Consider the following 144,179-nt stretch of genomic DNA (forward strand, 5'->3'; position numbering starts at 1 on the left):
ATTCAGAGATTCAAAAGTTAAGATTCTTCCTCTGGCAAAATTACCCTGACCACATTAACAGAGTATATACAGCATTAAAGTGTTTTTTGTTCCTGTTTTCCTTTCAAATAAACTCGCTGAAAACATTACTGTTTGTGGTGTTAAATGGATTTCATAACTAATATAGGATGTGGCTAAATCCCTATTACTGTGATGATTTTAATTGAATTTCCTGACTCTTACATGCTTAATTGTCAACTTTGAACACTGCATTAAACATGAGGTTCCAATGTTATTACTATGAAATGCTCACATTCCCCACGACTGTGATTATATTTTGCTTATCATTCCTGAATGTTGTATTAAGTCTATTTAAAAGATACGTTTACTGCATTAGAAGAAAAACAGATGTTCTCACATATCCTGAGAGATATTATAATTTACACCGTATACGAAGGGTGTTGAGAACCACTTAGAGATCTTCTTGGGTGGCTAAGTTTTCAGTAATCCACAGCATCTGATTTTCTCTGTCATATTATAAAGTTAGAAAAAAAGTCTGTGATATTATAAAGTTAGAAAAAAATGCCAATCACATTTTCCAAATGCAAACATATTTTTAAAGCAACTATGGGACTTCCCTGGTGGCGCAATGGTTAAGAATCCGCCTGCCGATGCAGGGGACATGGGTTCGATCCCTGGTCCGGGAAGATCCCACATGACACAGAGCAACTAAGCCATGCAACGCAACTACTGAGCCCACGCGCTGCAACTACTGAAGTCCACATGACTAGAGCTCGTGCTCCACAACAAGAGAAGCCACCGCAATGAGAAGCCCGCGCACCACAATGAAGAGCAGCCCCCGCTCGCCGCAACTAGAGAAAGTCTATGCGCAGCAACGAAGACCCAACACAGCCATAAATAAATAAATATACTTTTTAAAATCCCTTTTAAAAAAAAGTATCTTTAAAAAGAAGAAAAACAAAGCATTTGAACCACAGCCCTATTGTTCTCTGTGTTTGAATCACATTCACCAGTTAGAACTGACACAGTTTTATCAACAAAACATCCCAAACAGTCACTCCTCACTCGACCTGGAGCTTGTCCGTTAACGGCACCATGAACTATGACACGGCAAAGACAACCCTAAGCAATTCAAGCAAGTTTAACAGAGAATATTCACTAAACACCATCTGATTCTTTGAACTGCCCTAAAAGGCCTGGTCATTGTATGCAGGATTGTAACAAGACTTGTTCTCTGAAGTGTACACACACAGGAAGAGATAAGGAGGAATGAGGGTGAGGCTTGAGGAACCTTTGTTGAATGCAACTAAGTGCAAGCAACCGCAGCACATTATTTAATCTTGATAACAACCCTCTGAAGAGGCATTGTTGTCCCATTTTACAGCTGTTCCTGTTTTCCTTTCAAATAAACTCGCTGAAAACATTACTGTTTGTGGTGTTAAATGGATTTCATAACTAATATAGGATGTGGCTAAATCCTTATTACTGTGAAGCTGATGCACAATTAACTGAAGACATGAAACACAATAAAATATATATTCTGGAAGTTTCTCTTTGTCCTCACTCAGTTTTATCCCCAGAATACATGTGGGAACAGGAAGGGTGATGGAGGCTGTCTAACTCTTCCCCACCCTGTAGCAGCCTCACTGTGTACGGGAGATCGACCCACCTCCAGCTCCAAGGTGGGCTCTGATTTGCCCAAACTAGTAGGTATAATCCCTCCCCCTTTGCTGCGGTCCCTGGTTCACAAATGCAACCAGTGCAGAGCGTGAAAGCATTCATCTTCCCAGTCTCCACTGCCACTAGGAGGTGGCCATGTGGTCAGTTCTGACCAATGAGATGTAAACAGAATTATAGATGGGACCTCAAGAAGGTCTTTATGATGGTTTGGATTTTTTGTCTTCTTCTTCTGATAAAAAAAGGACAAACTCAGCTGGTCTTTAGCCTGTCTGTCCCCTTCTTCCCACTAGGAGCTAGAATGTGATGCCAAAGAAGTAGCCATCTTGCTACTGGAAAACAAAAATCCACTTGCTGAAGATGATGGAGCAGGAAGCTGGAGAGAGGCTGCTCTGAACACACAACTCCCTGGTCCAGCTTCACCCTGGTCCATCTATCTCTGGGAACAAGATAATGATCTTATCTGAATCAAGAAAGTGGAAACTGGCTTAAGAGTAGACAAATAGATCAACAGAACAAAATAAAGAGCCCAGAAATAGATCCACACTGACCGTAAAATTAAAACCTGATTTACTGAACTTCATCAAAATTTCACGTTTCCACTCAGCAAAAGACATGAAGAATATGAAAAGGCAAACCACAAACTGGGAGAAAATATTCACAATACATTTATCTGACAAAGGGCTTGTATCCAGAGTGTATACACTGCTGTAAATTTTAAAAATTAAAAAAAATAAAGAAAATGATAACTCAATATTTTTAAAGACTGAGCAAACAACTTTAATGAACATGTCATGGAAGAAGCTAGAAATGGCCGATAAGCACTTGAAAAGATGCTCAACGTCATTAGTCATCAGAGAAATGTAATTACAACCCCAGTGAAATTTCACATCCACTAGAAGGGTTAAAATGTTTTTAACTGGCAACACTGAATGTCAGGGCGTACATGGAGCAACTGGAATTCTTGAACATTGTTATTGGGAGTGTAAATTAGTGTAAATTAGTGCGGCCACTTTGAAAAACTGCTGGACAGTTTCTGATAACTTAAATACGCATGCCTTTATTACCCAACAACTTTACCTCTGGTTATTCACCCCAGAAAAATAAAAAGATATAAATAAAAGACTTGTACAAGAATATTTTTAACCACCTTATTTGTAATAAGCAAAAATTAAAAAAAAAAAGTCCAAATATTTACCAAGTGAATGGATAAACAAATAGTAGTGTATTTATTCAACAGAATACTACTTGGCAATAAAAAGGAAAAACGGATACATTCAACAACAGGGATGAATCTCACGAATGTTACTTTGAACAAATGAAGCCAGCACAGAAGAATGCATTCGGTATTACTCTATTCATATGAGGTGCTAGAAACAGGCAAAACTTAGCTATGGTGACAAAAATCCAAACACTTTTTGCCTGGGGACAGGGGACCCAGATTGAAGGAAGGGACATGAGGTCATTTTCTAGGGTGATACAAATGTTTTCTATTCTGAGGAGGTGGTTTTAGATAGCTACCTTACACTTGTGAAAACTCATTGAACTGTGCACTTAAAATGTGTGGAATTTACATCATGCAAACACCACCTCCAAAAAACAAATTACCCTGTTTGGTTAAGCGCTGTGGTCAGGTTTTTATTAATGCTACCAAATGTCATCCGTCATTGATTCAGGAAGGAAGAACCAGAGCAAAAATAAAGATAATAAAGGTGAAATGAAGAGAGGACAGAGGCAGTGTGGTATACAGTGTGACCTCCTTTCATGAGTCCTTAAACCTTCACAAGCACAGTCAAATTAACTGCATTGATCCCACAGTTTAATTGGATTTTCTTGTGCCGGTGGGTGGCAAGACTACTGAAAAGACGGAGCTTTGGGTACAGGGTGGAAATAGATCACATGTGCCTCGTCCTGAGGGGACACTCAAGGGACAAGGGGAGGTAGGCTTTCCGGTATTCCAGGCATCATGGGACGAGCTTTGGAAACTCACAGCCAGGAAACTGGGTGTGTGAAAAAACGTACCTAAATCTTTGAAGTTCTAAGAGGCCCAAATTAATGTATGAGTTGGGTCTGCTAAGGGGAGAGGAGGGGTTATACCTGGTGCCTTGACTCCATTTGAGGTCTCGTTGTGTTTGTGTCCCCATCCTAGTTTCCAGCCGCTACATACTGCAGGGGTATGGTTTCACCTCGAAGCAGTTTTCACAGCAGTATAGGACCTTCTTATGGAAAGCCACTGCCTTGCCCATTTATTACCACCCAACACATATAGTCTTGTCCTCTGGCCCCTTTACCCCAAGCCCGGCCCAGCTGGGGCTCCAGGAACAAAATTCCACAGCTGTGCATCTGCCCCTCACCATCTGGGGTAGACAAATGGGGCTTTCACAGCATTAGCAATAAGACCTTGTGTTCTGATCCCAAAGCATCCATGTAGTTCCCACTGAAAAACAACACCACCACGTGCTATCACTAATACCTACTGCAGTTCTGAGGGCAGATGCCAAGCATTGATAAATGCTTTGACGATGATGACGGTGCTGGTGGTGATTTTGTTGATTATATTCCCCACAATAGTGGCTCTTTCTTCTTTGGGTGGAGCCACACATCTCCTAGAAAAACTTTGCTTTAGAAAGTAAAAGAAACTGTGCTCATCAGACTGCAGCTCAGCAGGAACAGTGATTGCGGTATTTCTCGGGGATTCTCCCAGAAAGCCAGGGAGAACTGGGCACGTGGAGCTCAGGGCCCTGAGGGGACTGTCCTCCGAGCACATTTCACCTGCATTTTCTGCCACCTGACCAGCTGCAAATTAAATGCAAAAAGCTTCCAAACCCTAAAATTCCAGGGAACCACGTCAGTTCAGAGCGACAGATGTTATTGTTTTGCTGAACCCTAATTCCGCCAAACCACAGAGGTGGCCCTGCCTGTCAGGCAACTTCCTTGGCTTCTTGGTGTGACCTGCTGCTATGTCTTCACTCATGCCAGGCACTGAGATGTCTCTTGTCCTTCACTTGACGCAAATACTTTGTTTCGTATGAAATCCATCTCTTGTCTTTTCCATTAATCTGCAACTACTTTTAAAAATGCCACTTGGCATCAAAATGATTATAAACCCATTTATGGATACGGGTCCTGAGGTGGCAAAGCAGTACTCCTAACTGAGGGAGTCATTGGAGAGCACAGAATAGGCTTATCTCCATCTGTTTAGATGACCATAAACATGAAAACACACGGTTTTAACACACGATCCCTTGCAGAGGACTCTCACAACTCCGGGACTACAGCCAGGTGTATCCTCCCACCCCCCGCTGTGGCCGGGGACTGCAGACCCCGTCTGAGACACTCTTCACTGTTTCTCAAGTTTCCCTCGGTGCTTTCTTGCTTCGCTCCAAATCAGACTCTATTTGTTGCAAGAAAGCATGTTACGAATCCCACAGTGCTTTGGTTCAGGCCTGTTCTAGAATCTTTAAAAGCAATGTTTATGTCCTGGTGGTTTCCTAACCTTATCTTGCCAAGTATTACCTCCAGGCTTGATGTCACTGTCATATAAGGCAATTCCATGAGAAGCTCCCTTCCATTTGGGATTTACGGACAGGACTTTTTATTTTTCAGCCTCTGATTTGCATTGAACTTGGTACCCTACAAGGGAGGGAGACGGAGGCTTTCTGTAAAACTCGGGGTCTGGCCTCCTCTTTCCCACACACACTGGCGCTGCCACAGACTCTGGCCGGTCAAGCCCCGGCAGCTCCCTCCTCTGAGGGTCACTGACTGTCTGCTGGAGAACAAGTTCCAGGAAGGCGATGCTGCTCTTCAGGCTGGGAAAGGTCACACGCTAAAAATCTCCACGGCACTGTCACCGGGGAACACTTGGCCTCGAGGAAGAGATGTTCTGATGTGGAAAGCCCCATCCTTCCGGGAGAAGTTTCTCAACCAGTCTGGTCTGTGAACGAGCCTGGTAGCCAGTCCCCGCTGCTGGATGTCTACACTGCTTCTCTCCTACCCGCCAGGCCTCCACACAGGTGCTCACTCCTGTTTCCTCTTGGGGTAAATGAGATCCTGGCCCTCCCGCGTCCCCAGGCTCCCAACCAAGGAGTCACCCTCCTCTGCTCCTTCACACGCCTCCCCATGTCGAGGGTCTCGTGGACCTGCCCCTGAGGTGTCTCTTTCCATCCCCCTAAGAGTGTCTGCGTTCAGACTGTCATCACGACTTGTCTGGACTACAGCAGTGGCCTCTGAAATTACCTTCCCACCTCCGGTCACTCCTTTTGACAACTGACACTGTGCACATCATCAGAATCATCATTCTCTGTGTTTGTTTTCTTTTCATTATTTTTTAATTTTTTTTTGATTTATTATTTTGGCCGTGCTGGGTCTTCGTTGTGGCACGCAAGCTTTGGAGTCCGTGGGCCCAGTAGTTGCAGCGCATGGGCTTAGTTGCGGTATGTGGGATCTCAGCTCCCCAACCAGGGATCAAACCTGGGCCCCCTGCGTGAGAAGCGCGGAGTCTTAACCACCGGACCACCAGGGAAGTCCCCTTTGTGTGTTTTTTTAAAAAACAAAGCAAACCAACCAACCAAACAAAAAACATTGCTCCCATTGCACACAACACCATGGCAAAGCCTTGAAACTCAAGGCTTTTCCCGAACGATTCCCCTAGCCTTCATTGCTGTATCTTTTGCTGCATAAAAAGTTACCCCCCAAATGAGTGGCTTAAAGCAACAAGGAAAACATTTACTATCTCTCCCTCTCTGTGAGTCAGAAATCCAGGCATGTCCTAGCTGGGCAGCACTGGCTTGGGTCTCTCAGGAGGTTTCAGCCAAGCTGTCAGCAGGGGCTGAAGTCGTCTGAAAGCTGGGTCTCGGGCTGCCAGATCCACTTCCAAGGGAGCTCGCTCATGGGGACAGGAAGTGGGCGCTGGCTGTTGGCAGGAGACCTGAGTTCCTCCCCGACGTGGGTCTCTCCCTACGCTGCGTGAGTGTCCCATGACAGGATGGCTGGCTTCCCCAGAGCAGGCGATCCAAAATCCAGTAAGGGAAGTGGAAACATTTTCTATGACCTAGTCTTAGAAGCCACAAACCATCACTTCCACTATATTCAGTTGGTCGCACAGAGCGACCTTCTTACAGTGTTGGAAGGACTGTGAAAGAGCATGAATGCCCCAAGGCAAGGATCTCTGGGCACCAGCTTGGAGGCTGGCTACCGTGATTTTCCATCGTGACCCTCACCCTCCCATCTTGTGCACCCTGCGTGGTAGCCACTCAAAATGACCCTCCGCCCACCCCTAGCTGCCCAAATCTTCCCATTTCTGCCAGAGCTCACCCTTCCATGAAGGCATCTCAGATCCCATAAGCTTTCATAAACTCCTGGTTCACTTAGCACTTTTACTTCCGTTGCAGTACTTATCACTCTCTGCCTTGTATTATAGTTGGGTGCAAATGTATCTACCTCCAAAAGACTGAAAACTCCTAAGGAGAAAATCCCTGACATTCACATTTTCACCCAGTCCTTGGCAAAATACTTGAAGAAGATGCTCTATAAAAAAATTGATTAAATTGAGGACTTCCCTGGTGGAGCAGTGGTTAAGAATCTGCCTGCCAGTGCAGGGGACATGGGTTCGAGCCCTGGTCCGGGAAGATCCCACATGCTGCAGAGCAACTAAGCCCGAGCGCCACAACTACTGAGCACGCGTGCCACAACTACTGAAGCCTGCATGCCTAGAGCCCGTGCTCTGCAACAAGAGAAGCCACCGCAATGAGAAGCCCGCGCACCGCAACGAAGAGTAGCCCCCGCTCGCCGCAACTAGAGAAAGCCCGTGCGCAGCAACGAAGACCCAACGCAGCCAAAAATAAAAAGTAAGTAAATACATTTATAAAAAAATAAATTGAACTGAATGTGTCTTTCTCCCTGCCAGACTGGGAAGAGACTATTTCATTTAATATCATACTATGGGTCTACTACATGCTAGCTGCTGGGGACAGACATGGTTCTTGCTTCCACGGAGTTTCCAGCCCAGCAAAACATTGACAACTTCTCACAAATGACTGGACAAAATGCCGCCACATTTAAAAATCTCTATTCTGTCAACTCAGTGCATTAGAATATTACTGAAAGTATTTTAAAATAAGATTTTATAAAGATTTTATGGCCCAATCCTTCCACTTTCTTCTCAGCTTTCATGTGATGGTTCCTATTCATGCATTCATTCATTCACTCGTTCACGCACCTACCGTGGGGATTCAAAGATGAACAAGAGAGTTTCTCCTTTTAAGACCTTTGTAATCCAGTGGAGGAGACAAATGAGCACACAGATGACTACAACACAGCTGGTAGCCCGGCAGCAGCAGCAAATTCTGAGTGATTCAGGAGATGGTCCTCTGCAAGCGTGTGAGGGGCAGGACCCTCGCTTCTGCTACAGGAGCTGCTGAGAGCGCAGGAACCACCACAAACTACACCAGAGATTAAAAAGCTGTGTCTTTTTTGTCCAGCAAGATCTGGACACCATCCCCTGATCCCCAGAACAAAACATCCTCGCCAATGTCTCCCTCTTTCTATGCAGGGAATTGAGAGCCAAGAAAGGAAATAGGAACAAGGATGCATTGAAATTCTCTAGGTAAAAAGTCTCGGCAGTGTGCTTCCCTCAGAAAGGATATGGGCCAGTCCTCACCTCGGACTGCCCAGTGCTGGCTGTCCCCTCTCTGGACCACGGTGGCCGGCCTGGAGGGGACAGGTACACCAGTGATTCAACAGTAGGGACTCCAAGGAATCCAGCACCTGCCAGTCTTCCAAAAAGAAGGGAAAAAATGAAGACAGGCTCAGCTATTAATTCCCAGGAATCAGGACTATTCTTATCATTACCGTAGTTTTTGATCCATGAATGAGAACACCTGGCTAGTCCCATTGTTTGGCACATGGGTCTAGTAATAAGGTGGAATATTTTCCTTCACTGCTGTCCTGGGACCCTGGGACCTACGACTGCTAAAGCAAACTTCATGAATGCTCATTTTTTAAAATAGATCTTTATTGGAGTATAATTGCTTCACAGTACTGTATTTGTTAGTTCCCGTTGTACAACAAAGTGAATCAACCACGTGCATACATATGTCCCCATATCTCCTCCCTCTTGCGTCTCCCTCCCTCCCACCCTCCCTATCCCACCCCTCTAGGTGGTCACAAAGCACCGAGCTGATCTCCCTGTGCTATCCAGCTGCTTCCCACTAGCTATCTATTTTACATTCGGTAGTGTATATATGTCCATGCTATTCTAACTTCGCCCCAGCTTCCCCCTCCCACCCCATGTCCTCAAGTCCATTCTCTATGTCTGCATCTTTATTCCTGCCCTGCAACTAGGTTCATCAGTACCAATTTCTTTTTTTAGATTCCATATATATGTGTTAGCATACGGTATTTCTTTTTCTTTCTGACTTACTTCACTCTGTATGACAGGCTCTAGGTCCATCAACCTCACTACAAATAACTCAGTTTCGTTTCTTTTTATGGCTGAGTAATATTCTACTGTATATATGTGCCACATCTTCTTTATCCATTCATCTGTCAATGGGCATTTAGGTTGGTTCCATGTCCTGGCTATGGTAAATAATGCTGCAATGAACATTGTGGTACATGTCTCTTTTTGAATTATGGTTTTCTCAGGGTATATGCCCAGTAGTGGGATTGCTGGATCATATGGTGGTTCTATTTTTAGTTTTTTAAGGAACCTCCATACTGTTCTCCATAGTGGTTGCATCAATTTACATTCCCACCAATAGTGCAGGTGGGTTCCCTTTTCACCACACCCTTTCCAGCGCTTAGTGTTTCTAGATTTTTTGATAATGGCCATTCTGACCAGCGTGAGGTGATACCTCACTGTAGTTTTGATTTGTATTTCTCTGATAATTAGTGACGTTGAGCATCTTTTCATGTGCCTCTTGGCCATCTGTATGTCTTCCTTGGTGAAATGTCTGTTTAGGTCATCTGCCCATTTTTTAACTGGTTTGTTTGTTTTTTTGATATTGAGCTGCCTGAGCTGTATGTATATTTTGGAGATTAATCCTTTGTCTGTTGCTTCATTTGCAAATATTTTCTCCCATTCTGAGGGTTGTCTTTTGGTCTTGTTTATGGTTTCCTTTGCTGTGCAAAAGCTTTGAAGTTTAATTAAGACCCATTTGTTTATTTTTGGTTTTATTTCTGTTACTCTAGGAGGTGGGTCAAAAAAGATCTTGCAGTGGTTTATGTCAAAGAGTGTTTTTCCTGTGTTTTCCTCTAAGAGTTTTATAGTGCTTGGTCTTACATTTAAGTCTTTAATCCATTTGGAGTTTATTTTTGTGTATGGTGTTAGGGAGTGTTCTAATTTCATTCTTTATGTGTAGCTGTCCAGTTTTCCCAGCGCCACTCATTGAAGAGGCTGTTTTTTCTCCATTGTATGTTCTTGCCTCCTTTGTCATAAATTAGGTGCCCATATGTGCACGGGTTTATCACTGGGCATTCTATGCGGTGCCATTGATCAATATTTGTTTTTGTGCCAGTACCATACTGTCTTGATTACTGTAGCTTTGTAGTATAGTTTGAAGTTGAGGAGCCTGATTCCTCCAACTCCATTTTCCTTTCTCAAAATTGCTTTGGCTATTCGGGGTCTTTTGTGTTTCCATACAAATTGTAAAATTTTTTGTTCTAATTCTGTGAAGAATGCCACTGGTAGTTTGATAGGGATTGCATTGAATCTGTAGATTGCTTTGGGTAGTACAGTCATTTTCACAATATTGATTCTTCCAATCCAAGAACACGGTATATTTCTCCATCTGTTTATGTCATCTTTGATTTCTTTCATCAGTGTTTTATAGTTTTCTGCATACAGGTCTTTTGTCTCCTTAGATAGGCTTATTCCTAGGTATTTTATTCTTTTTGTTGTAATGGTAAATGGGAGTGTTTCCTTAATTTCTCTTTCTGATTTTTCAGTGTTGGTTATAGGAATGCAAGAGATTTCTGTGCATTAATTTTGTATCCTGAAACCTTACCAAATTAATTGATTAGTTCTAGCAGTTTTCTGGTGGCATCTTTAGGACATTCTATGTATAGTACCATGTCATCGGCAAATAGTGACAGTTTTACTTCTTCTTTTCCAATTTGTATTCCTTTTACTTCTTTTTCTTCTCTGACTGCCATGGCTAGGACTTCCAAAACTATATAGAATAAGAGTGGTGAGTGTGAACATCCCTGTCTCGTTCCTGATCTTAGTGGAAATGCTTTCAGTTTTTCACCATTGAGTATGATGCTAGCTGTGGGTTTGTCATATATGGCCTTTATTATGTTGAGGTAGGTTCCCTCTATGCCCATTTTCTGGAGAGTTTTTATCATAAATGGGTGTTGAATTTTGCCAAAAGCTTTTTCTGCATCTATTGAGATGATCATATGGTTTTTATTCTTTAATTTGTTAATATGGTGTATCACACTGATTGATTTGCATATATTGAAGAATCCTTGCATCCCTGGGATAAATCCTACTTGATCATGGTGTATGATCCTTTTAATGTGTTGTTGGATTCTGCTTGCTAGTATTCTGTTGAGGATTTTTGCGTCAATGTTCGTCAGTGATACTGGTCTATAATTTTCTTTTTTTGTGATATCTTCTTCTGGTTTTGGTATCAGGCTGATGGTGGCTTTGTAGAATGAATTTCGGAGTGTTTCTCCCTCTGCAATTTTTTGGAAGAGTTTGAGAAGGATCGGTGTTAGCTCTTCTCTAAATGTTTGATAGAATTTGCCTGTGAAGCCATCTGGTCCTGGACTTTTGTTTCTTGGAAGATTTTTAATTATGGTTTCAATTTCATTACTTGTGATAGGTCTGTTTATATTTTCTAATTCTTCCTGGTTCAGTCCTGGAAAATTGTACCTTTCTGAGAATTTGTCCATTTCTTGATGGTTGTCCATTTTATTGGCATATAGTTGTTTGTAGTAGTCTTATAATCCTTTGTATTTCTGCAGTTTCAGTTGTGAGTTCTCCTTTTTCATTTCTAATTTTATTGATTTGCATCCTCTCCCTTGTTTTCTTGATGAGTCTGGCTAAAGGTTTATCAATTTTGTTTATCTTTTCAAAGAACCAACTTTTAGTTTTATTGATTTTTGCTATTGTTTTCTTCATTTCTATTTCATTTATTTCTGCTCTGATCTTTATTTCTTTCCTTCTACTGACTTTGGGTTTTCTTTGTTCTTCTTTCTCTAGTTGTTTTAAGTGTAGGGTTAGATTGTTTGAGATGTTTCTTGTTTCTTGAGGTGACACTGAATTTCTATAAACTTCTCTCTTAGAAAGGCTTTTGCTGCGTCCCATAGGTGTTGGGTCATCATGTTTTCATTGTCATTTGTTTCCATGTATTTTTTTATTTCTTCTTTGATTTCTTCAGTGATCTCTTTGTTATTTAGTAGCACACTGTTTAGCCTCCATGTATTTGTGTTTTTTACAGTTTTTTTCCTGTAAGCAATTTCCAATCTCATAGCGTTGTGGTCAGAAAAGATGCTTGATACGATTTCAATTTTCTTAAAGTTTCCGAGGCTTGATTTGTGACCCAAGATGTGATCTATCCTGGAGAATGTTCCGTGTGCACTTGAGAAGAAAGTGTATTCTGCCACTTTTGGGTGGAATGTTCTATAAATATCAATTAGATCTATTTGGTCTATTGTGTCATTTAAAGCTTGTGTTTCCTTCTTTATTTTCTGTTTGGATGATCTGTCCATTGGTGAAAGTGGGGTGTTAAAGTTCCCTATTACTATTATGTTACTGTCAATTTCTCCTTTATGGTTGTTAGCATTTGCCTTATGCATTGAGGTGCTCCTATGTTGGGTGCATAAACATTTATAATTGTTATACCTTCCTCTTGGATTAATCCTTTGATCATTATGTAGTATCCCTCCTTATCCCTTGTAACAGTCTTTATTTTAAAATCTCTTTTACATGAGTATTGCTACTCCAGCTTTCTTATGATTTCCATTTGCATGGAATATCTTTTTCCATCCCTTCACTTTCAGTCTGTGTGTCCCTAGGTCTGAAGTGGGTCTCTTGTAGACAGCATATATATGGGTCTTGTTTTTGCATCCATTCAGCCAGTCTGTGTCTTTTGGTTGGGGCATTTAATCCATTTACATTCAATGTTATTATTGATATGTATGTTCCTATTACCATTTTCTTAATTGTTTTGGATGTTTTTGTGGGCCTTTTTCTTCTCATGTGTTTCCCTCCTGGAGAAGTTTCTTTAGCATTTGTTGTAAAGCTGGTTTGGTGGTGCTGAATTCTCTTAACTTTTGCTTGTCTGAAAAGCTTTTGACTTCTCCTTCGAATCTGAATGAGATCCTTACTGGGTAGAGTAATCTTGGTTGTAGGTTTTTCTCTTTCATCACTTTAAGTATAGCCTGCCACTCCCTTCTGGCCTGCAGAATTTCTGCTGAATAATCAGCTGATAACCTTAAGGGGATTCCTTTGCATGTTATTTTTTGTTTTTCCCTTGCTGCTTTTAATATTTTTTCTTAGGAGTTAATTTTTGTTAGTTTGATTAATATGTGTCTTGGTGTGATTTTGCTAGGGTTTATCCTGTATGGGACTCTCTGTGCTTCCTGGACTTGGATGACTATTTCCTTTCCCATGTTAGGGAAGTTTTCGACTATAACCTCTTCAAATATTTTCTCAGACCCTTTCTTTTTCTCTTCTTCTGGGAAGAGCTGGGTCTTGGTGCTGAGATGAGGACCTCCATGAGGCCTCACTCCGATGAATATTCCCTGGGATCTGAGGTTTTCTGCTAGTCCAGTGGTTTGGACTCAGAGCTCCACTGCAGGAGCTTCACCCCCATCCCTGACTCGGGAACCAAGATCCCGCAAGCCGCATGGGGTGGCAGAAGAAAAAAGAGAACAATAATAAAGTAAAAAATAAAACCAGACTAGGAAACTTAACAGATATGTTAGAAAGAATATAAAAATAAAAATATAGATGAATCAACAACTGGAAGGTACATCAGTACTACAACAGTAAAACAGAGGAGGGAAAAGAAAGAAAACAAAGGGGGAAAGGCCTTGGCTGTGGAGGGCGGGGACTAAGCAGCGTGAGGTTTGGGCGGTGGGCAGGGCCAATGCTCAGGACCCACAGGGCTGGAAAAGGCCCTGGGGGCCATGGGGGGTGGGGTTTAGGCTCAAGGAACAGAAGGGGCCCAGGCGTGCCCCCCACCCCTGGTCTCAGAGGGCGGGGGACCTCACCTGGGAGCCCAGCAGGCTTCCTGGGCTCAAGTGGGCGGGGCTAACCCATGCGCTCCTCTCCCTCTCCTCCAGGAGCGCCCCTCCCTCCTGCCTCTTCTGATCTCCCTGGCCTCCCTCCTGTGCCCCCAGGACCCACACGGCCGGCCTGGAGGGGGCTTTGGAGGGGGGGATACTGGCCTGGGAGCTCAGTAGACTCCCCGGCCCGAGTGGGCTAGGCAATCGCCCTCCGCTCCTCCCGGAGGGTCCCTCCCACCTGCCTTTCCTGATCTCCCCGTCCTCAGGGGCCCCGATCCTGTATGGCCTCCACTTCTCCTCCCCCCTCAGCCCCCCACGTCCTACCAGTTCATTTGAGGGTTCCTCCCGTCTCCTTGGGCGTCAGGGTCCCCCATCTTCATTTATTTTTAAGGCGTGTATTTTAATGCATGTGAAGTATATGATACACATAAGAAGGATTTATAAGATATATGCACAGTGTAAAGCTTAACAAAACGAACAACATGGACCCACTACCCCGCTCAAGAAATATATGTCAGATTATTAGTAATAAGAAGAGTTAACATTTTCTGAGCACTTACACGTGCCAGGCACTGTTCTAAGCACCTCACATATTATGGGATGGATCCTCACAACAGCCTTATCAGTCAGGTGGAGGGAGCAAGAGGGAGGATGGGCAGGAGGCTGTGTACAGAGGAAACGCTCGTTTCAGACTCTGCAGCCGACAGACAGAGGGATTTGGAGAAGAGTGGACACTTTGGTGACTCTTTCTCCCTTTCCTTTCATTGTCCCTCTATTGACGTCCCAGTTGTTTAGTGACTATGTCCTGTTTCCCATAAAAAGATAAGACCAACGTTTACTAGTTTGAAAAGCCTATGAAAATTATCCCCGGAACTTTCTGACTACTTCACCCTTCTGCCCACAGAAATGCTCCACAACACCCTCCTCTTTGCAAACGATGAGAATATCGTGCTCTCCTTCCAGCAGACATAAGAACAAGGGGATTTCCATAGCCACAAGGTGAATGGAAGGGAAACGAACTTTTGGCAACGTGGCCCATTCACCTCCGTATACTGCCTCACATATTGCAGCACACAACAATTCAATAAAACCTCCATGCCCACATTTCTTCTTTAACGTGTTCCCTTCCAATAATTGAGCACAAAGATTTATTTCAGGGAACTTGGTCCTCTCCGTTCCCCTCCTTGCAGAAATTACCTTCATGGAAAAAGTCAACTTCAGTTCCTGGAAGAGTCAACAGCACCCTCAGAATTAATGTCCAGGCCACACTGCAGCATGGCAATGGGTTGTGAGAGAAGAGACTCCCCCCCAGGGTCACTGGAGCAGCCCGAGGCAGGGGACTGGGGAGAGAGCTTGCCACTGAGCCCCCGTCCACTCTTCACGACAATGATTGGGAGGGAGAGTTGCAACATCTTGAGAACTCAGGGTCCAGCGGGAAGCCTTTGCCCAGGAAAGTGATGTCCTCCCTGTTACCAGGAGGTGGGACCCAGACTGGGTCTCGGTCACGAGCTGCACCCTTCTGGACATGCAGAAGCCACCGACTGTCCCCAGGGAGGAGGAGCCCAGCACAAGAGGGAAGCTCTCCTCTGAAACAGGGTGCTGGAGAACAGGAATGGCCGGCCAGACAACTGGGGGGGGCGGGGGGTGCTGGGGGGCCTGGAAAAGGGGGTGGCATGGCCCTGAGACTTCCCGCCAGCATCCAGGGGGTCGCGGAGAACTGTGTGTCTAGGCAGCTGGGTCATCTTTAGGAGAACTCAACTCACCTGCACATCCGATGGGGAAGGAGAGAGCAGCTACCTGGGCCACTGAGGGTGGCCACACACTTTCTGTGGGTTCCTGAGAAGATGACCTTATGGACTGGTTTCACTTTCAAGGAAACTTCCTTGGGACACATTTTGACAAATGAGGATCAGTGAGTTTATAAAACGTCAAAGGAAATCTTTAGGTTTCTTGATGGCACTCAAGCCGAGGGAAGAGCAAGTGGTGGCAGTTCACACCCCAGGCACCTCTGGCCCAGAGGTTACAGCAATGGTCTCCCAGTAAGCCAGCCCAGGGCCCTATCACAGAGCCAAGAGCAGTTCATTCCTACCAAAAACTGGGAAACCACAGCCAGGCTGTGGTTGTCAAACAGCAGCAAATTTAAAGGATGTGAAGCAGAAACACAGGGCAGGAGAAGATGTAATGATGAAAAAACAAAAAAGAAAACTCATCACCCACACGCCTGGCTAGGCAACGAGACACGTACAGACATACGCATCGTGGTTATTTTGCATCAAATTACAAACCTTACCCCTAAGAGGCAAGAACGACGTTAGAGCCAGAACGATCATGGGAGTTTGTAATACTACAAAAAACTTTCAAGAAATAAAAATTGTTTATATTGAGGTATTTATTTTCCTCTTAGTAGGATGGCATGGTGTGCCATGGCCATGACCTCTTATTGCCAAATGTCCAAAATCAGAGTATTGGTGGAAATTAAGCCAAAGATCTTTTTCAATGACCCAGCATTAGAATGATAGACAAAGAAAGGGCAGGAAGGTCTGAGGCTGAGGTTTTGGGCGTCTACAGCAAGCAAGCTCTGGCGGGCAGGGCTGAGCCTGGAGCCTGCACTGCCCTGTGGGCTGTGTCTCCGCTTCCTTCCTACTTCTCTGCTCACTCACTCTCCGCCCCTTCTCTTCCACTTCCACTTTCTTTCCTCCCACTCACTCTCCATTCCACCAGCTATATTTGTCTTTCCTGCCACACCCGTTCTTAGAATAACCTTCCATTTCCGGCACCCAAATCCCTCTTCTTTCTACCCTTCAGAACTCTTGGAGAGCTCATGGCAAATGTTCCAGCTTGGACAGCTGGTTTCAAACTCCAAAGCATCCCATATTTGTGCACTGACAGAGGTGGGCGATGCACAGGTATGAACGAGACAGGGACCTCCTGGCCTTGGAGAATGTCCAATCCAGAGAAGGAAGCAGACAGAGGTCCACATAACTGAGATCCAGGCTGAGCCGGCTCAGGTACTGGAAAGGTACTATAAAAATACTAGAAAGGTAGAGTTAAAAATACCAGTGAGCAGGCACAATGGGAAGCCAAGATGAACTCCGCAGACAGGAAGAGTGTCCCCGGAGGAGGTGGAAGCAGAGCAGAAGGCAGGGGCCTGCATCTCTTATCTCCGAGGTCTCTCTGTGAGGATGCTAAATATTAGATTGGTCAAACGTTTTGTACGGGTTTTTCCATAAGATCTTACTGAAATAGAAAAGATGTGCGTATCTTCAAAGAGTGCTGACGGAGACTTTCAGCACCTGCGTGCACAGCTGCGGGGGTCCCCAGCTCTGCACACAACCCCAGCTCACAGCCAGCTTTACATCCTCCAGGACCCCAGCTACAGTTCTGAGGGGTGTTGCCAGCAGGGGGGCAGAGATCTCAAAGATCTCCCTTTCCTGACCTGGAATCAAGACTCAAACCTCACCCAGGAGCCTCCTGTGCTTTACGGCTGCCCCACGCCTGTCCGTGTAGGGCTTCCAAGCAGCCTGTCTGCCAGTACTGCCTCACCACAGAAGAGGAGGTGAGCAAGGGAAGAGAGAGCGAGAGAGCAGATGATTCCTTCCAGGCCCTGCCCTTGTGCAAACCACTTCCCCTCTCCGGGCCTCAGTTTCCTCGTCTGTAGAATGAGAAAGGTGGTCCTTGCCAGTGCCCACCCGACAGGCTGATTTCTGCTTCCTGCTCGCTCTCCTTCAGTACATCCTTCTCTTCCAGTAAGACGGGCTCTTTCCCAGTTTCTGGAGCCACTTCTCCCCCCCTGCTTGTCCCCCCCCTTCCCTCCCCGGGGGCCCTGCTCATGCACTTTTCAATGTTTCCCCTCCTTTGCTCATTCCGTCTCAAAACGCTGGCTTTTCTCCCCCTGCCTGGGTTTTACTGGGGAAGCAGCCAGACAGGACGGTCCACGCGGCTGCTACTTTGGGGCTGACTCTTCTGAGGTTTCCCTCCTCCCGCCCGTGGCCTCCAGTGGCCACTCACACACGCAGGAGACAGGAAGTGAGCCTTTCAAAGTGTCTGCTCAGCACTGGCAGGAGAGCCCTCGGATTTCTCAGTGGCGGCAAGAGCCGTTAACCCCGGCCTGACGTGCAAAAGGGAATTTAGAATCTCTGAAAGGCCAGCGGACCCAGGTTGAGGCAATTGCCTCCTTTTTTAAAATAAAATCATGGTTGAGACTTCAGGGAAGAGTTAGGCACGCTTGTTGAGAGACAGAAGCCAGGTGGCACCTAGAACAGGGTCTGACACTCAGTGGATGAGGAATGAGAGATGCATGCGTCTGTTGCGAAGGACGGTTCCTCCTTTTAGAGCCGTTGTCAGAGAAATGGGCTTTTTTAGGAGACACTCCATCTGGAAAGACAGCAAAACAATGCTCTGCATATAAAGCACATTTCCCTTTGGATTTTTGCTGGAAGCTTCCTTCCTGCCTTCTTTCTCCTGGAGTGGCTCCTAAAAGGACGCTGACTGAACAGACCCGTCGTAAGGGCTTGTAAAGGAGAGGAAGCAGCCTAAGGTGGCCAGTTCCCCCCTTCACTGCCCACGACCTCATGTTCCTCCGCCTCCCTGGGAACCAGCCTGAGAAGCCGCTGCCAGTACCCCACCCCCAAAGTCATACCCCACCACACAAGGGTGGATTCTAAATGCATGCCATAGATTTATCTATTCTTATCACCTGTGTTAGTCGCGCTCTCTCCCTGCATGCAACTCTTTCGGCATTTGTGTCCTGTGGCCCTCACCCAGCACTTAATAAACACTTTTATTACTTTAATCCTTTTAACGTGCATGCCCAGTCTCCCAACCAAACTGCAAGTTGCTCAAGTACAGGGACCGCATCTCATTCACCTGTCATCCTGGTACCTATCAGTAAGTCTAATTCATAGTGCATTCTTTATTTTCTATTTTGGTTTATTACACAAATAAAACATGCTCACGGTAGGACTACATGTTTACTGGCAGAGGAAATCACCACACAACATGATGCACAGCCTCCGAAGCAATGAAAGAAACGCAAATATTTCAAAAGGGAAGATATTCTCATACGTGTATTATATTAAGACTAATCAAGAAAGGTGACAAAATGCTATGTGGGAATGATTACAGGAAAAGAGTGTGCTTAGACAGCACTGGAGGGGTGCTGTCATCCAGTTCGGGACTTTGGGTCACCACCCGGTGACATCTAACAGGAAGTATAAAGATCCTCGTGGCCTTTAATCTGGGGTGTGAAAGTTGAACCTGGCATGGGGGCGTCCTGACGCGGCTCCTCTGTTCTATATTCTGGAATGACTGTCATTCCAGCCCTTCTCCTGCTGCCCTCTCTGTAACCTCCCTCTCTCCTGCCACCTCCCTGTGCCGTGTGTTTCCTTCTGCTCCTGTGTCTGGCCTCAACTGCATTGCCAAGAGCCAGTCCTCATTCTGCTCCAAAGGAGACTCTTCCCTGAGCTAGACTTTGATCGTCTGTCCTCTCAGCATCCTCTCCAATGTCAGATAAGTCCTGATCTCATTTACATTCCTCCTACCAGGGTCTTTTTTTTTTTTTTTTTAATTTCTGGCTGCGAGGCATGCAGGATCTTAGTTCCCTGACCAGGGATCGAACCCGCACCCACTGCAGTGGAAGCGCAGAGTCTTAACCACTGGACCACCAGGGAAGTCCCGTACCAGGTTTTTCATCGAGCCCTCCAGGGTGAAAGCAGCCACGCTCTGTGAGTCATCACCCATGCCCAAGGCAAGGCGGCCGTCCTTTCCTCCTGGAAGTGACGTTTGCCCCAAAACCCAAGAGCAGAGAGTCAGGGGCTGCCCAGGGAGGCCCCACAGGCCAAGGTCAGCATCCGGGCTGTGGACTACACCCCCTGCACAGTGGGATGGTTCCAGGGAAAGCAGCCAGGGACAGCCCGAAGGGTGTGGCTTTGGGAAGTAAGACTTGGGCTCAGTTTTTTCAATCAAAACTAATGTTTGGGGCTTCCCTGGTGGCGCAGTGGTTGGGAGTCTGCCTGCCGATGCAGGGGACGCGGGTTCATGCCCCGGTCCGGGAAGATCCCCTATGCCGTGGAGCGGCTGGGCCTGTGAGCCATGGCCGCTGAGCCTGTGTGCCCGGAGCCTGTGCTCTGCGACGGGAGAGGCCACAGCAGTGAGAGGCCCGCGTACCGCAAAAAAAAAAAAACTAATGTTTGCAGTTTATCTTTCTGGTAATGAAATTGTACATGTTTATTATAGTAAAATTGGAAAGTAGATGTAATCAATAAATAAACAAACGGACAAACACCTATCATCACCCCTTGATTACCTCTATTATCACCTCAGCATGGAGCCTTCCAGGATTTCTTCTATGTATATACATGTCGGGCGTGCGTGTCATACAATTCTACTAATCTGTACGTTTAAAAATGGTTAAGGGCTTCCCTGGTGGAAGAGTGGTTAAGAATCTGCCCACCAGTGCAGGGGACCTGGGATGGAGCCCTGGGCTGGGAAGGTCCCACATGCCGTGGAGCAACTAAGCCCGTGCACCACAACTACTGATCCTGTACTCTAGAGCCCGCGAGCCACAACTACTGAGCCTGCGAGCCACAACTACTGAAGCCCGTGCACCTAGAGCCTGTGCTCCACAACAAGAGAAGCCACCGCAATGAGAAGCCCACGCACCACAACGAAGAGTAGCCCCCGCTCACCGCAACTAGAGAAAGCCCACACACAGCCACAAAGACCCAATGCAGCCAAAAATAAATAAATTTATGTTGTTTTTTTTTTAAAAAAAGGTTAAGATGGTGAAGTTTATGGTATGTGGGTTTTGGGGGTTCTTTTTGGTTTGTGTGTGTGTGTGTGTGTGTGTGTGTGTGTGTTTTAACCACAATTTAACAAATAAGAAAGAGATGCACAGCGTTTTCCCAAATAGGCGCAGTGGAAGGCAGCTGCTGTGAGCCTGAAAGGGTCCCTGCCCGGAGGACTGCCTGAAGTCGAGAAACCCAAGCAGACAGAGGCAGGAGCTGTCCTGCTGCCAGAAACAGGACAGACTGGAGTTGCAGGAGGTCATCTGGAAAGGGACCACCCACTCAAAGGTACAGACACACAAACTCCCCAGCAGAGGGGTCACTTGCGAGCCGTATCAGGGGACAGGGCCTGGCCATTTCTGCCCCATGTGCTGCTCCTCTAATGCGCCATCTTTGGTCCAGGGCTCCCCACTGGGCTGGCCAGTGCTCTGTCAGATCTCCATCACAGTCTGAGGTTCCCCGTCCACTCCTGCAACCTCCATCATCTTTTATAGCCATCACCCCACGATAAACCTCTTGTACTCATAACTCAATGTCTGTTCCCCAGAGGATCCAAACTGTAGCGGTAATGGAGAATTTCAGAACTAGTTTCCCTAAATCAAGTAAATGCGGCAGGTTGAGCCAGCATCTCTCTTTAGAATGTGTGAGCACATTTGACCCTTTTCCCTCAGCTTTGAAACACCAACACTTAACATCCTGTTCCACATATTTATTTATCCTATTACATATTGTATAAGTCAACTTTCACTAGACAATACTGTGGTAACCTAAAATCTCTGTAGCTTACAGCAACAAAGGTTTATTTCTAACTCACTTTGTATGTTACTGGTCTCCTCTAGATGTCTTCTCATCACAGAATCCAGGCTGAAATAACAGCCTCTATCCTGGACATGCCTTCCTAATAGCAAAGGGAAGAGAACAAAAACGCTGGTAGAAACATGCTGGTAGAAACATTCAAGTTTCTCCCACTCACATTTTATAGGCCAAAGCAAGTCACGTGGCCAAACCTGACAATGAGGCAGGGAAGCATACTCCTCCTACAGTCCCAAAGCAACAGGCAAAAATATCTAACACTCCTATAGGGGAGCAAATATTTGGAAATATACAGAAATGCCAGGGCTAAGGTTTCTGAGAGTTTCTTGTCCTTTCCCACATTGTGCCAAGATGACTGCTGTAGCTCCAGGCATCACAGCCCTATTCCACACAGGAAGGAGAAGGAAGGGGCAAAGATAAACAGAAAGAACAGCTAGCCGAGTCTGTCTCTTCTAAGAATTTTCTTGGCAGTCTCTCCCATGACTTCCATTGACATGGGATGTATTATTAAGCTGTCACTCTCAACAATACAGGGGTTCTGTTAGCAAGGAAGCACAACAATATGAATATTAGGTGGTCAACTAGTAGTTTCTGCCACTCCCACATAAGAGAGATTATCTATACATTTTTGGAAGATGCAAGACCAATATAGCAAGTTGACCGACAAAGCCTGAAGAGAAAACACAGTCTAGAATTTTCTGTAGTTGTTGCAGAGATGCTGGCAGCTGATCTATCTAACAGAACCCTGGCATGTTTCTGGGCTTGGAGTCAGCAGCTGGGTTAGAGGGCAGAAGCAGGACGTGGGCTGGAAGAGAGAGATTATGTGAATGCCTCATATGGACAACTAGCTTTTAGACACTGTCTTCCCCACCGCTGCCCAGAGAGCCAGCATTTACTGGCAGACAGAACAGAACAAAACCCAAAGATACTGAACAAAATATTCAAGGAGAGCTCACCCCAAAATTCAGCCTCTTTGGGCCCTTATTTGGAGGCCCCTGCAGCCCGACATCCCTCTTTTTGCCCACCTTACCCAGAGCTCTGAGTCTGAAATCCTAATTGGTGGAGACACTTTGCCTGAAAATAGACAACGGCCCATCAGGCACTCACTCTTCCTTTCATATGCAGGCAGACCACTGGGGCTCTCCAGGCAAATGCGGGGCTCCACTTCAGGGCCAGGCACAGCTGCAGCTGGTGATACCATACTGAGAGCCAGGCATTAAGTGAAAAGTCCTGCAGGCTGACCCATGAGACCTCCCAGCCTGCCTGTACCCATGCAACAATAACAGGTTGCTATAAAAATGGAACATTCAGAGAACCACAAAAGAGTGCTTATAAATTTTAAAAGTCTGCCTACCACAAATATGAATATTAATACTGGGAAGGGGATGGTGGACTGGGACATTGCAAAGTAAATCTTCATATTGAAATGCTAAAAGTTAATGTCAAAGCCTTCTAACTAGGTCAGTACAGGTGATAACACATATATTGTCTTGAGTTATCAGCGTAATCAGAAGCAGAGGTGAATAAAGAAACGTTTTTTTAAAAAAAAAAGAAAGAAAGGGAGGGAGGGAGAAAGGGAGAAAGAACCTTGTCTCTGAGTTGTGAATCCATGGCGGGGAAGGAAAGGTGGGAGACCATGACTTTCCACTATAACCTGCCCTGTATTATTTGCTCTGTCGTCACGCACATGCACTACTGTAACAAAAATAAATGGATGTGACCACCAAGAGGGGTGGGATAGGGAGGGTGGGAGGGAGACGCAAGAGAGAGGGGATATGGGGATATATGTATATGTATAGCTGATTCACTTTGTTATACAGCAGAAACCAACACGACATTGCAAAGCAATTATATTCCAATAAAGATGTTAAAAAAATAAATGGAAAAAATCAAATAGGAGAATTGTGTCTCGAGGAGTGAGGTTTGGAAATTCAGTCACAACGTAGGCATCAAACACCTGCTTATTAAGACTCAGCAGTGTTTGTCAGTTACTAGGAGACAGGAGCTACCTGGTCAGAAAGTGTCCAGAAGATGCTATAAGATGGGACCACTTCAAGTAATTGTAACAATAAGAGCAAACACTTATTGATGCTTACTGGATGCCAGGACTCTGTTGAGAGTTTTACTTGCCTATTTCTTTTAATTCTCATAACAATTCTAAGGTCTAGGTGTTTTTTTAATCATCATCCCCATTTTACAGATGAGAAAACTAAGGCAGAGAAGTAAAGAAACATGCCCTGGTGCCTAGGGTAGTAAGTGGTGATAGAATTTGAATAGCCTGCTAGCAAGGGTACAACCTTAACCACTGCTCTGTTGCCTGTAAGCTAGTGCCCCAAATACTGTCTGAAAAAATACTGGGCCATTACAATACTGGCAGACGAGCCCTACATTCTATCGTTACAGTTAAATTCACACAATGGGCACTGACTTTTTTTTTGCCTCATTGCTTTCGCATGGCTGTTATAAGAAATGTATGTTAAAAGGCCTTGGAGACTGTAAACCATTCATTGCAAAATGAAAGATGTTAAAATGCTCTTTTCTTTAGCTCACTGTCCGGGTTGGGACTCTTCGTTGGATCCCTTGTAAGTCCCACATAAAGCCCCAGCCCCCCGAGCACACAGGTCCTCCCCACTCACGCTGTTGTATCTCCCACTCAGTCTCCTTCTCGTCCCCAGAACTCCTCTTCATTCCTCCCTCCTCCCCACCCAACGTAAGCTCTCAACCCTCAGCATTTTCTGCCATGTTCCTCGTATGTATCACTTAAACCATCACCTCAATTTTATCATTTAACTCGAGAGGCCCCAACCAAGAGAGGCAAATGTCGGGGAACTTGCGCTTCCCCCAAATGGGAGAGACTTGTAGCCGATTATGTTTCCCAAAGAATGCAAACCCGGGCTAGAGCAACAGGCCCCAGTGAGACCATCCAGCATCAGGCCAGTTTCACCCACTCACCTGAGGAACTCTCTTCCATTACCAGAGAGCAATGCTCAGCACAAGCCATGGCCGTTCCTGGACTCTTGGCAACGGTCGAAACCCTGACGCATCCCCACTCCCCAAAGGTAGCTATTAAGTGGTTTAGTGTGTCTCTTTCAAGATCTTCTTGTACAAATACACGTATATGTACGTGTATATATATTATACTACACATAGAGATTTCCCCTAATAGCACTGAATGTATGGATTAATTTTAAGAAAATTTACATCTCGTAGTATTTTAAATCTTCCCATTTACATACAAACTCATACAAACTCTCAACTTGTACGATCAAGTCAAACATGAAACTCCCAAGAAAGAAAGACAGAATTAGAATAAGGCATTATATCTGCAACAACCGTGTCTTCGATGGTTTTGATAAGGAATTCTCGCCTGCCGTTTAAAATATTGTTATGAAATATTTCAAACACAAAAATCAGTTACGATAATAACAAGCTACAGAACGGGAGAAAATATTTGCAAATCATATATCTGATAAAGGGTTAACGTCCAGAATTTATAAGGAACTCGTACAACTCAACCACAACAACAACAAAAGTAACACATTTAAAAAGGGGGCAAAGGACTTGAAGAGACAGTTCTCCCAAGAAGATATACACATGGCCAAAATGCATCTGAAAAGATGCTCAACATCATTAATTATCAGAGAAATGCAAATAAAAATCACAGTGAGGTATCACCTCACACTCATTAGGATGGTCACTATCAAAAGAACAAAAGCTAACAAGCGTTTGCCGAGACGTAAAGAAATTGGAACCCCTGCGCATTGTTGGTGGGAATGTAAAACGGCCATTATGGAAAGCAGTAAGGAGCTTCCACAGAAAATTAAAAATAAAATTACTGTACACCCAGCAATCCCACTCCTGGGTATATATCCAAAAGAATTCAAAGCAGGATCTCAAAGAGATATTTACACACGCATTGCAAATTATTCATTGCAGCGTTATTCACAACGACCAAGAGGTGGAAGTAACCCAAATACCCACTGACAGATGAATGGATGGAGAAAATGTGGTCTAGACAGATATATAGTCACATGTACATACATATATACATATTATATACATATAATGCAGCCTTAAAAAAAAAGGAAGTTCTGACATATGCTACAACATGGATGAATCTTGAGGACATTATGCTAAGTGAAAGAAGGCAGTCACAGAAGGACAAATACTGTTATGATTCCACTCATATGAAGAGTCGGAAGCAAATTCATATAAACAGAAAGCAGAGTGGTGGTTGCCAGGGGCTGGGAGGACGGGGAATAAAGAGTTGTTGTTTGATGTCTATAGAGTTTCTGTTTTGCAAGATGAAAAAGTTCTGGAGCTCTTCACACAACAATGAGAATATACTTAACACTACTGAACTGTATACTTAGAAATGGTTCAGATGGTAAATTTTTTATGTGGTTTTTTCCCACAGTAAAAAAAATAACAAAAATCTGTGTACCCACCCTGGAACACCATCAAATCCTAAGATTTCACTATACCTCCTTCAGTTTTTTTCCAGGAACAAAAGGTGGCAGACAATGGGAGAGCCTTCTGTCTCCATGACCCTACTCTCCTGTTTCCCTCTTCAGAGGTATCTGCCTCCCTGAATTTGGTTTTTATCATTCCTATGCATGTTTCACATTGTGACCGCATGTACATGTATCCATAAATAATACATAGCATTGCTTTGTCTATTGACTACTTTTATAGAAATGGTAACGTACTGTACCTATCCTTTGTGCAACATCACATTAGAAAATTTATACACACTGGTAAGTAAAGACCCAATTCATTATTAGAACCGCTATATAGTATTGCAATGTTTAAATATACCATGTTTATTTATCCACCATCCTTTTGATGAAGTTGAGTCATTTCAAATGCTTCACTATTATGACAACTCAACAACAACAAAAAACAAACAACCCAATTGAAAAATGGACACAGGGTCTTCTGAATAGACATTTTTCCAAAGCAGGCATATAGATGGCCAACAGGCACATGAAAAGATGTCCAACAACGCTAATTATCAGGGAAATGTAAATCAAAACCACAGTGAGATATCACCTCACACCTGTCAGAATGACTGTTATCAAAAAGACAAGGAATAACAAATGCTGGAGAGGGTGTGGAGAAAAGGGAATCCTCGTGCACTGTTGGTGGGAGTGTAAATTGGTGCAGCCACTGTGGAAAACACTATGGAGATTTCTCAAAAAATTAAAAACAGAACTACCATGTGATCCAGATATTCCACTTCTGAGTATTTATTCAAAGAACACGAAAACACTGATTTGAAAAGATACATGCACCCCTATGTTCATTACTGCATTATTCACAATAGCCAAGTTATAGAAACAACCTAAGTGTCCACTGATGGACGAATGGCTAAAGACGATTTGAGATATATATATATATATATATATATACGTGTGTACACACACACACATACACACACATATACAATACAGTGGAATACTACTCGGCCAAAAAAAAGAAATACTGCCATTTGTGATAATACAGATGGACCTTGACGGCACAATACTAAGTGAAATAAGTCAGATGGAGAAGATAAATACCTTATAAACCCTCATATGTGGATTCCACTCATATGTAGAATCTAAAAGAAAATGAGCAAATGAAATAAAATAAAAATAAACCCCATAGATTTGGGGTTACCGGGGGGAAAGGAGTTATGGGGTGGGAAAATGGTTGAAGGGGACCGAGTGCATGGTGGTGGATGGTAACTAGACTTGTCTTGTTATCACTCTGAAGTGTATATAGATGTTGAACTGTAATGCTGTACACCTAGGACTTATAAAAATATTTAAAGAAAAAATAAAGAAAATATTTCACTACTGTGAACAATACTGGATCGAACCATCTCGTACATATCCTTGTCTATGTATATCTCAAGGCGAAACCCGTGCATTGGAGGGAATGAGTCTCTCCAATGTCACCAGGATACTGACAAATCGTTCTCCAGGGCATGTGTCCTGATTTCCATCCACAGCAGATGAAAGTGAGGGCCAAATGCTCCGAACAGCACCAACTGAGTTTGTCAGGCTTCCTCAATTCTGCCAATCTGCTGGGTGTGAAATAACATCTCATTATGATTCTATGTTTCCCAGATTATTAGACGAGTGTAGTGTCTTCTCATGAGTGTGTTGACAATATGGATTTCCTCTCCATTAATGTTTTGCCTGTTTTTCTGTTTTGTTGTTTGTCTTCCGCTAATTGGTAGGCATTCTTTATAAATTCTGCATGCTAAGGCTTTGCTGGTTACGTGCATTACAAATTCCTCACTCAGTCTATGGTTTTGTCTTTTAAATTTATTTTTTGCTTATTCGTTTAACAAAAGTTTTACCACATTTTAAATATAATCAAATACATCAACCCTTTATTTCACGTTTACACTTATTATGGTGTGTTTATGAAATCATTTCTTACCCCGAGGACATTGTTCTGTCTTCTTTGGGGAACAGAGTAATGATTCAGGAAATATGTGCTGAATAAATGAATTATTTCTAGTTTGTTGGTCTCCAGAAAATTGCACAAATCCAATTTTTATTTTGTATAAGCCCCATGCTCATATAAGCAATTTTTTATTGCAAAATTGGACTTAAATATAAAAGGGGGTGCTATCATTTATCCTAATTAGGCCAAGGTGAAGCATGCCTTTGGTAACACACCAGCGAGAATAACTATTATTCTTCACAAAAGATTCAGTTGAGAAACAAGATTTTTAAATATAGCAATATTTAGATTAGAAAGCAGAAAGTAAGCCTTGTTAGTGAGGGCTACAGCAGTAGAACAGAGCACCTAGAACAGCCTACAGCATCAAAAATTTTATTGAGCATCTGTTATGTAAGGAGAGTTGTAGAACTTCTTTCTTCAAAAACTCAATCATGGGGCTTCCCTGGTGGCACAGTGGTTAAGAATCCGCCTGCCAATGCAGGGGACACGGGTTCAAGCCCTGGCCCAGGAAGATCCCACGTGCCGCGGAGCAACTAAGCCTGTGCACCACAACTACTGAGCCTGTGCTCTAGAGCCCGCGAGCCACAGCTACTGAGCCCGCATGCTGCAACTCCTGAAGCCCGTGCGCCTAGAGCCCTTGCTCCGCAACGAGAAAAGCCACCGCAATGAGAAGCCCGCGCATCGCAACGAAGAGTAGCCCCCGCTCGCCGCAACTAGAGAGAGCCCGCGCGCAGCAACGAAGACCCAACGCAGCCAAAAATAAAAAATATAAATAAATAAATTTAAAAAAAAATTTAAAAAGTCACCTAAAATCTCAGATACCAGTTCTTTTTTTAAAAAAATTATTTATTTAATTAATTTATTTTTGGCTGTGTTGGGTCCCCGCTGCTGTGCGCGGGCTCTCTCAAGTTGAGGTGAGTGGGGGCTACTCTTCATTGTGGCGTGCGGGCCTCTCATTGCAGTGGCCTCTTGTTGCGGAGCACAGGATCCAGGCACGTGGGCTTCAGCAGTTGTGGCTCATGGGCCCAGCAGCTGTGGCTCGCGGACTCTAGAGCGCAGGCTCAGTAGTTGTGGCACATGGGCTTAGTTTCTCAGCAGCATATGGGATCTTCTCGGACCAGGGCTTGAACCCGTGTCCCCTGCACTGGCAGGCGGACTCTTAACCACTGTGCCACCAGGGAAGCCCAGATACCAGTTCTTAAATGAAAGCACATTTATTACTGAAGAGTAGCACATCATAAAATTCCCCTTAGGAGTGGTCTCCATGTCCCTCAGACACCTTTTCTCAGGCGGGTAAAAGAGTTGGAGAAGGGAAAGCAGCGTGACGGGTACACCATGCTTGACAGGGACCCACGTGTGCAGGCATGGGACTGCCCTGAGTTACCACCTCACAAACTGGCACTCCTCTGCCCCCAGACAGAGAAGATCGGCAGAGCCTAACCACCTACCACCCTCTACCTGCAATTTAGGGAAACTGCTTCTGCTGCCTTTCATTGCTGGCCCCTTACAAGGACAGCATGCTGCAGATGCTTGAGAAACTAGTGGAAAGGGGGAAGGAAGAAAATTATAATCACCACTCAGAGGTAACCATACGCATTACTCATGTGTAGACACACACACAATTTGTGCTCATATGCAATGTGAGAGGCTGTGTGGGTCAAGGTTACAAGCGTAGCTGCTGGAGCCTGACTCTAGGTGTGGAGCCCGGCCGCACACTCACAGGCTCTGCAACCTGAACAGATGCTCCGTCTCTGCTCCCATTCCCCCACCCGCCAAATTAGAATAAGAGTAATATGGATGGTATCTGCCCCACAGGCTTGTTATGGGCTTAAATGAGACGTTATGTATAAAGTGTGTAATAACATGGGATACACGGAAAGAAGATGCAGCTATGAGCTATCATGATGGCACAGTTCTCCATCTGACCTTTTAACTTAACATTTCATCATAACCCTGTTGTCAAATATTCTTTGAAAATACTATTTTTAGAATTATAGTGTTCTGCAGCCTACCTTTTTTTACTTAACACTTTATCCTGACTATATGTTTTAAACTATTATTCTTGATGTCTATATTTTAATACTCTATTTTCTAAATATACCACAATTTATCATTTTCCCCTGTTGCTGGATATTTAAGTTGTTTCCTATTTATCACTATTATAAATAATACTGTGATGATATACTTAAAACTTGGGCCACATCCCTGGTCCCTCTCTTAGGAGAGATTTCTAACATCGAATTTCTAGAATGAACATCATTTAATGTTCGTGTTACCAAACTGCTATCCAGAAATAATAGGCCAGGTTTACCCTCATCAGTCCTGTGTGACAATGACCTGTAACTATGCCACTGATAGAATTTTAGTAGTATCTCTTTTTCTTCTTTGCTATTTGAGAAGAGGAAGCTTTTTACTTCATTTCATTTTGATTTCGATAACTCGTGAGGTTAAACTTTTATGATTATATTGGTCGTGGGTATTTCTTCTTTTGGGAATCTTCTGTTCATGTCCCCATTTTTGTTTGTCTGATTTTTTTTAGTTGAGTTGTAAAGAGGTACTTTTCCATATTAATTGATAGATCCACTTTATATATTAGGAATTTAATTTTTCCACCACACTTTATTTTTTCCCAGTTTCCTTTACGGTTTATGTTTTACTCTACTCAACTATTCAGCATGGAGTTACTGAGTGCCTTCTATGTGCTGAGCACTGTGGTAGGTGCTGGGGATTCAGCAGGGAACAAAGCTGACTAAAATCTCTGTCCCTGGAGGGCCTACATTTTAGCGGGAGCTTCTAGTTGAGGGTGTCATTTCAGTGGACACAATCATCTGGTTCCTGGAATGACCTATAATTGAGAAGGACCTACAATTACTTAAACATAATTGGTCCATTAATGCCATGTTCCTTTCAGAAAAGCACTGTACCCACATGAATACGGAGCAAGAGAGACCCCAGAGCTCAGCCTAACAGAGAAAATTTGATAATATTTTCAAACAAGTATGACTAAAAAGACACCCTTAGACTTTCAGCTGGGACTCAAGCACACTCAGTGTTTATTTCTTTTTCTCCCTTCCACAGAGGTGCCTCTTAAAATTTTACAGCCTGACTTTCCCAGTGGCGCAGTGATTAAGAATCTGCCTGCCAATGCAGGGGACAGAGGTTCAAGCCCTGGTCCGGGAAGATCCCACATGCCACGGAGCAACTGAGCCCGCATGCCACAACTACTGAAGCCCGCCTGCTTAGAGCCCGTGCTCCGCAACCAGAGAAACCACCACAATGAGAAGCCCACGCACTGCAAAGAAGAGTAGCCCCCACTCGCTGTAACTAGAGAAAGCCCGTGAGCAGTAACGAAGACCCAATGCAGCCAAAAATAAATAAATAAGTTTATAAAAAAAATTTGTTTTTGCAACCACTTGTATACCTCACCATCAGGGGCTCGAGAAATGGGGGTGTCCAGGTGGGGTTGATGAGAAGAGGAAAGTTTGGGGTCTTAGCTCAGGCTACTATACCAAAGTACCATAAACTGGGTGACTCATAGATAACAGAAATTTATTTCTCACAGTTCTGGAGGCTGGAAGTCCTACATCAGGGTGCCAGCAGGGTCAGGCTTCGGCGAGAGCCTCTTCCGTGTTGCAGACTGCTGACCTCGTGTTCTGTCCTAATGTGGAGGAAAAAGATGGAGCTAGCTCTCCAGCCTCTTCTTAAAAGGGCACTAATCCCATGCCCAAATACCTCCCAAAGGCCCCACCTCCAAACACCATCACATTGGCGAACAGATTTCAACATGTGAATTTTGAGGGGATACGAACATTCAGTCCATAACAGGTCCCATAAGTAGAGAAGACTGCGCCAGGAATGACTTTATGGAATGACGGATGCAACAGCCAATTTCACAAGAGATTCCTTTCCCTCAGTGGGGAAAGGAATGGGACCTGCAATAGGAGCAAAACTACCTCTTCAGCAAACTGTGTGCACATGTGACTCAAGGACCAGATGAGTGGCCACCCTCCAAAGCTTCAGCACTTGGAAACAACTCCAGGGAAGGGGACAGAGGGAATCCTGAATTGACAGAGATTGCGTTTGGGGCAGCAGCAGAACAGGAAATCAAAACAGAAGTTGAATGGAGTGATAGAAAGATAAGGTTCTATTTCTTATACATCTGAAAGATATCACTGTGTTTTTAAGAGGAATCACAAGAAGAAAGAGAAAGAGGGAGAGAGAGAGGTCATCATTTAAACACTTAAATTAGAATTTCCCACAATCCTGGGAATTCCCTGGCAGTCTAGCGGTTAGGACTCTGCCCTTCCACTGCAGGGGGGATGGGTTCAATCCCTGATGGGGGAACTAAGATCCTGCAGTCCACATGGCCAAAAAAAAAAAAAAGAATTTCCCACAGTCCTTAAGAAGAAACTGAAAATGCAATTGAAAAATTCCATTAAATTAGTATAAATTTAAGCTAACTTTTTTTTTTTTTTTTTTTTTTTTTGCGGTACGCCGGCGTCTCACTGCTGTGGCCTCTCCCGTTGCGGAGCACAGGCTCCGGACGCGCAGGCTCAGTGGCCATGGCTCATGGGCCCAGCCGCTCCGCGGCATGTGGGATCTTCCCGCACCGGGGGGGACACCCTTGCCTCGGCAGGCGGACTCTCAACCACTGCGCCACCAGGGAAGCCCTAAGCTAACTTTTAAAGGTGCAGTTTGGAAAACCTTATCTGTTCCAGGAATTCCAAGGTGGAATTCCTCCAAGGAATTCCAAGGAGGTCATCAATTCCTTCTTCACCTGTTCGCCACTCATAAGCACCACGTGCATAAATAACTCCACAAAACCAGATTAAACATAACTGACTCCAAAAGTTGCCCAGCACAGACGGGCAAGACCCTCCTGACACCAGGATCTCTAGATAGTCCTACTCAGAAGATTCCTCCTTCATCCCCTCTCCTTGAACGGCACAGGCTCAACTCTGCAGCTCCACTTAGCTCTTTCCCTTCCCCCCTTTATCAGAAGCTGGCCTCCATCACTCAGCTTTCTCCTCAGTGAAGCAGAGCTGGCTCTTGCTAGGAGGAAGCAAGTAGAAGGGTCGGAGAACCCAGATCCAAAAGAAATTTAAAAAAATATGTTCAACAGCAGTAATCACTAGGGAAATGCAAACCATAGGGAAATGTTAACCATAATGAGGTTAACACTTCACACGCATCAGGATGGCTATTACAGACAAGAAGGAAGGAAGGAAGGAAGGAAGGAAGGAAGGAAGGAAGGAAGGAAGGGAGGGAGGGAGGGAGGGAGGGAGGGGGAGGGAGGGAGGGAGGGAGGGGGAGGGAGGGAGGGAGGGGGAGGGAGGGAGGGAGGGGGAAGGAAGGAAAGAAGAGAGAAAGAGAAGGGAGGGAGGGAGGGCAGAAGTAAAGAAGGAAGAAGGGAAGAGGGAAAGAAAATAGCAAGTGTTGGCAGGATGTGGAGAAATAGAAACCTTTGCGCACTGTTGGTGGGAATGTGAAACGGTGCAGCTGCTGTGGAAAGTGGTATGAAAAATTAAAAACAGAATTACCATATGATTCATCAGTTGTATTTATGGAAATGTACCCAAAAGAACCGAGAGTAAGGTCTCAAAGAGATATTTACACATCCATATTCACTGCAGCATTATTCACAATAACCAAAATGTGGAAGCCACCCAAGTGTCCATCAACTGATAAAGGGGTAAAGAAAATGTGGTGCATACACACAATGGAATATGATTCAGCCTTAAAAAGGGATGCAATTCTGACACATGCAACAATGTGGACGAACTTTGAAGACATGCTAAGTAAAACAAGATAGGACAACTACTGTACAATTTCACTACATGAGGTCCCGAGAGTCATCAAGCTCATAGAGAAAGAAAGTAGAACGGTGGTTGCCAGGTCGGGGGGATGGGGTGGATGTGGAAAGGAGGAAGTAATGTTTAACGGACGCAGAGTTTCAGGTTGGGATGATGAAAACGTTTTGGAGATGGATGGTGGCGATGGCTGCAAAGCAGTGTGAATGTACTTAATGCCACTGAACTGTGCGCTTAAAAAAAAAAAAAAAAGGTTAAAATGATGAGAAAAGAACCAGGAGGAAGGGGACAGGAAGGGGTGTGGGAAGGAGAAGAAGGTGGAGGAGGGTCCCTCACAGGTAAATTGAACGGAAACAGGGAACACACAGGACTGGATTTAGCACGTGGAGAGCTGGGGTGAATTTCCTATTCTGTGGGCGGAGAAGACAAGGGGAGCGATCCCAAAGGAGCTCAAGAGATCTGGCTTCGCAAAAGTAAACTGAAAGCCAGGAAGTTCTAAGGGTGTGGCACTAATGCTAAGGCCCCCACTCCCCACCTTTGGGGAGACGGGTCATTCCAGATCTCAAAGGCCTCAGTGCAGAAGTCAGGGAACGCGGAGGGGGGGACCCTGCAGAGGCCATTTCAAACTTAAAGGCATATCTTAACTGCCATAGGGCTCTTCTGATGTCCCAAACCAGGCATTCTCAACGCTGGCCCTATCCTCGCCAAGGGGGCAAAAATTGTCTCTCTGAGGTGAAAAAATCTTATTCTTTCTATGCACCTAGCACAGAAGTGCACAGGGCAAATTCACACATACGCGGTGTATCTATGGTACCAAAATGTTATGGGGGTTGGTGATTAGGGGGGGAAATATCGAAAGGAGCGGGAGAGGGGCAATAACACAACCACGCAAAGGCTGAGACCACTGCCCTAAAGCTGGGGGGGCTCCGGGATGTGGCTCCATCCTCCAGGCCCGCGCAGCCCTCTGGGCTTCTCGCACAGCTCGAGCGCGTGTGGTCCGGCAGGAGAGCACGCGCGACCTCACCCCTTCCAGCCTCCGCGGCCGGGCACCCAGTCGGCCGGGTCGTCGTCACGCTCACTGTCACTGCGCGCGGCCGCCCGGGACAACCATTCCAGCGCGCACAAGGAAGGGGAGGGTCCCCTACGGGCCCCCGGAGCCGGGGGCGGGGCCGGCTCTCACGTCGGGGGCGGGGCCCGCGCGACGCGCGCCGGCCCCTAGGAGCCCCGCGGCTCCGCCCGAGCTTCCGCCCGCAGCCCGGCTCCTCCCGCCGCCTCCTCGGCGCGCTTCTCCGAGGTGCCAGCGCGGCTACGCCCAGGGCGGCGAGAGAGCCGCCGCGGCCGCGGAAATCTGTACACACCGCAGCGCGGTCCCAGCAGCCGCGTCTCTGTGGCGCAATCGGTTAGCGCGTTCGGCTGTTAACCGAAAGGTTGGTGGTTCGAGCCCACCCAGGGACGAAGAAGCTTGTTTTCCTGTACGGGGATTCATTTTAAAACTACAACTCCGAGATTTTTAATCAAATAGGAGTACGACACTGATACGTTTCTAGGATAAAGGAAGACAACGTCCTCCTAATAGTATTCGGTGCCCAACGCAGTGAATCCAGGAGCGACACTGCTGCAGAACTGGGAGCCGGTGGATTGCTAATTCTAGTCCTACCGCATATACGGGGGAAGTGTGCATATATGCTTCAGGAGACCTGCCCAACATTGTTCATCAACAGCAGACATTGTAATGGCAAAAACAAACAAACAAAAAACACTGAATTGCGCATTGACAGGTGAATGAATAAATACCATTGGTTTCTCTCAGAAAATCTGATACCACCAAAAAGCAAATGTAGTTATTCAATTTTGCCATATCTGCGGCCAAAAGCATTTGAGAAGCAAATGCAGATGCAAACATGCAAGAGGAGACATCTCAGAGTCAAAAGTATGTGGAGGCACCGTTATACCAAGAAACTATTTGCTGAAATAAGCTGTGTTACAGCTTTGGGATCAAGGACTTGAATCTACACAAAGCCTTAATGTTGTCTTTAGATTGCTGGCAGATTTTTTTCTGAAATTAAACTCAAGCAGAAATTGTTTGTATGGGTTCCTGTTAAAACGTCTCAAATGACGTATTTTCAACTCGTCTCACGGAAGACACAAATATTTTTCAAGCAGATGATTTGCATATGACTTTCTTTTTTTCTGATTTTATTGAGAAATAATTGACATGTATATCACTGTATACATACGAGTTTCTATAAAGATAGAGAACCACATGATAATATGATAGCATGAAGATGTAATTCATTTCTGCCAAGATTGAGGTCATGTGGTAGGTGCTTTTTCTCTGGGTTGGTCTTATCAGGGATAGAATTTTGAGACCTAGAAGAAGGAATAGTTGACTGTCTCACTAGGGTGTCTCCTAGGGAATGCCTTGGCAAATGCTGGCTGACAATTATTTATCAAATTATGGTTGATAATAAAATATCCTCTACTGTCTCGTTAGGACCCCTCAGGAAGGAGACACAATATTGCACTTATGGTGGAATTCCAGGCAGAATGACAGGTAGCCACCCCCCAAAAATGTTCTTAGGTAGGGGCCTTTCTGATGCTTCTCAAAATTCCAAACTTGCCACCTACACTTAAGGGTAGCTTACAGTGACACGGAGAACTATATTCAATATCCTATGATAAACCATGATGGAAAAGAATATTTTAAAAAAGTATAAAAAGAAGAATGTATATATGCATAACGGAATCACTTTGCTGTACAGCAGTAATTAAGACAACATTGTAAATCAACTATACTTCAATTTAAAAAAAGGATAGCTTACAGTGGAAGTAAGAAACGGGGAGGGGGTGGCAGTGGAATTATGTCATAAGATCATTTATACACTGTTGAAATTGAGTCTCACATTTCAAGATGAAGAAGGCGTAATATTTGCTATTACTGAAGTGATGGGGACTTAGCATGTCCTTCCACCTTGAAGCTGAGTATATTTATACTAGGTTATAAGCTCCTTGAGGGAAGAGACCATTTTCTGTTATTAATGATCAATTTAGGGTCCAAAGGATTTCCTTCAGGACACAGTTCAAATTCTTGAACTTAGCGCACAAGGGCTTTCATGATCCGCAGCTGTGTCTCCTGCCGTTTCCGCATGAGACCTTTTAGAGGTTATAAGCACTTACCAGGAGTTCCTTGAATGGCCCAGGCTGACTTACACCCCCTTCCCGGCCAGACACCTGTCCCTACACCCCGATGTGCCCCTCCCCCCCATTCTGCTTACCTGGGTAACATCTGCTGAGGAGTTACCCCCTCAGGAAGCCTCCCCTGACACTGCCTCCATCTGATTTAGAGGTCCATCCTCCACGCATGCATCACAGTACCCTGAAACCAGGGAGTTACTTGTCTCCTGCACAGGAATATGACCTCTTCAGAGTAGAAACCATGTCTCCGTTCATCTAGCACAGGCCTGTCCCATGGCACACGCTCAGGACCAGAGCAATCCCTGCCTTCTCGGGGTATGTGGTTAACAGAGACCGACAGTCAGATAAAAATGCATATGATGAAGGGTCAGCATGAGAAACACAGAAAAATGTTCCCAGGGCTTGAAAGAGGAAGTCAACTTAGATGGGCTGGATGGTGTCTTCATGAGGATCTGAAATGACCCTGAAAGATCTGGACAGGCCAGAGGCAGAGGAGGGGTATCTAAGGCTGGGGAAATTTCAGGACAAGATGAGGGCATGATGGGGGTGATGGACAAAGTGTACTTAAATAGGGAGCAGTGAAAACGAACTTAGCTTGTGGAAGGGCCCTGAAGACCAAGAGAAGAGGCTGTCTGAGAACAGTATGGAGGTTCCTTAGAAAACTAAACACAGGGCTTCCCCGGTGGTGCAGTGGTTGAGAATCTGCCTGCCAATGCTAGGGGACATGGGTTCGAGCCCTGGCCTGGGAGGATCCCACATACCGCGTAGCAGCTGGGGCCGTGAGCCACAACTACTGAGCCTGCACGTCTGGAACCTGTGCTCTGCAACGAGAGGCCGCAATAGTGAGAGGCCCGCGCACCGCGCTGAAGAGTGGCCCCCGTTTGCCGCAACTAGAGAAAGCCCTCACACAGAAACAAAGACCCAACACAGCCATAAATAAATTAATTAGTTAATTTAAAAAAAAAAGAGTTATTGTTTCAAAAAAAACTAAAAACAGAACTACCATATGACCCTGCAATCCCACTCCTGGGTGTGTACCCAGAAAAAAACATAGTCCAAAAGGATACATGCACCCCAATGTTCATTGCAGCATGGTTTGCAATAGCCAAGACATGGAAGCAACCTAAGTGTCCATCGACAGAGGAATGAGTAAAGAAGATGTGGCCCATATATACAGTGGAATATTAGTCATAAAGAAGAATGAAATAATGCCATTTGCAGTAACATGGATGGACCTAGAGATTGTCATACTGAGTGAAGTAAGAGGAAGAGAAATATCGTATAATATAGCTTATTTGCAGAATCTAAAAGAAATGATACAAATGAATGTATTTACAAAACAGAAATGAACTCACAGACTTCGAGAATGAACTTATGGTTACCGGGGGGGAAGGTGGAGGGAAGGGATAGTTACGGAGTTTGGGATTGACATGTACACACTGTTGTATTTAAAAAGGATAACCAACAAGGACCTACGGTATAGCACAGGGAGCTCTGCTCAATGTTATGTGGCAGTCTGGATGGGAGGGGAGTCTGGGGGAGAATGGATACATGTATGTGTATAGCTGAGTCGCTTTGCTGTGCACCTGAAACTATCACAACATTGTTAATCGGCTATACTCCAATATAAAATAAAAAGTTTAAAAAAAAGAGAGAGAGAGAGAAGAGGCTGCACTTTACCCTGTAGAGTAAAAGAGTCACTATTAAAAGTTTCTGTTTCAGGACAGAATGAAATCTATTTTAGGTGGTTGGGTTGGCAACAACGTCAATAAGAAATAAGAGATCAGAGGACAGTTTAGACGCAATTATATTTCAAAGGAGAGGCAGTGACACTCTGGGCTAAGGTAGGTAAAGGAAAGAAGGCATGGATTGATTCAAGGGAAGCCTGGTCAAGATTTAGGGACTGAAACAGGAGGGAAGTTTGAGGGTGAAGTCCACATTTAGAGCCTGGGAGACCCAGAAAATGGTGATACCATTGCTTGATGTGAGACTTTGGAGGGGTCTTAAAGAAACCTTGAAATTAGAAAACTTATACATTGTCCATACTCTTAGCTTTCCTAACTTGTGGCCTGTTCTCCACCGTGGAGTTTATCTAGAACCTAGTCTCAGAAACAATCTTCCTTTTAAGTTAAACTTCATTTATTTAAGATAAACTTCCCAAGAGACTACTTAGGGGTCCACAGAGCCCTATGAAAATCTGAATGGGAAGCTAAGGACCCTCTCCCCAGAATGTACACATTCACAGAGAAAATCTTATTGACAATGTCCAAGAGTCACAGAGGCTCTGGAGCAGAGTTCTTGGCCCCCAGATTTTGAAGGCCCGGCTTTGTATTTTATTTATTGGATTTGTATTCTAATTACTGATCATAAAGCATGTCAAATCCAAAGTGTTTAGGTATGGAAAAATTACTAAACTGAAGATTTTAAGGTAACACAAAGAACTAGAAGAGTCTAATAGTATTGACAAGTCACAAAGAGAAGCCAGTAGCCAGTTTCTTTTCTTTCTTTTTTTTTTCTGATCAATTAATTACATATGTAAAATTAGTAATAAAGGACTTGAGACAAAAAAAAACTGCCTTGAGGTTTTAACATTTAATGCTTTATTGTTACAGTCTGGCCGACTGGAGGTACTGGCTGTGAAGGGCTTTAATATAGTGATCCTTCCAGGGTCCCTTCTATAGGGATTTACACCATCACCAGATACCAATTTGTATTTCTTTCCTTGGGAGTTACTTTAATGACATCCAGCAAACTATCATATTTTAGTCACCCCCTCATAGGAATTGAGCCTTTTTTTTTTTTTTAGTAAAAACAAACCAAAAATTATTGTCTGTCAAAGATGACTCAAACTAGTTATTCCTAAACAAGTAAATCAAATACACACTTTAAAATAAGGAGATCTTCAACCACCTTAGTAATAAACTGCAAAGTTGATCATAGATTATTATATGCATGTGTGGGCATAATGATAGTTTATTTATACGTAATTATCCAATCTATTCACTGGTACAAGAACATAGGCTGTCTTGATAATTGGAATTCTAGTGAGGTGGATGGACCTAGAGTCTGTCATACAGAGTGAAGTAAGTCAGAAAGAGAAAAACAAATACCATATGCTAACACATATATATGGAATCTAAGAAAACAAAAAAAAGGTCATGAAGAACCTAGGGGTAAGACGGGAATAAAAACACAGACCTACTAGAGAATGGACTTGAGGATATGGGGAGGGGGAAGGGTAAGCTGGGATGAAGTGAGAGAGTGGCATGGACATATATACACTACCAAGCGTAAGATAGATAGCTAGGGGGAAGCAGCCGCATAGCACAGGGAGATCAGCTTGGTGCTCTGTGACCACCTAGAGGGGTGGGATAGGGAGGGTGGGTGGGAGGGAGACGCAAGAGGGAAGAGATATGGGAACATATGTATATGTATAACTGATTCACTTTGTTATAAAGCAGAAACTAACACACCATTTGTAAAGCAATTATACTCCAATAAAGATGTTAAAAAAAAAAAGGAATTCACTATAATACTACTACAGAGGTGAAAATCTGCAATGGATAAGAACTAAATATAGAACTGAAGTTTTAAATATAGAATTTCCCTATTAGTTATCAAGCACAGGGATGCTTTACAGTAACCACAAGGTCCATATCACTGGGACTCCAGTTTACAACTCAAACATCTCGACATCCTGCTGAACAGGCCCCGTTTACGTTGCCTTGGGGCTGGGGGAGTTTTAAGTATCAGGTGAGTTGTAGACACACTTGAACTTCTCAGCATATTTAGATCATCTCTGCCTCCAAAGGCGGTGGGAAGGTTATAATAACGAGAAAGCTGGCAAGAAGGGTGCTTGATCAAGCTATTAAGTGCCCGCAATAACTAAACAGAAAATGCATTTTCATTTTGAGATTTGAAGTATTTCATAGGAGCTCCTTTTCTCCTGATGACCTCTCGCTTCTGTGGTTACATTTAATCTCCGGATTAAACTTCTCCGGTACCAGATTTATTGTCGCTTTGGCACTTTGCTGTCTTGCAGATGTTAATAAGCGCCTTTTGTGGGTCTGCTTTACTCAGAAGCATCCTGCAGTGCCTGTCAGCCGCCTTTGCCTCTTCTGTGGCTTCCTGAAGGAGCACGGGTGGGGAGAAAGGGGTGAGGATCTCCTGGAGGTGAAAAGCAAAGGAGGGCCAGAAAGACAGTCACAGATAAGCTCACTGAACAGGCCTGTTTCAGAGCCACCAACCGTATGGGGCTCTTTACCTGCGGCAGGAGCGCCCACAGGAGGAGATGCCTCTGGAAACGGCTCAGAAGAAGTCATTAGTTTAAGGTCACTCCTTTGGGATGCTCCCTCTAACCTGCCAGCTCGATTCCACCCTTCCTCCCCTGCCATAACACATATGGACACGGATCACCGCCTTTGGCCCCAGATTCTGAGTTTGGAAAAACTAGTCCATTTTGTGTTGTTTGTGGTACCCAGGAAAACACTAAGATAACTAAACTTACTGCAGTAATCATTTCACAATATATGTAACTCAAACCATTATGCTGTACACCTTAAATTTCTACAGTGCTGTATGTCAATTATATCTCAGTAAAACTGGAAGAAACAAAACTCTAATAAACTGTATCTTCTGCTTTTCATATACTTTTTCTGACTTGCAGAGTGGATTACTGCAATAATGTTAACTGGAAGAAAAATTGGCTAAAATTTGATAGACTTTCCTCCTAGCCTTTTTTTCCCCCCTAGGAAATTGATATTTACACTGTTTAATTGCCTTCTATAATTGATCACTAAGTTTCTTCCCACATAACTTCAATACACTATAGGAACTCAATATCTGTTAACATAATATGAAAGATATAATATGAATGGTGTATTTTGAATGGTTAAAGAACAGTGAGGTGATTCAATAAATGGTATTCGAACAAATATACTGTTGGGGGAAAAGAAACCTCATGGTACCACATCAAGATACACTGCAAAAGAATTAAAGATTCATGGAAGGAAGGAAGGGAGGGAGGGAGGAAGGAAAGGAAGGAAGGAAGGAAGAAAGGAAGGAAGGGAGGGAGGAAAGAAAAGGGGGAGAGAGAGAGGGGGATGGAGGGAGGGAGGAAAGAAAAGGAAAGGAAAGAAAAGAAAGAAAAAGGAAGGAAGGAAGGGAGGGAGGAAAGAAAAGAAAGGGGGAGAGAGAGAGAGGGATGGAGGGAGGGAGGAAAGAAAAGAAGGAAAGGAAAGAAAAGAAAGAAAAAGGAAGGAAGGAAGGAAGGAAGAAAGAAAGAAAGAAAGGAGACAGAGAGAGAGAGGGAGTGAGGGAGGGAAAGGAAGGAAGGAAGAAAAGGAAGAAAAGAAACCTAGTTCCATTAGGAGAAATATGTCAATATTTATATATTTGGGGGGTAGAAGTAATCTTGACAAAACTTAATACCAAAGGGAAAAGACTATAAAATAATGTAAAACTTTTGTCAAACCATTAAAAATGATAATCAACTAGAAATCAAAACTGCCACGTGCCGGGGAAAAGTTTAATACCTTAAACGTAAAGCGCAGGTATAAAGCATTAGGACCCCAATTCAGTCACCGCAGGACCGAAGCTCCCACAGAGCTCCTTGTTCAGGCACCTTGCTCCCTGTGGCCCCCTTCAAAAAACTCCCATCTTTCCTTACCTTTCAAACTGCCCAAGAGGCCAATCCCAAGAGAAAGGCTGTAATTGGAACTCAGGATCCTCCCAAACTCCTCTCCCCAAGAGATCCCATCACAACCTGCACTCTTGTTTAGCTCTGTCAGCCTATGAACTCCGATCCTCCCAGGACTTTAAATTCTAGACCTAATCTCTCCCAATCTCTCACTCCATCCAACACCTTAGCCACCCCCCCTAGCGCCTTCTGGAGTGCATCGTCTGTCACTGACAGGACTCTCCTGTCCCCAACTTCTGTAAACAGTCTCTCCCTTCCTTTGTGCTGGGTGAAACCTGAATAGCCCTGTCAAGTGGTGGCTGTTTTATCTTCCTGGTTCCCTGCTGTTATTTCAGCCACGGTTCCCCCATCTTCCTTATAACCCTCCAGTGCCTTTAAAGCACAAACGATTAGACTGAACCCCCTGTGTTGTTCCTTTTGCTGTCATCCGCCCTTTTCATGGTCTCCTGCCTTTCCCTGAGGGTTTTAGCTCCTGGCTTACTGTATATTTCTTTCCGCCAGGACTCCTGCTGCCACTTAGATGTCTTTGCCGCCCACAGAGACTATCCACACACCGTCCTGGCTTCTTGGCTCCTGTATCTCCTCACTTTTCATGGACTTCTCACCCAACCTTGGCCTTGCACTTCCCTTGTCATTCTTCAGACCCTGTCATCACCAACAACTGTACTGTGTCTGAAAGCTCAGTTTCAAGCACACCACTGTCTAGCCAGCTTACTTCCTCCATGAGTTCCATTCTGGCATTCTTTGAACCCACCTCCAATCCACTGAGATCTGCTACTACTTTTTAGTTTTTATTTTTAAAATTTAATTTTGATTTTATATTGCAGTATAGTTGATTTACAATGTTGTGTTTCAGGTATAGAGCAAAGTGGTTCAGTTATACGTATACATATATCCATTCTTTTCCAGATTCTTTTCCCATACAGTGCCACCACTTTTTTTGTTTTTGTTTTTGTTTTGCGGTACGCGGGCCTCTCACTGTTGTGGTCTCTCCCGTTGCGGAGCACAAGCTCCGGACGCGCAGGCTCAGTGGCCATGGCTCACGGGCCCAGCCGCTCCACGGCATGTGGGATCTTCCCAGACCGGGGCACGAACCCGTGTCCCCTGCATCGGCCGGCGGACTCCCAACCACTGCCACCAGGGAAGCCCGAGTGCCACCACTTTTTAAATGACCATCACCTGTCCCATGTCCCTACCTCCCTCCTTATCCACCACTATCATCATGTTCCTTTCCTAAAACCTGAACTTTTCTCTTCTCTGTCCACTTTGTCTGACAATACCTCCAACTTTAGCTGACTCCAACTGCCCACCTACTCTCTGTCCTGCACCTGAGCAGCACACGTGATTGCGGACAAATAAACAACCATCTTAGCTGGTCTCAGTAGAGTTCATGACCATAAACCTCTGGAGGGCTCTCAGCACTGCCTAGCGAGCCCACCGCATGTCCCTATTCAATTAGCTCTGGAGACTCAAGCCTCTCTTCCTTGATCTTCAACCCCTCCTCCCCTCACGCCCTCAGCTGACTTTACTATATCCCCTGAGAAAAGAATCACAGGACCTTTCTTATCCTCTAATCATCAAATCTCCTAACGACTGTACCTATATACTTTGTTTTTCCTAGTATTAAAATGGATAAACTCTTGGCTCTTAAGGTCACACCCTCCTCCTATTTTGGATCTCATCCCAGAGAAATGTGCTCCTGCAACTGTCCCTTTTCTCATGTACAACAACTGTTGTCTCTCTCCCTGGAACACTCAGCCTCATATAGAAACATATTATGACATCTCCCATCTTAAAAACATTAACAAAAACCTTGACCTCACATTCCGCCACCAGGTGTCAAGTGAATGTTTCAAAAGAATGTAGACACACTTGAACCTCTCAGCATAGTTTAGATCATCTCAAAAGAATGTACCTGTATCTGCCCTTTCTCACCATCCCTTTTCGCTTGAACCCATTCACACTTATTCTCACAGCTCCACTGAACTGTCCTGGCTAAGTTACCAAGGATGTACGTCCCTGTTACCAAAGCCAATGTCAAGTCTCAGTCCTATTTCTCTACTTCCCAGCAGCACCTGACAAACCAGCAGCAGATCTGATAGATCTTCCCCTGATTTTCAGGACACCACTCATCTGGTTTTCCTCCTAACTGCCCCTTTTGTTCCCCGGAGCTGTTTTAACTCCTTAAATGGCCCCATCCTGTATCATGGCATTAAACAGGATCCACGCATTTATAATTCTTAGAAGAGTGTCTCCAGCGGCGCCCTCTCCTGAGGCCCTGCAGATGCACTTTCCTATTAAATTATCTCTACTTGGAAGTCTAATAGAGATCTTATGCCTAACGCATCCAAAACTGAGTAAGTTCTTTCCTTTAAATGTTCTCCCTCCCAAGTCTGTCCCATCTCAGTAAATAGCGCAACCCATTTGTTCAGGCAACAAACTCTGAGGTTTATCTTTGCCTCCTCTTTCTAGCCCACCTTCAACCATCAACACGACCTGTTGGCTCTGCCTTGGAAAGGCAAGTGACCCAGCTGTTTACCACCTCCACAGCGGGTCACCCTGTCTTAACTGAGACTGTTATAGACTAGCACTTCTATTTCTGACCAACTGCATTCTCCACACTTCAGTGATCCTTTAAAAACTAGACCGTGGGCTTCCCTGATGGTGCAGTGGTTGAGAGTCCGCCTGCCGATGCAGGGGACACGGGTTCGTGCCCCGGTCCGGGAAGATCCCACATGCCGCGGAGCGGCTGGGCCCGTGAGCCGTGGCCGCTGGGCCTGCGCGACCGGAACCTGTGCTCCGCAACGGGAGAGGCCACGACGGTGAGAGGCCCGCGTACTGCAAAAAACAAAATAAAAACTAGACCGTGTTATTCCCTTGCCTGAAACCTTCCAGTGGCTTCCCGTTTTTCTCAAGCACAGACAAGGTCTTTACTGTGCTCCACAAAGCCATACGTGATCTGGCTTCTGCCAGCCTCTCTGATCTCGTTATAATTCTCCTTCCCTTGCCTCACTCTACTCAAGCGCACTGGCCTCTTCCCTGTTCTCGATCCTGCCAAGCACCCTCGCTCCTCAGGACTTCTGCTCTTCCTGGAATGCACTTCGTCCAGTCACGTGGCTAAGTCCCTAACTTCACTGAAGTACCTGCTCAAATGTCATGTCACTCCAAGCAACCTTCCAAGTCCACTCAGTCTAAATTAGTCCTCCCATCACTCACCCACTTTTCTCCATAGCATTTAGTGCCACCTGACATTAGTCAATTGTCATTATTTGAAGAGTCTATATTTGTGAATTTGCCTACTTGCCAAAATTGATTTGTAACCCTAAAAATCAATACTTGCAGTGCTCTTGTGGTCATTTATGGACATGTACACAGCAATGACAAATCTGAAGCCCTTGCAGTACATTTGGTCCACGCCAAATGTCAAGGCTCTTGACACTGGTACAGATCAGTTGGCGTGGACCAAATATGCTCGTGGACATTTTGGATTGGACCAAATTTCAAGGACCACTGGCGTGGACCAAATGTCTTATGGACGTTTTTTGTCCTTTTCGTTGGTTACTTCACTTGTTTAAAATGGCCCCCAAGTGCTGTCTAGTATTCCAAAGTGCAAGGAAGGTGTGACATGCCTCATGGAAAAAAACATGTGTGGGATGAGCTCCATTCAGGCAGGAGTTACAGCGCTGGTGACCTTGTGTTCAATATTAATAAATCAACAATATATACTACATAAGGTATCTTTAAACAGAAACACACAAAAAACATTTGTTGATCAGGTGACAAAAATATTGTGACCAGAGGCTCACAGGAACCTAACTGTATTCCCGCAGGAGCAGTGGCCCAGTATTTGCTAATTCAGTGTTTGTGGTGACTTGATACAACAGAAGTACCGCAAATAACAGGAGTCAACCGTATGTATCCCCTATTACCACCCAACATTATATATTTACCTCCTTGTTTAGAAGGCAAATTACTAAAAGGCAAGAATTTCCTTTTATTTATTTATTTATTTGTATTGCCTTATATCTGAGGTTTACAACAGTGCTTGGCACTTAGCAGAAATCTAGAAATGGTTGAATGAATAATAACAAGTAAAGGATGGATAAGCAATTCCTCAAAGAAACTCAACTGGCCAATAAAGTTACAGAAAATATTCAACCTCACTAATAATCATGGAAATGTAACCAAAACCAGTCAAGGTTTTTTCCCCCTTCAACGCTACTACCTGGTGTTGGTGAGGGTTCGGCAAAGCCATGCAAACAAAAAAGTGCATATTCTTTGACCCAGAAATTCCACTCCCAGAAAATAAAACTTGGATCTGTGAAAATTTTTATCAATAAGGATAATTAACAATAACAAAACAATACAAATCACCTCAAAATATAAATTGGTGAAACAATGGTAATACACACAATGTAACATTATATAGCTATCCAAAAGTTGTCAAAAACTAAGATGGAAAGATGCTCATTAAACATTAACACACATCATTAACAAACAGGTACAACAGAATCTCATATTTATTTCTTAAAGTCTAAATGCATAAAAATATGAAAATGTTTGCAGTAGTTATTACCACTAAGTGTTAAGATGAATGCTCTGAAATTTTCTTGGTGTTTTCCTGTATTTTCCCAGTTTTTCCTTACAATAAACATGACTTTTTACTTCTGCAATCAGAAAAAAGGGAGGGGGAGGTTTGGGAGTAATTTTGACAAATCATTTCTGCAGTACTGAGTCCCTAACAAAGTATTCTCCCCCAAGACTGCCACCTTCAAACCTTAGTTAACTCTGCTACTAACTCAAATCACTACAGCAGTGGTACTGTTTGGGCACCCAAACTTTAAATGAAGCTAGAGGTAAAACATATATTAAGTTCAAGCACTGTAGTAACCACTCTATACTCAATCCCAGCTCTACAACTTACTAGTTCTGTGCTGTTTCCTTATCTGTTAAAAGTGATAAGAGTACCTTGCTCACAGGAATGTTGAGGTTTAAATGAATTAATGTTTCATTTATAGTAGAATCCAACATAGGCAAGCCTTACATGCACTGGCTATTTCTCCCAAAATATAACTGCTAGATGGTGTCCCACTTTGGTTACAGAAATAAATGTCTTGGGGGAGAAAGATGATACTTATAATGTAAACTCTTAGCACATCAACACAAAAATAGGTTACTTTTTCCTGTTACAGATCAGTTTTTTGATCACCTAACATTATATGAAGTTCTAGTAACAAGTTTCCTGCCATCTTTTGTAAAGAGAGAAAGAGGAAACAAGTTGTATGAGGGGAGCTTACATTCTACACCACTCTACTGGTAGAAGAGACAGGCTGAGACTCTTACGTAAGACCACAAAACCACTAGCAAAACAGTCATGTGTTCATGTACCATATACAATGACTTAAGTTTGTATCAACTGGTGTTTTGCCTGAACCAACATAACTAAAATTTAAAATGTAGAAATTTAATGTACCCAACTGTACAGACTGCCAGAAACTACAAACTACTTTTCATTTTTAACATTTTGAAATCCTCACTCTCCTACAAACACAAAATGAAGCCAACAAGGAGAACAAATTCTTCATCATTTAAACTTGTGAAACAGATCGTATGCTTTGTGGGCATAACCAAAGGTAAAACCTTCAGTAGCTTACGTTTTGTTCATGACAAGGCCAGTGTGTAAACACTATCTAAAAACATAGTAAATTTTCCCAAGAGTAATAATAAATATTAAACTAAAAACAGTTACCAAGCATTCAACAATTCTCAAACAGATAGTCATCAAAATGAGGGAAGTCTAACGTGTCACTTGCTAAAGAATTTAACGCTGAAGTAGAAAAAAATTCATCAAAAATATCAGTCTTCATGGAATTTTCCGAGTTCAATGTTGTAACATAGGCATTATTTGTGAGTGAGTCTGGCTGAACTTTGCATTGATTTTTCTTAGTGGGGCTGCAGTAATTATGGTCCTGTCTCAGATGAATGTTTTGGGGAATACTGTTTAATTCATTAGGTACTGGTGCTGGGATATGATTATCTCCCATTTCTAAGTACCTAAAGTCAGCCTCCTCATTTTCTGAGAGCTCTGTTGAAACAACCGTTGTAGGGGACAGTAATTCTGCTAAAATTTCTTCATGAGTTTGACTACTGTATGAGGAAACGCCAGGAACTGCAGGGCATCCAGATTTACCATCGGCAATATCAATTTGATGTTGTAGTTCTTTTAGCAAGTCTTCAATTGATTCACAGTCATTTGGAGATCCACAATGGGACATAGGTTCTAAATTTTCACTTGGAAGTGTTCCATTTTGGGGGGAAGACATAAGAGCAGCTAATTTCTTCTTTTTTGCCTTAAGTTTTTTAAGAAGTTTTAGACGAAGTTTATGAATCTGACCCTCAACTGAGTCTCCACGGTTTGCTGAAGAAACACCATTTTCATTTCCATGAGAATTGTGGTTGAGGTGAGCTCCACATGAGGCATTTTCACATTTCTTCAAAACTTCCAAATCACCATTACCATCAGCAGGGAGAGTAGAAGCTGTGCTAACTGGTGATGGATGGCTTGGTGCAGGGTTGCTAACTGGAGGAGGCTTACCTGCACAGCTGTGAGCTTCCCTGGATGCCCAGTTACCCTTTTGTTTTGTACCTTTAGTTTTAAAGCCACCAAAATTACTTGCCCCCTTAACTGAAGGCTGCAAATCAGTCACAGTGTTTCTACTATGAGCTGAAACATAAAACGGCATAAAAGAAACACCCTTGCTTAATAAGCCTTTAACCCAACTTCCCACAAATGGTTTTTTCTGATTTTCCTTCAGAAATGGATTCTGTGACAGCTTAGCTGTTACGGTTTGAGAAGACGCTGCAGTTTCTTTTTCCTTCAAATCAGACACCTGAGATGTAACATGTTGTTCTGGTTGTAATTTCTCAGGTTTTGGTAAAAGAGATTGTTTCGATGGAGCATCCTTCTCTAGGGCAACTGGACCCTCAGTTTCTACTGAGTTTACTCTCTGTGTAAGGTCAGTAGCACGAATATCATTCACAGGCTGAGTAACGACAGTATCTTCTGTATTCAGCTGTACTGATGGCACATTTGTATTTACAAGCTGAGATGGAAAGCTTAAATCCACAAACTGGTCTTGGGTAAGCTTGTCCTTGCATGGAGCCGATACTAAAGAAGCCATTAGTGACGCCTGCGATTGCAAAGTATGTGTTTTGACAACCCCTGCGTTCTCTGCCACAGGTTTATTTTCTAATAAAAAACCTTCAGAGTTAACCTGTATTTCTTCACATGTCAAAGGTGAAATATTCTTGTCGACCAAACCTTTCAGACCTGAAAATAAATGATGTTCAAAAGTTACGGCTTCATCCTGTGAAAGAGTATTAGGAGCAACTGACACTTTTGTGGGGTGAGTTCCTGAGGACATTTCAGCCGAGGCAGCATCACCTACAGAACACAGTGCTGGCGAGACTTGATTCTCATCTCCGAAAGCGTGCTGATCATAAGTCTTTTTAAGTGGGCAGCAGGCAGGTGCTTTATCTGTCATTTGGGATGTTTTTCTTTCCCAGATAACAATATGTACCTCTGAAGCAGGAACTTGAAATTTCTCATGCCTTTCAGAACATGGGCCTTTTAAGTCATCACATTCCAGCCAACTTCCTGGGGGATGGGGAAGGAAAGTGAAAGATGTTAGGCATTCAAAAAAACCACCATCCTGGGTTAACTCTCTTCCGGCCTTTTTAACCACTGTATCACTGGATATCCACCAAAGGAGAATGCTTGAAAACATGGCCTTATCCTTATGTCACCATTTTTCTCTGCCATGTTAAAAGTCCTTACTCGGATAACAAAAGTTATACACTAACATCCAGAAATGTGAAAAACTCAGGTAGTGTTTACTCTTTTCTAAAATGCCCACAAAAATCACGACAGAAGTATCTTTAACTTCTGGAACTTAGAATACAGTACAGTATCACCTAATATATCTAACAATATTAGAAAATAGATTAAGTTTTTCATAATATAATGAATTTTCAAGATAAATGAAGCTTGTTAACTCAAATGCCAACACTTAATTCAATTCTTATTTCATTTCTTTTTGGGGTTAGAAAAAGAAGCTTTAGGTCTTTAGGTGTCTGCTCTTATTTTATTTCTGAGCTCCTGTTTTCTCATTTGTCAAGTAGGAATGAGATGATGGTGAAGGGAAAGAGGTTAATGTCCCTCTACACACCAAAAAAACCCCAAACAAAGCCATCTGTTAAGTTTATGTGCATACACCCTTATAAACTATCTGAACCCACCACTTTTTATCCTATACCCATTAAACTTTGAGAATATTTTCTTTGCCTAGGTCAGTGGTTCTCCACCACACATACACATTAGAATCATCTGACTAATATTTGGGCTGAATTCTCAGAGACTGATTCACTGGTCTAAGAGAGAGCCAGGATGTTTTTTATAAGCTAACCATACAATTTTTATATGCTGTCAAAGTTGGAAACCATCTAACCTCTTCTACCTGAAGCAGACTTTTCATTCTCTAGAATGCAATAAAAAAGTAAAATAAATTTTTTCTAAGTTTTTTTATGTTATTGAGAACCACTTCCCCCTGCCAATTCTGAAGAAGGGTAAAACTTTAAGGTAGTAACTATATTTCTAACATGAGTTTCAATTTGCAAAGTGCAAATTGATGACACGTTATTGTGTCATCTAACCAAACCATCCCCAGGAAGAATATATCAAATATGAAAAATTTCCTAACAATTGTAAATGGAAAAATAGAACAAAATCAAAGTGACCCCTTCTCAATGAACTGATATAACACTTTAAGGAGACTGAGTTATCTTGTCTAAGACAAAGTGAACATCGTGAGGGGAAACAAACTCAATAATAAACCACATTAAATATACAGAAGGGAAAAAGCAAAATTCATGAGCTGTACTAGTTAACCTTGTACTGAAAAGTTTAATTATTTAAATAAAGGTTTTACCTTGACTGTAGCTGTTAGCAAACTATGGATTTCAGATATTCTATTTCACAGTGAGAGAAGGTTACATAGTCTGCAATGTCTAATAGTCTTAGAAATAGATGTTTACTTTTATTTATATTACTAACAATTGCAAACTCAGCAAAACTTATTTTATTTTTGTTCTCAACTAAAAAACCTCCAGAACAACGTACTTTCTTTTTAAAAGAAATACAAGGTTATAGATCTAAAAACTCAAAATTGCCACCATTTTTTATACTGAACATATATTCCTCATGTAATAAAAAATGAAAGCAAAGGCATTAAGTGAAAAATAGCAAACTGTAAACCAACAGTAGTATATCACCTCAATCTCTGTCTAAAAAAAAAATATGCATATGCATGTGTATACCCATAAATATGCTAATATAAACAAGCAAAGTTAAAAGTTAGGAGTGATTCTAAAGCAGAGTGACAGAATAGAGGAGGGGGCAGAACTGTAACAGGCAAGGACAGGAAGAGAGAAAAAAGAACCAAGGCAAAGCCTGTCTTAAAAGAACAAACTACAGTTTAGTGTCCATGCCTATTATCATGAAAGGAAAACGTTTAAACACTTACCATCAGCATCTAAAATCCATGTTATAAAATGATTATTTGCTTGGTACTGAATTACAGAAGTTATTTGATAAAGACAGCCTTCAGAATGAAATGAATAGTGCTGCAAGTCATTATGCGGTAAGCCTTCCACAAAGTGCAACATGAATATGAGAGATACTCTGTGGGAGAGAAAGGTAAGAGAAGTCAAACAAATGTAATACCACGTGTCTGGTTATACAAAAGATGGTCTAAAGCGAGTAAGTCACACATAACATTTTCAAGGCCAACTGCACTGATTTTTCTTGAGAACCTCCAGATGTGTGCCTTAATTAGAAATGGAGAACTCACTCTAAGAAGAATGTAACAGTAAACCCTTCTCAGAATGGTATCACTGACAGTTGGAAGCCATCATGCAATAAGGCTCTAACACAGACCATTAAACAAAAATTGCTCTGTGAGCCAGGATGCTGCTTTGGCTTAAAGAAGATCTCTCGGAAACTACTTCACAGAATCAAAAGAAAAAAATCCAGACCTTTGAGAATTCTCTTCGGCATCAAGTGCCCAAATTAATTGCCTTTGTTAGATGGGACAGGTGATATGTGAAACAAAATAACAAACGTAAGATATTCAAACAAACATTTTAAAAACCGCAACATGCTAATACTTTGGCCTATTTCTCTCAGTTTTCTCAGGAAGTAGAGAGACCCATCAAACTAAAATTTCTACTTAAAAAAGTTTATTTGTGAGGAAGTAGAGAAGAAAATACAACATGATGGTTGATTTACTATAAACTTCAAGACATCCATAATTTCAAAGATACATTTTATTATTACAGTAGCATAACAAACCAGAAAATAGAACCCAAAATAGGCCTCAAATAATTAAATTTAACAAAGCTCTCAGGATTTGCAAAAAATGTTGAATACCTCTTCCCAATATTTAAACAGCTGTCAAAACTTACTTAGCTTACCAAAATTTATTCAGCTGAAATAAACTTGAATCAATGTCCAAAATGCAGATTATTCAAACTGATGAGAGATAATTTGTAAATTATCCCTTGTCAATCTTTCTGTTAGAGAATAATCAAATCTTTAAAACTTAAGTACCGATAAATAAAAAGTCCTGCAAAACCGTCCATAACACTAAACTCTCATTGTTTTTTGCCACACATTGATCTGAGATGCCACTGATTATATAAAATGTACCATTATGAAAGAAGACTGCCAATTAAACTATACCATGCCATCGACTTTTAGATGTATTCCCATTTCAAACATGTTAAGAGGTGAAACTGTGTCTGTGAATCAGTGATCCACAGAAAAACCAGAGATTTACTCTCACAGCTGGATACGCAGGCTTTGGGTCTCTTCAAGTACTAATATTTAGTTCTTTTGGCCTCAAATGTTACCTTTTCAATATATTTGCTGAGGCTAGTTACTAAAACATTCTCTTGTTGATCCCTAGACTACCCAATCTTACTAGTTTCTATGTGAGTTTACACGTGGAAAATGTTAAATAAGCAGCATTTATTTCTTAATGGCATAATTTTAAAACAGTACAACTTAGAAACGTTGGCTTCTTGGAGTCAACAAAATAAAGCAGATGCCTCCTCCTTTTCTAGTTTATTCTCCTTTCTACGTCTCCTAAACCCTAGAAGTCACGGTATTTTCCTACCCATAATTCCAGCTTGTCTCATTTCCAGCCTCTCAGGTGAGGGTTGAAGTTTACCTCTAGCTTGGCAATAACAGATTTTGTTCTCACACTTCTTCCTACCCATAGTACCTTGAGTGTCAAAGACAGTGCTCAGAGCTGAAGAGAGCAAGTCAGGTTCTGACTCAACCATAAGAAACTGGATGGGACAGGTTAACAGAACTGGAACCAAGAGTCACAAGAGATTTCAAGCTACGATCCATTTGTACTCACCTCCCTAACATGAGATTCAACTCCTCCTGTTATAAGGATCTACCCTCAGGAAGAGAAGAAAAAATAGGAAAGAGAGAAAGCAAGCACAAGAGAACTGTGCTAACTGCCCTGCTATACAAGTCAGCAGGGCACACTGAGTCAGCTCCACAAAAAGTAGCCAGTCTTGTGCTAACGGTCTGGAGTACAAGTTTTTGATTTTCAGCCCAACTAATGTAATATAATCATTCATATTTTAGAAAAAGCATATTTAACAATGTGCACATATGTACTTCTGAACTGTAATAATGTAGGCTTTAGGCAGAAAAAAATCTGCAAATGTAATTTTTAAACCTCATTACATTTTAGCTCTATTATACCACTGTTTGAATTTGCAATATGACAAAAAATGAAAAATATGAGTAAAATTAGGTGTAATTCAAAGAATTAGAATTCGTTCATGTTAATTGTAAAAAAGAAAATACATCTTTAGAAAAAATTCAACTGTTCGGGAATTCCCTGGCTGTCCACTGGTTAAGACTCCATGCTTCCACTGCAGGGGGTGTGGGTTCAATCCCTAGTTGGGGAACAAGGATCTCACATGCTGCGTGGCCAAAAAAAAAAACCTCAACTGTTCAACAAAGGTTTACAAACTGTGTTTTCTGAAGGTGGTTCAAGGATCTCACAAATAATGAAACATTTCCTGCCAAACAATGAAGACTTAAATTAAGAAACATAATTTTAACTATTTTTTATATTAGTATTCCATCCAAAATTTGTAGGGGAGAGTGTACTTTATCTGTTTTAAAAAAGTCTGAAAATCATTGTATTAGACAGTTTAACAAAGCTCTCTCTATAAGCACAGAGCAGAAATGTCTTATTTCAGTTCTCCCTAGTCCCCTATCCTTTAGAAATAGTTATTTAAAAAACTGATCATTGTTAAAACTTTAAGTAAGCTTTTCAAATGACAATCCAGGATAGTGTATGACCAGATTCCTAAAGGAGATCGTGGCAGTAATGAGAGGTTCATTTCAAGAGTCTGTGAAGTAAAATTAAATCACATTCTAAGTCTATGTCACCATGCTCTGGATATAATTCCTAAATAATTTACTCAAATTTACTTAAAGAAAAGTAGCAGATTTGGACCCACCAGATTTATCAATGGACTCTTTTTCCAATGGGAACATATAGAGATGGGGATTACCTGAGACAAGGTGCTCAGGGAACACTATTAATTTTTAGAATGCTATAAGATTGAGTTATGCACGATATCATGATGGACCTAATTACTTTTAAGTTATCCCTAAAAGCTATATTAAATTTGCTTCTAAATTCCATTAGATACCAACAACCAAGTTACACAAATTTCAAAGTAAAAAAATTACCAGGGACTTTATAAAGACATTGTCATTTAAAATTTAAGTGAAATTTTACATACTAGTTCAATTTACTTTTGAATACAGTAAATGTCCAAATTATAAATTCTGCTTACAAATTGGCCCATTCACTAGAACTCTAAACACATTTCCCATTGAAACACTGGCTGGATACATTTCCACATCAGAGTATGAATCTTTAATGTAAGTAAAGCAACATATTTGTATAATTAAAAATTATATGTTGCAATACAACAAATTAATAGATCAAACAAAATAGTAGTGAGTTTATCTTCAATGTTAGGGCTTGAGAAAAAGCACTATAAACTGTTATAATTATATATACCAAGAAGCCTCAAGTGATCCAGGGCAGGATGACAGACTTCCAATCCGGCTGCCCTTCTACCTCATCACTAAGGAAAGCACTTCAAAAAAAAAGGATTCCCTGGCGGTCCAGTGGTTAGGACTCTGTGCTTTCACTGCCGAGGGTGCGGATTCAATCCCTAGCTGGGGAACTAAGATCTCACAAGCCATGCAGCACAGTCAAAAAAATAAAAGGGTGGGGGGGGATTCCCTCAAGACTTAAATCTCAAAGCTTGGACCCCAGACAGCCTATGGACTTTTGGTTAAAGATATCTCCACTGTCTCCCCAATCAAATGCTATCAAATGATAGTCAAGGACAAAAAAAGGTAATAAACCAAAAGGACAAAAAAAGGGAAAGGAGACATGAGCAAACGAGAAGACAATAAATACTTAGAAGACAAAAAGCAAACAGAAAAATGGTAACTTAGCAGAATGAATGATGAATGTAGTGACTGCTACAGAGTGGGGATAGTGATGAGAAGAGCTTATATGCCCCAAAGAACCCCTAAAGACTCAATATTGATAGGCAACAGATGTTGAAGAAGGTATGGGTAAGGCCCTGGGCTGAATACTGAGATAGTGACCACAAGTGTGTATAAAGAAGGCTCCGGGGACTTCCCTGGTGGCATAGTGGTTAAGAATACGCCTGCCAATGCAGGGGAACCGGGTTCGAGCCCTCGTCCGGGAAGATCCCACATGCCGCGGAGCAACTAAGCCCGTGCGCCACAACTACTGAGCCTGCACTCTAAAGCCCAAGAGCCACAACTACTGAAGCCCGCCCGCCTAGAGCCCGTGCTCCGCAACAAGAGAAGCCACGGCAACGAGAAGCCCATGCACCGCAAAGAAGAGTAGCCCCCGCTTGCCGCAACTAGAGAAAGCCCACGCACAGCAACAAAGACCCAACGTAGCCAAATATAAATAAATAAAATAAATAAATTTATTTAAAAAAAAAAAGAAGACTCCCATGCAGCAGACCCAGGGAGGAACCAGTATAGATTAGAACCCTGGAGCAGAAGGATAAAAGGTAGCCAGAAGAGAGGTTTCCAGAAAAAAAGGGGGAGGAGAACTCAAAAAACTGTGAAGCATTTGAGTGTTTAGAAAATTTATTAATGGGCATTTAAAGAATCTGGAAAAAAAATCACAATGTATATATAACAAAGCAAGTGAAAACACAGGCAATTAATAATTCCAGGAAAACTAAAGAGTTATAAAAGAAATGAAACATAACCACGTATCCTGCTTGGCTGGAGAGGGAGTATATGTATATTCATAATAAACGATAAGTACTGAAGCACTGATTTAACCAAAAATGTAATCATATTGGAAGGACAGGGAGAGGTTAAATAGAGACGGGGCCCAGGTGTTGGTGTAAGAGCCCTTAGTCCTCAACTACTATAAAAGAAGACTATATAAAGGTGGAATAAGTACACTGTTTTGAAATCTCAAAGTAAATACTACCTTAAAGGTTTAAAAAGCAGATGCCTGGGGCTTCCCTGTGGCGCAGTGGTTAAGAATCCGCCTGCCAATGCAGGGGACATGGGTTCGAGCCCTAGTCCGGGAAGATCCCACGTGCCATGGAGCAACTAAGCCTGTGTGCCACAACTACTGAGCCTGCACTCTAGAGCCCGCAAGCCACAACTACTGAGCCTACGAGCCACAACTACTGAAGCCCAGGTGCCTAGAGCCCGTGCTCTGCAACAAGAGAAGCCAACGCAATGAGGAGCCCATGCGCCGCCACAAAGAGTAGCCCCCGCTCGCCACAACTAGAGAAAACCCGTGTGCAGCAGCAAAGACCCAATGCAGCTAAAAATTAAACAAATGAATAAATAAAATTAAAAAAAAAAAAAAGCAGATGCCTGGAGATGGGGTAGGAGTGGCACTGCTCTTTTTTCCTTTTAAGTCTTGGCACTATTAGATTAACTGAGAATTTATTACTTGGATGATAATAAACCTTTAGGAAAGATTCTGAGAGGTTTCTTGGCACATCCAAGGGCATCAGAAAAAGGTTAAGAAAAGGTTAATGTCACTGGTTCTTTATTACATCAAATTAAACCTCAAAACATTTTCTTTATGTAGAGATAAGGGCAACTGAAAGCAAAGGTTAAAGAGGAGGTACGTGTGTGAGTGTATTAACAAAAGAGAGACAAACTGCCTAAAATGGAATTTACCTGTGAGTTTTTAAAGATATGGGGCTTCTGATAACACTGGAAAAGATAATTCTGATCAGTCCTCCCACTGAGGAAAAAATAGAAGAGCTGGCAAAATATAAAAATGATACATCTGCTCAAGGGCAGCAGAGAGCTTACAAAAGGACGAGGAATTAGCAGGCCGAGGACTGCAAGAAGAGGGAAATTCAGACAGATGAGCCTATGGCTCATCTTTCAATCATCTTAGTTCTTGAAATTAGATTAAGGACATTCCAGAATTCTAATGACTCCAGGCACTTGGCAGAGGTGAGAAAAATGGAAGTTTAATATCCTTAAAGAGAGAAAAAAGGCAAAAGAAGGTAAGACAGTAGGACAGTGGGGTCAGACAATCACCCTAAGTCAGCTCTGCAGTGGTATGTCGCCTGAACAGCTTGCTTATTGGCCAGAGTTCCTGATAGAGAGAAGCATTTTGGCAATTCACAAACATACATTAACTCAAACTTCTGAAAGTAGGTTGTAGTCATCACTTTCAATTCTACACATTAAAAAAAAAAAAAAAGTAAATCCACCTTCATTTTGTTCTAAAAATAGTAGTGCAATTTAAACTCACTTTTCTAATACCATTTTTCTTATCTGTGACTTATTGTTGCAATTGTTACATGGACCAAAATGGGCAGCATTAACTGGGTGCCACTCAGGGATGACGTTTGTAAAGGTGACCAGATTCTTCATACACCTATAAAAAAAGAAGACAAAACTTTGATTAAGTTAAATTCATTTATGTTAACTCAATCAACATTTAAAATAAAAAGGTCCTTTATTTGTTTATTCATACTTTCCTATTCCCTCAAATCAATATATCCATGTTCCTCCCGAATCCTACTCTAGTAAAGCTCTTGTAAGACTCTCCACATTAATTACCTATAGTTTTCCAGCTATGAGATGAAGAAAGCGTTAAGGCAGAGTTTCTCGAGAGCAATACCACTGCTATTTTGCACTGGGTTGTTCTTTGCTGTGCGGAACACTACTGTGCATTGCTGGATACGTGGCCTCTTCCCTGGCCTCTACCCACTAGATGCCAGTAACAGTCTCCAGCTGTAGCAACTAGTTATCTCCAGACATTGCTAAATGTTCCATGGGACAAAAATAGCCCCCCCCACCACCAGAAAAATATTTTTCTCAAAAAATAGTTGAGAACCACTGTTCTAAGGCTTTCAAATTTATTAAGAGCTCATCTCTTACTCAAAAAATTCACAATCTGGCTCTCCATTATTGACAACCTAAAACAAAAAGGGGCATTTACAAATATATACAATCAGGAATAGAGACAACTTAATTATCTTGATCCTTAAAATATAAGAATATCAGCTGCGAAAGAATATTGTTTTCACAGTTTACACAAGTTCTAAATTTGCACTTTAGCCTGAATACTTAATAGCAATAGGCATCTAAAAAGATGATCTTTACAGATGCACACTGTGCCTCAACTAGATCCGCTTCAGTAATATCTTTAAAAGAGCAATTATTTATTATCTAGGAGACACCACCTTCTTCTCTAAACAGTAACAAATACTGGTAAGTTATAAGTGAGATAAGCACAGGCCGTTAAAAATAGATCAGGGAAGCTAACATTTTAAAAGCAAAGCCACATAGAGGTATCAACAAATACACTGACTATATTTCTGCTAAATTCTTAGTTCTCAGAGATAAACGTGAAGTAAAGGCTCCTATTTTTTAGTTAATAGAAGGGAGTTTGTCTCAGCAAGTAAGTGTTAACGCTCCACAGGACATCTGACATTTCTGAGCACTTACTGTGTACAAGTCACCGTGCTAAGCACTCACGTACCAAACAAATCGAAGTGGCAGGTACTATTCTTATCCCCATTTTACAGATGAGGAAAGTGAAATACATCAGATGATAAATGACAGACTTGAGACAGGAATTCAGGGAGTCCAACTCCAAAGACCATGTTTTTAACTGCCTCCAGAACATATCTTCTAAATTAAGTAAGAGCTGTTCAACTGGTGCTAAAAGCAGCAGCACAGAAATGAATGAGTTTGCTGGGTATTCTTCCACCAGATTAAGTGAAAATACTTTTAGTAAAATGCCACTTCATTTTAGCTTTTCCTCTATAACTCCTTTTACTTTTAGAACTAAGAACTTAAAAAAAAAAAAAAAAAGGCAAACCCAAAGTGGTTGGTGGCTTCTGTGCCTTGAGCTCTCAGAGTTTTTTCTATACAGCTCCAAAATGCACTTATCCACCTTGTATGCAAAGCCAACAGATCAAAATAACGACTGAGTCACCGGTCCCCTATTATGTTCATGTTATTTCCCTAACTAACTGGTCTGAATTTGGCCAGAATAAAGATTACTTCTGTTGAGTTCCTGGCACACAGGATATGTTCAATGAAAAGCTGTCAAACAACTGAGATGGGGATTTTGGAAAAGCTATAATGAAGCTGATTGTAATCATCAGACTTGTATATTTTATTTATGTTATTTAAAATCCAGGTGGTGATTAGGCAGTACACCACAGTGAGCAGGAAAGTCTTAGAGAACAGAAAACCTGAGCCTGAATTTTGCCACTTACTAGCGTGTCACCTTGGGCATCAATTTAACCCCTTTAAAGCTTCAGTTTTCACACTGTCAAATGAGGAGAAAGTCAGGTAATTTATAGAAATTAATGACAGAAGACCTAGAAGCAGGTATTTGTTCTCATACTCACTTACACAAAATTATTTAAGTCTTAGGTATGAGTGAAATGCTAACTCTTACTCTGTTCTAGTACTTTCAAGCTAACTGGTGAAAATACAAATGTTTCCTGGTTCTGTAGCTTGGATTCCCTAGAGTGTTCTCTCAGTCCCAACTCTCCTCAACTGATCCCTAAATACCTAAAAATAATCTTGATTAAGATAATGGATATCTAAAGCAATACTTTCCTCTTATAGTTTTATTTAATAACTTTGAGAGACTCCAAATTTTCTAGTTTACTAATAGTTGACTTTCAGAAAAGAGGAAAGGCCAGCCAGCCAGAGACTTTCTCATTTGTGGACAAAGTGAGGGTATCATGCCTGATGAACTTTCTCTCCCTGACTCCTCTTCTAAAACCTAATTTCTCTCCTTATTTATGTGGCAGGTGTATGGAGGCAAGACAAATTTGCAGCTTCTTTCTTCTCCATGCTTCCTCCCAAGTACCAATCTCAGGGTCATGTACAACAGCCATGATCCCTCTAATCCTCACCTAGAGGCATCAGGCAAGTAGAAAGTACGGCTGAGACAGCTCACGTGTGGAAGGATTCTGGTGATGGCTGGTCTTTCATGGGACTAAGGAAAGGAATGGGAAAGCATAAGTTACCTCTGAGGACTGCTATCAGACTCTGGGAGCCTAAAATCAAGTTGCCATGATGTTAAAAACAAGCAAACAAAAGCCCTAGTCCCTAATATTGGCGTAAACAAAACACACATAGTTTTTCAAAGAATTCTAAGAGGTATTCTTACTCAGTGGGGAATCCAGAGGGGAGGGGAGTCCAGGGGAACACGCTACGTTCCCTTTTGTCCCCACTTCCCACTAAAGAACTTCTTAAGAAAATGCCTTCTAGTAATCTATCAAACCTTTTTTTTTTGTACTCTTCTAGTATGAAGAAGCAAGCAAATTGCAATTTCTGAGGCTCAAAATTTTCCTTTAAACCTTAATGGTGGAGAAACTTCAATATATGGTGGGAAATTTTATCAAGGGTAGAGAGAGCAGTGCTACAAGTGGAAGCAAGTTTTCTTCCAATTTTATTACTTGGAGCCATTTTCAATAGAATGAATCCATTTTAAAAACTAGAAAAACTAACCTGTTTTGATATTTGTGTCCACATTGTGAACATTCAAAATTCCAAGAAAAAGAATATGTGAAGAGCTTCTCAACGTGCGGTTCTGTTTTTAAGAGCAGGGGAAGTGCAAACACAGGACTTTCCATATCACCTTGAAGAAGAAAAAAAAAAATTATTGCTCATAATTAACTGAAAAAAGATAAACCAAAATTACAAATTGTTGTCTTTTCTCACTACATTCACAGTGTGAATATATGTGAATATGTATGTATGACAGAGTAAGTTATTCACAGTTGGGCAAGGGAAGTTTTCAAAGCATTTTCTAAAAATGTCCATCATAAAGATTTAATTAACACTCAGTATCTTTCATTTGTCTTGGTGGACACTTATGAAAACTTCTTAAGACAAAAGATAGAAAAGGCTCATACTGTCTCCTCAGATCTTTTTAGGTTTTCTCAGGGAAAACATATCCTCAGAACTATAACAGCCCTAGAGTATTATAAAAACAAAGCAAAAACATGTACAGGTTTGTTTGGTACAGATACTAGAAGTAATATGACTGGTGAAACACTGTACGATAGTAATTTCAGAGCTGGACAAAACCATTAAAAAGCCATCTCCATTCTGACTCTCCTGTTCTACATGTGGTGAGGGTATGACAAACCAGGCTTAGAGGACCAGATTCAAATCTCCAGACACCTTACCTACTACTCTTCTTAATTTTTTAACAATTAAAATTAAACTTCAACAACTTTAAGGCTAAAGAAGATCTGAATTTTGTTGTCATTAAAACAAAAACCCAACTGTGGATTCTGTTTTCCAATTTAGAGCCCAGCAAGCAAGTTAGTAGGAGGATTTATATTCTCCTCTTACATCCATCCTCCAATTGGTTTCTCTCCTTCCTATCCTCCGGGGAGCTTAGATGCTGCCTTACTGATTTGGCCTGAGAAAGAACCTGAGTTCTTCTATCCTCTCCCTCCCCTGGGACAGTCTCACTTCCGTGGTTCAGTTCTCCCCCTGGGCTGGAACTACAGTTGCCTGGAACACAGCCAGGAGGAGTCACCTTGGCATGACCAAAAGGCAGAACAGTGGGTTTTATTGCCTAAGCACACGCTATAAATATCGGTGGTCACAAAGGCTATTTTAATAGTCACCTTTGTGGTGCAGTCCCACAGCTATTTTTGTACAAAAAACATAAAATATTTTTTATAAACAGAAATAAATACAAATCAATCTCCTAAAAATGAACAGATGCAACATCATATGCATAAACAGTGCAGAGTACAGCATGAGTTTGTAATCAGTTATCAGCCTTTAAATGCTTACTCTATTGTAACTAAATATTAAGTGAAAAAGTAATTTGTATTTCATGACGACATAGAATCTTTAGGTCTAAAAATACATGAAGTTTTCAATGAATCAAAGTATCATGAAAGAGCTCAAAACACAGTTAAATAAGTTACATGATTACAGATCATTTTAGATAATTTACATAGCTCCTAAATTGATCTTAATTATTTTTCCTTTGATTATAAGTTTTATGGGTATAAAGCATCCTATTAGAGAACATATAATGCCAATACCTAATTCTAATTTTTAGAACCTCCAGCCTAAATTAGTTAAGTGGTTTATTGATTGATTGATTGATTGATTGATGGCTGCGTTGGGTCTCCGTTGCTGCACTCGGGCTTTCTCTAGTTGCGGTGAGCGGGGGCTACTCATCATTGCGGTGCGTGGGCCTCTCATTGTGGTGGCTTCTCTTGTTGCGAAGCACAGGCTCTAGGCTTGAGGGCTTCAGTAGTTGTTGCACGCGGGCTCAGTAGTTGTGGCCCGCGGGCTCTAGAGCACAGGCTCAGCGGTTGTGGCGCACGGCCTTAGTTGCTCCGCGGCATGTGGGATCTTCCCGGACCAGGGCTCGAACCCATGTTCCCTGCATTGGCAGGCGGCTTCTTAACCACTGCGCCACCAGGGAAGCCCTAGTTAAGTGGTTTCTTTGCCTCTAGTACCTTATCCCCAACTCCTACCCAACTACAGATCTTCCTCATCTTATGATAGGGTTAGGTCCCAATAAACCTTTATACTGTAAGCTGAAAATATCATTAAGTCGAAAATGCATTTAATACACCTAACCTACTGAATATCACAGCTTAACCCAGCCTAACTTCAACGTGCTCAGAAAACTTAACATTAGAATACAGTTGGGCAAAATCATTGAATACAAAGCCTATTTTAAAATAAAGTATTGAATATCTCATATAATTTATTGAATACTATAATGAAAGTGAAAAACAGCATGGTTGTAAGTGTATCAGTTGTTTATCCCATGATTGCATGGCTGGCTGGGAGCTACAGCCACTGCCCAGCATCACGAGTGAGTATCACACCACTTACCACTAGCCCAGGAAAAGATCAAAATTCAAAGTGCAGTTTCTACTGAATGCATTGATCTCTTTAACATCATTGTAAACTCAAAAACTCAAAAGTCAGACCATTGAAAGATGGGGACCTAGTACCTAGTTTGCATATTACCCTAAAGTACCCTCGTTTATTACCAGGATGCAAACCTTTCAGTGACTCCTTGCTGTCTAGCTATTCAAGTTTCCTCTTCTGTTAATTTCTCATTAATGTTTTCTGGCCATTTTTCTATCAGTTTTTGTCTTTTTTTTTTTTTTTTAACTGATGTACAGGAGTTCTTTGTAAGATATCCTGGGTATTATTTCTTTGTTCTATCTTTGCCCAGAGGTTTTAAACTTTAATGTGATCACAGTCACCAATCTCTTCTTTTATGTATCTTATTTAGGAAATTCTTCCCCACTGAGCAGTAAAATATTCACCTGTATTTTCTTCCAAAGTTTTACAACTCTGCTTTTCATGTTCAGGCTTTTAAATATGCTGAAGTTTCTTTCTAATTACGGTGTGAAGTAGGGATCTAATTTTCCCCCTGTATCAGGAAACTACTGTCCCAAGCACCGTTTCCTGGATGGCCTTTTCTTTCCCCACCTACCTGCATCAGTACCTCCATCATGGTTATGAAGTAACCAAACGGGGAGAGTTCTGATCTGGACTTTCTATTCTGTTCTAGTGGTCTGTCTATCCTTACACTGGTACACTACACTCAAAGGCTAAATTACTCTTTACACTTACATAAATAAGTAGAAACCATAACAATAACAGCTTTCTCCTTTTTAAAAAAAAGAAAGAAATATACACATTAGAGGGAAAGAAAACACCAAATTGAAGATAGTAGTTACCTTTGTGGGGAGGTAAGGAAGAATTGGGGAAGAGTACAAAAAGGGCTTCAGTTGTATTTGTAATGTTATATTTCTTAAACTGTGGGGAGGGAGAGCAGAGAGGACAGTTTACAATGCGTTTTTTAAAAACAATAATCAAAATGAGGAAGTGGCTGGCTGATCTTAAAAATTTAACAAACATTCCGGGTCAATACAGATTCTACTTCTCTTTCTTTAGTACTTTAAAATACACGTTAATATTCAGAATGAGGACACATACATTGTAAGACTCTAAAGTGCTCCCTGCAACAAAGATTTCATTAGTAAGATCTTAGCCTCTAATGTAGCACCTCTCACTGCTGACTGAGTAGCACAAACACAAATGAGAGGATTTTACTGTATTGGAAGAGCTGTATGCTTGCCCAATTGCTATGAGTGCACAAAATTTACAAATCCCAGACCCAAGGTAGCAATAGAGCAAGACGCCACCTTGTAAATACAATTAGCAGGGATAAGAAGAGTGATGATTCAGACTGGGGAAGAAACCACTCTTTAATTCAATTGGGAACTGGAGTAGGGAACCTGAATAAAACATCTCAGGTCACTCTAGGAGGGAAATGATACCTGCAAAATGCAACACGGGAGCCCCTCAGTCTACACTCTGGCAATCTTATGAAAAAGGCTCCTTTGAAATGAGTATCCACCCAACAGATCAGTGATTGGGGGTAAGGAAAGGGGCTGACCATAAAGGAGCCAGGGGAACATTTTCATGGTGATAGAACTGTTCTATATTTTGATTGTGGAAATGGTAACACAACTGTATACATTTGAAAAGGATTTTACTATATGTAAATCATACTTTGATAAAAAGAATATTCGTCCCATCTGAGATCCCACCTGATGATGAATTAGAATAGCCCTTTAGTCCTAGAGGAGGCAATGCCAAAGATCTGGCATATGGAAAATCAGTTTATAAGAACAGAGTAAACTTAAATATGTAGGAGTTCGTGAAAAACAAAATAGTAAAACTAGGGGACAGAACTGTGGGACAAAGAAATAAGGGGATACAACCATGCAAAAAAGACACTGCTTCCAGATACACTATCTGGGTCTGATGAAATAAAGGCCACTTGTTGAGAGAAAAACTTGAAGGCATTGATACTGTACATAATTTAACAGGAGTACTATACTAATAGGAGTATCATATATTCAGCTACTACAACACAATATTAATCGAAGAGTTAATACAAGGATAAAGAGAGGGACTTCCGTGGTGGCGCACTGGTTGGGAATACGCCTACCAATGCAGGGTTCGAGCCCTGGTCCGGGAAGATCCCACATGCCACGGAGCAACTAAGCCCGTGCGCCACAACTACTGAGCTCGCGAGCCACAACTACTGAAGCCCGCGTGCCTAGAGCCCGTGCTCTGCAACAAGAGAAGCCACCGCAATGAGAAGCCCACACACCACAACTACTGAGCCCACGTGCCACAACTACTGAAGCCTGCGCACCTAGAGCCCATGCTCCGCAACAAGTGAAGCCACTCAATGAGAAGCCCGCGCAAGGCAATGAAGAGTAGCCCCCGCTCGCTGCAACTAGAGAAAGCCCACATGCAGCAACAAAGACCCAACACAGTCAAAAATAAAATAAATAAATAAAATTTTTAAAAAATAGATTTAAAAAAAAAAAGGATAAAGAGAAATATGGTAATTCCCTGGTGGTCCAGTGGTTAGGACTCAGCTCTTTCATTGCTGGGGCCCTGGGTTCTATCCCTGGTCAGGGAACTAAGATCCCACAAGCCGTGTGGCAGGGAAAAAAAAAAAAAAAAAAAGATAAAGAGAAATAAAACATAAAGAGAAATAAAACAAAAGGCACCCCCTCAAAAAAACAAAAATCACTACCAGCTCCTTTTTGCAATACAAAAAAAAATTTATAAAGACCTGGAGACTCTAGCGCCCCTGTTCCACTCTGCTCCCGGAGGCCAAAAGACAATTCATAGAGGACAAAGCAGGTCTCATTCTTATGCCCTTTTTAAAAGTAAGAAAACTTTCCCAAAAGGTCCTCAGTATATATCTCCTCATATTCCATTGGCTAAAATTGTACCATATGTCCATTCCTAAACCAATCGCTAGCAGGGGAAATAGAATTATTATGGTTGGTGTAGACCAGAGATTCTCAACCCCATCCGTCCATAAGAATCACATGGAGGCTTCTAAAAATGACTGATACTTGAACTCCATCCTGAGATTCTTATGTAATGGGCTCCCAGCACTAGTTATTTACTTATAAACTTCCTAGGTGCTTTTTTAATACACAGTCAGTCAAGGCTGAAAACGCTGGAGTAGTCTACTGGGGGACAGTATTGGGAAAGCAACGGATGGTGTATCCTGTGAGTATTCAGCTGGTTCTGAGAACTGCATCCACGCTGAAGGGGTGGAACACGTGCCTGCATATTTATATAGAACACCTCCATCCACGAATGATTTAACCAGTGATTAAATGATCAGATTCCAAGAATCTGATCATCTCAAGTAATAAAACAGTATTATATCTCCTTTTGATGTAAGTATGTCTTTATGGTAGATGAGTAATACAATTCAATTCCATAAATTACTTACCTAATGTACACCTAAGCTGAGGCTGAAGCCTAATAAAAATATCGTCTCTGACTTCATTCAGACAGGTCTCTATCTTTGCAAATATTTCAGAAGGAAGTTTTTTACAATCTCCATCTGATAATAAAATACAGAACATTATCAATTTCTCATCAACCTATTTCTTTCTACAGACAATTAAGACATTACCAAAATGAAAGTTTACCAGAGTCAACAAATTTCGCAGAGACAAAAATGGAAAATACAAAATTCCTTAATTCTTCTTCCTCTCTCTGTGGTATACCATATATTCCCTCAATAGGTGTTAACAGCACAATATCATTAGTACTGACTGCCTGGCTCAACGTCATTCTGCCTGAGTAAAATCTCAGTGCAAGTCTTTGAGGCCTAGCTAAAGAGCCACACTTTCAGATATTCTGCCCATCTCTGAAACAGCTGAAGCTCTCTTTTCATGAAATTATTACTTATGCTAGAGACAAAATCTAGCCATTTAATCCTCTCTGTTTAACTTTTACTGGACTTAACTAGATCACAGGAGCAGACAAATTTATAAGGAGTCTTAATACAGTCATGATTATTTCCCAAACTAACATTTGGTATGTTTTCCTCCTCCTATGTCTTTTGAAGGGCCTTCAATGACATCATCACATTTCATACAATTCTACATTCTGCTTTTTTTTTTACACAAATCTGCTTCATTAAAAACTTTGCAGGCTAGTAATTACACTCTGACAGAACCATTGTTTTATTAGCCATTCCCTATTGTTGGACATTAAGTTGTTTCTTTTTTTACTATTATAAATACTATCATGTTAAACATCTTTGGGCACACACCTGTCCATGTTTTTCAACATTTCTTTAGGGTAAAAGTCCTCAAGATGCAATTACTCTGGCAGAAAACTACCTAAGATTAATAAGAAAATTATTTTGAATAAAAACCACCATATGCATCTGACTCTAGTTACTTTTAAGCTACAAATAGATCTTTTCACTCAAATCTCTTACGAATAAATAATTCATACAGCCTGATCACACTCTGCTTATATGTTTCACTATGAAAACATCCGGAGTCTTCTGTAATATGAAGTAAGCATTAACCAGAATTTTTGTTATTTGACCACACTGAAGAAAAGAGAAAACTTATAATCCAAAGTAATGTAGCTTGAACAAATGTTAATTACAACTATATTGTAAAAACAATTATCTTGTAAAAAATTAATATATATTAAAATTAAAAGTTAATATTAATTTAATATTCAAGTCAAAATTTGAATGAGGTATGTTCTTTTACAACAAACAACTGTCACCAACTCAGTACTGGGGTTTCTATAATTATACAAAACAGGAATAAAGAGAAAAGGCAGAAGCAAATATGCTTCTGAGAAACTGAATTTTAAAAATTGCAAAAAACTTCAATCTCAAAGAAACTCAAATTGAAACAAAATATTTTTTATCTAAAAAAATTACAACTTTTTAAACGTTTCTACGCAAAGGTGATTACAGTGTTCTGGGATGTTTATTTCTACATATGAAAAGGGAATTATTATGTTGGTATAACCCTTCCGGAAAGCCATTTAGAAAGACTCTTTTTTTTTTTTAAAGGATCCCCAAGGGGATCCCCTTCTTTTTTTTAATATAAATTTATTTATTTTATTTATTTACTTTTGGCTGTGTTGGGTCTTTGTTGCTGCCCGTAGGCTTTCTCTAGTTGCAGTGAGTGGGGGCTACCCTTTATATAAATATTTTAACATCCCTTCTAGGGTATAATCAGCAATGGATTCAAAGGATACAGGGATATCTGCCATGGTATTTACGCATAATAGCAAAAAAAATGATAAGTAGCCTGAATGGTTAACAATGGGGAAACAATGTATAAGAGTATACTAATAAAGTAAAATGTTGCACAACCGAAGTCAAACTGCATAAAGGTTAGGATTCTCCACCTACCAGATACCAAAACCCCAAAAGCCATAATAATTAAAGAGTATGGCATTGGTACAGAGACAGAAAAATAGTCAACAATGGGGAAACAATGTATAAGATCTATATAAAAGATTGCATGATCAAAGTCAAGTTGAATAAAGATGAGGACAGCAAGACCTAAAATGCCCTAATAATTAAAAGTGTGGTATTGGTGCAGGGACAGATAAAGTGACCAAGAAAACAAAGCAGAGTTAAGGAACAGCTGCACACATACACAGAATGTTATATGACAAAGGGGGCATGGCAGATCAATTGAGGAAAAAGGTGGAGCTAGAAAAACTGGCTATGCAATGGAAAAAAATGAAACGTTACCACATACCAGACACAATTACCTCCAGTTGAACTAAGAATTTCAATGTAAAAAGCAAAGCTCTGTGACTTCTCAGTGAAAACAGAGGTAAATGACTTTCTGATCTTGGAGAAAGGAAACATTTCTTTTTAAAACCACAGACATTACTAGCTATAAAAGGAAAGATTAACAATTTCTGTCATCAAAAGATATCTTTAAAAAAGTAGAAACATGAGATACAAAGTGGGAGATTCAGTAACCTGTCTGAATAAATATAGCAACAAGGACATATAAAAACTCACACAAATCAATAAGAACATGACAATACAACAAACAGGGATAAGACACAAACAGGCTTCACAGAGGGAACAGAGGGTCAATCTACATACAAAGAGCTGTTCAACCTCTTTAAAATCTGGGAAAAGCAAATCAAGACCACAAACCATTTTATATCATTCAAATTGCAAAAATCACCACGTGTGAAAAAAACCAAGGGAGGAAATATGGATTAGGAAAATCTCTTCTACATTGCTAATGGGAGTAGACTGGTACAACCACTTTGGAAAACCATTAGCCATTATCTAGTAAATCTGAACTCAGAGTCTATCCTACGGTATATCCAAGAAAAACTCTTGTGCCCCAGGAGACTTGCCTAAGAATAGTCACAGCAGCAGTATTTACAATTGCAAAAAACAACCGAATGACAGATGAATAAATACACATATGTACTTACAGACTGATATACTTATGAACTGGAAATATCATATAGCAACAAAAATCAATGAAACACAAATACAACCAGTACAACCAGCATAGATAAATCTTTATTAAAAAAAAAAAAGTCCCAGAAGAAATACTGTACAGTATGTCTCTTTTTATGAAGTTCAAAACATTAAATTAGGCAATATATTGCTTAGCCATATATATGTAGGAAAAGCTATTAAAAAATAAGAAACGATATAACACATATTGATATAACACATTTCAGGATAATGATTAACTTTGGGGGAGGTAGATGATGGGATGTGGAGGAACACATAGGTAGATGCAAGTCACTGGAAATATTTTAATTTATCTTGGGTTCATGGGTATCCTATTTTATAGAAAATAAAAATACAGCCCTCATTGTGAAAAGGGATTTTGGGGGAGTTGTGGGATTATGGTTGGTTTGTATTTACTTCTTTATTCTGCTTTACGGCAACTCAAAAACTTAAAGTTGTACTTTGATGTACTCTATGTTGACCACCATTACCCTGACAGCTAAGATACAGCCATAGCCTCTTTATTCTTTACTCTTAGTTTTTGAAAAAGACTGCCTTTTAGGCAGTCATGATAACACAACTGGTGTTCACTCAAGCTTCATGACAGACTCGGTCCCTATGCTCCCTGCTCCGAGGTTCTACGTAAAACAAAAGCTACTGATGGCATCTTTTTGCGTGCTACAACGTTCAACATTAACCTCTTTAAAAATTAAAGAGAAATAAAATGTTATTACTAACCTTTAACTCCATCCAACTGACTGGTGTGCAGAAACTCATTGGCTTGATTATACCTGGTAAACAACTGACCAAACACAGACTCCTCTTTAGAGCATAGGTCAGTCACAGTGTTTTTCAGCCCTTCCAAGTGCACCAATGCTGACAGGATACAGTCTAACCAACAGAGAGCATATGCGTTTTTCCACTGGACACATGAAGTCTGGCAAAATGAGGTATGCTTGCTCTCCAACGGCATTTCCAGTTCAGATGCACATCCTTCATTTTGAGGGGCAGTCCCTCCAGTTCTAGAAACATCAACCACAGTAGAATCTTCTTCAGCAGCCATGTCAACAATATCAGCTTCCAAAATCTCATTCTGCTCCAAGGAATCAGTTGTCCTAATTGGATTCTGTTGACCACCGTGTAGTAAACGAGGTAAGTCTGATGAGGTTTCATCATACTCTTCATTATGTTTACTGTTCAAAACTTGTTCACCATCAATACCATTATGATGTTTAGTCTTTTTGGCATTTGCTAAAAGAGGTGACTCTTTAGAGTTGGTTTCCACGATCTTTCTTTTTTGAGGCTTATTTGGAGTGTGACAATCTTCCAAATCAGGAGTAATTAAGTTATTAAGTGATTTAGAGCCCAAGGGATAGATGCACTAGAAAGAAAAAATAACAAAAACTAAAAATTCAAATAAGCTCAAGCTTTAACTTCACAGATTCTACATCATGAAAAATATGTACAAAATTTTAGCATTACTTTGACCTGAGAGGGTATACAATATTATCAATCTAAATTTGAAGGAATCAGGGATAAACAGCTATTTAATCAAAAATTTCATCCCCAAAGAGTAATTTTTCCTAGTTAATCTGAACAATCAAGGGTTTAATCTGAGTTACTCTAGAGTAAGCTAGCAAGGAAGACATACATAATTTTGCTTTAATAAAGAATCTAATGTTGAGTGAATTAAAAATTCCAACATTTTATGAGTGTACTATTCTTTTTAAGACAGGTACACTGCATGGCATTAAAAACTAGAAAAGTATTTTCAAACCAAAAAAGTTGCAGAGTAATCTGTATTGCTTCTCAGTTTTGAAACTGAGTATTAATCTGAGAGCACATCAGCATATCAATTTTACACCCATATTGGGTCTAAGAATCAAACTGGCTGAATTTTAATAACTTCACCATGCATGAACACAATTTCAGGCAAATATCAAGAGTAAACAAATCACTAAAATAATCAATGAATTTTCCCTAAGTGTGAAAACTAGTAAAATATTTTATAAGACAAATGCAAGAAGTCTACATACCGTGTGCCCTCGTTTAAAATATGCTTTCTTCTACACAAGTATGGGAGATTGCTCCCTTGGTGGCCTCTAGCGAACTAAAGAACTATATACCTCCAGATACTCATGCCCTTGTACAGTCAGCCCCCTGCCACACAGCCTCAGGCTTGGCCACGTGACTAGCTTTAACGGGACATTAGCAACCAGGATGCCCATGCTTCAATAAGCACTGGCTTGTTGGGCTTGCCCTCTTGGAGCCCTCTTTCTGCACAATCTTTCTTAGTCCCAGCCATCACACTGTAAGGGTCCCAATTAACCTCACCAAGAGACGCTCATGGAAAAGAAGTGAGATCCTGGCTGACTACCTGAGTTGAGTTCCCAGCTGGCAGCTAGCATCCACAGTCTGCCATGTGTACATTTTAGTTGTCCCAGCCAACAGTATGTGAAGTGTAAGAACTGCCTTGTCAACCCACAGAATCATAAGTGAAGCCATTAAGTTACTTTAGTGACTAAGTTTTGAGATGGTTCACTTCACAGCAACAACTAACTGAAATGCTCTCATTTGAAGTATAGCATTTTCTATACAAGCGAACACTATATGCATAATATTGTACTTACTTCGAAATTCTTTACTTTAATAGGACAAGTTCTTGATTTTTCTGTTACCAACTAGCTGTGCGATCACCATCAATTAACAACTTGACCCTCAACTTTATACCCTGAGATTACTTCCTTAGTCCTACCACATGTCAGAAGACAGAGCACACTTTAAAAATCAATAGCAGTAGTTTTGTATTCAGAGTCATCCAAAAAAATTGAAAACAAAACCTCAAAGAGATATTTGCACACCCATATTCACTGCAGCATTATTCACAATAGCCAAGAGGTAGAAGCAAACCAAATGTCCATGGACAAACAAATGGATAAAGAAAACGTGGTATATACATACAATAGAATATTATTCAGCCTTAAAAAGGGAAATCCTGTCATATGCGACAATATGGATAAACCTTGAGGACATTATGCTAAGTAAAATCACAAAAGACAAAAACTGTATGATTCCACTTATATGAGGTACCTAGAGTAGTCAAATTCATAGAGACAAAGTAGAATGGTAGTTGCCTGGGCTACAAAGAGAAGTTGTTATTCAACGGGTACAGAATTTCAGTTTCGCAAGATGAAAAGGTTCTAGAGATATGTTGTATAACAATGTGAATATAGCAAACACTCCTGAACGGTACACTTAAAAATGGTTAAGATGGCTTCCCTGGTGGCGCAGTGGTTGAGAGTCCGCCTGCCGATGCAGGGGACATGGGTTCGTGCCCCGGTCTGGGAAGATCCCACATGCCGCGGAGCGGCTGGGCCTGTGAGCCATGGCCGCTGAGCCTGCGCATCCGGAGCCTGTGCTCCACAACAGGAGAGGCCACAACAGTGAGAGGCCCGCGTACCGCAAAAAAAAAAAAAAAAAACAAGGTTAAGATGGTAAATTTTATGTTTTTTTAACAATTAAAAAAAATTTTACTTTTTAAAGGCAAAAAATTAAAAAAAAACCTTTACCATTCTCAAGCGGAGTCAAAATCATGGTGTGCACATCCCACCAGCACCCCTACTTAATTAAAAACAACAACAACAAAAATCACTCTTAGCCAGTGGGTAATATACAAACAGTTTGCTGACTCCTGGTGTAAACCAATGTACTTCATAAAATACACTGGGCTCTTACTGATGATTAAAACATTTTCTAAAAACTAGATCAATAATTCCTCTAAAGTTCTTTTTTTACATTTGCAAAGTATATACTTGAAAGTCTTGGTTATTTTTTTTTTCCTCATTGCTTAAAAAAGAATGCTTCAAAAACTAAAAATGCAAAAAACACATCTAACCATAATAGTTAAAACCACTGTTCTGAGAACAGACTTCGCTATTCTGGTAGTCCTTGGTTAAAGAACTCTACTGAAATATCACGTATTGTTCAGAAGAGGGAAAAAAGTAATTTTCTTCTAGAATCTGTAAGTTTTATTTTTCTCTCTTTCCAGTGCTCACAATTCTACAACTTTATTCTGAGCTGGTTAATTAGTAAACTCTGTAGAGTCTGGTGTTACCGATGAGCTGAGCTGTCAAGTCTCCTAAAGTCAAGCCCTCCCCTTGTGCAATAGAGCCTGTCATTTGCTCCAGGGATATCCCTCCAGCAATTCTGTGACACTTTCTGTTTTTCCCTCTCTACTGGATATAACCAGCGTACAAACATGCTGCTATTTTTCCCAACTTAAAAACAAACAGAAGTAAAACTTTTCCCTCCAGGTACTACCTCACGTCTATATTTCTCAATACTTCCTCTCCCATTTTCCATCACTCACTCCAATCAGGCTTTTACCACTACTACTTTACCAAAACCACTCTAATCAAGGCCTGCAAGGGCCCCCATGACACTTCAGTCAATGGTGAGTTGAGTCCTCAGCCACCTTGAGTTCTCACTGGAATTGACAGTAAATCATTCCTTCCTTCATTAAACATTTTTCACTTGACATCCAGGACAATATACTTTCCTTCCTGAGATTACGCCTACCTCACTCCCCATGTCTCTCACTTCTTTGCTGGTTCCACTTCACCTTCCAAACTTTTTAATGCTGGAGTGTTCCAGGGCTCAGTTTTGCAACTCTTTATCCACACTCTTGGTAAACTCACCCAGCCTCATGGTTCAATTACTTACTGAACCATGTAAGTTCATGTAAGTTTGCTGATGACTCCCAAATGTATATATCCAATCTTAGACTCTCCACCTAACACCAGACACATAGATCCAACTGTTTACTCCATATACCCAGTTATTAGATAGATGCCTCAAGCCTGATTGCTCCTGATCTCCTCATCTTTCCCCCAGATCTTCCTCTTCCCAAAGTCTTTCTCAGTTCAGTAACCGGCAGCTCCATTCTTCCAATTATTCAAGCCAAGTATCTGGGGATCATCCTTGATTCCTCCCTTTCCTACCATGTACCCCACTCTTTCAGCATATCCTTTTAACTATCAAAATACATATAGAATCCAACCATGCCTCATCAACCTGGCCACTACTTGTTCTCCCTGGAATACTACAACTGCCTTCCAACCATTTCCCTGCTTCAGATCTTGCCCATCACATTTTTTTCAACATGAAAATCAGATCATGTCACTCCTCTGTCAAAATCCCTACGATGGTTCTTTATTTCATAGTAAAAGCCAGCAAACGGCCTACAAGGCTTTACTGGATCCATCCCATCTTCCCTTATTCTGCTTCACTCACTCCGATCCAGCTCTGCTGGTTTCTCTGCAGTAGCACAAACATGGACAGGCAGCCTCCGCTCTCTCAGGACCTTGTATCTGCTACTCTCCCCACCTGGAAGGCTCACTCCTCAGGTATCCACAGGACTTGTTCCTTTTCATCTCTTTCAGATCTTTGCTCAAATGTCACTTTCTCAATTAAGTTTCCTCCTATACTTTATTTAAAATTGCAAATTACCCACTCTCTGATACTCCAGTCCCTGTGGCTTTATTTTTCTCTACATCACTTTTCATTACCTCACACAAAAAAGTATGCTTTCCTTTTTTATTTTCTTTCCCAATCTAGAATATAGCCTTGTTGAGAGCAAGAAATTTTTGTTTTATTCACTGTATCCTACCATCTGGAACAGTGCCAACATGGTGACACACAAATAAATATTTATTGCATAAATGCAAAAAAATAATTTATTTCTATTTGTAAGAATACCTGAAATTTTCTTTAAGTGTTACCCAACAAAAGTATCTACCACCAACAGTATAATATAGTCTAGTATTTTCCAAAACTGGCTGATCATCAGACAGTTTATAAAAGTTATAAAACTACAGAATTCTGGGCCAACTCTATTGAATAAGCATCTAGGTGAGACCCAGAAATTTTTTAAAAGCTTTCCAAGTGATTCTGATGAACTGCTAGTTTACCTGGAATAATACATATCTGACATTAGAAGACTGTATTCCAATCACTGCTCTGCTGCTTTATGAAGATGTTGTGTTCCTAAACCCTCTGCATCTGTTTTCTTATTCATAACATGGGAATACCTACCTTGCAAAGTTTTGAGAATTAAGTATGTATATGACAGTTTCATAAGTTGTCAAGTACAGTAAAATATAGAGTATTATGGAATTTAACGAGCTCCTGTGTAAAAAGTTGTGCCAGTGGGTACAAATTACTATAATTCTAAGATATTTAGAGCCTTAAGTACATAATATTTAGAGATTAATAACCTTTTCAATAAGTCCCAAAGTTAATAAACAACACATGAGAATAACAACAGCTAAAAGGACCTCCACAAGGTTTAAAAAAAAATCTTGAAACATATTCTCTCTTCTCACAAGTCTAATGACAATAAAAACAAACATCTTCATGTAATAACTCAGGAAATCAAGTGGCAAAATAAAATATTTAAAATTATATACCAGACAGATCTAGAGACTAACTACATATTAAAAACATACAATCTAAAAACTACAAAATGAATACAAATTTAAACACTGAAGAGAAAAGCAAAAGGCGAAAACTTCAATACCATCTAAGATTAATACTTTACCTGCAGATCCTCACACAAAAAGACAGATTCTTGAAAACTAATTCGGTAAGTCTTTAAGGCTTTTAACTTTCCCTTCGTCCTACAAGCAGGGCAATACCCATCTGACGGTACTTTAGATGAATCATAATTCTAAAAGAGAAAAAAAGTAAATTAAAATATAGACATTCCTAGATTGTATAAAATTACAAAAAGTTAAATGGAAAAGTAACCAGAAAAAAAATGTACACTTTTTACCGAGAAGTGTCCTGGCAAGATATCTTAAAGACAGCAAATAAAAGAAATGCATATAGGCTTTAATACAGCTATTGTTCCAAAAAGAATATATTCTAGTTTTAAATATTAAATTAAGTGTTAAAAATAGCATCAGTTTTATCTGCAAGAAAAAAAGTAATGTCAACTGTCACTGAAAATATGTTCAACATTTTCAAATAGTAAACTATACGGTCTATGTTTTATTTCTACTTTTACATATCAATAAAACATAGAGAGGTAAACAGAGAACAATCTTTCGCCATTACTGTAAGATTTCCGTGGAAGATAAAATTTTTTTTAAATTAACTGGTAAAATTAAAACCAAATTTAAGTCTTAAAAATAGGAGAGAAAAAAACCAACTTTGCACTGAGGCAAAAAATAAGTTCACTAACTTTTCCCAAATACCCCACCATATGGAGTGAAGATATCCCTATATCAGTCCCTGGTCCAATCACTGGCAAACCATTTCCAATCTTCGGGGAATCCATCATTCCGAGTCATTGGCTAATTTATGTCACTTGAAACATGTCAATATCACTAAGGATTTTTCAATGAACCCTGGAAAAAAAAAAGTTAATAGACAATTTTTATAAGATGTATGCATATTAAGTATATTTTGAGAACTATATATCTTAATGTAAACATATTCTGAAATTGTAATCTTGAAGTGAAAACAAAATACCTAAATTTATTTAAAGATCTAGCAAATTTGTGGAGAGAGGGCAAAAACTGGCAATAGGACCAGTCTTCACAGTAGACTCATTTGTAAGCAAATTTATCAAAACTTGTAATAGAGATAGCTATTACTTAAATATATTGACAAGAGCTTGAAAACCTAAGTTTTTAGTCTACGCACAACTTGAAACAAATATGTAAGCATTATACCAAGAAAACATTTAAATAAAACACAGATCCATTGTGCCATTACTTAACAAGGACAAAAGAACCCCATACATTCCTATTGCTTTCAACTGCCAAGAATACATCACCAACTGAGAACAGTGCCACTTTTTAAATAAAAGCTGCGAACAAAATACTATTTTACATTAAAGTAAATAATCTGTAACGGAACAAAAATATAAACACTGTCAATCGTACAATGTTTTGAGTGTAGACCCATGGAGTAGAATCACATTTAGTAAAGTTGAAATTATGAAACTGGAGCTCAGTGTAAGGGAAAAGCAATTGTTAACAGTGGTTCAGATATGGATTTAAAATACAAGGAAAACAAGATAAAGGAGAAATTTAAGCAGAGTGAATCACCACTTCACAGGGATGTTGTAAAACACTTTCAAGCAAGTCTTTCCCAAATCTAAGAATCCATGATTCTATGACAACCACTTTCTAGGAAACTGGGGCTCACAGATTCCACTTTAAAAACTAGTTATGCTATTGTTTCCCGCTGTATAAACTTTACACACCTTTCAAGCCAAGGAATAATTTCAAAAATAAAAATGCTTTTTAGAAAAGTATCAGTGGAGGATAGCCTCATCCACCAGAGGGCAGACAGCAGAAGCAAGAAGAACTACAATTCTGCAGACTGTGGAAGGAAAGCCACAGAAAGACAGACAAAACGAAAAGGGAGAGGACTTTGTACCAGATGAGGGAACAAGACAAAACCCCAGAAAAACAACTAAATGAAGTGGAGAGAGGCAACCTTCCAGAAAAAGAATTCGAATAATGATAGCGAAGATGATCCAGGACCTTGGAAAAAGAATGGAGGCAAAGATTGAGAAGGTGCAAGAAATGTTTAGCAAAGACCTAGAAGAATTAAAGAACAAACACCTAGAAGAAAAAAGAACCAACAAACAGAGATGAACAATACAATAACTGAAATGAAAAATACACTAAGAAGGAATCAATAACAGAATAACTGAGGCAGAAGAATGGATAAGTGACCTGGGAGACAGAATGGTGAAATTCACTGCTGCGGAACAGAATAAAGAAAAAAGAATGAAAAGAAATGAAGACAGCCTAAGAGACCTCTGGGACAACATTAAACACAACAACATTTGCATTATAAGGGTCCCAGAAGGAGATGAGAGAGAGAGAAAAAGGACCCAAGAAGAGATTATACTCAAAAACTTCCCTAACATGGTAAAGGAAATAGCCACCCAAGTCCAGGAAGCGCAGAGAGTCCCAGGCAGGTTAAACCCAAGGAGAAACACGCCGAGACACATCATAATCAAATGTGCAAAAATTAAAGACACAAAAAAATTATCGAAACCAACAAGGGAAAAAACGACAAATAACATACAAGGGAACTCCCATAAGGTTAACAGCTGATTTCTCAGCAGAAATTCTACAAGCCAGAAGGAAGTGGCACGATATATTTAAAGTGATGAAAGGGAAGAAACTACAACCAAGATTACTCTACCCAGCAAGGATCTCATTCAGATTCGACAGAGAAATCAAAAGCTTTACAGACAAGCAAAAGCTAAGAGAATTCAGCACCACCAAACCAACTCTACAACAAATGCTAAAGGAACTTCTCTAAGTAGGAGAGGCAAGAGAAGAAAAGGACCTACAAAAACAAACCCATAAAAATTAAGAAAATGGTAATAGGAACATACATATTGATAATTACCTTAAATGTGAACGGAGTAAATGCTCCAACCAAATGACACAGGCTTGATGAATGGATACAAAAACAAGACCCATCTATATGCTGTCTACAAGAGACCCACTTCAGACCGAGGGACACATATAGACTGAATGTGAGGGGATGAAAAAAGCTATTCCATGCAAATGGAAATCGAAAGAAAGCTGGAATAGCAATACTCGTATCAGATAAAATAGACTTTGAAATAAAGAATGTTACAAGAGACAAGGAAGGACACTACATAATGATCAAGGGATCAATCCAAAAAGAAGATATAACCATTACAAATGTTTATGCACCCAATATAGGAGCACCTCAACACATAAGGCAACTGCAAACAGCTATAAAAGAGGAAATCGACAGTACCACAATAATAGTGGGGGCCTTTAACACTTCACACTAATGGACAGATCATCCAGACAGAAAATTAATAAGAAAACACAAGCTTTAAATGACACAGTAGACCAGATAGATTTAATTGATATTTATAGGATATTCCATCCAAAAGCAGCAGATTACACTTTCTTCTCAAGTGCACACGGAACATTCTCCAGGACAGATCACATCTTGGGTCACAAATCAAGCCTCAGTAAATTTAACAAAACTGAAATTGTATCAAGCATCTTTTCCGACCACAACACTATGAGATTATAAATCAATTACAGGGAAAAAATCGTAAAAAACACAAACACATAGAGGCTAAACAATACATTACTAAATAACCAAGGGATCACTAAAGAAATCAAAGAGGAAATCAAAAAATTCCTAGAGACAAATTACAATGAAACACGATGATCCAAAACCTATGGGATGCAGCAAAAGCAGTTCTAAGAGGGAAGTTTATAGCAATACAAGCCTAACTCAAGAAACAGAAAAATCTCCAATAAACAATCTAACCTTACACTTAAAGGAACTAGAGAAAGAAGAACAAACAAAACCCAAAGTTAGTAGAAGGAAAGAACTCATAAAGATCAGAGCAGAAATAAACGAAATAGAAACAAAGAAAACAACAGGAAAGATCAATAAAACTAAAAGCTGGTTCTTTGAGAGGATAAACAAAATTGATAAACATTTAGCCAGACTCATCAAGAAAAAGAGGGAAAGGACTCAAATCAATAAACTCAGAAATGAAAAAGGAGAAGTTACAACAGACACCCCAGAAATACAAAGCATCATAAGAGACTACTACAAGCAACTGTATGCCAATAAAATGGACAACCTGGAAGAAATGGACGAAATCTTAGAAAGGTATAACCTTCCAAGACTGAACCAGGAAGAAACAGAAAATATGAACAGACCAATCACAAGTAACGAAATTGAAACTGTGATTAACAATCTTGGAACAAACAAAAGTCCAGGACCAGATGGCTTCACAGGCGAATTCTATCAAACATTTAGAGAAGAGCTAACACCCATCCTTCTCAAACTCTTCCAAAAAATTGCAGAAGAAGGAACACTCCCAAACTCATTCTATGAGGCCACCACCACCCTGATACCAAAACCAGACAAAGATTCTACAAAAAAAGAAAATTACAGGCCAACATCACTGATGAATATAGACGCAAAAACCCTCAACAAAATACTAGCAAACAGAATCCAACAACACATTAAAAGGATCATACTCCACGATCAACTGGGATTTATCCCAGGGATGCAAGGATTCTTCAATATATGCAAATCAATCAATGTGATACACCATATTAACAAATTGAAGAATAAAAACCATATGTTTATCTCAATAGATGCAGCAAATCTTTTGACGAAATTCAACACCCATTTATGATAAAAACTCTCCAGAAAGTTGGCATAGAGGGAACCTACCTCAACATAGTAAAAGCCATATATGACAAACCCACAGCAAACATCATTCTCAATGGTGAAAAACTGAAAGCATTTCCTTTAAAATCAGGAATAAGACAAGGATGTCCACTCTCGCCACTATTATTCAACATAGTTTTGAAAGTCCTAGCCATGGCAATCACAGAAGAAAAAGAAATAAAAGGAGTACAAATTGGAAAAGAAGAAGTGAAACTGTCGCTGCTTGCAGATGACATGATACTGTACGTAGAGAACCCTAAAGATGCCACCAGAAAACTACTAGATAATCAATGAATTTGGTAAAGTTGTAGAATACAAAAATTAATGCACAGAAACCTCTTGCATTCCTATACACTAACAACAAAAGATCAGAAAGAGAAATTAAGGAAACAATCTCATTCACCACTGCAACAAAAAGAATATAGTATCTAGGAATAGACCTATCTAAGGAGATAAAAAGACCTGTACTCAGAAAACTATAAGACACTGATGAAAGAAATCAAAGATGACACAAACAGATGGAGAGACATATCATGTTCTTGGATTGGAAGAATCAACATTGTAAAAAGGACTATACTACCCAAAGCAATCTACAGATTCAATGCAATCCCTATCAAATTACCAGTGGCAGTTTTTACAGAACTAGAACAAAAAAATCTTAAAGTCTGTATGGAAACACAATAGACCCCGAATAGCCAAAGCAGTCTTGAGGGAAAAAAACGGAGCTGGAGGAATCAGACTCCCTGACTTCAGACTATACTATAAAGCTACAGTAATGGTACTGGCACAAAAACAGAAATATAGATCAATGGAACAGGATAGAAGGCCCAGAGATAAACCCACGCACCTATGGTCAACTAATCTATAACAAAGGAGGCAAGGATTTACAATGGAGAAAAGACAGCCTCTTCAATAAGTGGTGCTGGGAAAACTGCACAGCTACATGTCAAAGAATGAAATTAGAACACTCCCTAACACCATACACAAAAATAAACTCAAAATGGATTACAGACCTAAATGTAAGACCAGACAGTATAAAACTCTTAGAGGAAAACATAGGCAGAACACTATGACAAAAATCACAGCAAGATCCTTTTTGACCCACCTCCTAGAGAAATGGAAATAAAAACAAAAATAAACAAATGGGACCTAATGAAACTTAAAAGCTTTTGCACAGCAAAGGAAACCGTAAACAAGATGAAAAGACAACCCTCAGAATGGGAGAAAATATTTGCATATATTTTGAAGCAACTGACATAGGATTAATCTCCAAAATTTACAAGCAGCTCGTGCAGCTCAATATCAAAAAAACAAACAACCCAATCCAAAAATGGGCAGAAGACCTAAATAGACATTTCTCCAAAGAAGATATACAGATTGCCAACAAACACATGAAAGAATACTCAACATCATTAATCATTAGAGAAGTATAAATCAAAACTACAATGAGGCATCACCTCACACTGGTCAGAATGGCCATCATCAAAAAATCTACAAACAGTAAATGCTGGAGAGGGTGTGGAGAAAACGGAACACTCTTGCACTGCTGGTGGGAATGTGAATTGGTACAGCCACTATGGAGAACAGTATGGAGGTTCCTTAAAAAACTAGAAATAGAATTACCGTATGACCCAGCAATCCCACTACTGGGCATATACTCAGAGAAAACCATAATTCAAAAAGACACATGCACCCCAATGTTCACTGCAGCACTATTTACAATAGCCAGGTCATGGAACCAACCTAAATGCCCATCGACAGATGAATGGATAAAGAAGATGTGGTACATATATACAATGGAATATTACTCAGCCATCAAAAGAAACGAAATTGGGTCATTTGTAGAGACATGGATGGACCTAGAGACTCTCATACATGGTGAAGTCAGAAAGAGAAAAACAAATATAGTATATTAACGCATATATGTCGAACCTAGAAAAATGGTACAGATGAACTGGTTTGCAGGGTATAAATAGAGACACAGATGTAGAGAACAAACGTACGGACACCAAGGGAGGAAAGTGGTGGGGGGGTGGAGGTGGTGGGTTGAACTGGGAGATTGGGATTGACATGTATATACCAAAACGTATAAAACAGATAACAAGAACCTGCTGTATATAAAATAAATAAAATAAAATTCAAATATTCAAAAAAAAAGTATCAGTGGATGTCAATATGCTATTCCTAAAGAAATATCCAAAAGCAGGGCTTCTCAACCACAGGATTATCGACATTTTGGACCAGATAATTCTTTTGTTGTGAGGGCTGCCCTGTGTGTTAAGAGGATGTTTAGCAGCACCAATGACCGCTAAGTGCTAGATGCCAACAGCACCCACCCCTCAGCTGTGACCATGTCTCTAGACATTGCCAAATGTCCCTCCCTCCTCTCCCCTCCCAGGGGGAGGGGGGGAAATCACCCCATTGAGAACCACTGCCAAAAGGGTAAAAACAAGTGTGGTGATAACTTTTTCTTTTTAAGCTCCTCACAGACAATACTAATTTGTTAACTTTGGCTGGTTCTATTTATAATCTACTTACTAAAGGGAACTATATAGTAAAGTATCAAACTTCTGGTTCCAGAGTGGATAAAAGCATGAGCTTTAGGTACAGAAATTTATTTGTGAAGTTAGTTTCTTCTAAGAATTAAATGTGATAATACATGTAAAATGCTTAGCACTTGACACATAGTAAATTGCAACCACTATTTGGTGCTATTTTATACTTTATGCAGAAAATATGCAGCATAGCTTGGATCATTATGCAGTATTCTCAAAAGAGAAGTTGGTAAGCTATGTATCTTGAACAAGTTTTTTTTGATGAAAATTTCCATCTACCTGAGGGATTAAGAAAACTTCTCCAGCTGGTTCTCTCTCTCTCTCTCTCTCTCTCTCCCCACCCTCTCCCTCTCTCTCCCTCTCTCTCTCTCTCTCCCCCCCTCCCTCTCTCTCTCCCTCTCCCTCTCTCCCTCTCTCTCCCTCTCTCTCTCTCATAAGTAAAACATGAGGAGCCTTCAAATCTGCTCTCCTGATCCTATCACCCAACATTTCAATGGGAAAAACAGGCAGGTTGGTGGTTGAAATCCTTAACATGCAGAACATCCAAAAGAAAATTCACTTAAAAAAATATCAAAGGTAGGCTACTCAGGTCTTCCAAATACAATTTACTTGGTCCTATGTACAAAACCCTGGGCTGATTCCTACAACTTAACTTGTTTCTAAATGACCGCCTTCATTGTCCTCCCTTCAAAATTACCTGTTTCTGCTCCTCTTGTTTGTATCTCACCTAGATTTTGGCATCTCCATCCGTACAAACACACAAACTAGAAAATCTGAGTGGTTCTCAGGACTTCCCTGGTGGTCCAATGGTTAAGACTCCGTCCTCCCAATGCAGGGGGCACGGGTTCCATCCATGTTCGGGGAACTGGGGAACTAAGATACTGCATGTCACACGACGCGCACAAAAAAGAAAATGAAAAATTTGAGTGGTTCTCTACTCTTTCACTTCCCTCTTCTTTACTTAGTGAAAGTCATCAAATCCTACGGACAGTTCTTTGGAAGCATCTCAAATCCCCACCTCTCTTTCTATCCCATTCCCACTCTATCATGCCAAAGTGATGCTTCTATAACACAAGTCTGAGTCTGACACTACTCAACTTAAAATCCTCTACTGACTCCAGTGTGATTATAGGAAAGTCCAAACAGCTCAGTATGACCTAAAGCTCACTGCACTATGAGACCACTGGTTTTCCAGCCTTACCCTCCTCTACTTCACTTCAACTTCCGCATCTTTTTCATGATGCTCCTCCCTTTTCATTACTTCTGTGATCTACTGGTGCTCCAAAAGCCCGAATGTCAATTACTAACCCAGTAGGGACCCAGGTACAGCACAACCAAAGTGTGAAGTTGGCTCTGGGGATAGCGAAAGAAGCAATTAAGCTTAATTCACAGCCCCATGTGCAAAATGGGGAAACCCAGAGAACCAGCTGTTCGAAGAAGGCCTTATACCCGTTTGAGCTTTCCCTCCAAGACCAAGTGGGCTCAGCACGCGAACTGTCAAAGGTAAGGCCACAACAGACTTGAAACCGAGGAATGGGGTCGGCTTTCGGTGCCCAGCCCTGTCTGGTACCCAACCCAGCCGTCCAGAACCACAGACTAAGACACGTCACTTGCAAAACCCAACCTTGGAAACCTAGGATGAGCAGGGTTTCGTTAATTCTCCCCATCTCCACGCTCCTTGGGAAAGCGGGGGCGGGGGAGACTCTGGTTTCTCTTCTGCATTTACCTCTCTGAGTTCAAACGAATGAATCTGTGACTCCATTCCAATACCTTAACCACCAAGCCTTCCCACCTGAACCTACTCCCATCCTTTCCCCCTCCCAGCCTAGCCCCTCCTTTCAGCGAGCAACTATCCCATAGATCACCCCAGCTCTGTCCCCCTTCCCTATTTCAGGAGCTGAAGGAAACTACTCCGTCTTCTCCCTTACCTGCTGCGGGTTCTCCCCTTCTTCGCGCCGGATCGCTCCAAACTCCTGTTCCAGCTTGAGCGCCACACCAGAGTGCAACGTTTAGCCCACGTTCCCCTCAACCTGCTCCTCCCCCACCGGCCCCTCCGCTAGAAAAGCAGCTTCCGGTTTGCGTCCGCGGCCAAAGAGTTCCCCTTCCTGCCCCGCGCGGGGCCTGAAAGGACGTAAGCGTGGTGGGGAAGGCGAGGACGGGAGCACTTCCGTCAGGCCTCCGCAGAGAGGCGTGGCTGTTCTCCCGGCTGCCGCAGTCGCAGTTTCAGCTGCGGCGACGACTAGGGGCGGGGCCGGTGGCTGCAGAGCCCGCCATATGTGAGTGGCGGGTTTGGGGTGGCGACATTTCTGGAAGCTGCTGGAAAGCGCTCGAGTGGCGGAGGTGACGCCGGCGGCCAGGGGGTGGGGCGTGATTAAAACTAGTGCGCGGTCGGCAGCGGAGGGATTACGCTGAGGAAAGAAACCGGAACGCGTCTCGTTGCGCTCTGGCCGCGCGAGCCCGGGTCGGAAGGCGACGCGCCCCTGAGTGACTTGGGTGGGTGGGCGGGCGGCGGAGGAGGGAAGGGCACCCCAGCCGGCGGAGGGTGCGATGGAGGCTCTTGGCCGGCGCCTCCTTGCAGCGCCGAGGTCACCGCGACGGCGGGCCGCGCGAGGCCCCCATAGTCCGCTCTCCTAAAGCTTCGGTGAGAGCCGAGCTGCCACAGAGCGTGTTCACAAAGGGTCACCATACACGGAGCTGCCCCTCCCTGTCTCCCTAAACCCCATCTGCGAGGCCAGGGGCTTTTCCACCAGGATTCTGGGTGTATCTCCTCCTTTCCTCCCTCCCAGATCTTCTAACGGTAAGGGGAGTAGGCGAAGCACAGGGACCCATTCTTACTAGGCAGTGGCCGACGTGTCCCTGCTGCGCTCATTTCAGCTGCCCTGCCTTGTTTTAACTTCAGAGGAGGGGGGAGTTCTTATGGAGTTTCTAAGTTTAAGGCTCTGCTTTCGTAGGAAGGTCATGTGGTTTAAGGGACATCGTGACCGCGCGTGCTATTTCTGAGTCTGCGTTCTGAATCTTGGGGGCAGCATATTCCAGATGTCCTTTGCTCGATTGAGTTGTTTCCTGGATTAACAATGTGTAGTTTTTGACCATTTCTTTACAGAATAATCACCATGGGCATTTTGGACTGTGGCTTTTTTTTTAAGTGGTCTCAAACAAATTATATTCTGGAATAATGCTGATAATTTTGATAGGGTGATATAGAGGAAGGAAGTCCCGTGTACCAAGAAACTCTTCAGTGAGAAGGAATTTTAGTTTTCGGTTCTTCTGAATGCAAATGGCCAAGAATCCAACAGAGAGTTTGTTGTTTTGTTTTTCTCCAGAAAACTGAAAAATAGGCTGGTTGGTTTTTGTTTACCTTTTTTGTGGTTGTACTAGATGCCTAACGTGCCGGTGTATTGGTTGTCAGATCTAGCTAATTAGATTTTCTTTTATTTTAATGAATTATGATGAAAATGCGAGGATGTAGTAAGTGTTTCTTCCTGAAATAGTAGCGGTAAATTCAGAAGGTTTTTCTTTTTCGCCCTTGGTATTTCCATTTTTAGAATGGAATACACTTTTTTGTAATGAACACTTGCTGAATGTTAACGTCATACATTGAACAAATAATTGATTCAGTTAAAATGTCGCTAAAATTTTAAGATTGAAAGTCAACATGCCCAATCATATCAGTCATTGTTGTCTGCAAAGTTGATTTATAGTCTTTTAGTGCAAATTTGATTTTTTGCCAGGAGAAATTCTGTAATAGTAACAGAAACAAAATGGAGGTGGGGCTTGAGTTGTGGAAAGAAAAGAATGGATTTTAGTGTGTGCTGTGTTTTGATTCCAGACTTTTTCCTCTTGTAAAAAGTAGAAAAAGGCATAAAAGAGTTAATACGATTAAGGGGAGGTTGACTAGAAAACTCCCCTTTCGTTTACATTAGAGTAATGGTCCGAAGGTGAGAAAATTTGTGTACATTTCTGCTTATTTCTCACCAATATATTTGGAATGCCTCTTTCTATGAACATTGGTCGCCAAGAGTGCAGTTACCATCCAGTAGGATTCAAGCTCATTGCCTCCATACCTTTGTAGCAATGTATAAAACTCCTGTCAGGAGGAGTTTTATTTACCTATTTTCATTTAAATAACATGATTTAATCAAATGGAGTTTTTTATTAAATTAATAATTAATAAGCAGCCCCAATAGGAATACAGTGTTGTACAATTAGGATTTTTTTTTTTCCTCTTCTCACATTGTCAGCTTTTGCCCCCCTCTACTAGATTGGATTCCTTAATAACAAAACAAGTCTGCCAAACATGGGATATAAGAGCTGCCTGCTATAACTGCTTGTTCCGGGCTCATCAAAAAGATGAGCGTCGAAGTGACTAACCATATTTTCTAGCAGCACCGTTGTGAGTAGTCTGTAGTCTCATATCTAATTCCAACATTCAGAAGGCTTTGAGAACCAGAAACGTTTTAAGCTTGGAGACAAAATTCATTTGGTAGCAAAATACAACCTGAACTAATGAAAAGTTATATATATTATGTACTTATCCCATATGTTTTGCTGAAGAAATATTATGTTTGATTACGGGGTGCTATTCTTGGCCACTGGTATATGAGGTGTTACATAATGGGTTGTGTGCCTTGTGACATTTTTTAATTCCCGAAATTTCTTATTTCTAAAACACATTCAGCCCCTGGGTTTTGGTTAAGGAATGTGAACCTATATTAATAATTTTGGCAGTACACTTGTGCTAGGCATTCGCATATTTATTTATTTATTTTTCATTTTTGGGTTTTTTTTTGCCATGTTTCTTAGTTTATTTTTTTAACATCTTTTTTGGAGTATAATTGCTTTACATTGTTGTGTTAGTTTCTGCTGTATAACAAAGTGAATCAGCTATATGTATACATATATCCCCATATTCCCTCCCTCTTGCGTCTCCCTCCCACCCTCTAGGTGGTCACAAAGCACCGAGCTGATCTCCCTGTGCTATGCGGCTGCTTCCCACTAGCTATCTATTTTACATTTGGTAGTGTATATATATGTCCATGCCACTCTCTCACTTCATCCTAGCTTACCCTTCCCCCTCCCCATGTCCTCAAGTCCATTCTCTACATCTGCGTCTTCATTCCTGCTCCTAGGTTCTTCAGAACCCTTTCGTTTTTTTTTTTTAGATTCCATATATATGTGTTAGCATATGGTATTTGTTTTTCTCTTTCTGACTTACTTCACTCTGTATGACAGACTCTAGGTCTATCCACCTCACTACAAAGAACTCAATTTCATATCTTTTTAATGGCTGAGTAATATTCCATTGTATATATGTGCCACATCTTCTTTATCCATTCATCTGTTGATGGACACTTCGGTTGCTTCCATGTCCTGGCTATCATAAATAATGCTGCAATGAACATTGTGGTACATGACTCTTTTTGAATTACGGTCTTCTCAGGTTATGTGCCCAGTAGTGGGATTGCTGGGTCATACGGTAATTCTATTTCTAGTTTTTTAAGGAACCTCCATACTCTTCTCCATAGTGGCTGTATTAATTTACAGTCCCACCAACAGTGCAAGAGGGTTCCCTTTTCTCCACACCCTCTCCAGCATTTACTGTTTGTAGATCTTTTGATGATGGCCATTCTGACCAGTGTGAGGTGATGCCTCATTGTAGTTTTGATTTGCATTTCTTTAATGGTTAGTGATGTTGAGCATTCTTTCATGTGTTTGTTGGCAATCTGTATATCTTCTTTGGAGAAATGTCTGTTTAGGTCTTCTGCCCATGTTTGGATTGGGTTGTTTGATTTTTTGATATTGAGCTGCATGAGCTGCTTGTAAATTTTGGAGATTAATCCTATGTCAGTTGCTTCAAAATACATGCAAATATTTTCTCCCATTCTGAGGGTTGTCTTTTCATCTTGTTTACGGTTTCCTTTGCTGTGCAAAAGCTTAAGTTTCATTAGGTCCCATTTGTTTATTTTTGTTTTTATTTCCATTTCTCTAGGAGGTGGGTCAAAAAGGATCTTGCTGTGATTTATGTCATAGTGTTCTGCCTATGTTTTCCTCTAAGAGTTTTATACTGTCTGGTCTTACATTTAGGTCTGTAATCCATTTTGAGTTTATTTTTGTGTATGGTGTTAGGGAGTGTTCTAATTTCATTCTTTGACATGTAGCTGTGCAGTTTTTCCAGCACCACTTATTGAAGAGGCTGTCTTTTCTCCATTGTAAATCCTTGCCTCCTTTGTTATAGATTAGTTGACCATAGATGCGTGGGTTTATCTCTGGGCTTTCTATCCTGTCCCATTGATCTATATTTCTGTTTTTGTGCCAGTACCATACTGTCTTGATTACTGTAGCTTTGTAGTATAGTCTGAAATCCAGGAGCCTGATTCCTCCAGCTCCGTTTTTCTTTCTCAAAATTGCTTTGGCTGTTCGGGCTCTTTTGTGTTTCCATACAAATTGTGAAATTTTTTGTTCTAGTTCTGTGAAAAATGCCATTGGTAGTTTGATAGGGATTGCACTGAATCTGTATATTGCTTTGGGTGGTATAGTCATTTTCACAATGTTGATTCTTCTAATCCAAGAACGTGGTATATCTCTCCATCTGTTTGTATCATCTTTAATTTCTTTCATCAGTGTCTTGTAGTTTTCTGCATACAGGTCTTTTGTCTCCTTAAGTAGCTTTATTCCTAGGTATTTTATTATTTTTGTTGCAGTGGTAAATGGGAGTGTTTCCTTAAATTCTTGTTCAGATTTTTTATCATCAGTGTACAGGAATGCAAGAGATTTCTGTGCATTAATTTTGTATTCTGCTACTTTACTAAATTCATTGATTAGCTCTAGTAGTTTTCTGGTAGCATCTTTAGGATTCTCTGTATGCTATCATGTCATCTGCAAACAGTGACTGTTTTACTTCTTGTTTTCTGATTTGGATTCCTTTTATTTCTTTTTTGTCCCTGATTGCTGTGGCTAAAATTTCGAAAACTATGGCATATTTAAAAAGAAAAAAAGTTAAGACATTTTAGTTCTTGCCCTCAGAGATTTCAGTTGAGTTAGAAGGATAGATCTTTCATACTGTTGTATGTGCAGTGATAGAGATATGCACAACCTATTTGTAAGTATAGCCATATAGTGACCATACAAGAAATTAGTAGTCTAAGGGTTTGATGTTATTTTGTACTTTAAGACTCTAAAATTTAGACAGATGACAGCCCATTATATAGCGTAAACTTAACTTGGCCCTGGTTTACCCACACAAAATGAGAAGACAGAAAGATAAAGAAGAGTCTTAGAGCAGGTGCAGAAATTTCTGATTTCTAATGCTGACTCCTCTTTGTGACCTTACACAAGTCACTTAATTTGTAAGGCCTTGGTTTAGATATTTATACAGTGAGAAGTTTGGGATAGATGGATCTTTTAAGGAAGGTCCCTTACAGTTAAAACAGTCTACCTGCAGGTATTTACCCTTAGAACTATGTCTACTTTTTATAAATGTTTTTCACTGAGAACGTGATCCTGTTTCATCACAAACTACTTTCTTGCTGATCTAAATTTTGTGTTTTCTTTTTGGTTAGGTAGTACATTCACATGGTTCAAAATTCGAAACGAAAAAAAAAAGAATATGCAGTGAAAAGTCTTTCTTCCACACATGTCCCTCAGCCACCTGTTTCCTTGCCTAGGAAACAACCAGTGCTAACAGTTTCTTGTGTATTTCCCCACCCCCACCCCAAGTGTATGCTTATACAAGCAAATAAGTACTATATGTATTTTCTCTTCTATCTTTTTACATAAATGGTACATACTACTTACAGTTTATGTACCTTTTTTTTCCACTTATCTTAGAAGTTGTGTATATCATTGTATACAGTGTTTGCTCATTCTTTTTTATGGCTGCATAATATTCCATCGTATGATGTATCATTTCATCAGTCCTCTCTTTTTGGACGTTTAGGGTTTTGTCTGATCTTATTAAAAGCATTATGCAGGGTTTCCCTGGTGGCGCAGTGGTTGAGAGTCCGCCTGTCAATGCAGGGGACACGGGTTCGTACCCCGGTCCGGGAAGATCCCACATGCCGCGGAGTGGCTAGGTCCGTGAGCCATGGCCACTGAGCCTGCGCGTCTGGAGCCTGTGCTCCACAACGGGAGAGGCCTGTGTACTGCAAAAAAAAAAAAAAAAAAAGCGTTATGCAGTGAATAACTTTATACATCATTTCCTACATATGTGAATATATCTGTGCCCTAGACAGTGACACAGCTCTATTGGAATAGTGACATAGTTCATGAAATATGTTATTTAGTAACCAGTATCATAAATAAATTGATAAATCAGGGTTTCAAAAGTGTACTTCTAGAGTTCCATCAACTTTGACTTATGTGCTCCCTATGGCAGTATAATATGATGGTATAGTAGACTCAGCATTCTATTTGGTTCTGAAGTAAACGTGAGAGAAATCACATCACCTGCATGGCTGTTTCTTCATTTGAGCTTCTTGAGCCCTAGATAAAGGATTATGTGTAGGGACCTTGTCCTAAACAAACAAAAAAATATATAAAATTTTAAACACTAAAATCATGCGTTAGAGTAAAATTTTCAGTGAGAGGCATGTAAGAGCTGAGACCAATTGGTGTAACAGCAGATTTGTGCTTTCCAGCTCATGTTCACTCCAGGGCATATGCTCCTTGAGTGCTATTTAAGTTGATATTTTTCTTTTAAATTTTTTGCCAAGCACATATAGTCAAATTTGTATAATATGCAACATCTATGTATTCCCTGTTTACCAATAAGAAAACTCTAAAAGTAGTAAACAATTTACCCATATTTGCATAACAAAGTGGCAGACCTAGGACTAGAACCTACATTCTCTAATTTCTAATCCAGAACTTTTTCCAGTATGTCACATTCTATTCTAATTTAACATGTAGCACCAGCAGATCTGAGCATGCCCAGTGATTAGGGAGCACTTTAGGGAACTTTACTCTGCCTAGGCTCCAGAGCAATGTAGAGTTCCGAAAGCAGCAGTGCATTTTTATGATGACAAAATAATATTCTATACGTAATTGTTGAAGTAATCATACAACACGTTGATTAGCAATCAGGAGGGCTCCAAATCAAAAAATGAAAGCCGATATAGAGGAAACACTCTTTCCTAATTGGGAAAGAGTTGTCACTTTGAGATGAATTTATCAGTCATAAGGACTGAAAGGGAATCAGGATTATTTGGAAGGAATCTTACATTCCCCAGAGTTAATGCTGTCATTTAATTTAGCCAGGAAAATCTGAACCATCAGAAAAGAAGTGGTGATAGAAACAATAGCAAAAGAATTGAAAAAATAGAAGATTGGGGAATGTGCTATAATAACTATGCCCCTGAAACTGGCATTGCGGCACATGACCCACACACACCTTTAGTCCCTTAACTGCTGACTATTCTCCTCTTTGCACAACTGACTCTTGCCCTTCAAGTTTCAGCTTAAATTTCGCTTGTTAAGCTGTCCACCTATCTGAGCAGCCTTTTACCCTCCACCCCTACTCTAATTCCTTATCACTTGCTGTTTGTTTTCTTCATAGCATGCATATATGTGTGTGTGTATATGCTTGCTATCGTCTCTCTTTGTACTAGGTGTGAATTTTGTGAGGGCAAGAGCTAATCTGTTTTGATCACTGTTATATATACATTGCCTGGTACAGAGTACATATTTGTTGATGCATGAATGATCTTGGTGGTCCACAGTTCCCAATTCACATGGCTGACCAAACCCACTCTTAAAGTGGAATGTTTTCAATAGTATATTTCCCCTTGTTCTTGTATTTGTTCGTTCAGGGTTGATTTAGGAAATGTATATGTAATTTATGTGCTCATCTTCTTAATGAGAAAAATGTTAGCTTACTCATCAACAAGCTTTTTTTAAATGTGCAAGGCACTGTGCTAAATGCTGGGTGAATACCAAGGTGAGTAATGCATAGTCCTTATCCCTAAAGAGAAGCAGAAACATTTTTAAACCAATAGCTTTCATACAAGGCAAAATGAAATAAATGCTAAATGGAGTTGTACAAGCAATGTTGTATAGCAGCAATGAAGAAAAAATGATGAATTTTAATTACAGGAAGGGCCTCACAGAGTTGAATTTTGATTGTGGTCTTGTAGATAGAAAAGTAGAACTGAAGTCCCTATACGTGGAGAATAGAGACAATAAATGTTTAGTTTCACTTTTTTAAAAGTTCTTAAAATAGTAATATCGACCACAAAATCTTATAAAACGTTGTCATAAAGCAATCTTTAAAAATTTCAGTTATAAATAAAATTACTCTGGCCTTAACATTACAATTCTAAAATTGAGGCCAATCATAAAATTAATTTGACTGTTTTGACTAGGTTGGTGCTTTCCAACTAGTTGCTCCATCATCCCTTCAATGTAACAGTTGGATCCTGACTGACTGCTGATGGCAGTTAGTAATTATTTAGTAAACTAAATAATTGACACGAAACCATAACGATTAAACAATTATTTTTTGAGTGCTTTTTAAGCCATTGGTGGCCTTTAATGTATGGTCTCTGGCTGCATCACAAGTTAAAATGTATCTGTTTTGTAATGGTCTAATATTTCTTTTGTTAAGTTTGCTTTTGCTTTCCTTCTTTTGTGTGTTTTCCTAAGCAATATAGATCTTCTCCTTCCCCCCTTATTAAAAAAAAAAAAAAAGGAAGCATAGCCTTTAGATTCACAGACCTGATTTCAGCTTGGCCACTTATAAATCACAGTTCTGCCACTTTTCAGTTTTGTTACTTCTGACAAAATATTTTATCTCCCTGAGGCTCAATTTCATCTTTAAAATGAAAATATCTACTAATCCCATTCTGTCATTTAACTAGTTTTGTGACCTCAGGCAAATTATTTAATCTGTCTGAGCCTCAGTTTTTCCATATATGAAATGAAATTGTCTTAAATGAGGTGATATGTAGAAAAGTATCTGCTGTTAATAAGCCCTCAGCAAGTGTTGTTTTCCCCTCATACTCTTCCACCTCGTCTAAATCCTGCATATCATTTAAAGTTTGCTTCAAGTTTTGTTTGCTATAATCTTTCCTTTGCTAGGTTATAGCATGCTCCTTTTTTCCAGAGTTATTGCACTTGCTTTGTATATCTTGGGTTCTTATTGATAGATTAGTATGGGTCAGCATTGTATTGAGAACTTATTAAAAATGCAATTGCTTGGGTCCCATTCCTGATTTCATGGGTTTGGCATGGGGGGAGGTCAGGGCATCTGTGTTTTTACCTTTCTCCTTCAGATTTTCTGATTCTCAAAGGTGATCATAATTTCTCACGTATTTGGTAGTAATTATGTGCTTCTTATAGTTTATATTTGTTAGGTAATTCTTATATTATTATGTAACCCTTCAGGTGTTCTAGTTTATACCCAAATAGGCCGGAAACTCCACAAGGGCACAAAATACCCATAATAGTACTTTGTACTTAGTTTAAAGGTTGATAAGTTGCCCCCCCTTTTTTTTTCTTTTCCCTACTGAAGTTTGGATCCAGTTTAGAAATAGGACACAGAAGTCAGATAGATGAAGATTCAAATGTAGGTTTATTTTATTTATTTACTTACAACAGTTTTACTCATCCTGTGTTAATTTAAGACTCAATGTTTCCACTCGCAGGTTTTTTTGTTTTGTTTTGTTTTTTGTTTTTGCGGTATGCGGGCCTCTCACTGTTGTGGCCTCTCCTGTTGCGGAGCGCAGGCTCAGCAGCCATGGCTCACGGGCCCAGCCGCTCCGCGGCATGGGGGATATTCCCGGACCGGGGCACAAACCTGTATCCCCTGCATCGGCAGGCGGACTCTCAACCACTGCGCCACCAGGGAAGACCACTCGCAGTTTTTTTAAAGTTGCAAATGCAACCCTGATTTTTCTTTTAAAAGATTACAATGTACATTACATTTTATTAAGGGAAACAGAGTTAATTGCAAGATGCAAAAAGGTAAGAAAGAGACAAACTACAGTGTGAGTATTGTTCAGAGGTAGTAAGTAAGCACTCTAAGCTACAGAACATGTTGAAATTCTATTGGTTTCTATGAGTTCGCATGAGGTAATAAAGCTGTGTTTTGATTGGTGAGATGTATAAATACTCTTTTGCTACACTATATACAACACTTCAGAGAGCAGGGCCTTTGTGAATGCCCAGAGGACGTAGCAAACCTTGACAAGTCTGTGCAGCACCCAGTGCACACCGTAAAACCCCAGACGGATCTCGTGGTCACCTCTATCAGCAGCAAGTATCTTCAGCTCTCAAAACAGTCTGGATCCATAATTTAATTTCCGAGCAGACTCTGGGCACTGGTGCTTTCAGAGAGAGAAAAGATGCTACCAGTCTCTGATCTAATTATAACATAAGAGATCGAAACCCAAGTGTGACGAGGAAGATTCTTAAACACAACCATCATTAACAGGTAGCCAAACAGCTCCTTTATTCCAACTCCATTAGTGATATGAAAGAAGGACAATCAAAGTCTGCAGTGGAAATATGCAAGAAGTTCAATTTAGGTGAGGTGAGTCTTTGTATCTGCTTTGGCGACTGAGGTTTAGCATATATTGTACTTTTTACCCTTAAGGCCAAGTAATTGGCAAGTGAGAAACCATTAATGTAAAATATTGGTAATAAATTATAATAAAATAGCTATAGGACTGTCAACAGTGTTAAATCTTGGCCTAATTGGATAAAGTGCTTTTTTAACATTGTGTGTTTTTAAGTATAAATTCAAATGACTATGATTCCTTAAAAAAGAGATTTACCAAGTTCTCTAATAAGACAAGGTTTTACAGTAAAGCTGTAGATGGTGGGCTACAAAAACGCTTTCCTTTTCCTCCTGTTAGTCTGAATGCACTTATCAAGCCATGTCAGCTCAGGGAAAGGTGTTGCCAGAGATTAGTTAGAGGTATCAGAGTGCACACTTCCTGGGCCTTCTGTAGGAGAAGTCACAGAAGATGGAGTTGTTGCGTCCTGCCAGCTTCCACTAGCGTTTAAAGTATATGGACTGTACAGTGAATTTCCTCCAAGGCCATCAGCGTATCCCCCCATCTGATTGGTCACATGACGGAGGGTACCCACCAGAATTTGGCGTGGTGGGCGAGTTGGTCTGGTGGTTCTGCACGGCTGCGGCCACTGCATGTGCAGCTGTCACAGCTGTCTTTGCAGCGTGGAGATGGGCTTCTTCCTGAAACTTGCCGATATTCTTCTTGTACCTGGTTCGTTTGTTGCCAAACCAGTTGGATACCTGTGACACTGTGATGCTGCATTTCTTGACCAGCTCCTCTTCGGCTTCTTCACTGCGGTAGGGGTTGCTGAGGTGTGAGTAAAAGTATTCATTCAAGATTTCTGTGGCCTGTTTACTGAAGTTACGCCTTTTTCGTCTGGCATCAAGGAACCTTGATCTTAAAATCATAACTGCTTCACAAGTGCTTTGAGCTGCATCTGAATGGAACTAAATTTTCAATGGATGATGCCTACCATTCTTTCCATCTCTTTTGGGGAAATGGGACGTGTTCTACTCTGCTCTCGGAGAAGGTTCATCACGTGTGTAGTGAATTCATTACATGCCTTTCTCAGGACCTGAAACCCCTTCTGCCAAAAGCATATTGTCCAGTCTCATTAGCTGGGGATCAGGAGGATCCCCCTCCTGGGCTCCTCTGATGCTGAGACCTGCTAGTGTTGGAGGGTCTCCTGCAGAGGCGGGGGGTGGCTGTGGTTCACTGTGGGGACAAGGACACGGGCAGCAGAAGTTGTGGGAAGTACTCCCTGGTGTGAGCCCCCCCAGAGTCTGCCCAAATGTAAGTTTAATTACCGAAAAAGTTGTTTGCAAAATGCGGCTGAGGTTTGCACAACAGTGAGCTTCCTAGTGTTGCACTCCAGAATCACTCAGACTTAAACCTCAGGTTTCAGTGTCCTCAAGAGTAAAGCTTGTCCCGCTACGTTTACTGTGTGACAGCAGACCAGAACAAATGGCTCTCTTCAGTCAGACAAGTGTGAAATGGAAAGGAGAGAAGTAGCTGAGCCTCAGAATTCCTCCTCTCAAATTTGTCATCAGACCAGTTACTCCCTCCTACCTAGGGAGGAGTTAATGAGAAGTTAGAGGTCGCCCGTGACTATTACCTTGAGGAAGTTTCATGTGGAGTATGAGAGAGCTTTTTTGCCCTCAGTGGTACTCAGTAGGTATTTGTTAGTGGATTTTTTTACTACCTTACATTGCATCAGCATGCTGTGATTTTTAATACCTAAATGAGAAGTTATAGAGTTATAACTTCAACCAGTCAAATTAGTATATATTATTATATTATTCTTTGCTTTGTAAGAAATTTCCCCAAAACAGCTTAAAAGACAAACATTTATTATTTCACATAGTTTTTGATGGTCAGGAAACTGGGAGTGGTTTAGCTGAGTGGGTCCAATTCAGGTTCTCATGTGGTTGCATTCATCTGAAGGCTGCTTGAGTGTCCTCACAACATGACAGCTGGCTTTCCCCCGGAGCAGGTATCTGAGAGAGCGGCAGAAACCTCAATGTCTTTTATAATATAGCCTTAGAAGTGACACACCATCGCTCTGTTGTACAGATCCACCTTGATATAATGTGGGAGGGATGTACACAGGCTGTAAGTACCAGGAGGCAGGGCCCACTGGAGCCCATCTTGTAGGCAGCTACCACAAATATATAACGTTAGTTTGATTTTGTTACCTCACGTTGCTTCATATGAGAGCAAGTAATTCAGTAATGTTGAATATCCCATTAAAATTATTAAATTATTAAGGTAGTTCTGTGAAATAACTATTTTTGTATGTATTACTGTATAATTTCCTAGCTGGAGAATAAATTGAGAGGATGATTTTCCGCTGCTGGTTGGTCCCTCCCTCCCGTCTAGCTCTGCGTCTAAATCTAAAGTTTACATGGTATGATTATGGTCTTCCAGATAGTCTGTGAAAGTTCAAGTGATCTACAGGCTGACTTATTATAAGGTAATAATAGCTACAGTTTTGATTTTATATGAATTAATAATTCTGGTCTTAGGGAAGGTGTTTCCTAAAGTCTGATCAGCTTCTGATTTATTCAAGGGAGGGTTTGTAATCAGGTTGAGGTGGACTAGACGGCTGGTGAAGGGCATTTACCGCCCTGAGATGGTCCGTAGGCCCAAAGGAGTCTCCATCTCTCTAAGTAAGCGCCAGTGGTTTGATTCAGATTCCAGTGCCAAGGCACTAAAAATCATTAACCATTTTATTTTACTCATTTATTTCATCATATGAGATGAACTCATTTCGTCATAATTTAGATCTCATACAAATGCTAAATAATTTCAGGTTTTGTAAGATAAAAAAATAGCAATGCAAGTTAGAGGGAACTTGAAATGTTCATTGAATTAGAGTATAAAATTCATTTGTATAAAACATTCTATTTTTAATGTTTTCCAACACTGTGGAAAAGACAGTAATTTGAAGATTATGGCAGAAAATGTTTTAAGATAAATTGACAACACCTAAATGTTCCTTGGAATTATAGCTGTAAAATTTGTTGGGTCGATTTGCATTTTAAGTTGCTTAAAGAATGTTCATTAAGTTGTTTAAAGAATTTATACATGAATGACCAGTTATAGAAGCCCAAATATGAGTATAATCAAATTTTTCATCTGTATTTAAGCTGTTTACTACATAGACAGAAGGGCATACGGAACATACCAGCACCAGCCCGGTGAACTCATCTGGCTGTTATAATTTCCAGTCATGTAGGCATATTTAACAGCAGCTTTCACCCTCAAGTATTAGGAGGCACTATTTTGCTAATCAGGAAAGAAATTCCAGATAATTCATTTTACTTTCTAAATGTAATTTGTTGTGGTTAATCAATAAAATGTAGTATGGTTTGGGTACTGATTAGCTTTAAGATGAGATCTTCCTTGAATTCTTATAGTAAATGAAAGATGGTAGTATGTTTTTTCTGAATATAGAGTGTATAAGCCCTGAAAGTTGCTCAGTTGAGTCTTCAGAACTAATAGGTGGCAGTTAAATTTTTTAAAAAATCTTGGGGTAAATTGAGAATTTTCTGAAACTGAAGGGCATTGCAGAGAGATAACAGAAAATTGGGAAATGTTAATTTTAGGGTATTGTGCCAGGAATAATAAATGTATTTACTACCCTCAAAAACTTTCCTTCCAGGATAGAAGAGCAAGTTAAATGTCATAACAAAGAATCAATCCAATCCATTTTATAAAACAGGTCTTTTTAAAAAGTCATTGAGAGAGACCAAAGAAACCTGATAACCAAATGCAATGCATGGACTTGGATTAAATTCTGGTTTGAAAAACAGCAAAACAAAACTGCTGTAAAACACATTGGGAGAATTTGAGTATGCCTGGCTATAGAATATATTTGGGAATATATTTTTTATTTTCCTGGGTGTGTTAATGGTTATCACGGTTATGAAGGAGAAAGGCCTTTTTTAAATGAGGTATATCTGAAGTATATGTCGAAGTGAAGTTATCTTCAATATTCAGAAATGTGTGTGTGTGTGTGTGTGTGTGTATGTGTATGTGTATATGTATATACAGGAAAACTAATATGATAGTGTTAAAATTTGAATCTCTGGGGTGGATGTAAGGGGAGTTGTCATACTGTAAACTTTTCTGTATGTGCATATGGAAAACAAGAAGTTGGAAGAAAAAAAAATCCCCTCCAGATATTATTGTTTCTTTAATCAGCTTCACAAAGGCCTGGAGAGAGTGGATCACTATTTACAGCTACTATCTCTACCTTCCTCTACTATTAACTCTTTTGACTCAGATTTTCATTCCTATGTACCCACCAAAACTGTTCATTTCCACATCAGTGTTGGCATCCATGTTGCCAGATTTGGTGGGCATTTCTTAGTCCTCATTTTCCTTTTGACATCTGAGCAGCATTTGACACAGTTGATCATTCTCTTCTCTCCTCCTCCTACCTCAAGTTGTCTTCTTCATCTTCTTAGTATCTTTTACTGGCACCTCCTCTTTAAACATTGGAATGCCTCAGAGCTCAGAGCTCTTCTCAGTTTGCATTTGCTCTCTAAATAATATTAGCCTGTTCTGTAGCTTTAAATACTATACAGATGCTAAAGAGTCCCAAGTTTTCTCTAGCCCCAACCTTGCCCCTGAGCTTCAGACTCATATCCATTTGCCTTCCTGATATATTTATTCACTTGGCGCCAAGTAGATAGATATTTCAAATTTAGTATGTCCAAAATCGAATGCTTGAATTCCATCGGTTACTTCTCACTCCCAAATAAAAACAAAGCACTTGTTCCCTACCTGCTGCTCCCACATCCTTTCTCATCTCAGTACGAAGCACTTCATTCTTCTAATTGCTCAGATGAGAAACCTTGGTGTCATCTTTGATAGGAGTCCTTTTCCCTTGTACTCTACATTTAATCCCTCAGCAAATAGAGTCAGCTTTACTTTTAAAATATTTAAAAATATATCCAGAATCTAAGCACTTCGCCACCTCTCCCCACTACTGTCTTAATCCTTGCCACCATTCTATGACACATTATAACAGAGTTTCTCAACCTCAGCATTATTGACATTTGGGACCATAATTCTTTTGGTGGGGAGTGGGCTGTCCTGTGCATTGTAGGATGCTTAGAAGTATCCCTAGCATCTACTGTACTCTGTGACTTTAAAAATGATTTATAATTTCTGCTAATTCTATAGGTGACGCTAAAGTTCTGTTGGTCTCACCTGGGTCCACTCATGCAGCTGCTGTGAGTTGGCAGATGGCCTGGGGCTGAAGGGTCTGAGGCCAGGATGCTGCATCTCAGCTGGGCCTGTCTCTCTGTCTCCAAGCCATCTCTCCTCATTCATGGTCTCCCTTGGACTTTTTAACAAGGCAGCAGGAGTGTTCCAAGAGGGCAAGAGCAAAAGGCGACAGGGTTTTTAGGCCTAGTCTCAGAAGCTGCACATCACTTCTGCTGCTTTCCACCACACTATTATGTATGCACATTACTCACTTAAACTTCATAATAGTGCTATAAAAAGTAGGTACCATTATTACCTTCATTTCTTAAAATGAGGAAACTGGAGCTCAGTACTAGTAGTTTGGCCACAGGTACCCAACAGGCAAGCCACAGAACCAGACGTGGGTTTTAATCTCTCCTTACCTATCAGCAAACTCTGTGACATTAATTTATCTGAGCCCGTTTCCTCATCTGTAAATGGGGTTAATACTACTATTTAGAATTATTTTTAAGATTGAATTATTTGCTTTCTAAAGTACATAGCAGAGTACATGATACAGAGCAGGTACTCAAAAATGTTAATTCATCACCTTCCTCTTAATCTTCTTAGGTTTCTTTATTAGTTGAAGAAATGTTTTTATATATGATATTTGTCTCTGTCTTAAAAAAAAACTTGAATGACCTATACTAGAATTATTATTAAAGAAGACTGTCATTAACATTCCAATAGCAGAGCAATAATAAAGAAAATTCCATTATGATGGAATTAGTTATTTTAAGACTGCGAACTTAGTTGTTCTACCCTAAGGTGTTAGTGGCTAATGATCACTTAATATATTACATTTTCAGAGGAAACAAAATGCCAGTGAAGGAATAGAATAGAAGAATTTTAGGTTTTATGGCAAGCCAGTGAGGAAGCGGTGATTTGGAAAGGGAACTTTGGTGCTCCTTGTGGTCCGCCTACTACCGTGGGCCAGCCCTGGCAAATTATCAAGTAGATCACCACACTTTGTGTGCAATTTATAGATTTGGGTTTCTATAGGAAGAAGAGATGCTTTTTAATAAATTGAGGTCATCATGCTGTATTACTTCATTTGCTTATGTGACATGTAAATAAATAGAGATGCAGTCATTGTACTATAAATGCAAACTACAGTGTTTGGGCCTGTTATGGGCTGATTTATGCCCCCCCCCCACCAAAATTCATATGTTGAAGCTTTAACCTCCAGTACCTGAGAATATGACTGTATGTGGAGATAAGTTCTTTAAAGGCGTGATTAAGTTAAAATGAAATCTTTAGGGTGGGTCCTAGCCCATTATGACTGGTGTTCTTATAAGAGGAGGAGATCAGGACACAGATGTACCATGTAGAGAGGGAAGACCACATGAGGACCCAGTGAGAAAACAACCATCTGTAACCCAAGGAGAAAAGCCTCAGAAGAAACCAACCTGGTAACACCTTAGTCTTGGACTTCCAGCTTCCAACTGTGAGGAAATAAATCACTGATGTGTAAACCACTCAGTCTTTGGTATTCTGTTATGGCAGCCCAAGCAAACTAATACAGGGCCCATTTTCCACCCTTATAGATGCTGTTTAATATTTGTTGTTTTTCCAAAACTGAAAATTTTGTTATAGGAGAACAAATCAGGAATGGGTTATAGGAATCTTTTCTTAATAAGTAATCAATTAAGTTATATGATGTGGTATTTGAAATAAATTAGGTTAGAAGTGTCTTCCTTTATTTTACCACTGTGGCCATGGTAACCCCTTTTCCTTCCACTTCTCAATCCTTTTCACCTGACCCTACATCACCCTGAGCCATTCCAACACGCATGCATACCAGAAAGCTGGCTTCTTTCCCCTTGCATTTTCAGGTATATTCTCTAAACAAGCTTTAGTTATTTTTCCTAAGCAACAGGAAAATCGTCCATCTTGTTTTTCTATCTTCACTTTGTAAAACACATGAGTAGCCCAGTTAAAGAAGGAGAGGGGGCTTTAACATTTATGGAGCACCTATTTTATGCTAAGTACTACGTTATTCACTTTACAGAAACCAGCTCCTTTAGTGAGAAAACAGCAGTGGCCCAATTTAGAAAAAGAGAAGGAAAAGCAACAGTAATAGCCTGTGGCATCACCTTGAAACTTTAAGTCTCTGGCCCTTGTCTAGCTTTCTATATACTTAGCCCTGCTATCAGATCCACAGTACCTGGTGATTATGAAAAGTACCTTAACTGTTTAAACCTCTAGATGTTAATCATTTTGTGAGATGTGAAAGCAGCATATCCTTGGGGTATTCTTGGGAATGTCCCTGGAAATAGCATGGGGGTACCAGTGCTTCTGAGAGTGTGTAGTTGACAGTCACAAGTAATTTGCGTGTGCATGCCTCCTTCTTAATGGAGAGTAACTGAAGGAGAAATGGGGAAAGCTGCTAGTTCTGGACTATTACAGTGTAATAGTTATAATAGTCAAGAAGGGACAGCTAGCTCTAAGAACTTTGGAAGCATGCCTTATCTAGTGTAAAATATCTTCCATCTAGTTGTGAAAAGAATGTGAAATAGTTTCCCTGGGCTTGGAACTTTGAGGAAGAGGAACCTAAGGAAAAAGAGGCTTGTTAGCCCTACACATCATGGGTGAGCAGACTTTCCCCGTGGGTCAAATGTGGAATGAGGCCTGTTTTTGTATGTCCCTTGGACTAAGTGATTTTTACATTTTTAAAGAGTTTTTAAAAAATAATATGTGACAGAGATCTTATATGTCCTACAAAGCCTAAAATATTTACTATCTGACTCTGTAGAAGAAGTTTGCCATCCCTTGAATATAGTTACAGAGGATCTTTTCTGTTTTCTGTTGAAAGACTGGTGGTATACTGTAAACAATTGAATATGAGAAATCTTCCTGAACATTTGTAGTATTTCATAGAATTACTCAATTTTAGACCTTCTGGAATGTTAAGAGATCGTCTCTTCTGTATTAGTTTGCTGTAACGAAGTACCAAAAACCAGATGGCTTAAACAACAGAAATTTATCGTGTCACAGTTCTGGTGGCTAGAAGTCCAGGATCAAGGTGTCACATGTTGGCTCACTGTGAGGACTGTCAGGAAGAATCTGTTCCATCCTAGCTTTCGGTTGTTCACCCGCAGACTTCGGTGTTCCTTGGCTTATACACGTTATCACCCCAAATTCTGTTTTCATGTTCACGTGGCATTTTCCCTGTGTGCATTTCTGTCTCTGTCCAAATTTCCCCCTTTCATATGGACACAGTCACACCCTAAATGACTTCATCTTAATTTATCAACTGCTGAGATTCAATTTCCAAATAAGGTTCACAGGTACTGTGAATCTTTTTAGAGGACACAATTCAACCCAAGCCTTTGTTTTACAAATAACACAGAGGCCAAGAAAGTATAAAGAAGTCATTCACCTCCTACAGCTATCTAGGAGCAGAACTGATATTAAAATGAAGGTCCTCTGACTGGTCCAGTAGTTGTTCACCTACATGCTTTATGCCATAATACACAATTGATTGTAGAGTAATGAGGTTCATATCAAGTACAGTACTTGTTCATGCTGGCTGCATTATTCCACTCATCTTTTATGTGCCTTCCACTAATCACAGGAGAACAATAAATTATAAGTGGATCAGAATGTAATCCATCATTTCCATTAGAAACACAAGTACATCATGCATTATTTTGGGTTGAAACCATCTTAGTACATTTAGTTGAGAAAGAATTTGCTGAAGGTCTGTTGTTGCTAGAGAGAATTTAAGCATACGTGTTGAGTATACACTAGGTAGTGGTTGTTGGAACATTGTGGGCATGTGCATTGGTCTGGATCTGTGTTGCCTAAAGTTTTCATTCCTGCTTCTTTAAAAGAAGGGATGAGGTTTTCTAAAATCCCTTGTAATTCAAGGATTCTGTAATTCTGTGAATGTGAATGTGATAAGACTCTTGTGTTTGAGGTATTTACTGGTTAGGGGCAATTCTACACTTCATATTAAGGAGTGTACGGCACACCTCTGTACGGACTGAGACTTATGTGCCCACCTGAAGTAGTACATATGAGTGTAAGTCGTGGGGCCCCAGTATCTGATTATAAAAAACTGTAAAGCTCTCTTTGGATACATTCTAGTGTATGCGTGGTTAAAAGAGGGAGGAACATTGCCAGGCTGTTGTATTCTCTGTTACAATTACTGGCTTACTTTCTGAGTGAAGAACTAAATTTAAAAGGTTATACCACAGAGATAACCTAATTTTTTTTTTTTATCACTGGCAGCCCAAGGAATGGAGTTATTTGCACCCTCTTGGTACTCCCTTGGTATTTTCTATCTTTTGTGGTAGTCAGCTCCCAAGATGGCCCCTGGTGATTCCTGCCCCTTGTTATTCATACCCTTGTGAAGTCCCGTCCTGTACTAAGTAGGATTGACCTGTGTAACCAGTAGGATATTGTGGAAATGACAGCGTGTGACTTCTGAGGCTAGGTCATAGAAGACGTTGTGGCTTCCATCGTGCTCTCTGGCCTCCCTGAGAGTGAGTGAATCACTCACTCTCAGGGAGGCCAGCTGCCATGTCACGCGTGCACTAGAGCAGCCCTGTGGAGAAGCCCATGTGATGCGGAGCTCAGGCCTCCTCCCAACAGCCAGCATGAACTTGCCTGGCATGCGAGGGAGCCACCTGGGAAGTTGATCTTGCAGCCCTAGTCAAGCCCTAGAAGGACTGGAGGCCCAGCCCTTGTCTGCAGCTCAACCAGCTAAGCCCTCCTGGATTCTTGGCCACAGAGACTTTATGAAATAATAAATGTTTATTGTTTTAGGCTACCAAGTTTGGGGGAAATATGTTATACAACAATAGAAATACCACCTTTGTTGATTCTGCCCCTTTTTTCAGATCATAGTTTATATCTTTATCTCCCGCTAGATTTTTATCTACTGAAGGGCAGAGTTTGGGTCTTAAACTCACTTTTGTAGGCCTTACAGAGGTTATTACAGTGCTCTGAAAATATTTTTAACTGTATGTGATTAACTTATATAAAGCCTAGAACAACTGGGTTGCACCTATTGCTTCTGTTTGGAAAGGTTGTAAATTACCTCTGCTATTTTATTTGAAAGTAAATGCAGAAGGAGTTAGAATGTTTGAACAATGTAAATAAAACAAAAACAATTATTTATATGAGAATTAACATTTTAACAAGTGTCTAAACAAATGGGGGGAAAGACTCACAGCAGAACCAGGATGAACTGTTGGAGTTGGCCACCCCTAAAAAATTTACTGAGAAAAAAGAATGTCCTTTTTTGATTACCTGTTTTTATTCATTTGAAAGTAATTTCAAAACTTACAAGTTGGTAAGTTGAAAGAAACAACAAGAAGAAGAATACCTATATACCTTTTACCTAGATTTGTCTGTTAAGATTTTTTGTCTCATTTGCTTTATCATTTATACTCCTGTGTGCTCGCTCTCTCTCAGAGCATGTGTTTGTAGATACACACATGCATGTATCTACACACACTGTATCTTTTCTAAATCATTCAGGGGTAACTTACATACATCATAGCCCTACATTCCTAAATTCTTAAGTGTGTTAATTCCTGAGAAGTACAGTTAACAGACTTCAGTAAGTTTAACATTGATACTTTACTGTTGGTATTCCTGTTCTGTCAGTTGATTCAGTGATGTCCTTTATGCCATTTTGCCCCTTCCCAGTACAGGATTGAGTATGGGGTTATGCATTTAGTTGTGTACCTTTAGTCTCTTTTAACCTGTAACATTTCCATAGACTTTGTCTTTTATGGCATTGACATTCTGGAAGAACATTCTGTTCTTCCTCCCCTTTTTTAGAAGAATGCTCCTCATTTTGGGTTTTCTGGTGTTTCCTTGTGAATTAAATTCAGTATCCTTTTAAATTTTCTAAAGTGAGAAAACAATATTCCATTCAAAGGATCAATTTAAAGCAACATTTAGGTCAAACTTAGTTCAAAGGAATTATTAGAAACTGAAATGGAAAACCAAAACATGTTGTAGAATCTTAGAAAATGTTTAGAATAAGAGAGTTTTCTATTTTTCACGTTACTGTAAATAGTGTTGATTGACTCAACAACTGGATTTTTAAAAGTCAATCAGTGTCTTGGCATTGGGGTGACCTTAGGTGGTTTCATCTAGCTTCATCATGAACTTGCCTCCCCAGAAAGCCAGTGGTATCTTTCTGTGGAAACAAAGGATTTTCTTCCAACTATTGCTAAATTTATTTAACAGACATTATTAAATTCTTATTACCTGCCAGACACTGGCGTGGATCCTGGGAATACAAAGAAGAACATAACAGACTTCGTGTGCCCTGCTGTATGTTAAAAGACAGTCACAGAGCCCGACATGCCACAGAGGTCAGGAGGAGCCTCTGCCTGGGAATAGTTGTAACCACACTGGAGTGGGAAAGCCTAAATGCTCTTTTCTGCCCAAAAGGAAATTCCTGTTGTTCCTGTAAGAGTCGCATCCACCTGCTAGAAAAACTTATCTTGCTGTTGTTTGGCATTTTTACCTATTGTGTATTAAAAATGACAAGATCAAGTTGAATAATTTAGTGCAGGTAATCCCTTTAAGAGACTGGGCGATAAGAGTTTATTTCTTTTAATGCTTAAATCTTGGATTGTTGCAGTTGTTTTGTACTATATAAAATGCCTAGGAATTCATTTTTTTAAAAAAATAATAGCACTAAAGGCTATTATTTTTGTATGCATCATTCCCAACAGTATCACAGGTAAAGGCTTAAAACTTTTAAGGTGAAAAATGTTCTTAAAAGCTGAAGATAAAACAACTTTGAATCTTCTGATGCTGTGATCATAGTTATGGCTTTGTTCCTGACTCTTTCCATGTGGCCGTGTCCTAGGCAGTTCATTTCATCTGAAGACTAATATATTCTCAGCCACTCAACTTTGTGATTCTGGTGTAGGGAAATGTCATTATACATGGCTGCCTAAAATACTGTAATTTAAACTTGGAAATAAAATGCTAATATGCTGAAACTGGGATAATTTCTAATAAGAGTGCCACTAAAGATCATTTCTTTTTTTCCCAAATATAACATAGGGGAATGGATATGGTTGTACTATTGTAGAAGATGTTCTTTATCTTTAACTAAAATTATATCACATGAAAGATTGATATTTTCATGTAATTCTCAATATAAAAATAAAATGTAATATCTTCTAAATTCTAGATTATATTTTGTTAATACAGTAACCAAATACCAGGCTAAAGCAAAGGAACTATGATTTTATATTGTCAGAAATGAGATTTTAAAAGGCACCTAGAGAACAGAAAGGAATTCAAGAAGATCGGAAAATCTAATATAAGATTGGGAAAGATTTTTTTTTCAAGTCACTGTATATATGTCCTTGCTCCTATGTTGGTAAATACTGACCAAAGAGAAATATTTTATTGATAAGTATGTATTTTAATCAAAATAATTCTCTGATATGACATTCAAATAAGCTAATTTTGACAATTTGTCTTCTCTTAAAATTGAGAGGAAAAGAATACAGATGCTTTTCACCTGTGCAGTTTAAATGCAGTTAACTTTAGTGTATAAATATAATTGATCTTTCAAACTACCTTAGTTGTTCGGCTGCCTACAGTAGGACAGTATCGTGAAACATAAGGTAAGCTCTGAATCTGATGATAAATGGAATGTAGATTATGTAGAGGTTATTTCTTATTTATACTGTTAATAATGATTTAGAATCGACTGGGTTGTCTTAAATCTTAAAATCCCTGTTTCTTTGCACAGAGCTTAGCAGAATACAAAATGTTTTAAATTTCATAGCACAGTATAGTATATAAAATTGCCAGGTGTTTCTTTTTAAAATCCAAACTGGTTGAATATTGGAAATTTTATATTATTCAACCTTAAAATGGGTTTCTTTGTAATATGGCTTCTGCCCCAGTCCACCTTGCATCTTCTAACAACATTTAACAGTCTGTCATTTCCTTGCTCACATCTAACTTAGAGTTGCATTGTGTGGTCTGATAGCCAGTACTTGCATGTAGTCATTTAAATTTAACTTTGAAGTCACTAAAATGAAATTAAAAATCTAGTTCTTGCTGCAGTGGCCACATATAAAATACTCAGTAGCCACATGTGACAAGTAGTTACCTTACTGGACAGTGCACATATCAGATGTTTCCATCATTGCAAACTTGGTATTAATGTAAGCATTTTTGAGGCTATCCAGTTGCTAAAACACTTTCCAATATAATGCCTCTGGTTGACCAAAATAGTAAATATTTTATTTAAATAATTGGAAAATACCTGCAAAATAACGTTTGATTAATTACATTTCAAAGCATATGTGTTTTGCTGAGAAAATGAGATGATCTAAGTAGAATGTTTTGTAGCTAGTCAGTAAACAAAATTTTATTAAGCACTGCTATGTTCCAGGCACTGTCCTAGGTATCAGTGATACAGGAGTGAAATGGTGTCTGCCCTCAAGGAATGCTTACATTTTAGGAGGTGGGGGGAAGACAACAAGCACATACTATTTAGTGTAGTAGTAAGTGCTAAGTACCTAGTATAGTACTACTTAGTACTTAGCTTAGTGTTAGCAAGTACTGTGAGGAAAATGTAGTAGAGTGACTGCGATAACTACTTTTGCTGGGTGGTCAAGAAAAGCCTCTTTGAGGTAACCTTGAATTAAGACTGAATAAAGGGGGATGTCCCTGGTGGCCCAGTGGGTAGGACTCTGTGCTCCCAATGCAGGGGGCCCAGGTTCAATCCCTGGTCAGGGAGCTAGATCCCACATGCATGCTGCAACTAAGAGTTCGAATGCCGCAACTAAGAAGTCTGCGTGCTGCAACTAAAAAAAAGATCCCAGGCTTCCCTGGTGGCGCAGTGGTTGAGAGTCTGCCTGCCGATGCAGGGGACACAGGTTTGTGCCCCGGTCCAGGAGGATCCCACATGCCACGGAGCGACTGGGCCTGTGAGCCATGGCCGCTGAGCCTGCACGTCCGGAGCCTGTGCTCTGCAACGGGAGAGGTCACAGCAGTGAAAGGCCCACGCGTACCGCAATCAATCAATCAATCAATAAAAAATAAAAAAATACATACATACCGCAACTAAGACCCGGCGCAGCCAAAATAAATAAATAATAAATATATTTTTTAAAAAGACTGAATAATGGGTGCAGGAGGTTATAGTCAGAGAAAAGAGCAAGTGTAAACATCTTGAGGCAAGATTATATTTGGCTAGCAGCGGGAGGGGAAGGCTAGTGTGACTGGAATCTGGAGTCATCTAGGAATAGAATGGTAGGAAATGTTCAGAGAGTTAGTTGGGATTATTAGTTTTATTGACTAGGAGGGTAAGGAACTTGGATTTGGGTTTTTTCCTTAATGGGAATCCATTGAAAGGTTTTAATCAGGGAAGGGGCATGATTAGATTTGTGCTTAGGAAGATCAGTCTGAATGCTGTGTGGAACATGAGGCATCTGCAGTCCAGGTGAGACATTGCAACAGTTCAGACTATGTTTTAACAGTGGAGATGGTGGGGAATGGGTAGATTCAGGGTGGATTGGACATGGGGTGTAAGGAAAAGAGAATCATCATATTCAGCAGAAACATTTGTAAGTACCTATCCTGATATGGTGCCATGTTAGATAACAGATATACAGATTGATTTAAGCAGTTATTTCCCTTCCTTCTTGCATAGTAATTCTTCATCACTTCTTCCCATTTTGGTTTGTGTGTTTTTTTCCACCACCTAAATGGTACCATAAAATTAATTTTCTTTCTACTTAAAAAATAATGTATTTTTCAAACAATTTTTTTGAAGCATACCACATCAAACTCCATAATTCTAAACTACCCTACTTCTCTTACGCATGTCTTGTTATACTCTACCTTCTTGTTGTTGGCTCCAGCTTTGATGCCCATTTGTTCTGGCATGATATGGTAACTCTGTTGAAAATCATAAAACGCTCCCTTCAGAAAGTCCTGAGACACTATTTCTCCCATCTCTCCTACCTTCCCAGAAGGTCTTGGGGCTTATTGAAAAAAGCAGTCTTTGCCAGGGAGAACCACCTATAGAAGCATGGTTAACAGGTTAAATACATAACTGAGCACTTGTTCACATGTTAAAATGAACTCAGAACTTCTTCCTGCAGAAAATTCTGACTTTGTCTACAGGTGTCTCCCTCCTCGTTGAGTTAAGGTGGCCTTATATCAAAGCAGGAGTCCTGATTAGGAACCTCAATTTCCATTATAGATTATTAACCTTATCACCTGCTTGTCTGGTTTCTAATACATGTAGTTATGCTCTTAATCAGCGACATAGAGTACTTGTACTCTCTAAGCATCAGCAAACTATCTGTAAAGGATCTGTTATGGACTGAATGTTTGTATCCCCCAAATACATATGTTGAAACCCTACCCGCACATGATGTAATTAGGAGGTAGGGCCTTTGGAAAGTAATTAGGATTAGATGAGGTTATGAGGGTCGAGCTCTCATGAATGGGATTAGTGTCCTTGTAAGGGTCAAAGAGAGCTTGCTCCCTCTCTCTGCTCTCCACGGTGTGAGGATACAGCAAGAAGTCAGCAGTCTGCAGCAGGGAAGAGGGCTCTCACCAGAGCCCAGCTGGGCTGGCACCCTGATCTTAGACTTCCAGCCTCCAGAAGTGTGAGAAGTAAATTATCTGTTGTTTATAAGCCATCCAGTTTATGGTAGTATTTTGTTATAGCGGCCCAAGCTGACTAATACAGGGTTAGGTTATAAATATTTTAGTCTTTGTGGGCCATAACTACCCAGCTCTGCTCTTGTAATGTGAAAATAGTCATTGGCAATACAAAAATGAGTGGGAATGGCTGTGTTCTAATAAAACTTTACAAAAATAGCAGGCAAGATTTGGCCCATGAGCCATTGTTTGCTAAACCCTTCTCTAGGCCTTTGAAGGACAAACTTGTTACACTGTTCAGCTCTCATCAAAGCTGGGCTGTGCTATTTATGGAATATGATTAGAAGGAGCCACCATATATCTACTTCTTTAAGTAAATTATAAGATTCAGTTTTTGGATTTGATTCTCTCGCATTTGTTTAAAAAAATTTTTTTTTTGTAAAAGGCAGGTAGACACACAGCTATAAGTCTGCATTATCTACAGTAGAAATGCTGAAGAGGAAGAATGTCTTTATGTAGCCAGTGGCTTCTAGGGAAAGGGTGTCTCGATGATGACCAGTGGTAATGGAAAAAATGGGAAATAGATAAAAACCTATTATTGTCTCTCCAGCTTTACCCTCTTTCTTGCTTCTGGATGTCATTCTAGCCTCTAATTTTATTCAACTAATAGTTGTTAATGTCTGTTAGGTGCAAGGTGTAGTGCTAAGCAATGTCTCCTGAGAGTATCCTTCTACTAGGAAAAGACGCCTAATATAAACAATTGACATCTGCTTTCCTGCATATATAGCTCACTCCCTGGCATGGAGAAGATACTTAATAAATCTTTGTGGCTGAATTAGTATTTCCTATTATAAATCAATAAATTGATATTGTTTGTAAATTACTCTCTTACAGATTCAGTTAACTTGAATCAGTGGATGAATTGATAAATAAAACAAGCCAAAGCTAATGTCCAAACATGAACCCAAGCTGATTCCAAATATCCTGTGATATCTAAGGATTTTAACAAGATTACTGAAATATCTCTTCTTATACTGCCACATATAACATTGAAATATGTAAAAGGTCGTAATTGAATTAAATAGACACAGTAGATTTGTTTAGGGAAAGTTTTATAAGGTATCACTGTGAGCTATGCTATGAACCCAGTCTGCCTAACATATTTTCACATCTCACTGAATGTTCCCCAAACTCTGTCATGGGCATTATATTATAGTTGAGGTCATTAAAAAAATAATAAGTTATACTAAACTAAGAAATGATCACATGCAGTGTTTTCCAAGCTGATTTTTAAAACCACACTCCGCAGTGGCAAAAGCATTTTACATTTCAACTAGTACACAAACACACATACATACAAGCAACTGAAACAAAATTGTGTGAACTAGTACCCACCCCTACTGTATGTGATGCCCTCTGAGGTTTTCAATTATTTGAATTCTTTTCATAACGGATCATGACCTACAGTTTGTAAAATAGTGATCTAATATGATTTTACTCAGTATGTATTTTCAGTATGACAGTATGATATTCAATAAGTCATTTAAGAGGTTCATATCATTTTTTCTAGCCATTCTGTTCATTAATTTATTTTTAAATGTTTGTACATATTGAGTGCTTACTGTACGTCAGATGCAGTTCTAGGTCCCAATATATACAAAGATGAGTATGATTCAGTCCTTGCCCTTGAACTCAAATGGGTAAGGCAGACAAAGTTATAATAACTTTTAGTAAGTATTATAATATCAGAATAAAAAATGTACTATGGGAACAGAGAGGAGCAAGCAACTAATTCTCCCAGCAGAAATCCAAGAAAGGCTTAGTACAGGAGGTGACTTATGAAAATTAGGTTATATAGAATGAATGCAAATTTTCCAGGTGTAAGAGAGAAGGGCATTCCTGGCAAAGGGACCTGTATGCACAGGCGGGAAGTATGAAAGGGTGGAACTTGTTCCAGCAGCAGTAAGAAGTTCAGTGTAGCAAGAGTTCAGGAGCGTAAAGATAAATAAGGCAGAGAGGTAGACTGAAAGACCTGTGTTCCTTGTTAAAGAGATTAGATTTTGTTCTTATGTAGTGAGAAGCCCAGAGGTTTTGAATCTAGGATATGTAAGGTAAGATATTTGTGTTTCAGGAAGACAGGTCGGCTCTTTAAGGGGTGGTAAGGATAAAAGAGATATTAGAGACAAGAAATTCTTTGCATTGCTTCAAATGAGAAATAAAAGGTTGAACTAAGATAGCAGTGCTAAGTATGGAAAACATGGTCCGAATTCCACAGTTCAGTTTGTCAGACATTTATTGAATGTTAACTGTATGTCAGGTTATTAAACACTGTGATACAAAAAAAAGAATAAGAACTGGTCTCTGATCTTGAGTTTTCTGTCTAATGGGAAACAAAGACAACAAATAGATCCGTTTTGTATTATAATGGTCAAGTGTTATGACAGAGACTTGCATAAAGTATGAAAAGAGCAAAGATGAGACAAGGGGCATTACAGGCAGAGGGCAGAGGAAAGCAGTCCTGAGAATTCCAGAACCTGCGGGGAGCTCCCTGGAGTTCAGTACTGCTGGAGCACAGTGTGGATGAGGAATGATACGAAGGAGCCCAGAGCAGGAGTGAAAGGTTCACACGAGTTCTTGTAGTGGGACTTGCAGGTTTGAATGGAGCCTAGACTTTATCCTGTCACCGGTGGGGAGCCTGTGGACTGACATGGGCAGCTTTGTGGTTGAGGTGGCTTATTTTGATAATGTGGAGGATAATGACAGCTAACTTTCATTGAATGCATGTAATATGCCAAGCACTGTTAAGCATTTTACATGTATCACCTTGTTGAAGCAACCCTGTTGTTAATAGTCTCATTTTACAGAGAAATTACTGATACACAGATTAAGTAACTTGCTCAAGTTTACACAGTCAGGGGCAGAGCAAGGACTCAATCCCAGTGATCTGACTCTAACCCATAGTGATAATGGTGCTGGGTAGATGAGCGAGTGGCCAGACTATAGGGAAGAGATTGTGATGACCTGCCCTGGGGTAATGGTAGCAGATGGAGAGAAGTCTGCTCGGGCCGCCATAACACAATAGCGTAGACTGAGTGGCCTAACAACACAAATTTATCTTCTCACAGCTCTGGAGCCTCGAAGTACAGGCTCTCGATGCTGTCAGTTTTGGGTTCTGAGAGGGCTCTCATTCCAGCTTGTAGATGGCTGCCTTTTTGCTGTGCCTTCACTTAGCCTTTCCTCTGTGTGTGCATGTGGAGAGAACAAGCGCTCTGATATCTCTTTTAAGGACGCTAACCCTGTCGAGTCAGGCCCCACCCTTATTACCTCATTTAACCTTATTACTTCCTTAGAGGCATCCCTTGGCCAAATACATTCACACTGGGAGTTAGGGTTTCAACATATGAATGGGGTGCGGGGGGAGGCACAAATACTCAAACCATAACAACAACAATTGCAGAAAATATTTAGGAGATAAAATCAGCACAAGTTGGTGACTGATCTGGTGTGGGAAGCAAGGGGGAAGGGAGAGTTTAGGATGACTCTCAGGTTTCTCACAAAGGATACAGAAAAAGCAAATTTGTTGGGGGAAATGACAGTTCCGTTGGGATTATAGTAAATCAGAAGCACTTGGAAAGCATCCAGGAGGTGGTTGGCAATACTGGTTGAGGAGAGGGATCAGCATCTGATGGTCGTTGAAGCCACAGTTTGGGTAAAATCACCTAGGGAAATAATGTAGAGTGAACAGAGGTAGTACTGCCAAAAATGGAAGAGTACTTACGAGGTAAGCAAACGAACAGCAAAGGGAGATACAAGAAGCAGGAGATTTCCATCCCTGAATCCAAAGGAAGAGAGTATTTCAAGCAATAGGGAATCCTTAACACTCAAATTCTTTAGCCTCTTGTGTGTCAGATTCGTATTCTTAGGTGAGAAAAGGAAACAGTCGCAGAATCATCGCATTTTATTGCCTAATAGGCCCAAAGAGATGATTTTCCAATCCCCTTATTCTATAAACAAGGAAGCTGAAGCCGTGCAAAGCCTAGGGATTTGTCTTTTTCATGGTACAGGAGGAACTAGAATTTAGGTCTCCCAAGCCTCTTGACTTCAATCCAGCGCTTTTTACAGTATATCAGACTGAATCTATTTGTGGGGTTTGAAAATTGGGTCTAAGTTGTAAAAACACTACACTAAATAAAATGGAGAAAGAAGCATCAGAATTTTATTATTGTATGATTTGGGTAGTATATAAAATGTCTAAAACTCGAAAGGAGAGACTAATCATGTTGATCTTGAATGATGATAAGAAAATTGACTAGGGCTTAGAGACAGGGATTCTGTTTTTTCTCTATTTAGAATGGAAATGGCACATTGTCAAGGTCACGTGTTAGGCCCTGGGCACACATTTATACATGTGATTCCTTTTTATGTTTTTCCTATCAATGACCCCGTATTAGGAATTTAGCAATACCATATTATTAGAAAATTAGTGTTAAGTCAGTATCTTATAGGCTTCAAACTGTCAGACTTCATTACTTTTGGAGAGGAGTAGCTCGCTCTTTTACAGGATTTCAAAGTTGCCTTCAGCTCATGGACTCCCCTAAGTGAAAATTTCTGTTGGTATAAGAGAGATCGTTTGTCTTATAATTCAGTTAATGAAGTATATATTGAGTCTTAACTATATAAAGCACTATGCTAAGCACTTCAGGTTTGTAGGTTGTATCAATATTAATGAATTGGATACAGTCCCTCTGTAAGACATTTAGAATCTGTTTCGGGTACCAATAATGTCATGTAAACCTTTAGACTCACAAGTATTTTAATGGTGTCAGTGGGGTCAGTAGTGCCGGTATGTCCTCATCGGTACTTACCATTGAAAATATGAGCTGCCTTTGGTTTGTATTTATCCCTTTCAATATTTTAAAAGCAAACAAAACTGAAGCAGGTTTAGCCACCATCTTGGCTTGTATATTAATTGCTTTCTTATTTTTTACCAGCTAAGCAAGCCTGAATTTGACTTAGTAACACAATAAAAAAACTATTTTTCCCACTTTATAACTCTGTAAGCTAACGTTTAAAATAATAAGTATATACATACCATAAAGATACTCTTGCTCTGTATTTATATTTTTGGTAGATTTTAACATATCAAATAAGGTAGAATTGTACAGAAAATAACTGATTCACCAACAGACACAGCTTTGGTACTAGGCCATTAACAGAATTTTTATATGGTATATGCATATTACAAAGAGCACATTATGTGGAAAATAAACCAAGCTGGGAATATGTAAGCATCATATAAAAGGACTAGATAGCCTGCAGTTTGCATCATAAAAAGAATATTTGTGTTTGATACAGTAGGGTAAGTTTCTGCATCAGGAGAACCCTCAGCAAAATTGTGAAATAGGCAAAGCATAGCTTCAGAGGGATCAGAATCTTGGCATGGCCCATGGTATGTGTTATTCCAAATACGAAATTTTTTTTAATTAATTAATTTATTTATTTTTGTCTGTGTTGGGTCTTCGTTGCTGCGCGCGGGCTTTCTCTAGTTGTGGAGAGCAGGGGTTACTCTTTGTTGTGGTGCGTAGGCCTTTCATTGCGGTGGCTTCTCTTGTTGCTGAGCACGGGCTCTAGGGCACACGGGCTTCAGTAGTTCTGGCACGCAGGCTCAGTAGTTGTGGCTCGCCGGCTCTAGAGCGCAGGCTCAGTAGTTGTGGTGCATGGACTTAGCTGCTCCGCGGCAGGTGGGATCTTCCCGGACCAAGGCTCAAACCCGTGTCTCCTGCATTGGCAGGTGGATTCTTAACCACTGCGCCACCAGGGAAGCCCCCCAAATATGAAATCTTACCACTGAAGGCATTTAATGAAAAGTTTGATCCATAATGCTGCACTAGACAAGACTTTCAAGAGAATGGGGAGCTTATCATATTCATATTAATATTTCCATGCTAGCATGGTTCATGGAAATTAATATTCAGTAAAAGTTTATTAAATGAGTGTATTCTGTTAAGTAAAACATTAAGAAGAAATTTTGACTGGGAATTATATTAACATTGTGCTATTATCATAAGAAGATTCATTTAGCAATTGTTTACTGAGCATCATCTATGTGTAGATGCTCACTGTGTTGGCATTAGGAATACAAAAATGAGTAAGATGGACCTTCAAGTGGTGAGTTTGGGGAAGAACTTGTAAACAGCTCTGATAAGATAATTGGTGCCACAGGAGAAATATGAAGACAAATAACTATTAAATAGTCAATCATACTAGTACCTACGAACAAAATATAGTTATATCATCAAAATACGAAGTGCTGTGTGATCCCAGAATAGAAACTGATTCCATTTGGAGGTGGGAGTGTCTGGCAAGGTTTCATAGGGGAAGTGACTTATGAGTTGAACTTTGAGGAATATCCCACTGGCATCTTGGGCATCTCAAATCCACGGTGTCCATTGGTATATTCATTATTTTCCTCTTCCACCCATCTGTCCCAGACCCACATGTCTGATAGTCTTGAACATGGTTAGTGATTTTACCATTCACCCTTGGAGCCTTCCTTATGGAAAATGCTAGAATCACTTGTCTCCCTTTCTTTCCCCTCCAGTATTAATTTGGTCACTATAGTTGCATGAAGTTTTGAATAGTTGAGTTTTTTTCTAATCGACATACTTTGTTCATAATCAAAGCTTATCAAACATATTTGTATTTGAGCATATCCACCTACTAATGACATATTTTAATTTTGTTGAATAATACACAAAAATGTCATATTTTGAAACCACTTATTTTTTGCACATTGAAAAAATACAATTCTAATATGTAAATAATGTACTGAAAATCGCAAAGAACTTAGTATTCTAGAGAAGCTATCCTGGTAAGCAGTCATGACAGCATTTTTATTTTAAATAATACTATTCTACTAAGAATATATTTCTTTTAATTTGTCCTTATCTCTACCGAACCATAAAATTTTAGCACCACTGCAGAATTTCTAGACAGTAATACATTTCTGCTGCCATTTGGAGGAGCCTGCATCACAGAGTAATGAGGAGTTCAGTGTGACTTGCAAAGATGCCTTCATTTGAAATTCAGAACCCCCCAGAAGAATTTAGTCAAATTCCATAGTGAATTGTGTCTTCTAGATTTCTCTAGTACTGAATTTAATGGAAGATACAATTATAACTAATTATTTTGTAGAGATTCTAATGATGTTCTTACACCACTGAAACAGTAGATATTCTGAAAACTGAAAGTGAAACTGTCAGACCTTGACATCTGTAGTTAACAACTACTTAGAGTTTTGTTGATAGATATCTAGATAATTGTGAAATTAAACCACGAGTGTGGGAGGCCTCTGGGCTTTTCTAATGAAACTGTTTAAGTTTTGATAAAATCCATGACATATAATCCTGGTCTCTTTCAATCCAAATTTTTAAATAATATCTATGAATACTTATTCTCTAGAGTGGTCTTAGGAGTTAAGGAAAGCAGAAGTTTATGAAAATTTCATTGTTTCTCCTTAAACCTTATGCCAGAGTTACTAAGAATTAGCAAAGTTCTTTGATACAAGATTTACTCTTCTGATATTATGCTCTGGTGAAATACTAGAAAAATGTTTTGAGAAATAAAAGACATGTGTGAGTTAAAGGAAATTTTAGTTAATTAACAGAGTTGTATTACAATAATCTTAACCATGATTGTGAAGTCCTGAATTCTAAATTTGCCTGTGCTAGTATAATGCTAATTATATATTTTACTTAATTTTTACGCTTTTATAATAGTCCAATTTCTATCAATAAGGTGGAGAATTCGCATTTAGAATTGCCTTCAAAATTAAATTCTTATGCCGTTACAAAATGTAACTGAACAGTCTGGTCTCCAAAGACCAAGATGCACACTCTGCATATCTCTGATATGTCCTTGCAGTCTGTTGCTGATGTGTATGAGGAAAGAAAGGTACTTCCTAATTGGAGTATTAACACCACTTACCCCTAATACTCATGAAAAGTCCTGGAATCATTTCATACCTGGTGACATCACATTTATCCTTTAAGTTTTAACTCAAAGTCAGTTCTTTGAATGAAATCATGCTTACTCGCAACATCATAAGCCCGCAGAGCTAGGCCTGAAGCTATTTTCTTTCCTCCAAAGTAATACCCGCTATCCAGGTACATTATCAATACAGAAGCAGTCTCAAGTGTAGTCTCACGGTCTATACAGCTAGACTTATGGTACACTAAATTTAATGAGAGCCAATATATCTGTTTTCCATTAATTTTTAAATATATATATAACTCACTAAAATGGGTGGATGTAAATATTAACTACTAATACTATAATATAAAAATATATAAAGTAATACTTGTAAAATATAATACTCAAATTTATTAATTTTTCTTACTAATCTTAAACTGTTTTCAGTCTCTGCTTAGACAATCCCAGTTTTCTCCAGACTTGAATAGATTTAAATGCTTTTCATTAATCTGTTTGTGGCTTCAAAACCACAAGACTATGCCATCTATTAAAAGTGGAATTTCATTCTTGAGCTTAGTTATCTTTAAAATAACTTAGTCATTTTTTGCTAATCCTGTAAAAGTGCTTCCCTACCATAATCAAAAGTAAAGCAATACAGAATGAAATGTCTATATATGTCAGAAATTTCCTTATGACTTGCATTTCTAGTCAGAATAAGATTTTTGTACCACCTTCCAGCTATTCTTGCTTTTTTACATTTGACTTTATGAAAACCTTCATAATGAATACACACATTTGTGAAGCTGACTTTTGAACAAGACTTTTTAAAGGACCTCTGATACTATTTCTTGAGAATTAATTTATTTGAAAAATCTTATGAGAATATGAAGATGCAAATTGCCTTTATTTAAGAAGAGAGAATTGTATGAAATAGAACTCCTCCAGAAAATGTGAACTATCTCTATGGAGCATGGGGCTTACCTATTTGATGCGTCTTGGTAGAGTACCTAGCACAGTTGCACAAAACGATGGGCATTTAACAGAAAGCTTTTAATAATCACGGAATGAACTTCCTAGGTATGAAGTAGCCAAAACTGCTTTTATTCTCATTGTCTCTACAAGTGTAGGAAGCAGAGCATTTTAACATAGTGCTTGAACGAGAAAGCGGCACACAAAATCAGTATACCATGTAGAACGATCAAGATTTATGGAGGCCCAATTGCATGAAGGATATGTTAGTAGAGCCCCATGTGTCATTATGTGGATGTAAATTAAGTTAAGCACTTACTGAAATTGCTTTCTGAAAACTAACTGATGATAAAATAAAATGCAGAAGTTCAAAGTGAGAAAGTTACCTTAGATCAAGAGTGAAATGAGAACCCAATTATGCACTAAAGCAGTTTTGCAACACTTAGAAGTTTTCACTAACATCTAGAAATTCACGAGTGATTTTTTTCAAAGAATGAGAACTGAATCATTTGTTGCTTGCTTTATTAGTGTACTTGTTTAAGCAGAAGGGTAGTTTCTATGCAGTGCCTCAGATTTCATTTTCACTCCTACTCTCCCTGCTTATGAGTCATTAAGACCAGAGTGCTTTCCTTCACACACAAAGAAAATGCTGCTGACCCATTGTCTTGGTCTGCTCAGGCTGCTATAATAAATTACCATTGGCTTAAACAACAAACATTTATTTCTCACAGTTCTGGCGGCTGGAAGTCTGAGATCAGGGTGCCAGCATTGTCAGGTTATGGTGGAGGCCTTCTTCCTGGTTTATAGACTGCCGTTTTGCTGTATCCTCACATGGCAGGGAGAGAGAGATCGCCTCTCTTGTGGCTTTCTTATAAGGGCACTAATCCCATTCATGATGGCTCCACCCTCATGACCCAGTTACCTCCCAAAGGCCCCCACCTCCAGATCTCATGTTGGGGATTAGGGCTTCAACATATGAATGGGGTTGGGGAGGGTCGGGACAAACACCCATCATCAGGGAATGCACTGGATTTGTAATAATCAGTTCTGCTTTATTCATATTCCTTTTAATTAAGCCCATGCATTTATAAATTTTTGGCAGGTTGTTAGAGAACCATGGATGGCTACAGACTCCGCTTAGACAACCTAAGCTTTCTCTAGACTTGAGCAAGGATAAAACATGCAGAGGTGAAATGCATGACCTTTGGCCTCATTAACACAAGAACTGATTCAAGTTCTAAGTATATAGGTTTGGTTTTGGTGTCTTAAAACCTTATTTTTTATGTTTTTTATCTTCTTTTCCTCCTCCCTCCACATTCCTTTCCTATCTTGTGACCTGTGCTTTCTGCTCTTTATCCGTCAAACCATACTCTGAAGGCAATATAGGAAAAGCATTATAGTAGTTAATAACAGAGGCTTTGGGAACCAGACTCAGAGTAGCTCATAGCCTGGCTCTGCCACTTAATAAATATATCATCTCAGACAAGTGAGACCCTTAATGGTATTGTTTTCTCCATTTCCTCATCTGTAAAATAGAAATAGTGCCTTCCTCACAGAATTCTGTAGAGGTTAAACAAGGTAGTGCATTTAAGGTGCTTAGTGTACTGCCAAGCATATAGAAGTACATACTATTGAATAAACAGCTAAAAATGAAAAAGGAACTAGACTGGTGGATTTAACTTATAAGATAATGTGTGACTTTTCTCAAAAAAATTCACTTTTTTAACGGGATAAAGAAATAATCTCTAAATGTGATATATTTAAATAATCTCTAAATATGAAATTAGGAATACAGCGCAGCTGGTGGAAAAGGCTTTATTTTAAAAGAGCTAATCCCAGCACTCCTGTAACCATAGACACATGCCTGTTTTGCTGAATACTGAACTACAGACCTTTATCAACCTCTTTGCTACTTAAAGCTTGGCTATGTCCTAGGATGAACCATTTTTACTTTTTTATACTGTGAATTAGTTTCCTAATGCTGGCAAAACAAATGACCCACAAACTTGGTGTCTTAAAACAACAGTTTATTCTTCAGTCCTGGAGGTCAAAAGTCCAAAACCAAGGTATCAGCAGGGTTGGTTCCTTCTGGTGGCTCTGAGGGAAAAACTGTCCCATGCATCTCTCCTGGCTTCCAGGGTTGCCAGCATTCCTTTGCTTGTAGCTGCATCACTCCAATCTCTTCCTATCTTTCATATGGCCTTCCCTCTGTGTCTATCTCAAATCTCCCTCTGCCTCTCTCTTATAAAGATACTTGTCATTGGATTTAGGGCCCACTCTAAATCCAGGATGATCTCATTCAAGGTTTCTAATTTAATTATATCTTCAAAGACCATTTTGCCAAATAAGGTCACATTCACAAGTTCCAGGATTAGGACGTGGACATACCTTTTTGGAGAACCACCATTCAACCACTATGTACTGTGTAGGAGAACCAGACTCCAGAGAATGGGAAGATGAACTGGGAAAGGAAAACCATACTTCCTGAAGATCCCACAGAGTGGGAATACTAGAGCCTTGCTGCCAGTTTGGCCACGGGGACCATGGAAGATTAGTTTTCTAGGTACAGTTAAACCTCTGCCCAACTGGCAAGTCTTCATCTTCAACTGCAGTGTACTGCTTTGGGATTTGTCCAGTTTTCCTTTCTTTTCCAAGTACGTCAATGCTGTCTGATTTCTGAAGCCTATTAACTCTCTTTGGGTAAAGAACAAGCAGTGGTGCTAGAAGTGCATGCCTGTGGTTTGGGCTTGAGAGCTATGGTGGAATGTTCTAAGAAGCACCAGCTGAGGAAGATAGCCATAGGTCATAGTACTTATTAGCCCCTTCAGTCACTTCACCACCATCACCCCTTTTCAGCAGGAATTTACCATGCCTCAGGGGCGTGTAATTGGAAATTTTGTTAACAAGTAAATAAGTGGAGGCGATTAATATTCTTGACATTTTTGGGTTTGGTCTGAATGGAACACTGGAAATTGGCTGCAAGGGCTGAGTAAGGAAAGATAAAGGAAATCACCTAATTTTATTCACCACAGTCATGTGACTTGTGACTGGAAGAAGGACATTGTTAATACCAGGGCCCTTTACCTGAGACATAGAGTTTGATCCTAGTAGTTCTACCTAAAATGATGGTTAGTTCAAGAAGACCCAGGCTGGTAGAGGGTTGTAACTGCATGTGATAAAATTTCCTACCAACATGCATAGCAAGCTGCCCAGAAAAAGAGCATTGCACAAATTTTTAAAATCAACTCATTAGGTCATCAGATCTCTACCTAGACTAAGACATCCTCAAAGTTAATTACTACATTATTCCTTTTTGTGTCTGTGGTTCCTATTACAGTGCTTATTTAGGAGATGTTTAATCAGCCAACTACTTAGTGTATCACTGCTCACCTTTTAAGTTGCTTTTATTGATTTCCATAAAGATCAAAATATTGAGAAAGTAAACGATATCACCTAAATGCTGGATTGAATAGGTATGAACTTAATTTTTCAGGATAACTTATTGTTTTCTTGGTAAAAAATAAATGCACAGTTTCAAGGAGAAAAATTTGTTGATATAAATCGGATCAAGGTATTACTGCTTCTAAACAGTGAGCAGCAAACTATGGCCTGTGGGCAGAACCCAGGTCCCTGCCTGTTTTTGTATGGCCTGCAGGTTAAAAAATGGTGGTTATGGGACTTCCCTGGTAGTGCAGTGGTTAAGAGTCCTCCTGCCAATGCAAGGATCACAGGTTCGAGCCCTGGTCCGGGAAGATCCCACATGCCGCGGAGCAACTAAGCCTGTGAGCCACAACTACCGAGCCTGAGCTCTAGAGCCCACAAGCCACAACTGCTGAGCCTGTGTGCTGCAACTCCTGAAGCCCGCATGCCTACAGCCTGTGCTCCGCAACAAGAGAAGCCACCGCAATGAGAGGCCCGCGCACCGCAACGAAGAGTAGCCCCCGCTCGCCACAACTAGAGAAAGCCCACGTGCAGCAACGAAGACCCAACACAGCCAAAAATAAATAAATAAAATATAAATAAATTTGTTTTAAAAAATAGATAAATAAAAACACAGGTTAAGGGCCAAGACAATTCAGTGGGGGAAATAATAGTTTAAAAAAAATGGTGGTGGGCTTCTCTGGTGGTGCAGTGGTTGGGAGTCCGCCTGCCGATGCAGGGGACACGAGTTCGTAGCCCTGGTCCGGGAAGATCCCACATGCCGCGGAGCGGCTGGGCCCGTGAGCCATGGCCGCTGAGCCTGCGCGTCCGGAGCCTGTGCTCCGCAACGGGAGAGGCCGCGACAGTGAGAGGCCCGCGCACCGCGATGAAGAGTGGCCCCCGCTTGCCGCAACTAGAGAAAGCCCTTGCACAGAAACGAAGACCCAACACAGCCAAAAATAAATAAATAAAAAATAAAAATAAAGGAATTCCCTTAAAAAAATTAAAAAAAAAAATGGTGGTTACCTTTTTAAATGATTGGACAAAAATCAAAAGAAAAATAATATTTCATGACACATGAAAAGTATATGAAATTCAGGAATTTATTTTAAAACAAATAAAGTTTTATTGGCAAACAGCTCATTTGTTTATTTATTGTCCATGGCTAATTATGCCCTCCAATGGCAGAATTGAGTAGTTGCAATAGAGACCATTTGTGGCTGAGAATCCCTAAAGCATTTACTCTCTGGCGCTTTACAGAAAAAGTCTGATGACTCCTGCTGTAGTGCAGTGTTTATCAAAATGCTGATTTTTGAATTTCAGAATATCAAGAACTTGAGCTTCTCCCCTCAATCTGCAGTTTGACCCGAGGAGAGTAGGGATGTGTTGTATCAGATAGCTGCCCAGCTTCCCTCCTATGGGCTGAAGGCAGTGTCCAGGCACTTGTAACTGGCAGGCTCTCCACAGTGTTCAGGAAATGACCAAACAGAGGCGGGCAAGCCAGGGAACAGTCTGAACAGGACACTGCCCCTGGCACCACTGACACTGAGCTCTCAATGCCACTCGTGCTGGGAATTATTTCTAAACTGTCCTTGCATTTTTGCAACGTGGCCTCAAGAATCATGGCCCTGGAAAGAAGCTTCTGGTTGGCTAGAGCCAGGCCACATGCCCACACCTAATTGTCAGGATACAGGAGAGTGAGGTACTCGTTCTAATTTGCTGATTTTCAACTCATCCCTCCCACTATGATGCACAGAGGAGATTTACCCCAAGTGAGAAGCCATGGTAGGCGGCCAGAGAATGTAAATCAAACATTTTCTACATCTTTGCTACTAGAACTGTGGTCTGAGGCCCAGCGTCAGCATCACCTGTGAGCGTGTTCAAAGCGCAGCCTCCTTAGGCCCGTCTCCTGACCCCCCCCCGAATCAGATTCCGAATTTTAACAAGATCCCCAGGTGATTTGCGTGTGCATTAAAAACTGAGATGATGCCCAAATAAAGTCCTAATTTGGCAGAATTCCAGGCAGTATCATGAAGTGAAAGGAAATATTCAGGCGGCTTGGGGGTACGTAGTTTCGGCCCTGCAGGTTACCTATAAACATGAGAGCTGTCCCTGGGAGCCTCCTCCCGTAGGCTATCCCTGCTTTTCTGCTTCTTCCTTTCTTAAACCCTCAGATTTAAAACCTCTTAAGCTTATAGCATTTCCCACGGCGGTGTACCAGGAGCCCCAACAGTGAAAGGCAGTGGGGGAGAGGGCATTTAGACGTGGGTTGTTTATAAACGACGGCTTGCCTGTGTAGGTCACAGGGCCAAATAATATTTTAAAGGGCCACAGGTGAGTTTATTGACCTAATATAAAATCAGAAAAGGAAGCTTAATTTGAACCCAGTCATACTTGGATTCAAGTTCCAGACTCTGTCACTTTGTGATTTTATGTAATTCACATAATCTTCCTGAGCCACAGTGTTCTCATCTCTGAAGTGGGGTTAACAAAATGAGTATGAAAGATAATCTATGTAGAGGAGATACCGCAGTGCTCAGCAAGAACTATGTACTCCATTTATTACAGCTATCATCATTCGTTTTAATTTGCTCCATTCAGAGACCATGGTATTTTATGCCTTAGTTAACCAAAGTGTCAGAGTTTATTAACTCAGTTTGCAATAGAATTGTTACAACTACTGCTGCTGAGTGATCTATGCTGAGTTCTGGATTACAGATTTAGGCATTCAACTTCTATTTCTGCCTCCAGTTTCTGTCATCATGAGGCATCACAGAGTACAGTTGTTTATACCATCAGGACAATTTGATAAATTGTCCTCACGAATATTAAAAGTACATATTTGAAAAACTGCTGAGTGTACCTAAGGATATTCTTTATATATGACTTCTGGAATATTGCCACTGCTGACCACACTTGAAAACTCTCAGAAGAACCTTTCTGTAGGGTAGAAATGATTACTCTTAGTTATCATAAACTTACTGAAATTTACTACCAACTGTCCTTGGAATTGAGGAAAAACAGATCTTTGCAGGCACAGGGCAGTGGTTGGTATCTTAAGCATGTGCTATCCCTGATCATTTGGATACATTTCCTTCGAGAATCTATCACTTCAATAAAATTGATTTGAAAAAAATGTGAATTTTTATTTCCACAGCTAAACGTTTTGGGCACAATGCCCCTGAAGTTATTAAAATAAACTCTTTATTGAAAAGCAAAATAGGTTTTCCAGTTACTATTTTAATTTTTATTGCCCTGTAAATTAAGGAAGAACACAGTTATAGAGTCGAAAACCAGCTAATAAAGCTTAAACAAGTCGTTAATAAATGAACTGGATACATAGAATCCTTAAGCTATATCTCAGTTAGCAGTGAAGTGTCTTTATCCTCAGTTGTTAATACATCTCTCCCATGTGCACTTGTTTTTTTAAACTATTTATTTATTTATTTATTTGGTTGTATGGGGTCTTAGTTGCGGCAGCTGGCTCCTTAGTTGCAGCTTGCCAGCTTCTTAGTTGTGGCATGCGAACTCTTAGTTGCGGCATGCATGTGAGATCTAGTTCCCTGACCAGGGATGGAACCAGGGCCCCCTGCATTGGGAGCACATAGTCTTATCCACCGCGCCACCAGGGAAGTCCCTACACTTGTTTTAAAGACACCTCTAACGTGAAGGTGTCAGGTTACTTTTGACTAGAATCAACCTAAATGTAGATTTGCAGAAAAATAGCTACTAGACTTTGAAGCACATGGCTATAATGTACCAAATGAATGAAAATGCTGTATTATTAATAGCCAGGCAATGTTATTAATATTGGCCAGGCAGTGTAGGGGACACCCTGTCAGACATTAAGTTTGTGGGAATTTTCCCCTATTCTTTAAACAAGAGAACTGCTAGATGCTTCTGTAAATGCAGGAATCCATTTTGACATCTAAGCAAATCTTCCTTGTTGAAGTAAAATTTGCTTGAGTAGTTGCCCTCAGAATGCAAGGCTGGGAGACTTCCTGCTCTCACTGCTACGTGGAGCCTTATGCATTGTGCTCTGGAGGCTGACTCCAAACCAGAATATCCCCCCAGGTCTAACTCTGACATGCAGTCATTAACGCTTAATCTGCTTCCTTTCCTTTTCTGGAGCTAATCTCATGATCTTATGCCTTCTATAAACCTTCTTAACCATAACCCTTTCGGAATCCTCTAGTTTACATACTAACAGAGGAAAGCAGAGACTTTCTCCTTGATTTGCTCCCTGTCATCAGGGTCAAGCCCCTGCCATCGTAGAAGCAGCACCTACTCCAGCCAACCCGGGGGCAGTTGTATCCTCTTTAAATGTGTTGGCCAACTCCTGACCCCACCGACTCCAAGAATGAGGTTTCTCTTCAGGTCTGTGAGTCCATCCCACCAACATTTAAACATGCTTAAGTCTCCTGTCTAATAAAAAAAAATCTTCTTCAGCCACAGGCTGCTTTCCAGCTAGTCCCCTTTCTTTTCTTTTTTTTTATTCGTTTTTCTTAAATTAATTTTTATTTTTGGCTGCGTTGGGTCTTCGTTGCTGCACGCGGCTTCCTCTAGTTGTGGCGAGCGGGGGCTACTCTTCGTTGCGTCGCACGGGCTTCTCATCGCGGTGGCTTCTCTTGTTGCGGAGCACGGACTTTAGGCACACAGGCTTCAGTAGTTGTGGCTTATGGGCTCAGTAGTTGTGGCTCGCGGGCTCTAGAGCACAGGCCCAGTAGTTGTGGCGCACGGGCTTAGTTGCTCCGCAGCGTGTGGGATCTTCGCGGACCAGGGCTCGAACCTGTGTCCCCTGTATTGGCAGGCGGATTCTTAATCACTGCACCACCAGGGAAGTCCCTCCCCCTTTCTTTCTTAACTGCAGTTAAAGGTCTTGGAAGAGTGGTCTGTGCTCTGTTTGTACATGCACACACTTCTCACTCTCTTCTCACTCTCCGACCCAGTATAATCTGTCTTCTTCCCTGCAGCTTCACTGACTTCACTCTCAACAGGGTCCTCAGAGATTTCCGTGTCACCCATATTTGGCAGCCATCTCACTGTTACTGATTCATTCTTCCTTTTGGAAACGTCTTCCCTCAGCTTCCCTGAGTCCACTGTCCCACCTCTCTGGGGACAGTTGCCCAGTCTCCTTTGAAACCTTTCGTGTATTCCCACCACTGCCCCACTTAATACTGGAACATTAAGAAACTTCTGGTCCTTCTCTTCTCATTTGACACATGCAGACTGGGTAATCTCAGCTACCTCCATGATTTAATACCACTGGATAGAGTTACCTCCTCGTTCTGAGCTCCAGACAAGTTGTTGGCCGTTCCCACCTTTGTGAAATACTCTCTTCTCTTGGCTTCCCTGGTTCCAGAATGCCTTGGTTTTCTTCCTTTTTTTTTCTTTTTTCTCAAATATTTCTTAGTCTTCTTAAATCTGTCACTTTCCTACTTAAGCACTTCAGTTATTTGAATTCAGGGTGAACTATAAATCCAGTCATTTTCTGGCTCCTACCCACTTCTCTAGATGCGTCCCACCTCACACTAGCTTTAGCTGTACTGATCTTTCATTTCTTCCAATACCTTGCTCTCTTGTCTCTTGCACCACGTATATAACTGTGACCTGAAGCCAGTTCTGATGTATGAACTCCAGCCTCTGCTGGTCTAAGTAGTTATTCCAAATTTTTATCACTTTCCAAATCCTTTCGTCTTGTTAACCACTACCCTCTCTCTTTGCAGTTGACTTTGCCACCTGCTTTACATTAAAAAAAAGGGGGGGGCTGGGGAGCAGAGAATGAGGGCATGATGCTAGAATTTTCTGAGCCTCGTCCGTAACACTTAGAAATTTACTTCCGTGAGAACCCACCCAATCGTCCTCATTTTCTGTCTTAGGGGAAGAAATGCAATTCTACCTCTTTAAGCCTAATCCGATCCGTCCTAGCTTTTCAGGAATGTATTCTAACTTCCTTGTTGATATTGGCTTTTATCTCAAGTAGTTTCACCCAATGTTACACTCTTACACTCTGGAAAATCCGGTCCCTTGACTCCACATTTTCTTCTAGTCATGGACCTAGCTCTGCTTCCCTTCAGATTCAAGTTTCTTGAAAGAGTGGCCGGTGATTGGCTATCCCCACTTCCTGATGCCTGTTTGATTCCTCAACCCACTACAATTAACTTCTCTTCCCAAAGCTGATAAAATAGCTCTTGCTAACTTGCCAACAACCTTCATGTTTGCCAGAACCAATAGACGGTGTGCTGTCTTTTATCTTTCGTTGCGCCTTTGTGATATTAGACACTGCGAATCGCCCTCCTTGGAACTTTTCTCTCCTTCGATTTACAGGATCCTACTTTGCCCTAGTACTTCTCCCATCTTTCTAGCTTTTTCCTTTGCAGCTTCTTTGGGAGCCCGTCTTTCTTCATTTACTCACTCAACAGACATTTCTTGAGCTACACGCTGGAGCTACAGTGATGAGTGGAATATAATCCCTGCCCTCGTGGAGTTTCCAGGGTATAAAGAAGGAGAGACAATCACATAATCGCACAAATAACTGTAAATCATTCCGAATTCTGGTACCGTGCTGTGAGAGCATGTGTTAGGGGCCTGATCTAGTCTTAGGGCACCTGAGGTCTTCAGCATAAGTAGGAGTCATCCATCAGACCGTACTGCCTTCCTTCTTCAACATGAGACTTTGGTGAATGAATACATATACATCTTAGTCATGCCCTTAATAACTGTCAGTCACATACGCTTTCACAATCTGCTGTTGCCAAATGGAGGTATTTTTAGCCTTTTTATGCACAGTCTCCTTCTCAGCCTCTTATTAGTAGTTATGTGGAATCTCGGGCTTGGGGACGTTTCTGTAAATTTCCTCAGCTCAGCTTTACCTTACTTGAGCAGGCAGCAGCAGGGCTTCACAGCATTCCAGGCGCCCATCTTTCTGAAACGGAATTCCATTCACTTTCTTCAAAGTCGGGTTCTCCACGTGTAGCAATCTAAATTTAGATCTCATGTGTTAGAGTAGGCAGCCTACCGCAAACACAGCTATGAGCACTCCCCTTTGATGTGCCATGTTGTTGAAGAGGTGCGGACGAAATACACAGCTGCTTTGAGTCTCACCTCCATCATTTCAGAATTTGGACCAATTATTTGGATTTGCTCCTGGAGGAAGCATTGAAAATCAGCATTGAAGCTCTGGCGATCTGACTGGGATTGGGGCTTTAACCTGTAAAATCGTCCATTGTTTTGTAAATGACAGTCATCACAGTGAGAAAGCAGTGTCGACCCCCAGTCACCTCCCACCCCTCGGGCCATGGTGTGCTTCCCTAGCCATTCTAAAGGCACAGAAAGCGACCAGCCCTGGAATGAGGTAAGCGCCTCATCTCCGTTGGTAAGGAAAGATCTAAGTCAGTGGTTCTCAACAGGGAATGATTTTGTCCCCAACCCCTGGGTACATCTGACAATGTGTGGGGACATTTCTGATTCTCGTGATTGGGTGGGCGCTACTGGCATCTAGTGAGCAGAGGCCAAGGATGGTGCTGAACATCACGCAGTGCAAGAGACAGACCCCCACAGACAAAGAATGATCTTGTCCAAAATGCCAGTAGTACCCAAAGTGAAAAATCCTAATCTAAGGAAGAATAGAAATGTAACAATTTAGTGACTGCACCTATGAGAGATGCCAGAAACAGATTCACCTATTTCTGGTGAAGTACTCAAAAGGTAATTTTAATTTTAAAAAATAATTCTATATAGATTCGGAGTTTTCTGGGGAAATTTGTAGGTTATTTATGTATTCAACAATGAACCATGTGCCACAGTTTCAACTTTCAACAAGTTTTGGTCCCTGCCCTCAAGGACATAATCCAGTCTGCAGTAGTGGTCTTTAACAGTGTGGCAGACTCACCTGGAGTCTTATTAAAATCCACTGCTGTGCCCCACTGCCAGTTTCTGATTCAGTAAGTAGGTCTGAGGTGGAGCCCAAGAATTTGCATTTCTAACAAATTCCCAAGTGGTACCAATGAAGCTGGTCCAGGATAACGCTTTGAGAACCATTGCTCTAGGGGATATAGAAAACACCTGTAGTTCTGCGATGGACTAAATGTTTGTGTCCCGCCCAAAATTCATATGTTGAAATCTTAACATTAAATCTTACTTGGGATTTCCCTGGTGGTCCAGTGATAAAGAATCCGCCTTCCAATGCAGGAGACGCAGGTTCGATCCCTGGTCGGGGAACTAACATCCCACATGCCATGGGGAAACTAAGCCTGGCATGCCACAACTGTTGAGCTCGTGTGCCTCAATGAGAGAGCCTGCCTGCCGCAAACTACAGAGCCCACATGCTCTGGAACCTGTGCTTCACAACTAGAGAGAAGCCCACGTGCCGTAACGAAAGATCCCATGTTCCTCAACGAAGATCCTGTGTGCCACAACTAAGACCCAACGCAGCCAAAAAATAAGGAAAATAAATATTTTAAAAGGGGGCTTCCCTGGTGGTGCAGTGGTTGAGAGTCCACCTGCCGATGTAGGGGACGCGGGTTCGTGCCCCGGTCCAGGAGGATCCCACATGCCACGGAGTGGCTGGGCCCATGAGCCATGGCTGCTGGGCCTGCGCATCCGGAGCCTGTGCTCCGCAATGGGAGAGGCCACAGCAGTGAGAGGCCCGCATACCGGAAGAAAAAAACAAAAACCCAGTTCTGAAGTCCCCTAAAGAATTGAATTATTTAAAAAAAATAATTAAATCTTACTTAATGTGATAGTATTAGGTGGTAGGGCCTCTGGGAGGTAATTAGGTCAGGGGGTGGAGCCCTCATTAATGGGATTAGTGCCCTTTTGAGAAGAGAGAGCTTGCTTCCTCTTTCCCTGCTCTTCGCCTTATGAGGATACAAGATGGCCATCTGTAACCAGGGAGAGGGCTTCCACCAGAAATTTATCATGCTGACATCCTGATCTTGGACTTTCAGTCTCCAGAATCATGAAAAGTAAATGTTTGCTGTCTAAGGCACCCAGTCTATGGTAATTTGGGAGTGTATGTAGGACACTAAGTTTAACATTGGGAGTATATGTGGGACACTAAGACTTGATTGTATCTGTCAGAATGTCTTTGGAGGAAGGAAGATTTCATAGCCCATGGCCGCTAGAGATAGACTTAGTGTTTCACTGAGAACTAGTGTTATTGCTGAAAGCTCAGCTGTTTTCATTTATGTTTCTGTAAAGCTAGCAAGGTTGAATGTTTTTTCATCTTAAAAAAAAAGTTTATTTTTTTATGTGAATTATGTGTTCGTTTCAGTTATCTCTTTTGTATTTTCCTGCTGACATCTTGGTGAGCAAATGGTTTTAAACGCCACAATTTTGGCTAACAATGAGATGCAAGATATAGACACTAGTTCTTAAAATTCAGCACTGTTCACTTTTGCCAAGTGAACATAAACTGAATCGCATCATATTATAGATAACAGAGTATCTAGAATATTTTATCTTTTTTTACTTTTCCCATTGAAAAATATAGTCAGGCAATCAACGTAGCAAGGGTTAAGTTTCCAGATTGCCACAAGTCAGAATTGACAAGAAAAGCTTTCTGCTCCATATTTGCCTGGGAAGGCTCCAAGGGAAAGGCAAGAAGCAGTAGCTCAAATCCTTGTTCCCTCCATTATCCTTTTTTTTTAATAGCTTTTGCATAGGCTCGATTTGGGGAGGTTGTATGACGCTAATTTAGGTATATATGTCATTACAATTTTAGTATGCATCCTTCTCAGGCATACACAGAATATGCCAGACGTGTGAAAAGAGGAGGGAGTCAGGCACAGGAACCTCTGGGGCACTGGTGTAACAGTATTCCAGGCTCAGTGACCTCTTCAACACATACCAAATTGATAGACCTGAGTTTCAAGTCCATCTCTCAGTACGGAGGATTAACTCTTTTTCTTGTCTAACTCATCCCAGTGTCCCCTGTTCTTTCCATAACTATATTCTACAAAATTCCCTAGGTTAGAACTAGAACCAATAGGTGAAAAACTAAAAAGAGGTGAAGTTTGACTCAGTTTAAGAAATAATTATGTAACAATTAGCCTTGTCATGGTTAATGAAATTGTTTATCTTGGTGTAGAGGCATTCTTTTCTCTGGACATGTTTTTGCAAAGACTGGCTTTTCATGAAGTAGGATGGTAGAGAATTGGGCTAGATGACCTCCAAAGCCCTTGTAATTCCAAGGTGAATCTATAAATCTAGGATTCTTTGATCAACATTTATTGGAGGGTAGCTATAGACAAAGCTAGGCATTGGGCACATACAAGAGATATAAGCATGATCTTTGCCCTCCAGACACATGCACACATAAAAAATAACAGCACAAAATAATGCAGACTAGGCATTACCTTTTTAGCCCCAGACCTTGTGTTGAAGATCACTATGATTATGTTTAGAATTAAATTCTTAGAGATTACTTTATTTAGATTGATGTGCGGCAACCAAAGGACATTTTTTACTAGGATTGGGGGACTTATTTCCATTAGAACACTGCTTGTATAAAAATAAAGATGAAACCATGGGAAAAAGGTAACCCTGAAAAATGTGGAATTCAGTGCACATTTTATGAGTCTATAAAATCACATTATACAATTTTTACTCTTCCCTACTGTGCACATTTAAAATATTTACATAAAATCATAAAAAGCTATGTTAAAAAACATTAGCATAAGACATAATTTGTTTTTAATTTGTTGTGTAAATAAATTTCACTGTCTTAAGGATTCGATAAATTGTAACTAATTCTGTCTTTGATGACTTGCTGGTGTCTCCTGGTTTTTGACGAGTGTGGCAGCTGTTTCCAAAAGCTGCTTTTTCTGAGGTCTTTGCAACTTTCTGACACTTCTCCTGTTGAGAAAGTAAAATTTTTCTTCTGAGTAATTCTCATTTCCCACTAAGTGTATAAACAACCTGGAGTATTTTGTGAGATACAGATTACTATTTCAAATATTTTGTGAGATACAGATTGATATTTCAATATCAATGTTACAAATTAATATTTCAAATTACAGATTAATATTTCAAATATTCAAATATTAATATACAATTAATATTTCAAATATTAATATTTCATAATAATCCTTATACATTCTGGTTTGATAATGGAGATTATGGTAATGAATAGAGGTTTTGATCAAGACTGCTTCTGAGGTCCCAAGGCTTTGAAAATCTTAGGTAGAAATAAGACAACATATTCCTATGAGATGCTAATGCTATACTAGTTCTCTTAAATTTCTCATCTACCGATTGAGAATTTCTTCCAGAAATTTAGATTTACTATGTTACATTGTACTGTGAAATGTGGTTTGTCTTTTCCTACATTTAGGATGGTTATTTTTTAAAAGAATTGTATACGTTGTTTTTTCAGGGTATTAGTGTATTCAGTGCATTAGTTAGAACTTTGGTTGCTAATAAAAATGACTAACTAAAAGTAACCAATGCGAAAAAAGGGATGTAGGTAGAAGAATGCAGCTGGGCCTCAAGAAGGGGATGGACGCTGGTATTAGGAGCCATCAAGGCTCCAGGAAGTTCTTTCTCCGTCCTCTCCCTTGTCTCTGCTGCTTCATGAAATACCATAGTGAAGTGCTACGCTTCCTATTTGCTTCTTTCTGTAGACTAGGTTTTTGTGCGTCGTCATCCACGTGGCAGAGTATGACCAATCCACAGACCCTGGATTTATATTTTATAGCTAAAGCCATGCGAGAGGTTAACTATTTTTTTTTTTCTAAAGTTCAGTTTCCTAAGATAAAGAATCTACTCACAGTCCAATTAGCTATGGCTAGAGGGGGAGGATCACAAAGTTTCCTAGTAGACATGTGAGCCCATGAGCCCACTCCCAAGGAGCTGAGGGGGAGAGGTGGTAAGTTTTAAGGGAAATGGAAAGGAGGAAGATGGTTCCTAGGCTGTACAGACACCCAACGTGGTTTATTATGTTTAAGTATTACTCTAGGAATCTATGTACATATACACACACATCATATATGAGGAAGGGAAGGAATTTTTTTTTTTTTTTTTTTTGGCCACACCACACAGCATACAGGACCTTAGTTCCCTGACCAGGGGTCGAACCTGTGCCGCCTGCAGTGGAAGCACAGAGTCCTAACTACTGGACCACCAGGGAATTCCTGGGAAGGAATTTTTAATTTCTAATTATCATAATCCTGCAAAGTATTATTATCCTTATTATAAACTGAAGAAAGTGAGACTGAGAGAAGTTAAATTACCAGCTCAAGATCATAGCTAGTGAATGACCAAATTGGGATTCAAATTCAAGCCTGTCTGACTCCCAAGCCTGTGTTCTTGTCCCTTTGCCACACCGTGTCAGTCTGGGCTCTCCTGAAAGCAGAGACTGCCCCGAAGACTTGGATGCAGGCAGCTCGTTTGAGAATGTGACCGCAGGGAACAGGCTGTGAGAGACAGGGGAATGACCCCAGCAAGGAGAGAAAGCCCATCTGTGGATCCTCTTCAAACTGGCAACCACGTGAATACCTGCTACTTGTTCCTGTGGGAGCATTTGAGGAACCTTACAGAATGTATCTGAGAATCGGCCACCTTGGGGTCAGAAGTGGGAGAAGCATTTTTCCTTGAGCTCCTGTCTCTCAGTGGTCAGAGGTGGCCCTAGAGACCTTCACCGCCCTGTTTCCATATTGTGCGTGCCAGATTGAAGGCCAAGTGGTTCCCATTGGAGTCCTTTGTCCCCACACCAGTGTAACCCTGGGGCCAGAAAGGGGAGTTCACAGCACAGGCTCAAAGCAAGGTGCTGTCAGGTCGCATCTGCTTACAAGGCTGGTAGAAGCCTATACAGGACTGGGCACCAGTGGCAGCTTTTGAAATAAGAGGTGAAACTGAGGAGACATGAGTGGTGCCCAGAGGCTGTGAGACACATTGACCAGTTATAATGAGAGAGTGGAATGAACATCTCGAATGTCACCATTCATTTATCCATTCAGTCAACAACGAACGCCAGGTACTTATGAAGTGCAAGAGAAGTTGAAATGAGTCTAGCTGAGTTTCAGATACTACAAAAAAGGAAATGGACAATGTGATAGTGTGGGAAGTGCTTCCATAGAAGTATGAGAAGGGTAGTAAAAATAAGGAAGAGAGACACCTGACGCATTGTGTGTGTGTTAGAAAGGCATGTCCTTTTTCTAAAGCTTAATCTTTTTTTTAAAATTTTTATTGGCGTATAATTGATTCGAGCTTAGTCTTGAATGATAAATAATAGTCAGCCAGTTGGGGAATTGTGAGAAATTTGAATATTGACTGTGTATTCCAATTAAATTTTAGTATTTTAATGTTAAATTTCCTGAGTGTGATCATTGTGTTGTGGTTATGTAAGAGAATGCCCTATTTTTAGGAGATACATGCTGAACAATTTAAGAGTAAAGTGTCCTAATGTCTGCAACTTACTTTCAAATGATTTGGCAAAAGTAAACATGCATGGGAAACAAATGAACAAAGGAACACAAATGTGGCAAAATGTTAACAACTGATGAATGCAGGTGAAGGATATGTAAGTGTTTATTGTACTAAACTTTGTGAAATTTTCCAAAATAAAAAAATTGGAGGGAAAAGTTAATTGGGGGCCATGGGCAGGGGCTGGGAGAGTGTGAGGGGGAGCTATCTAGGATGAGACTGTGACACAGACACCAAGGCAGGAGGAAACTTGGGGCTTTTCAAAAATTGCTAGTGGTTAGGTGTGACTGGAATGCGGAATGCTTATGGGAGGGGAATGACGGAGGTGAGGCGAGAGAAGCCTTGAGCCGTGCAGGAGTGCCTGGGCTGTATCCCGAGGGCATCAGGGTGACTGAAGGATTCCACACACCTTCTGTGTTTTAGGTGATCACATTAGCAGCAGTTTAACAAGAATGGATTAGAAACGGGCAAAATTATGGTGGAAAGATTAGTTCATAAGAAATTATAGTAGTTCAGATGACAAATTCTGTAGGCCTGAAGGAAAATGGTGCCAAAGATAAAGGGGAGAAGCCAACTTTGCGACTGTATAGGGCAGAAGAATCACCAGGACTTAGCAGGCAGTTTCAGTACGTTCATAAGAAAGCTGACTTGGTTCAGTTCCATTCGATGAGTCTTTTATACCCAAAGGAAAAAGCAAGACTTGAGACGGATGAAATCAGTTCTAGAACTTCTTCAGCCATGACTGATAAATTAAGGAGATTGATTTATACGTCAAGGGTTTATTTATCTTTTATCACCCTATCTGGTACTGCTTGGCATATAGTGAGTATTCAATAAATTTTTGAAATTGTTTTTAGAAATCATGAAAGTGGTTAGTAAAATGCTTTCTTCAGTTGCTGATATCAGGGGAAATAGGCTCTATATTTTGTTCAGGTTTTCTCCCTGGGGGCTAAGCATTTGGCAAACATCTGTCTCCTAACACCTGTTGGACTGTTTTACATGCAGTCTACAATGAGCACATGCCAGGGTAGTGCCACTTAAAGTACCTGCACTTTTTTAAATCTATCAGATGTGTCTAGAATTACTTGTCTCCCACCAACTAGTTTGTTTTCTCAGTTTTAAAAGTACAGGTATTTCTACTTCTTAGTAAACTTAATACATGAAATGTGCATTTACAGAACTTGCAAAGTTATAAACATATTTCATATAACATGAACTTGCAATATAAAATTTCTTCTCAGGAGTAATGCCTGTGCTTGAGAAGCAGTGACAGAATAAATATGGTACTGAAGCCAGGCACACCTAGACATTGCAGGTACTCTGGCAAAAGAAGAGGTGGCCTGGGTGTGTCATCAAAGGATCCCTAGGATGGGAGCAATTCCTTTGGTGGGTGGTGAGCTGAACAAAGAAGACAAGTAAGTGATAGGTAGTTACAGAAAGAGGCCAAGGAAACACGAAAGACGCCAGGATTCAATTTAGATTTTCTGGCCTTGACGTCCCTCCCCCATCCTATTAGGGAAACCGTGTGCTCTCATCACACTCAGCCACAGACGTATTACACTTGTTATAATAGCTTATAATTGTTTGCTCTCCTCCTTAGACTTTACATAAGCCCTGTGGAAGCCACCCCCCCCCCTTTGTGTCCCTAGCAGTTTACACAGTGCTTAGCTCAAGATCAGAGCTCTGTGGCTTTTTACATATATGAATGAACATACGGACAAATGAACATGCATGACTTCTTAAAAGGATCACGGGTCCCTATAGTCATAACAGGACTAGTATTAACCCTTTTCTCTGTAATCAGTTGCAGTTTAGTATTTTAAAGAAAACGTGAGATTTTTAAATAGTATACGCACATAGTCCATTTAGAGTCTTTCTAGTAGATATGAATATTAACTTGTAAAATCGTCTAAGCTCACATGCTTTACAAATTAGTGCTTATTCCTGAAGTGTTGTTCTGGGATCCGCCAAATACAAGGGTACTGCCCCAGTCTGGCCAGAGCTTTCTCCAGTTCTTCTGATTTCAATAAAATGAAGATTTCGGGATACCAAAAGAGAAAGCAGCCAAAGGGGCTCACACTGTCCCCTTTATTTACTATTAGGGACACTTCATAGTGACCGCTTCCAGCTCTCTGCACAATGGCCTTTGCTGCCCGAGGTCAGCACTTCCAAAACAGTGGTTCATTTAGTCTTAGGGCCCATGAGGACCTAGTCCACAATTCACAGCACAGCTCTGTAGGCAGCTGCTTCCCTGGGAGAGATGTTCGGACTCTTATACGTCCCCCGGGGTTAACAACTCCAGGTCCTGTGAGTGACATCTTATCATAACCCAGTGCAAACACTGAACAGCAAGCTAGCATAATTCTGGGCAAAGAACGACTTCTCTCATAAGAATTTTGCAAACAGTACATATTCTCTGTTTTGTTACAATGCATATAATTTATCTTTTGGGAAAGAGGCACACAGATCTTCATGTAATTTGCACACTAGTCACTGCTTATTAATAAAATATCCTTCTTAGTGGAAAGAAAAAAATATTCGTGATGTCACAGTTTCCCATGACACGTGCTATGTCACGATTTAGAACCCTGAAATATAATGGTGTTCCCGTCGCAAGTTCTGTTAGGAGAACGCCTTTCGATGAAATACAACAAATGATGAGAAAGGGCTTTCCATTGTGGAGTGAGAATTTTTACTTTCTCCTAAACATAGGTGGCTTTATTTATTTATTTTTCTAAATGCTAGAGTCCTGTTTGTAAAGACCCTTGTCCCATGGTATTAGACAGCTATTGCAATGATAATGTCTTGCAACAAATCACCCCAAACACAGTGGTTTATATCACCATGTAGTTATTCTCATACTCACAAGTCTTAAGGTTGACCAAGCTCTAGCTTGTATAAGATGGGCTCAGCTGGATTGCTCTGCTTCAAGCTGTGGGTAAAAGACACTAATATTTAGTCAGATGAAAACAACCTTGCCCTGTGGGACTTTCCTGGTGGTCCAGTGGGTAAGACTGCGTGCCTCCAATGCAGAGAGCCTGGGTTGGATCCCAGGGGATCGGGGAACTAGATCCCGCATGCATGCCGCAACTAAAACATCCCGCGTGCCGCAACTAAGACCCGGCTCAGCCAAAATAAACAAATAAATATTAAAAAAAAAAATATATATATATATATATATATATATATATATATATATAACCTTGCCCTATATTAGGTTCCCTAGGTTTTGCCACCATACATAATTATTAAACTTTCACTAAGAATGTTTAGCGGGGACTTCCCTGGTGGTCCAGTGGTAAAGAATCCACCTTCCAATGCAGGGGACGCGGGTTCGATCCTTGGTCGGGGAACTAAGATCCCACATGCCGTGGGGCAACTAAGCCCAACGCGCCGCAACTATTGAGCTTGCGCACCTCAACGAGAGAGCCCGCGTGCTGCAAACTACAGAGCCCATGCGCCTGAAGCCCGTGCGCCACAACTAGAGAGAGAAAACCCTCACACCACAACTAGAAAGAAGCCCGGCACTGCAACAAAGAGCCCATGCCTCAAAGAAGACCCCGCATGCTGCAACTAAGACACGACGCAGCCAAAAATATAAAGAAGATAAGTAAATAAAATAAATATACATAAAAAAAGAAGGTTTAGCAACAATGTTTTTCATGAAATGGAAGGATAAAGAAAATAACTAGAGCAGTGTCTTACCTGCAGTAAGTTCTCAAATAATACTCGGAAAAAGAATAAAGCACAGAATGTTTAAAAAATCAGAGATGATAAAATTTTATGAAAACTGTAGCATTTCGGAGCAAACCTTGGGGAAATTCTGCTTGACAAAGCTGAACAACAGACTGCTTTGTACCCACTCACTGTGTTGTTAGTTATGTTAAGAACATTCTTAGGAGGACTTCAGGTTTAACATGGCAGGTTGAACATGTTTATTTCTGTTCCCTTCCTAAAACCCATTAGACTGATAGTAGAGGAGTAGAATAGGTATAAACATGTTTTGGAAGATGGAAGACAGACGGATAAATGGTAATTAACAGTAGAAAGCTGAAACCTACTGCCTGCAAGTGTGTTTGCTGGAGTGGGGAGTGGTTAAGTGCAATGTCAAGAAATGGCCTTCAAGTACCTCTGAAGCTGGGTTTTTGGTGAGGTTGAAAATTAAAGAATTACTGTAAATTTAAAAATTATTTAAAAAGTAATCAATGGGCTTCCCTGGTGGCGCAGTGGTTGAGAGTCCGCCTGCCGATGCAGGGGACACGGGTTCGTGCGCCGGTCCGGGAAGAACCCACATGCCGCGGAGCGGCTGGGCCCGTGAGCCATGGCCGCTGAGCCTGTGCGTCCGGAGCCTGTGCTCCGCAGCGGGAGAGGCCACAGCAGTGAGAGGCCCGTGTACCGAAAAAAAAAAAAAAAAAAGAATGAGTGAATTACCACTACATGCTGGCATAGATGAATCTCACAAACTTAATGGTGAATAAGAGAGACCAGTAGCAAAACAATACATGTCGTATGATTTCATTTATACAAAAATTCAAACAGGCAAGCCGATCTATGGTGTTAGAAATTAGGATAGTGGATACCACTAGGGCAGGTAGTGGCTGGAAGCATACTCTTGGTAGTGGTCCGTTTCTCTAAGTGCTAGTTACACAGTATGTTTGTTCATTCTGTAGAAATTCATCAAGTTGATATTTACGACTTGTGCTCTCTTCTGTAAGTGTATTATTCTTCAATAGAAAGCTTACATTTCTAAAAGTTCCATAACCAAACACATCATAATGAAATTTAGACCAGAAATAGAGGAGATTCTAAGAGCTTTGAGTGTGACTGGGAAGGGGTGAGGAGATAAAAGGATCAAGACAGAAAATAACTCCACTTCTTTAAAGTAGTGCTGGAAACCACAAGACAATGGAGAAATACCTGTAACATTCTGAGGGAAGATGATTTCCAACATGTCAATCAAATTCAAGTATTGATTAAAACACAGTCTCAAAAAATTTACCACCCATGCATCCTTCCACAGGAGGTTTCTAGAAAATATACTTCACAAACATAAGAGAACAGGGAACACAGAGGATCCAGGAGGCAGAAAAGAGTGAAATGATGGTAAAAAGAAGCCCAAAACTACAGTCAAGCAGCAGGCTTAGCAATGAATTTGGACCATGGACAGGGGTCTGGAAGGAGCCAGAGTAGCCTGAGATATGAGAGCAGGTTTACAGTTCTCTTGGAGAGTAAAGTGAAAATTGGTGATAGGCACATAGAAATCTAAATAAATGAAAGCAGAAAAGATAGCTACTAACTCTAGGAAAACAAAGATGTATAAGAAAAGACATGTCGGGACTTCCCTGATGGCACGGTGGTTAAGAATCCGCCTGCCAATGCAGGGGACACGGGTTCCAGCCCTGGTCGGGGAAGATCCCACAAGCCACTGAGCAACTAAGCCCATGCGCCACAACTACTGAGCCTGCG

General features: G+C 40.7%; 2 protein-coding genes and 1 non-coding gene across 7 annotated transcripts; 1 reads left to right on the forward strand and 2 right to left on the reverse strand.

Annotated features, from left to right (window-relative positions):
- The first annotated feature begins 35,162 nt into the window (after positions 1 to 35,162).
- On the forward strand, positions 35,163 to 35,236 carry TRNAN-GUU (transfer RNA asparagine (anticodon GUU)). Its single transcript has one exon. It is a non-coding gene; the product is annotated as a tRNA-Asn (tRNA).
- Positions 35,237 to 46,986: 11,750 nt separating this feature from the next.
- Positions 46,987 to 86,715, reverse strand: USPL1 (ubiquitin specific peptidase like 1). Of its 5 annotated transcripts, none has more exons than XM_049701120.1 (10): positions 86,472 to 86,715; positions 85,241 to 85,416; positions 77,961 to 78,126; positions 77,316 to 77,444; positions 71,456 to 72,098; positions 67,688 to 67,801; positions 61,861 to 61,990; positions 58,631 to 58,756; positions 52,256 to 52,413; positions 46,987 to 50,331 (listed from the first exon to the last, which is right to left on the reverse strand). In XM_049701120.1, exons 3-10 carry the CDS (start codon positions 78,057 to 78,059, stop codon positions 48,431 to 48,433), a joined length of 3,300 nt encoding a protein of 1,099 aa, XP_049557077.1. In that variant the 5' UTR covers positions 78,060 to 78,126; positions 85,241 to 85,416; positions 86,472 to 86,715; the 3' UTR covers positions 46,987 to 48,430. The 5 variants fall into 5 exon arrangements, with proteins under 5 accessions (XP_049557077.1, XP_049557078.1, XP_004285553.1 ...); XM_049701121.1 differs by having other exon boundaries at positions 77,979 to 78,126; positions 86,472 to 86,705; XM_004285505.4 differs by lacking the exon at positions 85,241 to 85,416.
- Positions 86,716 to 97,576: 10,861 nt separating this feature from the next.
- On the reverse strand, positions 97,577 to 98,168 carry LOC101282449 (pre-B-cell leukemia transcription factor 3-like). Its single transcript, XM_049701133.1, has one exon. The coding sequence runs from the start codon at positions 97,961 to 97,963 to the stop codon at positions 97,583 to 97,585; it is 381 nt and encodes a 126-aa protein (XP_049557090.1). The 5' UTR covers positions 97,964 to 98,168; the 3' UTR covers positions 97,577 to 97,582.
- Between the last annotated feature and the right edge of the window lie 46,011 nt (positions 98,169 to 144,179).

Source organism: Orcinus orca, chromosome 18 (genome assembly GCF_937001465.1).
Source record: "Orcinus orca chromosome 18, mOrcOrc1.1, whole genome shotgun sequence".
Classification (NCBI taxonomy): domain Eukaryota; kingdom Metazoa; phylum Chordata; class Mammalia; order Artiodactyla; family Delphinidae; genus Orcinus; species Orcinus orca.

What these genes read in the sequence shown, in the direction of transcription:
- USPL1 (XM_004285505.4), bottom strand. Translation starts at nt 78,059, where the DNA reads ATGATGGATTCCCCGAAGATTGGAAATGGTTTGCCAGTGATTGGACCA. An exon ending in TGGTGGGGTATTTGGGAAAA is followed by an intron (nt 77,445 to 77,960) that starts GTTAGTGAACTT and finishes TTTCTCTTTTAG; the next exon opens with AATTATGATTCATCTAAAGT. An exon ending in ATGGATTTTAGATGCTGATG is followed by an intron (nt 50,332 to 52,255) that starts GTAAGTGTTTAA and finishes CCCATCCCCCAG; the next exon opens with GAAGTTGGCTGGAATGTGAT.
- LOC101282449 (XM_049701133.1), bottom strand. Translation starts at nt 97,963, where the DNA reads ATGATTTTAAGATCAAGGTTCCTTGATGCCAGACGAAAAAGGCGTAAC.